A 122076-nucleotide genomic window follows, 5' to 3' on the forward strand; every position below is an offset into this window, starting at 1 on the left:
CCTAGACATTATTCTGAGTGTTTCTGAGAGGGTATTTTTTGGGTGAGATTAACATTTAAGTCAGTAGACTAAATAAAGCAGACTGTCCTCCGTAATGTGAGCGGGCCTCAATCCATCGAAGGCCTGAGCAGAACCAAAAGCCAACCCTCCCCTGAGAAAGGGAGAATTCGCTTCCCCGACAGCCCCCATACTGGGATATCAGCTCTGCAGATTTGGGACTTGCCAGCCTCCAGAGTTGCTCAAGCCATTTTCAGATAATAAAGATAAATGTATAGGTAAAGAATGACAGAGATAGAGACAGAGATGATCTATGGTTCTGCTTCTCTGGTGAACCCTGGCTAACCCGCCACACCAACTCATCTGCAGTCTCCAGTGGCAACCCTACTGTGTGAGATGACCTTGGTAGTCAGAAATCTTGTTCCTTCTCTGGATCTTTCAACATTGTAGACGAGGGTTCTTTTCTTTGTCCCCTGATGTGTTAAAAAACCAGCGTGCTATTAAAATTGCAAAAGGACAGGAATCTGGAACCACCCACATCCTACTCCAGTTCCCAGTCCCACCTCCCCACGAGTTTCCTGATAGTGACATCTGAGCAAGATGCAAAAGGCAAATGGAAATCCAAGGTTTGTTTTCTTGTTGGCAATGGCTTTGAACCAATGTCATCCACAAAACCCTGGTCAGCTGAGCTGGACCCAGTGACATCTGCCTCAGACCCAAGAGACTTGTTTCCCCCAAAGCCCAAACCCAAGTCTGGAATCTCACCATTAAGATGGTTCAAGATGGGAACCCAGTGGTAGACGGAGGGGTTGGCGGGTGCGGGCTGAGAAGGTGCTCAGAGAGCAGACTGAAGGCAAATGTTTGTGCCAGTGCCCGTGCTGAAAGTGTGATGGGGGCGGTGCCCATGCAAGAAAGAAGGCCCTCCCCCAAGTCAGAGGATGCACTGGTCTTCTTGAAAGCCTGTCTGAGGGGCTCTGGCCTGCACTGCCTGACTCCTGAGGTTATATGAAGATGTCAGAGCCAGTGTGACAGCTGAGCCTTCCCATGTGGAGAGAGAGCAAGAGATAAGAGCAGATCCCTTGACTGATATTTTAACCCATCTGCACCCATGGACCCAAATTCAAATCCCGAATTCAGCTTGTGGGGCACCAGCTTGAAATACCTCTAAAGCATGCAGGCTACTAAATATTTCAATAATACCAGGATAGCCTGGGCTACCTGGGCTGCAGGGCTGCTACAGAGCAGTCAGGGCCACTGCCATGTTTCTAAAAGCGAGTGTGTGACACACGAGTCCCTCAAAGGACTCTGTGAAGAACCCAGTACTTAAATAATACGGGGGGCAGGGCGTTAGATCCTCCCCTCTTGGAGACTTTAAATGCGTGATCATCTGGAAGGCACTGGGAAGTCCTGCAGTGAAGAAACTTGTCTTGCTTCCTTTATTCCAGTATTTTTCAAGGTCATTGGATCACAGAAATATTTTTATCTCGTAGCACTTCCTAACATCCCGTTGTGACCCACTTTAAGGACAAGTGCTCTGTGATCTGCATTTTACTATCTACTTGTCTTTCTTCTTTCTTTCTTTTGTTTTTTCCCTTTCTTTAAGAGGCATCTGAGGCCTAAAGAGGTTGTTGTCCTACCCAAGGTCACGCGTTCCCTGACGGGCAAACTTGGACCAGGACCAGGACCAGGACCAGAACCAGGATGCCCTTACAGCATAACCTATTAGGCAACATTATTTATACCATTTATACAAGGGGGGAAGAAAAACAGCACAGCTGCTGTCACTGCTGAGCATTAAGTGACAGTCGCCGGTGTGAGATATTATGGGGGCTGAGAGGCAGATAAACCCTCCGGATTGACGGAGAAGCAAGGCCAGAGTGAGAGAGGCTTCCGTGGGAGCAGAGACCCCGGCTGCTCACCTCTGCACCCAGACCCTGTGCACACACCCCTGGGTGACGCTCTGCAGCAGGGAGGCAGAATCTGGACCACAGGGGCAGGGGCCTCTTGAGCCACAGTAGGTTGAGTGAGCTGGCTGGCAGGCTGTGAGTGACTGGGGCATCAGTGAAGGGTCAGAGACCCTGGCGCCAGAGGACTGGGTCCTAACGGCAGGGCTGAGGTCACAGGCTCACAGCCGCTGAGCGATGGAGTGAATGTCCTCAGTGCTACCTTAGCCACCACCACTGGGCCTCGCAGTCTGTGCCTGCCACCCTCCACGTGCTGGAGGAGCCACCATCCTTGGCTCAGACGCCTCTGCCCACTGCAGGCGCCCCCTCCTCTGGGTTCGGCACCTCCTTAGAGGTGGAGGCTTGAGTCTCCAGAGCTGGGAGTGCTCCCTCTTCTGGCCTCAAGAGTAATAGAAAATCAGACAGTCCCCAATGCACCTGCCAGTGTTGCCACTAGGAGGAGCCCCCTTCCCCGACTACAGCGGGGCTGAGTCTGGCCTTGGAGGGGCTGGCTCTGTAACCCTCACCGGGTCTCCTTAGGAGCCAGGCTGACTCTACACATCTCTGAAGGTCACAGTTTCTGCTGTCTGCCTCCCTGGAAATCTATGGAACTAAATAATATGAAAGAACTTAACTCAAGATTTTTTAAAGAGCAAGAAAGGCCATTTTTAAAGTATTTTTCAAAAAGCAGAAATGGAAGTTATCAATCATTTATATTCCATATGTGTACTCTGAATTCGGATATAAGTTCTTGGCTTTTGAAGCAAAGGGAAATATATAGGCTACGTAGCATTTAGTGGCGAGAGAGAGCATGGATGTTTGTGGGCATCAAAATGCTTTTTCTGATTCTTCCTAGAATCCAGCTCCTGTCGGTCTTTGTATCAGCACCATTCTTCCTGCTCTAATTTTAAAAGGCTCAGCAGCATCATTCAGATGACTGATGCCTGCAGTGTTTCTAGAAGGATCAGGAAGATGCCACTGATGTCTGCCTTGGCTGAACTACAGAAGAGCATCGGAACAATTGGGCTTTGAAGTTTAGCTCAGGTTTCAGGGAAGTGAGACAAATACGGAACTAGATGGGGGGTTCAGATTTTCACCATCTGCCAAGACACTGCTTCTCCCGGAGATATCTTCCCCTGGGGACAAACGTCCTGCTGCTGGATAAGTAGGACACGCAGTGACGTCATCAATTTACTGTTCAGCAGAGAAGACAGACCTACTCTACCCATGAGGGCTTTTGACCTCAAGAGTGAGAGAAAATCAGACAGTCCCCAATGCACCTGCCTTTATTATTAACGTTTAGTTACATGAGCCACACGTGATCTCATGCGCACTTCATACAGATCCATGAAAGCAATAAGGAAAATAAAATTTAGTCACCACCACCCAGAGTGAGTCCTATTAGCCTTTTCTTTTATTCTTTTCTTATGTAATACATACATTGCTAAGACAGACACACACACATGTACACACATCCCAAAATGAGATCCTAGCACACATACTGCTTTAAAATTTTTTTGAACATAATAACATTATTTTAATGACTGTATAATATTCCATTTGAAGTATGCCATCCATAAATTTTTAGTTTAAAATTCTCTTTTAACAGACCAATTGCTGTTTTCCAATTTTAAAAACACCAAGATGCACATCCTTTGAATGTATCTGTGGAGTTAAAATGACTTGCTCTAAGGAGATGCAGATTATAGGATATTGAAGTATTTTTTCCCCAGATTTTCTTCCCAAAAAGTTGTATCTGGGTAACCAGAGTTTATCTGAATTGTGGCCTTTTGTAACTCTAATTCTTACATATACACGCATCTATTCCTTGATTCTCTCTCAGCTGGAGTGAACTGTCTGTGTTTTTGCACCTGGTACCTCATATGTTAATACTATAGTTCCATTCTATGGAACAAGTCTCCTATATTATTATTATTTTTAAGATCTCCTAGGATTTTTTTTTAATAAAATGAGTCCTTAGATGAATTTTAGAATCCTTTGGTTAGAGTTTCGGAAAGGTTCTGCTGGGATGTTGGTAAGAATTACACTCAATGTATAAATCAACTTAGAGAAAATTTATATGTTATCAAATGTAGAGCTTTCCCATTTAAGAACAAGATGAATCGCTTCTCTTAGCCTCATCTTTATGTGGCCCTAACCAAGCTTCCCTTTTTCTATTTCTTTTCTTCTTAAATTTCCTCTACGTCTCTTGTTAACATCATTCATGGGTGTACTATATACCCTGCCACTCTTGTACGTAAGATTTTCCCTTCCATTCGCTGGCTGCCTTTTGTGTATATTTAGGAATACTACTGATTCACATCTTCACTGAACACCTTAATGAACATTTTGTGTGTTCTTTGTGTCTAATAACTTTTCAGCTTATTTTCTCTCTTGGCTTTTCCAGCTCTGTACTGATGACTAAGGTCATCAGTAGAGAATGATTATTTTAGTTCCTCAAAATGATTTATTTCACTCAGGGCCAGAGATGGAAGGGGAAATCTTGAAATGTGGATTTGTAAGCAGGATGGGGTGCAGCTTAGCAGTTATCCCCAGCAAAAGGTGGTCTTGGGTGGAAAGTCCTAAAATTGAATTTTTACCTTCTCTGCACCATATTTCCAGTTCTTTAACTATAAAGGTCGTGATCCGTCTGCATCTGTAGACAGGTGTGACTTCGTGCACAGACCGGCTCCTGGTTAGAAATTCGTTTTTACACCCCATCACATGAACTCTGGTGGGCTCTGAGTTCTCCTGATCTAGCCTGAGAGAATTGCTTTCTCTTCCAGAGGGAGGATGCCCGGCTGTGCTCCACTGTGCTGCTCAGCCTCCTGTCTCTACACTGTGTCTCAGGGCAGCTAATGATGTTTCCACCCATGTGAAGTCTGCTTCCTTTAAGTGGTCTGTGGGGTCTCTACAGAACATGCAGAGGTAAAAGACCAGGAGGTTTCACACATTCCCAAACCAACAGTGAGATCTCAGCCCACAGTAAGTGTCTTGGGGACCATAACGCCCAGAGGAAGGGATGCTGACAGCTGGCACACTGATGTTTTCAATATTGTCCCCTCCCCTGCTGTTTCCTGTGTGTTCCCAATTCTATAGCAAGGGCATCCTATTCATTTTCCTTTTCATTTATGTACCTTCTACGCTCAACCAGAGGCACTCAAGAGAATCCTTTATAAAGAGAATTATTATTTCCATTATCCTGGAATGGAAAAAGGAAAACCAAAACCGCCTGTGGGTCGTGCAGATTATGTGAAGAGCAAAACCTCTAATGGCTTTTTCGTCAGCTCTAAGAATTTGGCAAGCCACCAAAAATAACTCTGAAAATTCCTGGGAGGTACATTGCTTCAACTTTTCATTTCTGCATTATAAATGACAATCCAAACAATGGTTTTCTTTAATTCCAGTGCTTTTATTATTCTTTCATTCAATTCCCATAGAAGCCTTTACACAGGTCTATACCCTAGGTCCTCTTTCCACCTCTTTGAAGCTGATGGTCACACATTTTCTTTTTTTTTTTTTTTCTAATTGAAGTAGTCAGTTTACAATGTTGTGTTAATTTCTGGTGTACAGCGTAGTGATTCATTTATACATATAAATATATATATATATATTTTTATATATATATATATTCCTTCTCATATTCTTTTTCACTATAGGCTATTACAAGGTATTGAATATAGTTCCCTGTGCTATGCAGTAGGACCTTGTTGTTTATCTATTTTATATATAGTAGTTAGTATCTGCAAATCCCAAACTCTCAATTTATCCCTCCCCACCCTTCCCCCAGCCCCGGAACCATAAGTTTGTTTTCTATGTCTGTAAGTCTGTTTCTGTTTTGTAAATAAGTTCATTTGTGTCATTCTTTAAAGATTCTACATATAAATAATAGCTTATAGTATTTTTCTTCCTCTTTTTTGCTTACTTCACTTCGTATGATGATCTCCTGGTCCATCCATGTTGCTGCAAATCGTATATTTTATCCTTTTTATGACTGAGTAGTATTCCATTATATATTTCATGACCTCTTTATCTAGTCATCTATTGATGGGCATTTGGGTTGCTTCCATGTCTTGGCTATTCTAAATAGTGCTACTAAGAACACTGGAGTACATACATCTTTTGGAATTAGAGTTTCCTCCAGATGTATGCCCAGGAGTGGGATTGTTGATAATATGGTAAGTCTATTTTTCATTTTTTAAGGAATCTCCATTCTGTTTCCCATAATGGCTGCACCAAACCACATTCCCACCAACAGGTCACACATTTTCTTTAAGCCTCAAAGACAACCTTCTATCTGCCCAGAATCCTGATGTGCTGACTCGACATGGCTTTGCAAGCCAGCTCTATCCAAGTCAAGAGAGTTCGCAGCTCAGAGTCACACAGCCACCCCAGAGGCACCAGCCACGTGACCTGCCCTCCGTGGCCTTGACCCCTTAGTCAGCGCCTCGACCTGCAAATCTTCTTTCATCTTTTCCATTCTGCTTTCAGCCATAGGAGACATTTGTGCCCTGGACTTTTCTCTCAAATTCTCCTATGACTCTTGGCTCCTTCAATGAGGGAATAATGCAGTTAAAGGGCCTGGCACATAGTCTAAGTGTTAGTTAAATAAAAGTAAATTCTGCTGCACTTGAGTGAGAAACATTGCCTGGAAGTCACCGCATTTCCAAAGAAGTGAACCAGAAATATGCCCTCACGCAGGTTGCAGAAGCATCAGCATGTTCCCTGGTCTGTGATTTATGATGCTTTCACTCCTGGCTTCCACACTTGGCTTGAGGCTGTTTTCAATATGAAAGTAAATATCAAAGAGGCTGGAACTTGAAATTGAACGGACAGTTGAGTAGAAAAATTCAGATGCTACTGGACACCAAGGAGCAGCCTGGAAGGTTCTATCAAGCCCACTGGGAGTAGGTGGGATGTGAAAGACTAAGAGAATCCCCAACATCCCTTCCATGGACAGTCAGAGAGCTTGTGCTGGAGAGTTTATTCCTGCGAGTCTTTCATAAATAAAAGTTTTTGAATGATTTAAGTCTTGCCACTGTCACTTTTACAGGAAGATGACAAACTAGAATGGTGTTTGCTAAATCCTATTCCAGGAAAACGCAGCAAAGAGTCCCTAAAAGCAATATGTCTTTTATTCCAGATTTATTCAGCTCCATGATTACTAGGCTGCCCAAGTGTTGATTCCTTGTAGCCATGTGGTTTCCTCCGTGGGGAGGTGGTTAGAGCATCCTCATGGGTCTCGACATTACAATGGCATTCTCGGTGTTTCCAGGGACACGCAAATTCCTCCAGTCTCTGCTCAGGGTGAGATATGAGCCATGCCTGAAGATTGCGCCTGTGCGGGGAGGAAGGAAAGCAGGTGCTGGGCTCCTGTGACAGAGGAGGAAGCCACTGCTCCAGGACAGAAGACAAGGGAAGGCAGAGTGTTATCCCTGTGGTGAGGGGAGGAGGGTGGACAAGAAGAGGAAGCCAGCATATGGAAAGAGCACATTGTGAGCAACGATAACGCGCCCAATACTGCTCTAGTCCTTTGCATGTATTTCTCCATACTTTCTGGAATTACGTTTTTTTCATTATAAAAGTAATGCACAAATGGTATACAACATGAGGAACAAAACTCTCCCCTGGAATCCCATGTTCCAGGAGCAACTAGTGTGAACAGCTTGGTTAAAAACAAATTAACTAGACAAAAAAAAAATTGTTTTAAACCTTCTTTCTTTCTGATAATGAAGCAATTTGAGCCAACCCTCCCACTAAAGACAATTAAAATATCCATATTAAATATTTTTCAAAAATCTCCCTTAAAGCAGCAGGAGAGTGAAGCTTATTGAGCCAAGTTCCAGGAAAGGAGGAACATCCTGATAGGTAGGCTGAGACCACCGTTAACAAGTGGATGTTTGCTGATTCAGAAGAGACTGCTGAAAGGCTGAGCAGCAACTTTGACACCCTCGGCAGGTGTCTGGGAATACCAGCCGTCTGGGCTCACCTTAATGCAACTTAGGCCTGGAAATTACATCTGGTTCACCTTAAATTCCACACACCTGGTTAAAATAAAAAAAAAAAAATCCTATGTGGGAGAAGATACTGTTATTCGAGACCTGAAATTATGCCTTCAAACAATTTTTCAGATACAATGTATAGCATAAAAAGACCACCAACCTGAAGTATGAAGAGATAATACGAACAAACAAAATACATATAAATAACAGACAAGAAAAAAAATCTGGAAATTACTAAACAAAACCCATAAACCAACTATGTCTCTGAAGATTAAAATAATCCTTTTAAACTGCACAGGAATTTAGAAAATATGAAAAATGACATTGCAGATTGGGGGAAAGGAAATTCTAGACCTGAAAATAAATTAAGAACTCCACGGGTGAGTTTAACAGCAGAGGAGTGTTTGTCTTCATAGGTGGTTAACAAATGCTATTTACTTGGAACAAATACTCTTTGAACACCTAGTATGTTCCAGGCACAGTTCTAAACCCATGGGTAATCAATAAACACAATAAATTCCCTTGCATCATAGAACTTACAGTAGAAGAAAGAGAGAAAAAAAAATGTGCTGTTGAGAGAGATTTGTGTTCCCTACCTCTATCACCTACAGGATCCCAAAGTCCTAGTGTGGGGCTGAGAGCCTCTGCCATGGACTGAATGTTTCACCCCAAAATTAACATGTTGAAACCCTAGCCCTCATGGTGATAGTGTTAGGAGTTGAGTCTTTGGGAGGTGATTAGGTCATGCGGGTGGAGCCTTCATGAATGGGATTAGTGCCCTAATAAAAGGCATCCTAGACAGCTGTCTGGCCCTCCTTCTGCCACATGAGGACATGAGAAGCCTGCAGCCTGCCACTAGGAGGCGGTTTCTCCCCAGAGCCCAACCAGGCAGGCACCCTGATCTTGAACTTCCACATTCCAGACTGTAAGAAGTAAATTTCTGTTGTTTATAAGCCACTCAGTCTCTGGCACTTTATTATAGCTGTCCAAATGGATCAAGCCTTTAGCATAAAGCTGGTTTGGGTTAAGGTACAGTCCCTGAGCAAATGACTGGGCTGCTATGACTGCAGCTTTGGAAGAAAGCTCTGGACAATATGCACTGTGATTATTTACATTAGCCTGTGCCCGCTGAACTGGGGGAAACGTTCAAGGACACAATCTGATTAAAATCATGGACAAAAGAGAAAAAGTTGGATAACAAAACATACAAAAAGATTCAGGAATTGGAAATATTGGCCAAAACACACAAACCTCCTTTTTATTTAAAACTAAAACTTGGGTACCAAAGACCATGATGCAGATCACATAGATAGTCACGTCATGAAAGCAGAAAGCGTTGTCCCCTGCTAGAAAACAGCTCGCCATCATGGGGATAGGAGAAAGGAATTTCTTCCTGTGACTATTTGGAGGTTGTATGAGATTTCGAAAGCAAATTCTCTGTGGAAGAACCAGCTTTAAAATACGAGAAATATGGTATATGGCATGGCCAGCCAAGCACAAATTCATCTAATGAATGCTGCGTCTTTCCACAGACGTGGTCTTGTAAAGCATCCCCTGCTCTTCCTCAGGAAGTCGCTTGAGAGGATGATGTTTTAAAAAGTTTAATTGGTAGATTTTGATGCCTCTCACTTGAGATTGCAGGAGATAATACTTTATTCCCATTTTCACTGTGTATTCATTCTTGCAGGGGAAATACTAAAATAATTTCATAGCACTGAAGAAAAAGAGAGAATTAAGGGAACTGGAAAATAGGTCAGAATAAACTATCCAGAGTGCAGGATGAAGAGATAGATAGATGAAAGATAACAAAGAAGGATCGATGGACATAAATAGTATCACAAGAAATTCTAAGACACACATAGTTAAAACCCCCAAAAAAGACAGAAAAGAGAGAAAGGGCAGCCCAGAAGTAAGTTTTAATAATGGCTAAGAATTTTCCAGAACTGATGGAAGAAATTACTTTCAAAATTCAAAAGATTCTAATAAATCACAAGGGGAATTAAATTTTTTAAAAAGAAAAATTAAAACAGAGGCACGGCATCATTTTTAACCACAGAAAATCAAAGACAGATCATTTTTCAAGCAGCCCAGATAGAGGGGGTACATTATCTTCAAAAGAGCAGAACACTGACCTCTGATGTTTCCAGGACAACCAGGCAAAATCAGAACGCAACGGGAAAAGTATGAAATGAACGTAACTGCTAATGAAGAAAGTTCGAATTCCTCAACCAGCAAAAGTATCCTTCTAGGCTGAAAGCACAGTCAAATGTTTTCAGATAAGAAAAAGCTAAGAGAACCTGCCAATAGTAGAGCTCACTAAGGGAAAGTCTAAAGGAAGAACTTGCAAGTGTACCTAAATATTGGCTGTATGCAACAATAATAACATAATTGCATACAATTTACATGGAATCTAAAATGCACAATAGCAACAGCCTGTGCATGAAATTTAGGTGTTCTAAGGTCCCTGTCTTGTCCAGGAAGGGGGTCAAAATACCAATTAGTAATGTACCCTGATAAATCAAAGAATCACGCTGCACTTTTTAGAGTAAGTCCTCAGAGAATAATAAAAGTGTTTATCTTCCAATTTAGCTGGGGAAAATGAGATAATAAAAATATCAATCCTAAATAGGACAAGAAAGAAGAAAAAAAGGATTATGAAATAGAAAAAATAGAAAGTGCATAGAAAATTGTAAATTTAAATCCTAATAGAGCAGTATTACATTAAATGGAAGTAGAATAAATAGGGATGGGTTTTGGCACATGTGGCATCCGAGTCCTAAGCCCAGGCAGCGTTGGAGAACAGCTCTTCCAAAGTCAGGGCCTGGAGCAGGTTGCTTTCGCAGCTGCAGGTGGCACAGGCTGGGGGGTACAAGGAGAGAGAACCCACGGACACCTGAGACAGGCGGTAAGACCCGGCCGGGGCCTGGTCACAGGTTGCGGCCAGAATCCTTGTTCCAAGAACCCGTGGTCCCAGTAGCCACTAGGTGGCACAAAATCCAGGGCGGTGAAGCGAGAACAAGCACTGGGGCCAGCCCACGTGGCAGCTGCAAATGAAACATCAGAGAAAGAGGCAGAGAATAGAAACCAGAGTCCACAGAACCAGCCAGAAAAATAGGCAGCATGTAGGAGGGAAATGAAAGACTTGGGAATTAGGCTCAAGATACAGTGAACATTTTGAATGAGAAAATAAAGAGAAAACCTTGAACGTGGCCAGAAACAAAATGGTACATCACAGTAATATGAATTTTCATAGACATCTCATCAAAACCACGAAGGCAAGAAGGCAGTGAAACGGCATCCTCAGAGTGCTAAGAGAAAAGGATTGTCAGCACAGAATTGTAAATTTAGAGAAAATCTCCTTTAAGAATAAAGGCATAAATGATGAAATTTTTGGATAAAGAAAAACTAAAGGAGCTCATTGCCACCAGAAACTACAGGAAATCTTTCAGGCTGATGCCTGAGGCAAACTGGATCTTCAAGAACAAATGAAGAACTTCTAAACTTGTAAATAAATAGACAACATAAAAACCTATTTTTTCCTCTTAATTTCTTCAAAATAGCTGTGCCTATTTGAAGCTAAAAATTCTAACATTTTCTTGTGGGGGTTAAATGCATGTGGAATATAATGGACTGACCATATTACAATGACTACAACAAAGTGTGGTGTGTGAGAGGATGGGGGGGAATGGATCTATTCAACTGCACATTTTCTGCACTTTTATGTGAATTCGTACAATATTAACTTTGAGTCAAAAGTTCCAGCCACCTTGGCACCCCTTATCCAAATTTCTATATTCTCCGTAAGGTGAAACCATCACTTCGTGAGCTCTGTTTCCTGCATGATAATTTGGAAAATAGTGTCTGGGAGAAGACTGAAGTGGTTGTGAACCTACGCCGTGTGCCTCGCATTCCTTAGGGTTATAAGGATTGAAGTCCTGCAGTGACTAGTTGTTTTTCAGCGATTCCTAAACAATTGCCATCTTTTGTTTCATTTTTACGGGTTTTGTCATGGGAGAGAGTAATTAGGTATAATACTGGTTCCTCCATCATGGTCAGAACCAGAAGTCCTGCCAACAAGGCTGCTGATGCTGAGAATATTCGGACTTGATTCTTTCGATAAAATGAAATTACTGGAGATTTATGGTGGTGGTGGCGGCCGTGGTGGTAAATAAGCAGTATTCGTGTTAGAAGGATTGCTCTGTGGGAGGCGGGACAGTTACAGCCATCAGCACTGTTACTGTGTGCTCAGAGTTGACAGTCTGCACCCAGCTAGATGTTTTCCCTGCATGGTCTTCTGGTTACTCCTCGTAACAACCCCAAGGGATAGGTGTTATTATCATCTCATTTTCCCAAGGAGAAAAATGAAGTACAGGGAGATTTCAAAGCTCAGCAAGATCCCTGAGTTTGTCAGTATTTGGACATAAGACTCAAACTCAGATCTGCCTAAGAAGAGTTCCCGCATTGATCCCCGTTAGAAAGCTTTGGTCGCCATCCAGTGAGACTTGCTAAGAGACTACATTAGCAGAAATACGAAGGAGGAGATGAGCTGGAGAGATCTGAGAATCACAAAGACGGGGCAACCTAACAGTCGGGGGAGCCGGGAGCCTAGGATGACTCAGGTCTCTGCCGTGTGCAAAAGGGTGGATGAAAGAGCCATTCAGTTGGGATTTCAGACACAGGAAGAGGATGAGGTTTGGAAGAAAGATGATGGATTTTTGTTTTTTTTTCTGGACACTTTGGGCCTGGCAGGGAGTGGGGAATACACCTCTGCAGCAAACCTAAAATCTCTCCGTTTTATCCCGCATTGTGAACGCACCCAAATCGCACATCATTAAATACGACTGATATATAACTAAGAATTGAGGTGCAGTTGGCTGGTTTATTCAATGTTATTTTTTCAGCATTTAATGTAACTGTTTATAACCATTCCAATCATGGTATCTATACATTCCCCAAATTTTAAATATATATTAACGACTTGAAGAAGGAACTAGGCCCACGATGATTAACAGGCTTAACGACTTCGCAGCAAACACACTCACACAATGGGGGGCTGAGGGGGAGCTGGTAAACGGAAATTGTATTAAAATAGCTTATAATCATGAAATCAGTTTTTAATGGGAGAATTTTGCCCTTGTTCATTGTATTATTTTTCACATTAGACTTTGGGTTTCCTATTGGCCTAGGTAGAATTTGTTTTATTAAAAAGAAAGCCTTTGTCGGGAGGGGACTGGGAGGCACGAACTACTGGGTGTAAGAGAGGCCACAAGGATGTATTGTACAACACAGGGCATAAAGCCAATATTTTACAATAACTGTAAATGGAGTATAACATTGAGAAACTGTGTAAAAAAAAAAACAAAAAATAAATTTAAAAATGATTTTTAAAAAATTTTAAAGAATATCTTTGGGGAAAACTCTTCAAATCTAGCAATTCAGGAAAACTGCCCCAACTCCCCTTTTATCTGATTAATTCTCTGTGTTAGTAACCGAGGATTCTCCGGCGAGAGAGAGAAAGAGAGAGAAGGAGATTGCACCCTGACAGAACATCAGCATCCTTGACTTATGGCCCATAGTGCATGCTGGGTTCTAAACCAGCCTTGAGATAACTAAATCCTGTTTACTCAAGAGTAACTGATTAAAGCATTGTTTTCATGTCGAAACAAACACTGATTTCTTGTGGAACAAAAGGTAAAGTTTGCCAAGTTTTCAAAGAATCCATGCTTCTGGGGCCCCACCCTGCTCCAGACCCCAGGGAAGCACATCCACTGTCTGCAGCTTGGATGACAAAGCTGGAAAAACACTGATCCGGGTGTCTCTGAGTGATACCCAGACAAACAAGCATGGAAGAAGGGGTTCTCCTCACAGACCTGAATTGTGCTTGGTGCAGCATCCTGGTTAGTCTTCTGCTGGATGAGACAGGAGTCATATTAACATTTCTGTTTCTTTCCTTTAGAGCTAGAACAATCCTTAGCAACCCCTTACTGGACCTTCCCCGAGATCTTGCTGAAAACCTTACCACCTCAAGGCATAAAGTTATAGATACCAAATCTGACCAGGTGGGCAGACACAATTCTGAGTCATCCCACATTCCTAGTGAAGAATTAAAGAACTTTTAAACATTTACTTAAAACCTGCAACCCTTGCTACTCAAGGCAAGTCATGCCCAGAGCTAAGGTTATCAACATGGTGGAGATAGTTGGCTTACAGCCCATGAGAGACACCACCCTGTCTTATGTGGCTACCTTTCTCATATCACACAGGACTTCGTTCTTCTACTCTCTTCTGCCTTTGTTCATGGTTATCTCCATTATTCAGTGGCTTTCTTCACTCTCATCTCACAAGTCAGTGGGGCCATCCAGTTGCATCATCCGCCATGTTATGCAGGGCTGTGCCCACGCCATTGAGTGCTTCCTTTGAACCTCTTGCAACACTCTCTTGGCCTCACTCCCCACCCTGTAATTGTGTGTGACTGGTTGTCCTGAACAACCCTCCCTGTTCCTGGTACAGTTTCTATTCTTTACTCCAGAACTTTCCAATCTTCTACTCCCAACCCTAATACTTATTTTTCCATACACCTAGATAAGAAGGAACAGGCGTATGATCGTAATCAAGCACATTTCTAGCAGAACAGATTGCCTACAAAAAGAACTCGAAATCCTGCAGAGCTGCTTCGAAGGAAACCCCAAAACAAGCCTCAAAGATACAGTATAAAGCAAACAGCCGCACCAGGAGGAGGTGTCTGGTGGTCTCAATACCAAGCCTTCCTTTTGGCCAATCCACTGACTGAGTGACCATGTTAAGGGGACCTCGGTGTCCCCTTTGGGAAAGTTAGATTATTTACTGGCCACTTCTATCTGCCTCAGAGGGAAGCCATGAAGAAATGCTGCCAGAAATGGTCAGTTCACAGAGCTCTTTATAACAAAAGGACCCAGCAAGAACAGAAAAACTGGGATTCGTATATAGCCCATGACACTATTTAAATTCAGCCAGAAGTGTCTTCTTTGCTCTCTGATGTGTATTTGGCCTCTGTGTGGCACCCGATTTGAGGGTAGATTAATAAGAACCCAAATAGATCTGTTTGAAATCTTTTTTTCCCTGGCCCAGTTCTGGGCCCAGAAGGTATGAAATGATGTCCAGTGTGCAGAGGTCGGGGGATGAAGCTTGACCAGGGACCTTGGGCCAGTGTGAATCACCTTGACCGGCATCAGCACCACGCAAGTAAGTGGTGTAGCTCTAACCATGGAGGAGCAATAGGCCAACGAATATTCTCTCTGCTCAGAAGCCCACCAGCCTGCAGCACCCCTCGACGGGGTGGAGGGAGTGGGACGTTTGGGGCCCCCCAAAACTCTAATAGCAATTATTCCAGCATCTCTCCTTTTCCACGCCCCAGATGCTCGGCCATGAGGGAGGCCTCCCGGGGGTAGAGTCACCTCGCCGCTGCTGGGACTAAGATGAGGTCATTGATGTGAGGATGCTTTATAAACTGTGAAGGGCTGGTTTATAAACTGTGAAATCATATGTCTGCAGAAACCTGGAAAGAAATGTGAATGAGTCAAAGAGTCCGACAGAGGATGACAGCCGGAAAGGAGCAGGGAGCAGTACTTGTGGTGGTTGGGGACACGGGACAGCAGGCCCTGGATGGACCCTGCTCACTCCCACCCCAGCTGGATGACCTTGGGCCCCACCTCTCAATGTCTCAGTTTCCTCTTCCGTAAAACAGGGATGATGCTACTGCTCACCTACAAGCTTGTAATGGGGATGAAATGCCTTATTACAGGTAAATCGCTGAGAACAGTCCTTGGCACATAACGAGTGCTTAATAAACGCTGACTATTCTGTGGTGGTTGTGATGGTTATTTGGCCTCAGCCAGTTGTCACCAGGGAGGAACACCACCCATGATGCCAGATCTTCTCATTTTCTAACTGAAAATGAAAAATCTCTTGATTTTTTATTATTGGCAACTAATTTTTTTGGTAAAGAAATGTGGAAATTTGAATAAAGTCTGGAATTTAGTAAATAGTAATATAGCAATGTTGGTTTCTTAGTGTGACACGTGTACCCCGGCTAAGTAAGAATTTAACAATGGGGGAAATGGGGTATACGGGAATGCAATCTTCCTAACTTTTCTATATATCTAAAATTATTCGAAAACAAAAAGTTCCTTAAAAAAAACTGCAGGGGGCAATACACACACACACTCTTACAGGTTAGCTTTGCTTCAGGACCACCAGAGAGCTTTGGTAAAAGGGCCCTGTGCTGGGTACTTTAACAGGACTGAGAAATTCAAGAAGAGGCTTCCGCTTTCCCACAGCTGGTAAGTAAGGAGAGATACAGGCAGTTACTGATGAAAAGACAACTAACAAAATAAATAATTACCCAATTTCTAGGTAACGGCCAGCTTGTTTATTTGTATCAACCCAGCTGCTGATAAAAACTAGAAAACCTGCATTTAAATAAAATTCTTAAAAGCATCAAAGAGGTGAGAAAACGAAATTAATTACTAGCATAAGAAAGACACCAAGAATCCAGAGGAATAAGCAAGTTAAAAGCTGCTTTTACTCGGAGGATGTGCGCTCATTTTGAAATGAGAACGTTCACGTGGACAGTAGCCCCGGCTGGCACCGGGACTACTGCTGCGCGCTGATGTGCAGGTATTTCTCCAGACGGAGGAGCCACACCGCAACTTCCAGGCGCAAATGGTTAAGAAGAGTGAATGCCACCGGGCAAGTCAACCATTTGGGGGTAGAAATTAAGACGACTTGGGAAGAAACGGGCTGTTCAAAACCTTCCTGTTGGCTTGTCACGGATGCTCGACGTTCCACCACCAGGGAAGCTGGACAGCGCGCCGCGGGGTTTCCAGCCTTAGCAGCCTTTCCTACCCTGTGTCCCATGGTCAGATCTTCTCCAGAGAACAAATCTATGATATAAGAGGGCAAGGAACCCTGGAGGTCTGCAGGGGGCTTGGGGAAGAGGGATGGGATTGAAAAAGGGGACCCTCCTGGTAAAGGACAGAATGCAGGAAAGGGGGACCGGGGTGGGTGCAGGCTGTCTTCTAAGCCCTTTCTTTGCATTAATAAAATCCAGATACCTTGGTCCCTGCCCAGCCAGCTTCCTGCAATAGCTACTTTCAGTTTCTCCCATCCCTCCAGCAGGGGGCGCTCTTCTATGTAGGCAAATTTAGAGTAACCACCAAGGTTTCCCGCGTTTCTCCCCACTCTGAGGTCCAGCATGGAGGAAAGCATCCTGCAAATGTTATCCACGGACCTAGTGTCACAGCTCACTTGGGACACCTGTTTTCTGACTCCAGGCCCAGGCCCTCATCTGTCTGACCTGTGCAGAAGTCAAATAAATGTTGCAGAATGACTTTGGACTATTGTAAATGTAATCACACTTGTTTCATAACATCGATGACACTATACTGATTGCAACCAACGAGCAGGAAATAGGAAGTATTTTAACTCCCTCTGTAATACATATGCATACTAGAGGTATTCAGAGGCCTGCCACCTCACTGAAGTTTCTGGAAGCTCAGTGGTATAGGCCATGTCAAGATATCCTCTCCAAGCCAAAACACAAATCGCTACACCCTGAACCACCTACCATGAAAAAGAAGGCCCAAATCTTGTTAGATTTTTGGTGATTTTAAACAAATGTGGTGCTCGCTTCGGCAGCACATATACTAAAACAAAACAAAACAAAACAAAACAAAACAAAACAAAACAAAAAAATGTGTATTGGAATATAGGGTTCTCAATGTATTCTGGTTTTCTCTGCTTTTTCTTTCTCCAACAAGAATCTCCCACCATATTCCCATTTGCAATTATGTTCTAGCCACACGAATTTTCCGATAGGTCCTGGAGTAAGTTCTTTCCTGCCACAGGGCCTTTACACTTGCTACCGTGTCCTTTGCCTGGCATGTTTCCACCTTCAGTTTTTATCCAGTAGGTATTGACTTCATTGCTTCACAAACGATTTCCCTGACCACCCTACCGGAATTGGGTTCCCATCCACACCCTTACTGTCCCTCTTAGCCCTTTATTAGTTTCCTTCATAACATTACTTACCATTTATCTGATTTATTTATTTATCTTTCTTGAAGATTTTTAGCTACTGGTTCATGGTCACTCCAACACCCCTTCTTTTTAAATTCTTGACAATTTCAGTTTCTGCAGAGTCAGAAATTTCCAGTCCCTGGACTTTCCCCTCTCCTCCAATGGTGCTTCCCTTTGCTCTAAGACACTCACTCCCACGGGCACATCCTTGATCTCGTATTTACCAGTGACTGGTGATCATCATTCTAATCACTCAACTGACATACTCCTTTCTCCCTTTGTCATACTGGCAAAACCAAACCGTGATAAAATCCTGCTGCTCCTCCGCTCCATGTGTGCAGCTGTACAATCGGAGGAGACAGAGAAAAACAGGTGGCCATAGTGACGGAACTTACCTCAACTTTACACTCACTGTCATCGCAAGGGACCCTAACGCTGCTCAGAAATCACACTATATATCTCTAATGCAACCTTTCCTATTTTCCTTTAACTAGTCTGTCCTTCCTCCTCTCTCCTAAAATGTCTAAAACAATCTTCCCACTCCTGATCTCAGCTGATCACTATATTTCTCGCTGCACTGAGAAAAGTGAAACAATCAAGAGAGAACTTCTGCAAGATTCCAGCTCAACAGTCGTCTACTTCCTTGCAAATGTGCCCTGAAACTCTTCCTTCCGTTTATTCTGTGGATGAAACATTCATGTTCCCAGGCAAGGCCACCACCTCTGCTTGGGTACCAGATCCACCTCCTTCACTAACTCAATGCTCCAGCAATTCTCTCCTCTCTCCTGTACCACCAACTTTCTCCTCTCTGCTTGAGCTCATCCCCCTTGGCTCACAAACACAATGTATTCCTGCCAACCCTTTATCAGGTACCCTGGGATGCACCGAGATGATTAAGCAAGTTCCAGAAGTTACCATTTCCCATGTGTACTGCTAATATCATTTGTGATATGAGAAAAACAGATTCTCTGTTCTCTCGGGGGGGTGAAGGGAGGTGGAGTTGGGAGTTCCATGCAGAGCCACACATTGGAACATGAAAGACAGAGTTGAAATGTTTTGAGCACTTTCTATCTGGCCTCTCCTGGCCATTGTTCCCTCAGAAACTGGAGGCCCCTCTTTGGGAAAGCGAGCCTGCTCAGCTAAATAGGGACCCAATCTCATCACATAGGGAAGGGGTGGGTGTCCAGGGACCCTGGGTGCAAACACACATAATGGAGACCCAAGGCCCCTGGAAGAAGGGTGAAAGTCAGTAATCTGTCAGGGGTTGGTAGCACATCTTGGCCCTGAACTCAGGTTGCAAATAAAACAACATGGAATGAAATTACTCTAAGATTTCAGAGACTGGTGTGATGGCTTCTAGAAGAGGAAACCCAGAGGAGTTTCTGGGCATGAGAGGATGCCACAGAGGCATCACAATGGATTAAAGCAGAGACGAGAGGCATTGATTCTCCCTGGGGATTAGTGGCTTCCAGGAACGATGTGCCAATCACCTAGCTCACTGCCAAGGGAAAGATAAGAGAGAAGGCCAACCACTGAGGAGGAATCTTTGGAGTTCCAGCCATTTTTCAGGGCAGGGCTTGGAGTCAAGCACTGTTTGTGGTTACTTGCATGACAATTGTTTCCCAGAGTCACTCAGTAAGGCCCCTGGCTGCTGAGATCTAAGCCCCGCAATACTCTTCAAGCCTCCCTTTTGTTTGAGGTGTAGATTTTGTTGGTTGACATTGAGAAACTTGTCTTGGTTATTTATCAATCAGTGCAACTCAGTTCCAGCCATGATACATTTTCTGTGCACGTCTAAGAACTGAGTTACTTCACCCCCCACAGCTCAGATGGCAACTGAGAGGCTAATCCACCTTCGGGTAGATCCAACTCAGGGTCATCGCTGCTGGGGCGCCCACTCACGGGCACATGTCTGGATGTGGTTGTTGGTCTGTAGGCCCTGCCTTGGTTCTTGTAGAATAGTTGAGAAACTGATGGAGATTCATCAGCAAATATCTTACAAGGTTTCTTAAGCATCAACTTGGGCTGATGATCAACACACTATGACATGCACATAAGAACTGTGTAAGGGTGGACTGATGAGCATCAGGGGCACCGCTCACAGAAATAGGGAAGACAGAAAGGAAGACTGGCTGTCAGGGAGGGAGATGGAAGGTCGACCGAACTGTAGTAAAACTCAGGCATCAGTAATGTGACATTCGAGCTAGCCCACCTAACTTTGCCAGTCACATCACCTATATAAGTTGCTCCCAAATATTTGCTCATGGTCCAGACATATTCCAATGAGCCTCACTTGGGGAGTTGTTAAAATAGATTCTATACGACTTTTATAGAGGCCACCTGACCCCATGTCTGATATTTTGTAGAAGAGAATTAATTACCTAATAAGCCAGCACACAGGAAAATAGAACTCTCTCACCTGTAGCTACAATAATTTTGAGAAGTTTTATCCTAAAATGTAAAAACAGAATTTATATGCCCACAAATGAATTAGTAAGGCTTAGGATCTAGTCTCACATCAAACCTGAGGAATCATTATTCCTATTTTGGGTTTGCTAAAAACCAAAGTAATAACCCAGATCACTGCCAGGTAAATAAGAGACTTATTATTTTAATTAAAATAATACTTTTTATAACAAAGTGACAAAAAGAACCAAGCTGTAGCATGAGGTGGCATCAGCAAAGTATCAGTGTCATACTGTGTTAGTCAGGATAGACTAGGTTATGCTTCAGCAACGACCAACCTCCACGATTGTAGTGGCTTAAGGACAAAATTTCTCTCATGCAAGTTGGTTACAGGTGTGTGTGTGTGTGTGTGTGTGTGTGTGTGTGTATCCATTTTCTCTATCCACTTATCTGTCAACAAACACTTAGGTTGTTTCCATGTCTTGGCTATTGCACATACTGCTACAATGAACATGGGAACCGGATATCTTTTTGAGATACTGACTTTATTTCCTTGGAAATGCACTCAAAAGTAGAAATGCCGGGTCATATGGTATTTCTATTTTTAGTTTTTTGAGGAACCCCCTTGCTGTTTTCCCTAGTGGCTACACCAATTTACTTTCCCACCAACAGTGTCCAAGGGTTCCCTGTTCTCCACACTCTCGCCAACACTTGTCTCTCATCTTTTTGATGATAGCCATTTAACGGGTAGGTCTGAAGTGATATCTCATTGTGGTTTTGATTTGTACTCCCTGATGATTAGTGATGAGCATCTTTCTAGGTACCTATGGGCCACTTGGATGTCGTCTTTGGAAAAATGTCTGTTCAAGTCCTTTGCCCATGAAATGGTCCAGCCTTGTAAACGCTGCTCAGTCCAGGTGTGTGATACAGGTGTTCCTCCAGCTGCCAGCAGAAAAGGGTATAAAGTCAGCCACTGGCTGGGCCTTGGAAGCAGGGGGATTCTGGAACTGGCTCTCGCCACTTGCATGTATGTGTGTATGAATGTGTGTAACCCACACACTAGGTATAAGCAACTCACTGTAATGATTCACAGCCCATCACAGGATGGAACCAACACATGAAATTAAATGGACTGGAGATTTCAAGCATTCATGTGTACACAGCTAATATACTAAAGCCCATCATCACACTTTAAAGGGTGAAATAATTAATAATAATAATAATAATAATAATAATAATAATAATAATAATAATAATTCCATGTAAGTCATAAGATCGAGGTGGTGCTCCTGGCCTCCATGGGAGAATTTGTCAGGAAAGATACGCAGAGAGATTTGCCACTAGCCTCACTACGGTGCAGTAGACAGACGATGAAGATTATGAACGGGCTTCCTGCTAGGGCCTCTACTAATACCAAATTTAAGGAAAAGAGATGGAGAGAAACAAGAAATTTTAGGTTGTGGAATAAAGGTATTTACTCAGCAACTTCCTAAGGTTCAAGGATTTATAAACCCATGGCTCTGAGAGACCCACCCTGTCAGAATCCCAGTGACGTCCAGACGTGTACTTCCCTCCTGATGTGATGGTTTAATACCCTAAACGTGAAGTTGTGGGGGAAAATACCAGCCAATTTTGTTGATTCATTCATGTGTTCAGGCATGCAGAAACTCACACTAAATCTGGAGTCCTAACTGAGAGAGTCACACCTGGAGTCCTATTTCAGAACCGCTCTGAGATCAGGAGAATTGCAAATCGTCTAGAAATACCAAAATGTTGGATATAGAACAAGTCACAATTTCAAGAGTTTATGGATGGAATTTAGAGATTATAAATACATTCATCAATTATTTATTCAGTGGCTGTGATATACATGCCAGGCGCTGAACTAGGGGCTGGGAGTGGCCAAGACAATGTATGTCTCCATCCTCCCCTTCATTTCCCAGCTTTCCTTGCAGTAAGTTCAGGGTCATGTGGCTGGATGTGGCCAATGGGCAGTGAGCAGAGTGAAGTGTGTGGCTTCCAGGCAGGTCAAGAGCCAGCATGCCTTCTCCAACTCCCTCTTTCTCTGTCCCTGGGAGGCCATGTGTTCCAGAAAGCATAGCTACCAGATGGAGATGGGCCCCCTATCATTGTTGTGCTAAGCCCCTGGGATTTGGGAGTTGTGGCAACAGCTAGTGTTAGTGGTGCTAGCCGGGGATTCAGTGTAGAACCAATCAGACATGGCCCTTGTCTTTATGGATACCACACTCTAGTAGGAATGGTGCTCTAAGTTTTCGCAACTATCTTTAGAGTTCAGACCTTAGATTCTGCTGAAATTATTCAACTCAATTTTAAATGTAGAGCATGGCACTGAAAAAAAATTATGCCTAATTTCGTTGGCATTTCAGAGTTTAATTCCACAAACACGGTCATGAAATAAATATTTTTGAACTCCTAGGATGTACGAGTTATTTTTCTAGAACCTGGGGATACAACAATGGGCCAAACAATGTGTCATGCTCATATAAGACTTACAGCCCAGCTGGGAAATGAAGGAGAGCGTGGAGATACTTCTGAGGGCTTATCATCTCGGCCACTCCCAGCTCCTAGCTCAGCACCTGGCATATATATCCCAGCCACTGAATAAAGAACTGGTGAATGTGTTTATAATCTCTAAATTCCGTGCATAAATTCTTGAAACTGTGACTTGTTCTCTACGCAACACAGACATAAACAAGTTAACAAATATATATAAAATACAATTAACAAAAAAATACCTAATGCAAATACAGATGCATAATGTAATGTCAGGGAGTGGTTAAGTTCCAGGAAGAAAAACAAAACAGATCAAGGACATTGTGTCATGATGTAGGAGAGCTGGTATTTCAGATGGGGTGGCCAAGGAAAGCATTCTCTGTGAAGGCCCTTTTGAGACATGACCTCAGTGCAATGCAGGACCATCCGTGAGGACACCCAGGGGAGGAATCTTCCAGCAAAGGGGCCAGCAAGAACAAGGACCAGAGCCATTCTGGCAGGTCAGGCTGTGTGCCCAAACTCTGGGAAGTGGCAGATTCAACAGGTGCAAGGAAAACTGGCAATCAGGTCGAGGTGAGCTCTCACCAACTCACATTTCTGGAAAGTAATTTAGACTCTCAAATCTATATTCCCACTGATTTGATCAATCTCATACTCTGGCTTTAAGTGGCGTCTATGCGTTTTTGAGCAAACAGAGCTTATTAAGCTCACATTTTCCATTGTTCACGTTAAATCCACTTGGATTTCCAGTGATGCTCACAAACTCTTTGATGTCCCAGCTCTAGACTTCTGCAGCCTTTCGTGGCTTTCCCTGCCTAATCGGCAGATGCCCAAATGGATCCAATGGATTTGTTAAAGTACAGGAAAAAATATAAAATTTTATTAATATTATTATCCTTTCCTTTTTAAAATGTCTATTTGTGTTTATTTTATTAAGGCAAATAATGCATCAGGGAAGTTTTTAAATAAATGAAGAAACGTACTGGAGGTACTATTTTTTTCATTTTACTAAGAGAGATTCATCAGCCCATTAGGCTTGTTCAAGCCTTTGTCACACATGTAAGTCGAGAGTCAGGGCTGCCCTCCATTCAGGAGAACAGCTCTAACCTGCCTGGTTGACCGGATGACCAACACAATAAATTATGACAAAGACTCTGAACAAGGATCTTGCTGGGTGCTGATTTTGTATCTGGAAGATGTTTTTTAGATGCATGGATTTCCCAGAGTCTTTCTTTGTTAATGAGGCTAACAGAATAATCTGGAACTCTAGCCAGGGGGCTTCCCATCTCGAGGCAGGTCTTGAGTCTCTGATTAGAGGGATCATATGTGGTGCAAACTGCAAAAGGACAAGTGAAGGCCAAACACAGACCATACAAACTCTCCAGACGCCAAGGTCAAAGACAAAACACGACATGGCCATAGTGTGCATAATATATACAGTGTAATGTACAGTCAGAGAAAGAGGGACACCGCTGGCTTTCCAGGGCAAACCTGGGCAAGCCACTTAAATTCTCTGGGTTTCAGCTGCTCCTCTGCAGGGCGAGATGATGACGGACAGTGGTTGTCCTGCAGGGTTGTAGTGAGGCTGCCAGAGGCAATAGCCACCAGGACTGCGAACCACACGTGGCAGGGGGGAAGCTGCCTTTGCATTCTTCAAGGAGCTCCTACACGCTCGGGCTGTGTGCTGTCATTTCATTCAGGCCTCCCCGAAACACTCTAAAGTAGACACGATCTATTCCATCCCTGGGCTCACCAAGATTCAGTGATTTTCATAAGGCCCCACAGCTAGGAAACAGCGGACCAGGATTGAGCCCTGCGCCGTCTGACTTCACGTGGAAGCCTTTCCACTTCATCGGGCTGACGTCCCAGCGGGAGGGCGCTTGGAGGAAAGCCAAAGAGGTAAAAGAGAAGCCCTGGGGAAGTCACCTTTTTAGAAAGACCCTGCAAGAAGCTGTCACCTGTGTAAACACCACATCCATCTGTTTGGTTAAGTTAAAAGGAATCAAAGATGTGCTTTTTCTTAAAACCAACCCATTTTTGTTGTGAAAACATCAATACACAAGAATATGCAAAAGTGACTTCAGTGGGTAAGGGTGCATGATTCCAGAATAATCCTTGGTTTGTGTCCTTCCAGAGCCTTCTATGCATAGTCTTATTTTCTACATATATAGGTTCTTACCTTCTACTGTGTATTGTGAATGGCAATGTTCAAACCAAACCAAATGACCAGGAGGGAAGAGGGGAAGAGGAAGAGGAAGGGAACAACATTTATTGAGGGTCCATGAGATGCCGGCCCTTCACATATAATCACGAATTTTACCCTAATCAACCCCCTAAGACCTTGGAACCAAATCTCCATTCACAGATAAGGACAGTGAAGATGTGAGGGGTTAAGTAACCTGTACACAGTAACCTGAGGCTGGTTCTGACTGTCCCCAAGTCCCACCTTCTTGTCAAAGTCCATGTTGACACAGGCAGTGTCAGGACCACCATTTTTCCAGAGCTCTGAGTACAAGGGGAGCCCCAGATCTCATGTCGGGGGAGAGGGTTTAACATACCTCTGTGTGTGTGTGTGTGTGTGTGTGTGTGTGTGTGTGTGTGTGTGTGTGTGCGCGCGCAAAGTGCTTGCCATCAACCCCTGAAAAGACTCACCCTCTTCCAGCCCAAGAGAGGAGGACACGTTGCCCTGAGTCCCAGCCCACAACTTCCCGCATCTGAGCCAAGTTGCTTAACAGACCCTCCCCCACCTGCCTCCCTTTCACCCAGTAGAGGCCAGAGGTGGAGGGAAGAGGGCAGAGGCCAGGCCGGAAAACACACGTCCTGGTTGTTTGCTCTGCACAGACCCCCTTCCCAGGAAGCGGTGTTGACCTAGCTGTGTTTACCCTGCTTGCTCAACCCCCTGTAAGGTGGACGGTTGAAAATGAGGCCCCCAGGCCTGTGTTAGTAAAGTGGAAATCATTGACTTCGCCTAAGTTCCTGGAGCCATTTTGGTTTTTGTTCTTAGTCATTTCCCTTGAATTATTTCATTTCTATTTGCCAGTTGTTAAAATAACCATTGTACAGCCCCAAGAATGGAGGGGGTGGAGGGAAGTGGTATTTATTGAGCTTGAGCTAGGATTTTCACGAGCGATATCTCACGTCATCCTCACTGGCGAGATTATCACCCTGGTTCCATAGAGTCGAGGAAGAGACTGGCTCCAAGTTCTCAGCTCTGACAGGCTGACCTGGGATTTGAACTGCTTCTCTGCTCCAGTCCTGGAAGCCTTCATGGACATCAGGAAGGAGGAGGCAGAGAGGAGAGGGAGCAATTCCTTATAAAGTTTAGTGTCTTCAGTCCTATAACTCGCCATTCCACCTAAGAGAAATGGAAACGTGTTCAAAGACTTGCCCATGAATGCATTTTATTCCAAATAGTTAAAATCAGAAACAACCCCGACATCTCTCCACAGATAAACTGATTGCCGTACATCCCTGCAATGGAATGATATCTTGATCAGAGTGGTGGTTACACAGAGGTATGCAAATGTGAACCTGTATCAAGCTGTCCATTCAGGATTTATGATTTTACTGCCTGTAAATAGCACCTTGGTACAAATAAATCCATAAAAAAATAAGGCAGGAGAGGGGATGACGGCACGTATCAAGGTGATAGCAATAAAGAGGAGGGTTCAAGAAAGAGGTTTTATAGAGTCATTTTATTTATTCAGAGTATCGCCTACGAGTGGATATAACAAGACCTTTATTGCAGAGCTGTTGGAAAGATAAGAGTCTGTGTACACAGTGCCTGGCACCCACCAGCCAAGCAGAGAATGAGGTGCTTTCGCTGAGGTTTAACAAGGCTGTGAGCAGCTGCGGGTGGGGAATGGCTGTGGGGCCAAGGAGAGCGGCCCCATCCTTGCCAGGCTGAGCCCCAGGGGGAACGGAAGGAGAGGGCAGCGGGCATGATGCAATCCCCTTCCCTCGGTGGCATTTCGCCATCACAGCTCAGCCCCCGCTCTGCTCTCCTCCCATGAACCGTTCCCCTTTTCTCGTGGGGCAGACAGAGGAGGCAGATGCAGAGGCAGCTCTGGGCGGTGGTGGGAGCCCAGGCGTGGCGAGCAGGATAACCGGGTTCTAGGTGTGGGCTGAGGGGCAACCAGCCACCCTCCTCTCAGTCTTCCCAGGGTAAGGGCACAGGGCAGGTTTCCTCAGATGATGGCTTCTAGCTGGAATGGACAAAACAACTGTTTGTTTTTTAATCTAAGAAGTTGCATCCCCCATGCACATTTTGAGCATTCCAAAGGTTTTCACACTTTCACGCTGGCAAGACACCTTAACCATCTGATAAAAGAAAGGCGCCATTTGTATCCTCTTTCATCTCTTCCATGCGTTTCAACTCAGTTCACCAAGCATCCTGTGAGCATCTGTTTTGTGCTCAACTCAGAGAGATGGGAGGGATAGATTAGGAGTTTGGGACTAACAGATACACATTACTGTATATAAAATAGATAAACAACAAGGACCTACTGTAGCGTATAGGGAACTATATTCAATTTCTGTAATGGAAAAGAATCTGAAAAAAAATATTTATGTATGTATGTATGTATAACTGAATCGCTTTGCTGTACCCCTGAAACTAACACTATAAATAAACTAAACTTCAGTGAAAAATTATAATTGAAAAAAAGAACACAGCTCTGGCCTCAGGTAACTGCGCTCTGGTGGTAGAGCTGAGCTTTGGGGTCCTGCGCCCTTGCCTATGGTCACACAGCCTAATACAAATCTCCCCTCCACCACTCACCAGCTCCATGATCTGGGGCTAGTTGCTTGACTTAGATGATCCTCAGTTTCCTTATCTGTAAAATGAGGAAAACAAAAGTCCCCACCTCGTAGGCATACTGTGAGGAGAAGAAGAGTTAATCTCTCTAAAATGCTTGGGCTGGTGTCTGGCATGCAGTCTGTGCTCAGTAACTGTCAGCTCTTCTGAGAAATGTTATAAAGGGAGGTGTCCGAAGCACTGTGGAAGCAGCAAGCAGGGGACATGTCACCCAGCACAGCCAGCTCGGGGGTGGGGGATCAGGAAGGCTTACTGGTGAGTCTGTCCTGGACCCAGATGTGGAGGGACACACTGTCAGCCTCGCAAGGAGGCAGAGGAAGGTGCCTCCTTCCCAGCACAGAGAGCAGCCCATGTAAGGCTGGCAGCCGGGGAGGCAATGCAGCGATCATCGGATGGAGGTGTGGACATAACTGTCATCCCAGTTAGGCGTCAGCACATTTGTTCTGGGAGAGCCAGGTGGTAAATACTAGGTTTTGCAGGCCATGCAGTTTCTGTCACAACAGCTCAGCTCTTCCACGATGGCACGAAAACAGCCTTGGACAATGAACAAACAAGCGTGTCTGTGTCCCAATAAAACATTGTATGTGGACACTGAGACGTGAATTGCATCTCATTTTCTTCTGTTATAAAATATTGTGCTTCTTCGGATTTTTTGCAGAAACCATTCTTGGCTGCCTGGCCATACCAAAACAGGCAGCCCGCCTGCCCGGGCCTGTGGACCATCGTGTGTCGACCGCGGTGTGAGGGGTGTGGAGGGGAGGCTGGGATGCGCCCAGGGAAGGGAGAGGGGCCAGCCCAGGGAGGCTGCAGCAAGAAGCCAGTGTGGGGGGACAGCGGTGGCCCCAGGACCAGGGAAGGGGTGACTAGATGATGGAGAGTTAGGGTTTGCGGGGTAGGCACAAAGGGAAATCAAAGGGAGCTGAAGGTTGTCTGAGTTTCCTACCGCAGCTGTAACAAGTGACTACAACTTACTTGCCTAAAACAACACAGATTCGTTGTCTTACAGTCTTGGAGGTCAAAATCTAAAATCAAGGTGGAAGCAGGGCTAAATTCCTTCTGGAGTCTCTGGAAGGAAGTCCTTTCCCTTGCCTTCTCCAGCTTCTAGAGGCTGTCTGCCCCTCTGAATCCATGGCCCCTTCCTCAGGTCACCCTCATGCCGTCTTCACGTCTCCTTCTGTCTCTCTGACCCTCCAGCTCCTCTTTTATAAGGGCCCTTGTGATTATATTGGGCCCACCTAGATAATCCAGGCTAACCTCCCAACTCAAGATCCTTAATCTTAATCTGTAATGTCTCTTTTGCCACAGAAGGCGGACACATTCACAGGTCCTGGGGATTAGGATCATGGACATCATTCTATCGATCACAAAGGTATTGACAGAGATGGACCAAAGAGATGGCAATGAGGTTTAAGCAGATGACACCGCACCATCTCCGTGTGTCCACACTGGCAATCCCGTGAGGCTCAAGGACAGGTGGGGAGGGGGCAAGGGGGGCTGTACATGAAGAGTTGACAGAAGAGGCCTCCAACCTGACAGCAAAGGTCCAGTGGGTCATAGGTGGGTGGAGAGGAGTGAAGGAGGTCATGAGAGATGAGACGGACAGGAAGCGAGGGGCCAGCACTCAGAAGGTCATCCACAAGGATGGTGAGTGATGCCAAACAGACCAGGCTGGGTCCAGATGCCCCCCTCCTGTGATGCAGGGTATGCTCCACGGGCCTGTGGGTGTCAGGCATGAGACTGGGGGAAGGTGGGACTGACCGGGGGTTGGCTACATGATGGCTAAGTGGGGAGAGGTATGGAGGCAGTCATGGGGCCAGGAGAACTGGACCTTCTTGTGACACCCAGAGTCAGAGATGTCGGAAAATAAACAGCCCCTACTGGAAAGGACTTCAGGGGAAGCCAGGTCTCTAGGAAAGTTGGGTCTTAGCTATCTGATGAGTACATGGGAGGAGAAAAGCTGCTGGGTGAGGTGATGGGGGCCTGAGCCCCAGAGCTGAGATAGGGTAGAAAGGAGAGGAAAGAAGGAAAGATGCTATGAAATCCCCCTGTCAGCAGGGCCCTGCCAGCTGGCTCTGGATCTGCCTTTGGAGTCTGCTCCTTCCTGTCATGGGGGGTGGGAGAGACTCTACCCTGGGGGATGGGAGGGTTGGCAGAAAGAGAACTGAGCAGAAAGTCGGGAGATGTGGATTCCATCACAGATGCCAGGAACATCGGCCCCGGGGCCTCCTGGCGCTTACTCCCAATGTCATCCCTCTCCGCTGCTCCTGACTCCCGTTTATCTCTTGAACCCACCACTCTTCTCCATCTCTCCCTCCCTGGGTCATAGAAAGGGCCTCTGTGGTCCCCGGGCTCGGCCCCCACCAGGCTGTGTGTTTCTGAACAATGGGGACCACATCTTTTTACCTTCTCAAACTCTGAGCCAACGAGTGATCACTATGGGATATGTAGAGAGTGAGTGAACAAATGAGCAGATGCATTAATAGATGGGAAAACTGGAAGACAATCTCGTAAGCTGATGACGGATACAGGAAGGGAGGGAAGCATAGGAGAGGGAGGAGCAGAGGAGGGAGCAAGGCAGATGGGCTGCACTGTCAACATCAGGGTGACTCTTTGTGCCTCAGTTTCCTCATCTGTACTAAGGGGATGTTAATGGTACCCATCGTCGGGCAGATAAGAAGTGCTCAGGAAGTATCACCTGTGATACGATGCAGGTGCTGACAGACCACACACTGGAGTTGGTCTGGGGGGCTGTTTCGTAACATGGAAGCAGCAAGAGACTCATGAAAACCAAGCAAACAGAAATGTTTAAAGTCAACACGATAGAAGGCCGAAAGGTAGATCGAACCACTGTGACCCAAGGTCTGCGTTGAGCAAATTCGAAGAGCCCTATTGCTCTCTGCTATCGAAGTCACCCACGCGGGGTTTGTAATTGTGAAAAAACAAGTCCCAAAGTCCTTCAGGGTCTCCTGCACCTGTAGCCCTCCCTGTTGTGTCCAGAAGGACCTTTGCCATCTCCTCTCTTCCTCTCCCAGAGAGGGTTACTGACACCTTGTCTTGGGGCAGAAAAAAAAGAAGATGGGCCTGGGACGTGGTGTCGCTGCTGGAAATCAAATGTGTGCTTCCTGCAACGTCAACAAGGATTGCTGAAAGGAGAAAAGAGATCAGTTAAAAGGACTCCTATTGGACAAAATGTGACCATTTGACCATCCCAAAGGAAATACTAATTATCTTTAAACAAGACAAGTGGAGCCTCCTAAAAGCTGAAAGCCAATAATAGTCCATACATTCAGAAGGGTCAAGTTAAAATAAAGTGTAGAAAGAAACAGCGATAATAAAAACAGTAATTTTACAAATATATGTGTGTATATGTATGGCTGAAACATTATGCTACACACCAGAAATTGGCACATTGTAACTGACTAGACTTCAATAAAAAACAAAAACAACAAGCAAACAAAAACAGTAGTTTTATTAATTTGAACAAGTAGAGGGTGGAAAAGTAGCTGGGTGTTTTAATCCTCCTGTGAACTCTACGGTCACTTCCAGTGCACTGAGTTGCCTCCTTTTCCTACAGGTAAGGATGAAGACTGAAAACAAGAAACTGGGAATAAATCCAGTTGTTCCAGAAAAAGCAAGAATTGAACTGTGCACAGGAAGCAGCCGTGAGGTCGTGTCCGGAAGGGAAAAGGGTCCACTAGGGTGTTGCAAGTTGGTAGGTTTCAAGATGCTAAAATGCGGGGCACTCATGATGCAAATTCAGCCCACCTCCTGGAAGAGACTCTTGGACCGTGCGACTAACCCAACTAGTTTAAACGAGTTATGAGAAGACAGACACGGGGTTGGTGATGACTACAGAGTAGGCCTGGTGTCAAACACCCCCAAACCATCCCTTCATTTAAGCCTCGAAACAACCATATAAAAAAAAAGACTCTCGGTATGCCCATTTTACAAAGGAGGAAACCGAGGCTCAGAGAGCTAAAATGAGGTCCTCCCCTGAATCTACCCCACACCTGACCTGGCCCTCTGCACCTTGCAGGTACTCAGAAAGATGTTAACTGCACTTGGCCCTGTGCCCTCAGGAAGCGAAATGAGTGCAGCCCCCCAGCAGAAGGGGCTGTGGCCTTTGGGGACAAGCAGAAACTTGAATCTGAAGAAGTGCCCACCAGACAAAGCGCGCTGCTCCCCAGGTCTTTCTCCTGCTGAGCACCTGGGACCCACCTGAAAGGCTTCCCCGGCCCCGACACATTGAAGATTAAATGTGGCTGGCATTGACTTCGGGCCTGAGGCCGCCCTTAATCTGACATATTATCATCTCCTTGACTCTCCACATTCTCATCTGCAGTCCCACGGCTTAGGAAACGGAGGCACAGAGAGGTTAAGGGGCTGAGATCTCACAGAGAGAACTGTGGAGTGAAGGCTTGAACCCAGGTGCTTAGCCCTTGAGCCCATGCCTTAACCACTGACCTGCACTGCCTCCTGAAGAAAGGACCAGTGCCTGGAGGGGGGCCTCCACAGTATGGGGGATCTGAGCGTGTGTGCCTAGGGCCGTCAGCACAGGCTGGTACCCACACTCTCTGGGGAGCTCTGCCAACAGGTGTAGCATCCCTTAAGTCCAGCATCGTTCTCTGGACCAGTCAGAGCTTCTGATCCTTGATCTACTTGGTCCAGAGCCGCTCACACACCCCTCCCCTCCCTCCCTTCCTGCTGCAGCCCCCACTCCTCAGCTCTCATGCTTCTATCCATCTCTCTCCCATCTCTAGACAGGCCAGTGGGGGATAAGGTCTCCCCAGATGCCCCTTATTTACAGCCAACCCACAGAGTCTTCCTAGGATACATTGACTCCCAGGGAATCAGCCCAGATCTAGCAATCGACAATTCCAGAATTAACCACGTGGACAGGACTTCCTCCACCATGGCTTGTGGTTTGTGGGACACAATGCCGTGCAGAATGGACACTGGGTGCCCCACTAAGGGATTCTGTCCTAGCTCATTTTCCCAGACCATCCCACCCCTTCTTTCTGGGGTGGGTTCCAGCAGAGCTGTCCGCAGCATGAAATACTAAGGGAGCGGTGAGTGTGAGGATGGGGAGATAAATAAGGAAGTGCTGAGCGAGGAGCCCTTGATTCAGAAAGACAGGCCGCCACTCTGAGCCCCTCACTTTCTCCCACTCCCCTCCCCAATACTCTTTCTTCACTCCTCCTCCAAGTCCCCAGTGCCCCTGATAGCCTGCATCTCTTCTGCCCCCAGCCAGCGTCCATGACACACACCTCTCCCACACACACAGCCCCCTCTCAATCTCTGTGGGGCTCCCCTAGTGAATTTCAGAGGTGGCTCATGCCTCTTCCCTCTACAGCTGGCCCTGGAAACCTACCGAGATGCTGATGCCAGCCCTGGACCAAAGGGTGGCACCTGCCATCTCTGCCACCATGCAACCAGTCCTCTTACAGAGGCTCAAAGGAACTAAATGATTCATCCCGGGTCACACAGCTGGACACAGCAGGAACAGCAGGTGACACACAGGACTGCCTGGGCTGGGTAGGGCCGTCTGGCATCTGCCTGGCTTCTGGCAACTTTGTGAAAGGCAACTTCCTGCCCCAAGTCCCCGCCCCTCCCAGACCTGCTGCCTGCGCCACCCAGAGCCTCCTTCCTCCTATGCGGACAGAGATCAGGCTCAGGGGCACACAGCCTGCGGGAGCCCCAAAGCCAAGGAGGTTCTGCCGCGTCAGGAGGGCGTGGCCGCCACCACAGCCAGAATTGAAGGTAGGAGGGGTTGGGGGGGCAGCTGTCCACCAGCCTCCAGGCCGCTGGGCTGCAGGGGCCACGCTTGGCAATAGCCTGGGTATGTGCTGTTGCTCATTCAGTGTGAGAGCTGGGAGGGGCAGCTGGGCTTGGAGGGAGGCCATTATACAGATGGGGAAACTGAGGCACGGGGAGGAGGAGAAATTCTCAGGAGGTAGGAAAGGCAGGCCTCACCTCACCATAGCCTAGGTCTCCAAGCAGATGCAGAGTCCTGGGGGAAATGCCCATTCAGCCAGCTCAAGGGAAAGAGTCACAGTTCTGAAGCCACACTATGGAACTGGAGAGTCAGGAGGGAAGGGGGCAAGGGAGCCCTCCCCTCTCTGAGCTCATTTCTGTTTCTGTATAAGGGGAGGTACCTCCTCCCCTCACAAGGGTACTGAGAACACTGAATGAGGCCTGCAGGGAAGCCCCTGGAATGTCCCCCACCCAGCCACCGCCCACCCTGAAAGACACCAGGGAGACCCACTGGCACAGGGTCTGCAATATCATAAAGGGCTTCCTGTGTGCTCTCAACACTGGGCTCTGAGCTTACCTGGAACTGCTGTGTTTAATCCTAGCAGCAGGCCGGTGAGGTAGGAACTGTCAATATCCCCATTTTACAGATGCAGAAACTGAGGCATGGAAAGGTTAACCAGCTTGCCTGACACCTCACAGCCAATGAATGGGGGCACTGGGTTCCCTGGTCTGAACCTGTGTGCTAGACAGACCTGCAGGCTGTTCACCTGGCAGAGTCCCCCAGCTGGGACCAGAGGAAAACAGGAGGGACAGGGATGCAGTCGTCCACTCACTCAACAAACGCCTACAGAGTGCACACTGCATGCCAAGTGGGCGTGCGGGCGTCGCGCACAGTGTGATGCTGTCTGCCTTAGGTTGTTTAAAAAAGGGCCCTTTTTAAAACAAGTAAGGCCCTACTGGCCTCAGACCCTGCACCCCCCCCCAACCACCACCAGTGTTCCTAGGGGCTTGCGATCGCCCTTGGATGGGGCCATAGTCCTGAGGAAAATCCAAGCCATTTTTGGATTACCTTAGTCTGCCAGGAGCTACATCCAAGGGAAACAGAAATGGGCCTGAGGCTGGCGAAGAATTGAGCCTCCTCTGATCTGCCCAGAGAAGCCTGAAGACAGGGCTGAACAGCAGGCTATGCGAATCAAAGTAAAGAGCCTACTGTGTGCCAGGCACCTTACAGAAGGGATTTTGTGTAACCGTGACAACCATGCTAAGAAGTTTGACTTCTAAAGCCCAATGATGCAAATGAAAATATACCTTCTGGTTCAGAGAGATGAAGCATCTTGCTTGAGGCCACACAGCTTTACAGATTTACTCTCTGACCCTGGCCTGTGCTCACAGCCGCCTGTGCCCATGGCCGACTGTGTCAGCCTTAAGTGGCTGTGACAGCATCACTCAGGCCCTATCTTCTTTCCAGGGATGTTGAGAGAGTTTTTGTATCTGAGGTTGCCTTGCTGACTTCAGATGGGCAGCCTTTCCACTCTGGGCCTTAGTTTCTCCATCTGCCAATTGGACTCATAACCCACTCCCCCACCCCGCATCTTCAGCAGTGGGCATTTCGAGATGGCTCAGTAAATGGTAGTTCTTGCTACCTGTGGGGCAGCCGCCGAGAAATCCCCAGCAGGAGTGCAGGCCAGCAAGTCCTGCCATCCCAAAGACTGCCTGAGTCACACGCCACCCCACCTTGGATTCAGGATGCTGTGGTTTATGAGCTGGACACAAAGACTCCTTTGGCGTTAGGAGCAGAGGGCTGCGTGCCGCCCAGGAAGAGCACATACAGGCAGCGTGGGCAGGCGGCTCAGTGTCCAGCCCATGGACTTAGTCCTTGTTTGCTCCTCCGATAACTGAGGTGACCTTGGTTAATATTCACCAGCAGCCTCCCCCATCGTACCTCTGGATCCACTGCTTAAATACAGGTGAGGACAAGGCTCTGTCTCCTCAGCCTTGGTCACCAGCCCCAACCTGGGACAGTGAATCGTAAGTATGCCTTCCACTGGCGAGCGCCTCCCCAGAGGCCTGTGGGTCCCTGCGCTGCCTGGGATGCAGAGGGGTTGGAGTGGGCTGGGGCTGGGCCTCCTGTTGTCATAGTAACAGCAGCCCTGGAGGGTCCTTTCCCCTAAGGCTGTCTAGGACCTCCCCAGTACCTACTGGTGACTAAACTGGCCCTCTGTAAGCGGGAGTGGAAGTTGGGGGCTGGCTCTGGTGTCCTGGGACCCAGGAAGGAGCCTGTTTCTGCTGACACAGCTCCTGAGTCTTTCCTGTGGGTCGTATCCTGTAGACTTCACCACCCCGGCTGCTGCTCAGGTATGAATCTTTTTCCACTTCTACTGATGAGAAAGGTACGGCTCAGAGAGGGCCAGTGAGGAGCCCAGGCTGACGCAGGGACCTGGCCGGACCAGAAGCCCAGAGTCTCAGTGGCTTAGGAGGCCTCCATCCTCTGCAGGTATGCCCAAAACAGCATCAGGCCAGGTCTCAGCCTGGAGGTGCCAAAGTGGGCCCCCCTGTACACAGTGGGCCTCTGGCACCTCCATCCACAGTGGACAATGGGAAGCCAGAGAGGGCCACCATCCTCGGGGTGTTCCTGAGCCCTCATGCTGGCCAGGCAGCTTCTATTTAAGCCTCACAGCAACCTTCTGAAGTGGCTACCGCGCTCTTCCCATTTTACAGATGAGGAAGTCGGGGACAGGGAGGTTCAGCACTTGTCCCAAATTTCACACCATCCAGGATTCAAACTCAGGCCGCCTAGCTCTGGAACCCACATTCCTGATCACATTTCTGGGATCTCAGGCACCAGGTGGAGACTGGGAAGCCTGGGCTGGCCTGGAGGGCCTTCTGATGCTGGGCAACCCTGGACAGTTGCTTAACTTCTCTGTCCTTTTGGGCAAAGCACAGATAACCTATGCCCTCCTGCCCCTACCCTACCCCTACCCCTACCTGCCTTAATCTCTGGAGTTTAGGAAGGATAGGACTTTTCCATCATTGGTTTTTGGAGGTGGGGCCTATAAAGATGACTGAGGCCAAGGCAACCAGACTCCCCGAGAGTGCTCTGAAAGAGCCCCAGTATCAGTAACAGTGATGCCTCCTGCGAGCAGATGGTGTGCCAGGCATTTCATGGCACTCAGTGCCTATTTCATTTGCATAAGAGCTCCATGAAGAAGTACACTTTTATCATCTCTGGGAAACTGAGGTTCAGAGAGGTTAAGTAACTTGTCCAAGGTCACACAGCTGATAGCAAATTGAACTTGAGTAGCCTGCCTCAAAGCTTCTGATCTTAGCCACAAACTGATGCTCCCCCTCTTCATTTGGCCGGGCCACTTCTGAGATTTTCTGTTTCAAGGCCTCTTACTTCAGCTTTGTATACAAAGAAGGGTTAAATGTCAGGCTCAGGAATCAAAATGCCAAGGATTAAATCCACTTCTATAAGCAACCAGCTCTGTGGGTTTCAGTAAGTTACTTAACCTCTGTAGGCCTCAATTTCTCTATCTATGAAGTGGGGCTAATAATCATTCCCACCTCATAGGGCAGGCTTTGAGAGATTAGATGAGACGGTGTATGTCTGTGTCCTGCTGTTTCCTAAGTGTGAGGATGACGATGGGGACACTGATGCTAATGTTTGCTAGGAATCGGGTGTGGCAGCTAATAGGTGATAAATCAAGACTTGGAGACGAGGACTGAACATTTTTCAAACTCAGAGGCTATTCTTTGCTGAGCAGGGATTCCCCTCTCTGGTCCCAGGCAGTTTGGCAACTGGCAGAGAAGGAATCTGCCAGTTCTCACACCCAAACCCTACCTGTGCGCAGGTATGGGGAGGGCTTCCACATCCAGGAGATGTCCGCCCCGCCATCACCTTGTTGATTGCTCATATCTGCCCACCAGAGATTCTTTTCCCCACTTGACAGGAATCCGGGGCTCAAAGAAGTGAAGTCTCTTGCCCAATGCCACTTGCCCATAAGCGGCGGGGCTGGGTCCAACCTGGGCTCATTTAGGGCCAGGTTGCAGCAGGTTGTGACCTTACAGCACAGTTATTTTCCTGGACCCCACTGGGTCGCTCTTCATGGCTCATTTTGTGTCCAAGGGGGCAGTGGCGTGAGATTAGGCAAAGACATGGTCCCCGTCGCTCTCCCCTACCTGCCCTGACTCTGGAAATGTCCCTGTGACATCTGCACTCTTTTGGCTTCAAGTTTGGGCCAAAACTCTGGGCGCTTCACCATTTATTCCTCATCTCCGGCTGGCTCCCCTGCACTAGAACTTGAGGGGTGCAGGGTCCTGCCTTTGGTAGAAGGGCGAGGAGGGAGCAAAAGCCTTGGGCCCCTGAAGGAACAGGCTGGGAAGCAAAACAAAGCCAACATGGCTCAAGGCTAACAGCCGAGTCCCTGGGGGTCCAATTCTGACATTCAGCATCTAAGATCTGAGGACATATGGTCCCTGTCTGGTGGTGGGAAAGCCTAGGCTTGGTCCAGCCAGCTTTGTCCCTGACTCCCGGTGTGGCCCTGGCAAGGACTAACCTGCTCCTGGCCTCAGACCATTTATGGTAAAAGAAGGAAACCAGAGGAGGTGACGTGACCTCCAGGCAGATGAACTGGGGTTGGGGGGGTCAGGGAAACATGTCCTCATGCAAGCTGTAGCCCCTCTTCACTCGGGCCCCACACCAGCAGCCCTCTCAGTGGGAGGGCAACTCACCCCTTCACCCCTCACCCAAGGGAAGTCTCAGCCCATTTTGTTCCACCAAACTCGGATACCCAGCTAATCAAGAGTCCAGTGTTAGTACACAAAGACCTCATTTAGGTCTTTCCCTACCTCCATTTACACAGCTGGGGAGAGCAAGGCCCAGGACAAGAAGATGCTTGCCCAAAGCCAGGTCGAGAGACATGGTCCTGCCAGGGCCAGAAGCCACAGCCTCCAGCCAGGAGACCACTCAGCACATCTAGTATCCCCACCCTGCCGAGGCCCAAATCCCTCATGATCTCTGAGCCCTGCAAAGTGGGGAATTTCCATAAACCATGGAGGACCGCACCAAAATCCAGTAAGGAAGTAAAGAGAAACCCAAGGGAGATGGAAATATACAGAACTAATTTTGGCCCCATCTTCAGCTCTAAAACCATTGGCTAGTTTAAGAAAAATCCAGACAGGTATTATGTAATGTGTAGTCTGCTCTACTTGGATTATTTAGAGGCATGAAGGCCAGAAAAAAGGTGATGGAAAGAAACTAGTTTTGTACTTTGTCTTGTTGTTTTATTGGAAAGAAACTTTTAAAAATCCAAGGGGGTAGATGAAGCCCAGCATTTTTTTTCTTTTTTTTTTATTGAATTAGAGTCAGTTTACAATGTTGTGTTAATTTCTGTTAATCACAGCATAGTGATTCAGTTATACATACATTATATATATATATATATATATATATATATATATATACACACACACACATATATATATACTCTTTTTCATATTCTTTTTCATTATAGTCTGTTATAAGATATTGAACACAGTTCCCTGTGCTACACAGTAGGACCTTGTTGTTTATCTATTTTATATATCGCAGTTAGTATCTGCAAACTCCCTCTCCCCATTGGTAATGACAAGTTTGTTTTCTATGTCTGTGAGTCTGAAACTCAGCATTTCTTATTTCCAACTTCTTCCCTTCAGGTTTTCATATGCCAAGTTCAAGGGCTCCTTGGCCTTTGTGTTTTATTAAAATGATGCTTTTAGTCACGCGACTAACAGCTAACAGCAGACACACACGCTCCTCTGCTCGGATCCCTGGTTCCCCATCTGGGAAGAGAGCTCCTTGTATGTAGGCCGTCTCAGCCCGGTGGCCCAAGGCCGGGGCCTCTCTGGAGTAGAGGGAGCTCAGTGGGGCAGAGCCGGCCCTGTGTTGCTGTGGGTGACACTGACCTTGAACATCACTAGACAGAGACCGATCTTGCTGGTTCAGCCACAGGCCTTGCCACTCCCGACTATCGCCCCCACCCCCAGCCACAGGACTCCTCTCCCTCCCCGGCCGTTGTCTGAAGGCTTCTAGTTTGCAACACTACCAGCCTCCCCCTCTGTAATGTGCTCTCTCAGATGCCTTCAATGCAGGTTTTTCGTGTCCATCCTTATTTCATTAAATTCTCCCAACAACCTCACTTTCTGTATGTGACAAAATGAGGACTAGACAGACTAAATGACTTGGCCTAGGTCACAGCGCTGACGGCGGCTGAGACCCGGATTAGAACACAGGCACGTCTGAAAAGAAAAGAGATGCTTTAGCAACTCTTACCCACCTTCTCACATGCGCACACACAAACCCCACTTTACTGGAGGGACCAGTACCTCTAACACCCACGTCCACGGTGGGCGCAGAGCTGGGACACAGGTGGCAATCAGGATGGGCAGCTGAGCTCACTGCTGAGAACTCAGCCCATTAATACGGGGAGACCACAGACCCTAGCTCAGGAAAATCTACAAGGGGCTGAGGCTCACTGTGAGTGGGGAGTGGGTCCAGCCCCTCAGCGGGGTTTCCCCGCGGCTCTCTGTGTCCTGGCTGTGTGTCACTGGGCAAGACCCTTCCCACTCTGGGCAGCAGCCTCTCTGTCCGCTAAATAACAGGGTTCAGTGGAGGCCCTCCGAGGGCTGTTCCAGGTCCAGTCACCCCTGAGCCAGGTCTGGCCCACTTCCTGGGTGATCGTGAGCACGTACATTGCCCTTCCTGTGCCTCAGGTTCCTCTTTTGTAAAATAGGGGCTGTGGCCCTTACACCTCGGGGTCATTGCAGCCGTTAGCGGAGCCGTCCAGCGCGTGGACCCCAGACCCAGACTCCCGGGCAGGCGATTCTGGTCCTGCCACTGTGCTGCTCTGTAACCTGGGACAAGTGGCTGTACCTCTAGGGGCTCTGGTCTCCTCACCTGTAAAGCCGTGAGGGTCATAGGACCTACCTCCTAGGCCTGTTAGCAGAGTGTGGCGCAACAGGGCCGGAAAGTGCTTAGCACGGCACTTGGCACCTGGTGAGCGCTGTAGTGTCTTTGCCAGGGTTCTGAGTGTTTCAGGGATGACGAAGGAGGACAGTTCATGGCACAGGCCTGGCACATAGTGGATGCTCAATAAATTGTAGTTGCTTTCCCATGATTGTCGATCAGTGGCTGAGGAACTCATTGAGTGGCCTGACTGGGGCGTGGCCCCCTTCTCTCTCTTGCAGGACAATGGCATCCTCCACCACGCGGGGCCTCCTCCTTTTGGCAGGCCTGTGCTGCCTGGTCCCCATCTCCCTGGCTGAGGGTCTCCAGGGACACGCTGTCCAGGAGACAGATGCACCCAATCAGGATCGTGAGCACCACATGGAAGCAGCCTGCCACAAGATTGCCCCCAACCTGGCCGACTTCGCCTTCAGCTTGTACCGCCAGGTGGCCAGCGGATCCACCACCACCAACATCTTCTTCTCCCCAGTGAGCATCGCTATAGCCTTTGCAATGCTCTCCCTGGGGGCCAAGGGTGACACTCACACCGAGATCCTGAACGGCCTAGATTTCAACCTCACTGAGATAACAGAGGCTGAGATCCACGAAGGCTTCCAGCATCTCCTCCACACCCTCAACCAGCCAGACAACCAGCTGCAACTGACCACTGGCAACGGTCTGTTCATCAACGAGACCACAAAGCTAGTGAGCAAGTTTTTGGAAGATATCAAGAAATTGTACCACTCCGAAGCATTCTCCATCAACTTCATGGACACTGAAGCGGCCAAGAAACAGATCAACGATTATGTAGAGAAGGGAACCCAAGGGAAAATTGTGGATTTGGTACAGGATCTTGACAAAGACACTGTTTTTGCTCTGGTGAATTACATATTCTTTAAAGGTAAGGTTGCACAACCAGCCTGAGCTTGTTCCCACAGAAATACCCAAAAGATTCTCAAACACTCAGTTCTTAACCTTCCTGGCAGGGCAGCATGGGATACAGCCATGCATCTGTTCAGTTCTCTACACACGATCAATAGAACTTTCCGTGGTCCAATAAGGTTATGGAACTGTAGACAGAATAGTCAAATCTTTATCGTCTCTGCAGGACTTTTCAGAGCCTTAAGTGTCCTAGTGTGTATTGCACCTCCTACCAGCAAGTGATGTATAATATGCAATGTCTCCCAAAATAGAGAGCCAGAAAGATCAATTTTGGCAGAGTGTACAAAGGGAAGGGAACAGGATTTCACAGAACACACATCTGACAGCTCTAGTGAGGAGGAAATAGTGATCGATTTGGAGTTAGAAAGACCAATATTCGAATGCTTTCTCTACCGCTTATTGGCTGTTTGTCTATGGACACGTCATTTTACCTCTTCGAGGTTCTAGTTTCCCGTCTGTAATATGGACATCATAAGACCCTTGTCGGCAGGTTTCTGGAAGGAGTAAACAACTCACAAAGGTCATAGGACTATATGCTCACACAGCAGGTGCTCAACTAAACTGCAACCTCTGCCTGCCTTCCTCCCTCTGAGTGATGAGTATGTCAGAAACCTTGGGCCCCATTCTAAGGAGTTCAATAGGTCCACGGAGATGGCCTGGGGGAGGGAAGGTGAATATCTAGGCCAGGGGCTGCCTCCTTCACACTGTCAGCTCATTGTTCTCGAGGGAGAACAGTGTGGCGGAGAGCGCCGAGGCCGGGGTCAGCACCTGCCCGGTCCCAGCTCTGCGGTGGGACTTCAGGTGGGTCTCGTCCCCTCCCCAGCCTCAGTCTCCTCCTCCCATCAAATGGGAAACCTGGGCCCTGAGATCCCTGAGGCAGCCTCCCACTCTGACTCAGCAGGATGGTGACCTTCTCCAGTTGGAGCAGAGGGCGCCCTGCCTGGGCATCTGCATTTCTCGTGTTGGTCCAGGCAAAAGCCATTAGAGCAGGAACAAGAGTGGATTCCCTGAATAACAAGCCCCGCCAATCACCAAGGATCAGGGAGACTCAGACAAGGAGGTGCCGTGTATGACTGGTGCCAATAATTTTCCTTTAGAATTTCCCAAGCTACCCCCAAGTAAGTAAGTGTGAAATACAACTCGAGATCCTTACTCTGCACAGACAGATTGGCACCCTCAGCCTCCACATTATAGAAATTCTGAATCCTACTCTGGTCTTCAACGACCCTCCCAAAAGTCCTTTCTGTAGACTGATCATTCATTTGAGCCCCATTTTATAGGTAGTGAAACTGAGGCTCGGAGACAAGTGTCTGGCCAAGAGGCTCAGGGCTCCTTTGTTCTACGACTTTTATTAAACCTTCTCCCATCCCTGGCTGATGTCTGCCACCCCTTCCCTCCAGGCAAATGGGAGAAGCCCTTCGATGCGGAGCGCACCACAGAGGAGGACTTCCACGTGGACGCGGAGACCACGGTGAAGGTGCCCATGATGAGCCGCCTGGGCATGTTCGACCTCCACTACTGCGACACGCTCGCCAGCTGGGTGCTGCTGATGGACTACGTGGGCAATGCCACCGCCTTCTTCATCCTGCCCGACGAGGGGAAACTCCAGCACCTGGAGGACACGCTCACCAAGGAAATCCTCTCCAAGTTCCTGGAAAAGAGATACCCAAGGTGACTTCCCAAACCGGAGGGTGCCCGGGAAGCTGCCACATCGGGTCCAGCCAGAGGGTGAGGGGGTGGATCCACGTCCCACGGCCACAGCTGCTGTGCAAGACGCAGTGTTCCCAACAGAGGGCAGCATCGTCCGGGTAGCACCAGCCCAGCTCCATAAGAGGGACAGTGCCCAGGGCCGAGGAAGCAAAAGTCCTGACCTTGAGGACTTCCTCCCACCGTGGACACTGCCCCTTCCTGGGGACCAGTGCCCAGTGAGGGTAAGCAACGCCAATACGTGTCATGGACGAATCCAGAAGGAAGAGGTGGGCTTCCTGGCAAAGGTGGCAGTTGAGTGTGGAGTTACAGGATACAAAGTCCACAGCAAGTTGGGGGGAAACCTGCTCAGAGAGGCGGGAAAAGCAAAGACCCAGAGTGGGAAAGTCCAGGACGTGATGGGGTTCCTCTGTCACTAGATGGCTGTGGTTTGACCACACCCCCGTCATGCGTCCCATGTTAATGCACATCTCTGTGTTCGTAAATCTGCCCACGTCCAGGTGAACTACTTTATCACGTCCACCATAAAACAAAAATGAAAATACAGAGAAGTATAAGGGCAAAAAGCAAATAGAAGTTCTCATACTTCCCCCTGACCCCAGTTCCGTGCCCATGTTCCCGGTGGCTGAGTTGAGAGCAGAGAACAAAGTGGCGCTGGGTCCAGACCGGGTCAAATGAGGCCTGAGTGCCAGTCAGCACACACAGCAGACCCTGTCGGGGCCACGCTTTGTCCCCATGGAAAACGAGAGCTGAGCTCCCAGCCCCGCGCACCCACTCATCGTTCACTGAACTGATGCCACTAAGGACCTGCCACCACGCCCCACGGATCCCTGGGATCCTGGCCCCGGAGGAGTCCCAGTCTGGGGGGGGTGTGGTGGCCAAACCCTGGAGGGAAGTAGTGTGCATGGTCCTCCTGGAGGACACCCTGGATCCTCCCAGAGGCCTTCTCAGAGGAGGAGACATTAGAGAGGCTTTGCAGGACAAGACGATCCCTGTGATTCTAACACTCTCTGACCCTGGATGTGGAGGACTGAAAGCGGAATAAACCAAGGCTGACTTCGCCTGCTCGCATGAGCAGGGGGACGGGGTGCCAAGAGGGAGGGACAACCGGAAAGGGAAACATTTCAATTCCGTGACAGTCTTTTGTTTTCTAATCATTTTGACAGTTCTGCCAATTTACGTTTTCCCAAACTGTCCATTTCTGGAACCTACAATCTGCAGACTCTCCTGGGCAAACTGGGCATCACCAAGGTCTTTAGCAATGGGGCTGACCTCTCCGGGATCGCTGAGGAAGTGCCCTTGAAGCTGTCCAAGGTGAGTGTGCCCCTGACATCTGCAAGCCAGAATGTGCACGGGGGCTGCAGCTCAGGGAGGAGGCTGAGGAAGGGATGGAGGGTCACAAACACACCTGCAGACTGAGGTCCCTGAGGAACACCATTGCTCCACCAGGACTGGAATGTGGTCAGATGATGGGGGGAAGAGGTGGCCTCACGCCCTCCTCTGAGTTTGTGTCACTCACCCTCTGCCTCATCCTTGGCTGCGGTCTTCCTCTCTTTGTGTCCCAGTAAACCCCTATTTGCAGAGAGAGGCTCAGGGCTCAGGGACTGCAAAGGACTGTTAACCTGCATCTGTGACACTAGGAGTTATTGGCAAATGACCGAGTCTGAGTTACGGAGCGATTTCAACTAAGGATGCCATTTACTCAGGACACTTAAAGGTGCCCAAAGGAGCAACTGCAATTCAATGCCTGGCTGTGACCTGGAGTGCCTGGGTGGGGCTGGGGTGCTGTGAAGTCCCCATCAAAGTCCTGGTCCCCAAGGAGCTTAAAATGTGGTGCTATAAACAAGAGATGAGCCAAGGGGACAAAATGCAAGAAAATCTACCTCCCGAGGTGGTGGGTTGCTTCCCGGGGACGCTGAGGAGGGTGATGGGGGAAGAGGTAGGGGTGCAGTGTGGGCTCAGACAGAGGCCTTGAGGAGGATGCCTTTGTGTCCCTTGCTCGGAGGGGAGGACAGGGCTAGGGAAAGATAGGCCAGATGGGGAGAGAGGCATGAGTGGGCCAGGATCTCCTCTCCAGGCCCTGCTCCCTGGCCTGGGTGAGGGCCAGGCAGCCTGTTTCTACTCAGATCGGACTCCTGGGCTCTTTCCTTTGCAGGCAGTGCACAAGGCCGTGCTGACTATCGATGAGAAAGGAACAGAAGCTGCAGGAGCCACTATTCTGGAGGCCATCCCCATGTCGCTGCCCCCAGATGTCAGCTACAACAGGCCCTTCATCGCCATCATCCATGATAACACCACCAAGGCTCCTCTCTTCGTGGGGAAGGTGGTGAATCCCACCCAGAAATAACTGCCTCTCTGGGTTCAGCCCTCCCCTCCCAAGCCAGTACCCTCCCCCCATGGCATTAAAGAATGACTGACCCAGCCCCAGCTGAAGTGTGGCGTGCAGATCTCTCATCCTCTTGTGTCTGAGTCTCCCTTTACATCCCCGGGATGTGTGTGGAACCTGGACCACGGCAGTCTTTCCTGTGTCCACTGCGTTAGTGCCTATTAGCATTTACACCGCCCAGTCCTGGGCCAGGCCAGGGTGAAATGTGGGCTGTAACCCACCACTTACTGACTCTTCCCCCATCTTTACGGAAACGTGCCGGGCTCTCCAGTCTCCTCTGGGAATCCCCAAGGGGAAATCGCACAGGCTTAGAATCCAGCCCGCAGCCCCCACCTTCATCATGTGTCCAGCAAGTCCTCCTGCTAAGCACCGCCCCCTGCAGTGCTCACTGCGCTCCCTGCCCCCTGAGACTCTCCCCCCCCTCCGCCACACACATACACAGGGCTGCCAGCTGCTCTCAGAGCCTTCAGCTCAGACGGGGACATTGAGCTGCCACGTCTCCAGCAGCAGGAGGGGGAGACCAGGTCCCCTCTCGCCCCACCTTGTCGCCTGTGCCAAGCTTGGGTCCTGGTTGCTCACAGGTCATTTACCAAAGACAAAGGAAAGGTTAAGAGACATGCTGCTACGGTGGGCCACACAGACGAGAGGTGCCCGTGTGAGCGCTGGGGTGCATGTGCAGGGCCTTTTATGGGGAAGGGGCTGGCAAACACAGGGCTTGTGTGATCAGCTCTGGAACAGATTTTGGTTGGCTCTAAGATGGAGACATGGGGTTGAAGCAGACCAGTTGGTCAGGAGTGTTTCATTGTGTGTTTAGACATTACCCAGGGCAGTTACTCCTGCTAGGATCAGAAAGGAATGAACTTTACCTTCCAAAGAGGAGCAGGTGGACGCCTAAGGGCTGGAAATTTAGGGGTCGCAGGGCCTTGGTGGGCCCCAGTTGGCTCCACAGCTCTGACTGTTTATTCTGGGACCCTTTCCAAAGGGGCTGGCCTGGGGACACATACTTCTGTCTTTGTCACTCCGTCTCTGCCCCAGGACCCTCAAACCTACAACTCCTAGGAGCAGGTCTCGTCCCCTCGATGAAGAGAAGATTTTGGGGTCTCAGCCTGTATCACCTGTTCCAACTCATCCAGGATGTCAGACCCTCAAGGCCACTTACCTTATGCCCTCTTGTCTTCCCTAATCATGTGGTCAAGGTGCCCTGGATGGTTCTGAAAAGTTGTTAGAAGGATTCCTTAGTCATAGGAGTGGAAGTCCAGCAGACCATCCACTCCCAGCGCCCCGCCTGCCCTCCCTTGGCTAAGCCCTGCCGGGGCCGCATTTCAACCTGTCTTCTGGCCGCCCCGCGGCCCTCCCTGCGGTCTTTGGAGGAAACCACAGCTCCTGTGCCACAGCCAGAGGCTGTCCCGGGAGCAGCCCTTTTCAGAAAGGGCCGTGTGACTCCTTCCATCCTCCAAGCCCTGCTGGAGGGCTACTGCAGTGAGAGGCCAGGCTGGAGCCCCAGCCGGAAGGACCCAGCGCCCTGAACACTAGTGAGAATGTGTCTGCTCTGTGGCAGGCTGCCCCATCCCACACAAATCTAGCAGTCACCATCCAGCCTCTCACTGGGATGAATGTACGCCTAAAGAACTAAGTTGAGTCATATCCAGTTTACACCATTTAGGTCCAAATGGCCACATCAGTGCAATTTCACATAATTTAACATAATGGAGAAAGGTTGGGCTGTTTGCCATATACATCTCATATCCTCTTGAGTTTTCTCTGCCTAGAGACTCCCAACTTCGACAAATTCCATTAATGACACGAACGTTGTCCAGCACCTAGAATGATGCCGGACCTAAGGGTCTGAAGACCTGGATCGAGTTCACACTCTGCCACTTTCCAGCTGTGTGACTTTAGCGAAGTTGCCAAACCTCTCTGATCCTCAATAGTCTCATCGTGGTTCTAAGATCTACCTTGAGTTGGTGTGAGGTTCACATCAGAGTGTTCAAAAAGCTTTTAAAGGCCAGCAGAGGAGGACGCCAATGTGAGGGACTATGTCGGTTGCATCTACGAGCTCCTTCTCTAAGCCTGGCCCCCTGGGAGGGGCCATTCAGGTATTTTCTCACTTAATCCTCACAGCAGCCCTGTGATGTTGGGAGCGGAGCTGCTCTGCTCTTACACGCACCATGTTCTACAGATGAAGAAACTGAGGCTCAGAGAGGCTGGTTGCCTTGTTCAAGGTCACGGAGCTGGTAAGTGGCAGATGCTGGCTTCAGAGGCTCTACTTGTTCCTCCGAACCTCACCACATCACACCAGATGGGCCACGCTGGACTTAGGCAAAGCGAACTTCCTCCTTCAAGTGTGAGGAACACTGGGAGCCCACAGCACACGCCTGGGATGCCTCCACAAGAAAAACTGCCCCCCTGATCTGCTGGAGCTCTTCCTGCCCAAGCTTAAAGTGTTCACAGCCTTGAGCAAGCAACATTGCATACTCCCCCAACACTGGCGTTCCATGGCGGTAATGGGACAGATGCCGAGACCTCTTGGAATTCCTGAGAGTCCAGGGAATTCACCTAAGATACCATCATTTCATGTCGAAGCGTTAGAGCAGGTGGATAGCTAGATATGAGTAGAGAAAGGGGATGCAGGACAAATGGCAGGAACTGAGCAAACAGGAGGGACACATGCCAAATGCAGGAGACCCTATACTGTGTAAACAACAGGGGTCCCTGGGCAGAGAAAGAAATGCAGGAACCTCTGGGCTGATAACGCAGTAACACATTTTGGGGTGACATGTGGCCTGGAGGCCAACAAAGAAAGATGGGAAAAGGCAGGAATCTTCAGTGTCCAAGTGTAACCTTTTTCTCATTATGCCTTCATTTCAATAAAATTAGCCTTGCAGATTAGAAGTACCCATCATGCACTGATGCCATGACACTACCAATGCAAACTAAATAAGGACAAAAATCCTCCCTTCAAGAAGGTGAAGTTGGGATGAAAATCAAAGGATACGACCCCAAACCCTTCCCTCCCCAGTGGATACTCCGTCCATTCATTTTTACCCTCTGTGTAACCAGTTTGCTAAAGAAACTCAGGGCAGCTGCTCACCTGAGCCTGCCCGCGCTCCCCTTGAGAGTGTATAGACAGATTGGAGGGAGACACACAGGCAGGCTCCGGACTCAGGCAGAGACAATGGAGGAAGTGATATTTACACCTCCCTGTAAATTTGCAGGAAAAAGACATACGAATTACCATATTAAAGCATAAATAAATGGCCCTTTGAGGTTAAGTGCAAACTCTGCCTTGACTGGTGGGGCCATCTAAGCTTCATTCATAAAAAGAGGGCAAAGGTCAGGGGTACTTCTGGCTTCTCACACATGTGCACTAATTCAGAAATGGAAGATGCTGATTACATGTCGATCTCCCTCCCAGGAGCTCACTTGACCCTCTCCACAAGCCCGTGGGTTGGACATTATTTTATTAGCTCAACAAGAAAAAGAAAACCTTTACTGGGTACCTGCAATATCCTGGGAATAGGAAGGAGGCCTAGGTCCCACCTGTAAAGGATGCTGGTCTGTGGCTGTGGACAACGGGTAATGAATGAGGCTGTGATACAGTGATTAATAAGAAGAAATATATATGCGTGGTCATCATCCCTGGCTCTGGTACAGAGACCCTAAAACCCTTGGAATTTCCTAACTGGCGAGCACTAGAAAGTTGTTTTTGTTATGTTAATAAGGTGAATTTTGGAAAGCCCCAGGTCACCTAAGGATGGGAGCTGGTTGCCATGGAAAACCAACCCCTGACCTCTAGGAAGGGAAGAAGGATTGGAGACTGAGTTCAACCGCCACTGGTGATTTAATCAATCATGCCTTTGTAATGAAGCCTCTGAAACAGCCAAGAGAATGGGCTTCAGAGAGCCTCTGGGTTGATGAACACGTGGACTGGGGAGAGTGATGAGCTCAGAGGGAGCTCAGAAGTTCCGCTCAGTTTCCTCTACTTTGGCCTATGCATCTCTTCTATCTGGTTGTTCCTGAGTTAATCTTTTTAATAAACTGGTAATCCAATAAATAGAAGGTTTCTCTGAGTTCTGCGGCCATTCTAGTAAATCAGTTGAACCCAAGGAGGGGGTCATGGGAAACTCCAATCTATAGCCCGTGGGTCAGAAGCACAGGTGACAACCTGGACTTGTGACTGGTGTCTGCAGGAGAGGTGGGGTAGTCTTGCAGTGCTGAGTGTGTGACCTGTGGGATCTGATGTGATCTCCAGGTAGATAGCGTCAGAACTGAACTGTAGGACACACAGCTGGGGCTGGAGAATTTCTTGGTTTGGAGAAACAAAAAAACCCACACTGGAACTTGACACAGAATCATTAGAGGCCCAGCTGGGTGGTGAGTGTGCACCTTCAGATCCCTTCCAGAAGCATCAGGGATGAGCCACAAACATCCACAAGCATCGTGGACGCCCTGAGAGCCCCTTGAGGCTGGGCCTTTCCATTGCTGCTCGTTGTTGGGTCCTCACAGCAGCAGGCAGAGGACACGTCCTCCCTCACAGCCAGGCCCTCCCGGGACCGCTTCTGAATGAAGTCTGAGCCAGGCATAGAAGGTCTAATGGAATGTTACCGAGTGGAGAAATCAGAGAAAGGCTCTCTCACCAAGGCAGCTCCCTCCCCAGCAAGGACACAGCCAGCAGCCCAGGGAGATAAAAGACTCACTCTGGTATAGCATGAGAGATATTAAGAGACAGCAGCCTGTGTGACTCTGGGGGAGTTCCTCAGCCTCTCTGTGCCTCATTTTTCTCATTTGTAAAAGGTGAAAAAGAGTTATCTACTTTGCTGAGTTTCCATATGGGCTCTATGAAATGGCTCATTTCTATAACCACTCTTATTTTGGGCCTGGGCAGCCCAGAAGTTTTCCCGTGGGCTGGATGTCAGGCCACGGAAAGACCTGGCCTCAGTCTCACAGTGCTGCAGATGTGAGCTGTCTAACTCAGGGGCCCGTTTCTGGAAGCCCAGTGTCCCACAGAAATAAGCCCCAGGTTTCAAGATCAGCTTTGTCAGCAGTGAAGGTGCTATACGTCCTCATGGGCCTTATTTGTGTCCTTTCACTCAACCGGTTTGGCACTTGGCAGGAAAGATGGGGCTGTTCAACAAAGCTTGAAAGATGCCAATAGCAGGCACTCAGATGGTAGCAGCAGTCTTGTGACTGGTGCCGATGCTTGCCGTAGCAATCGTTACATAGGGAATGAGCAAAGGACCCTACCCCCTGCACAGTGGACCCCTGGCTTTGAACTCATTGTTGGAAGTCCCCCTTTGCAAGGCTGAGGTGTATTCATTAACCCCGCCGATAACCCTGCTGTCCTTCACTGTCACCTCCTCCCCTTTCTTATCTGGGTTCAGAGCCCTGTCTTCTATCTTCCAGCCCCTCACTGACCCTAAAGGTTTAGTGCACAAAACCCAGTGTCCTCTTCCCCTGAAGAGCTGACCTCTCAGGTCCCTGCCAGCTGTGCGTGTGACAGCTAGACGGCTCCCACTCACTCCTCCCCACAATCTCACTTTAAAGAGGAGGCTCAGAGAGATTCAAATTTTGGCCCTAGTTGGGGAGTGACAGAGGTGGATTAGAACCCAGACCTGTCTAAAGCTTAAAGAGTTGCTTTTCCAACACCTCTTCCTCCCCATCACCCTGTATCACTGAGGGGACCAGCATTTCCAAGGCCCCCATCATCTGATCCCCAGGATGGAAGGCTGAAGGGTCCCACGGGGGCAGGGGAGCTGACGGCAGGGATTGCAAATAATTTGGAGTCTCGGTCTGAGACTCGTTGTGTGGCCAGGTCAGGAAAGGCCTCTCAGGGCTGGGGCTGCATGTGAGTGTTTCACTGAAACAGCCCTGACACTCAGTGGCTGTTGTCATTAAGACTCTTAAAGGCAGTGATCCTCAAGATCCTGGAGCCAAAGGCCCACAGAGGCATTGAGCTCCCAAGGTGACAGATCTGGAGACTTTCTGCGGTCTCCTGAACGCCTGGCACAATCTGCCACAGCAGAATCCTGGGACCCCCTTGACCAGGTCCCCACTCAAGAAGAATGAACACCCCAAACTGACTGAGTCCAGTCAACACTTCGGCCCCAGTGAATAAATTCAATTGGGAATCACTTGACCCAAGCCCATTCTTTGATGAGAAAAGTCCGTTCATCTAGAGGGGAGGAGGCCTCCTGAGCAGGCCTCCTGCTCTGCACCCTTCCCCACCAAAGCCCCTGCAACAGGGGAGCCCATGGGGGCACTCTGATCCCAGGGGACACTGGGCAGTGTCTGGGGAAGTTCTGACTGTCACACTTGGGGCTTGGGAGTTGCTATTGGGACCTAGTTTTCTCCAGAATGCTGCTAAACACCCTGCAAGGCACAGGACAGCCCCCCTCAGAATAAATGCCCAGCCCAGTAATAGTCCTGAGCTGGAGACCCCGACTTCCCGTGTGCCCAGCCCTCACAAGCAGGCACGTTCCGCTTCAGCGATGCAGGTGTCAGGTACACAGAGCGCCGGGCCAGAAGCACAGGGGCCTGTGTGTCTCAGTTCTGCTTGCTCAGCTCTGTGGCCCTGAGCAAGGGACTGACCCTCCCGAGCCTCACTTTTAACCTCCTGTGAAATGAAGATAACAAAACACCCCATGAGACAGGGGTTAATGTCTGTGAATGCCTGGAGGTTGAGGTCTCTCGTGGGCTCTGCTTCCACAGCCTTCCCCAGGCCTGGAACACTGCAGAATCAGATGGCAACTCCAGGCTAAGGTGGCTTATAAAGTGAGGTATTTAAAGGAAAGGAAGACCGAGTGATTGTGCGGAGTCAGAGAGTCTGGGCCAGAACCAGGCAGGATGAGTCCCCGCGGCTCTCTGTGTCCTGGCTGTGTGTCACTGGGCAAGACCCTTCCCACTCTGGGCAGCAGCCTCTCTGTCCGCTAAATAACAGGGTTCAGTGGAGGCCCTCCGAGGGCTGTTCCAGGTCCAGTCACCCCTGAGCCAGGTCTGGCCCACTTCCTGGGTGATCGTGAGCACGTACATTGCCCTTCCTGTGCCTCAGGTTCCTCTTTTGTAAAATAGGGGCTGTGGCCCTTACACCTCGGGGTCATTGCAGCCGTTAGCGGAGCCGTCCAGCGCGTGGACCCCAGACCCAGACTCCCGGGCAGGCGATTCTGGTCCTGCCACTGTGCTGCTCTGTAACCTGGAACAAGTGGCTGTACCTCTAGGGGCTCTGGTCTCCTCACCTGTAAAGCCGTGAGGGTCATAGGACCTACCTCCTAGGCCTGTTAGCAGAGTGTGGCGCAACAGGGCCGGAAAGTGCTTAGCACGGCACTTGGCACCTGGTGAGCGCTGTAGTGTCTTTGCCAGTGTTCTGAGTGTTTCAGGGATGACGAAGGAGGACAGTTCATGGCACAGGCCTGGCACATAGTGGATGCTCAATAAATTGTGGTTGCTTTCCCATGATTGTCGATCAGTGGTTGAGGAACCCATTGAGTGGCCTGACTGGGGCGTGGCCCCCTTCTCTCTCTTGCAGGACAATGGCATCCTCCACCACGCGGGGCCTCCTCCTGCTGGCAGGCCTGTGAGGTCAGGTCTCTGGCGCTATGCATGAATCCCACCACGATGGTTACATAACCCCACACTTCCCCAACATGGCCCCCAAACTGGCCAACTTTGCCTTCAAACTGTACCGTGAACTGGCCCGTCAGTCCGACAACAAAAACATCGTCTTCACCGCAGTGAGCATCGCTACAGCCTTTGCGATGCCCTCCCTGGGGGCCAAGGGTGACGCTCGCACTGAGATCATGAAGGCCCTAGGCTACAACTCTAAGAAGGCACTTAACGCTGATGTCCACTGAGGCATACATCATCTCCTTGACATCTCAATCCGCCAAGATGGTCAGTTCCAGCTGACTCACATCCTGCCTCTCTTTCCTATTAGTTGTTTGTCTATGGACACGTCATTTTACCTCTTCGAGGTTCTAGTTTCCCGTCTGTAATATGGACATCATAAGACCCTTGTCGGCAGGTTTCTGGAAGGAGTAAACAACTTACAAAGGTCATAGGACTATATGCTCACACAGCAGGTGCTCAACTAAACTGCAATCTCTGCCTGCCTTCCTCCCTCTGAGTGATGAGTATGTCAGAAACCTTGGGCCCCATTCTAAGGAGTTCAATAGGTCCTCGGAGATGGCCTGGGGGAGGGAAGGTGAGTGTCTAGGCCAGGGGCTGCCTCCTTCACACTGTCAGCTCCTTGTTCTTGAGGGAGAACAGTGTGGCGGAGAGCACCAAGGCCGGGGTCAGCACCTGCCCGGTCCCAGCTCTGCAGTGGGACTTCAGGTGGGTCTTGTCCCCTCCCCAGCCTCAGTCTCTTCCTCCCATCAAATGGGAAACCTGGGCCCTGGGATGCCTGAGGCAGCCTCCCACTCTGACTCAGCAGGATGGTGACCTTCTCCAGCTGGAGCAGAGGGCGCCCTGCCCGGGCATCTGCATTTCTTGTGTTGGTTCAGGCAAAAGCCATTAGAGCAGGAACAAGAGTGGATTCCCTGAATAACAAGCCCAGCCAATTACCAAGGCACAGGGAGACTCAGACAAGGAGGTGCCACGTAAGACTTGGGGAGCTTCCAACTACTCCCAATAGTTTTCGTCAATCAGCCTCGGGTCATGCGCAAATAAACACAAAGTCCAAATAAAAATGCTTGTTCTCCCACCCAGGTCGATGTGGTTTAGCCTCTACGATACAGGAATTCTGGATCCTCCTCCCACCTCTGATTATCTTCAAAAGCCCCTCAGTAGCCTGACGATTTTGGTTTTGCCCCAATATACAGATGGGAAAACTGAGGCTCAAAGACAAGTGTCTCAACAGGGGTCCTCAGGGCTCCTTTTTCTAGCACATTTTTCTAAACCTTCGTCCCACTCCCAGCGAATGTGCACCTCCATCTCTCTCCAGGCAAATGAAACGATAAATTTGAGGCTGAGCACTTTGTGACAGATTTCCACGTGGAAGAGAAGACCACCATCAAGGTGCCAATGATCAACCGCCTGGCCGTGTTACACCCGTACCGGGACCACACGCTCTCCTCCGGGGTCCTGCTGCAGTACTTCAAGGGCAGAATCGCCGCCTCCCTGTTTCTGCCTGAATGTGGGGAATATGCAGATGCTGAAGGACGGGCTCAGGGAGCACCACCTCTCCCTGATCCTCCAAAGCTTTGAGATGCAGTGATTCGCAGCCTAGGGCTGACCTGGGAGCCACACCGGTCCTGGCCACAGGGAGGGGGGAGGGGGGGCCATATCTGGTGCATGACCCTGTGCTTCCAGAAATAGGCCAGCATCCATCCAGGAAGCACTGACCAGTTTTTGTAAGAGGGACAGTGTCCAGGGGTGAGGAGGCAAAAGTCCTGTCCTTGAGCACTTCCTCCCCACTGTGGACACTGCCCCTTCCCGGGGGCCAGTGCCCAGGGCGGGGAAAGCAATGCCAACGCCTGTCACGGGCGAGCGCAGAAGGAAGAGGTGGGCTTCCTGGCAAAGGAGGCAGGGGAGTGTGGAGTTACAGGATACAAAGCCCACTGTGAGTTGAGGGGGAATCCTACTCGGAGAGGTGGGGAAAGCAAAGACACAGGGCGGGAAAACTCCGGGACGTCCTGGAGGCTGGTTCTGGTTCCTCTGTCACTAGACGAGGGTGGTTTGACCACATTCCTGACACGTGCCCCATATTAATGCACATCTCTGTGTTCATTAATCTGCCCACGTCCAGGTGAACTACTTTATCATGTCCACTATAAAACAAAAATGAAAATATAGAGAAGTATAAGGGCAAAAAGCAAATAGATGTTTTTGTATTTCCCCCTGACCCCAGTTCCGTGCCCACGTTCCTGGCGCCGGGGTTGAGAGCAGAGAACTTAGTAGGGCTGGGTCCAGACCGGGTCAAATGGGGCCCAAGTGCCTGTTGGCACACATGGCAGACTCTGTCAGGACCACGCTTTGTCCCCGTGGAAAACGAGAGCTGAGTTCCCAGCCCCGCGCACCCACTCATCATTCACTGAACTGATGTCACTCAGGACCTGCCAGCATGCCCCATGGTCCTCTGGAATCCTGGCCCCAGAGGAGTCCCAGTCTGGCGGTGATCAAACCCTGGAGGGAAGTAGTGTGCATGGTGCTCCCAGAAGACACCCTGGATCCACCCAGAGGCCTTCTCAGAGGAGGAGACATTTGAGAGGCTTTGCAGGACAAGACGATCCCTGTGATTCTAACAATCTCTGACTCTGTGTTAGAATAAACCAAGGATGGCCTCACACCCTCACGTGGGCAGGGGGACAGGGTGCCAAGTGAGGGAGACAACCAGAAAAGGGAACATTTCAATTCTGTGACAGTCTTTTGTTTTCTAATCATTTTGACAGGAATGTCAATTTAAATTTGCCCAGACTGTCCATTTCTAGAACATATGATCTGAAAACTGCTCTGGGCAAACTGGGCATCACCAAGGTCTTTAGCAATGGGGCTGACCTCTCCGGGATCGCTGAGGAAGTGCCCTTGAAGCTGTCCAAGGTGAGTGTGCCCCTGACATCTGCAAGCCAGAATGTGCACGGGGGCTGCAGCTCAGGGAGGAGGCTGAGGAAGGGACGGAGGGTCACAAACACACCTGCAGACTGAGGTCCCTGAGGAACACCATTGCTCCACCAGGACTGGAATGTGGTCAGATGATGGGGGGAAGAGGTGGCCTCACGCCCTCCTCTGAGTTTGTGTCACTCACCCTCTGCCTCATCCTTGGCTGCGGTCTTCCTCTCTTTGCGTCCCAGTAAACCCCTATTTGCAGAGAGAGGCTCAGGGCTCAGGGACTGCAAAGGACTGTTAACCTGCATCTGTGACACTAGGAGTTATTGGCAAATGACCGAGTCTGAGTTACGGAGCGATTTCAACTAAGGATGCCATTTACTCAGGAGACTTAAAGGTGCCCAAAGGAGCAACTGCAATTCAATGCCTGGCTGTGACCTGGAGTGCCTGGGTGGGGCTGGGGTGCTGTGAAGTCCCCATCAAAGTCCTGGTCCCCAAGGAGCTTAAAATGTGGTGCTATAAACAAGAGATGAGCCAAGGGGACAAAATGCAAGAAAATCTACCTCCCGAGGTGGTGGGTTGCTTCCCGGGGACGCTGAGGATGGTGATGGGGAAGAGGTGGGGGTGCAGTGTGGGCTCAGACAGAGGCCTTGAGGAGGATGCCTTTGTGTCCCCTGTAGGGAGCGGAGGACAGGGCTGGGGAAGGACAGACTAGGTGGGGAGAGAAGCATGAGTATGGTGGTGAAGGACAGAGAAGAGACCAGTCCCCCATGAGGGAAGGGTTAAGTAGAGGCATGTGGGATGGGGTTGAGTGAATAGGTCTGAGCAGTTGATGGAACCTTAAGATGATCAGAGGATGATCTTCGATTTTGTTTTCCTTATTCACACACACACACACACACACACACACGCACACTGATACTCAAACATACATGCACACCTTTCACACATGCACAAACTTATGCACACACACACACACACATTTATTGGGCACCTACACTGAGTGAAGTTCCTCACATGAAGCACCCTAGTGGCTCCGGATCATCCCATCCCATAGCTCTGATTTTCCTATTGACGAAACAGGGATTCCAGGAGGTGCAGTCTTTGTCCTTAAAGTGACGTAGCTAGTTAGTGGGGAAAATTGGATCTGAACCCAGATCTTTGTGATGGAAAGTCATGTTCATTCCACTAAACCATGATGATTTAGTTGTGAATCAGGTGGTTCTTTATTTAGTCATGAATCTTTGGTTCTCTTGTGTCCTGAGTCCCAGGACAGCTCTGACCATGTGGTGCCTTCCTCCCAGGTCTGGGTGGGGTATGGTGCAGCCTGTCTCTGCCTCAGACAGTCCTCTGTCCCCCTCTTCTCCAGGCCATTCATAAGACTGTGCTGAGCATCAATGAGAATGAGACAGAACAGGCTGAGGTCACTCTCTTAGAAGAGGGCAGCTGGTCTAAGCATCTGACCATCAACTTCAATACGCCTTTCATAATCATCACCAAGGATGTAAACACCAACATTCCCCTCTTTATGGGAAAGGTGATGATTCCCGTGCAAAAATAACTTCTTCCCTGGGTTCAACTCTCCCTCTCAGACCAAATCCCTCCCTAGACGACATTAAAGAATGACTGACCTGGCCCAGGCTTGTGTGTGATGTGTAAATCTCTCATCCTATTGTCTCTGAGTCTCTTTTCATATCCTCAGGATATGTGTGGAAACCAGAATCACAGCGATCTTTCATGTAGCCACTTAATTAAGTTTTATTATGTATTTACACCATCCAGGCACTATCTAGACAAGTATGAAATGTTGGCTGAAATTTACTTAACAGATATGGAAAGCCAGCAACAACAGAGATGGACCTCCCTGGAAGTGGGTGGAGACACTTAATTAATTGATTAGGTTTTGATAGGAGAGTGGTAGGCAAAGAGGGCAACAGGAAGGCAGGCTAAGCCAGGAAGACCACAGAACAGGGAGAGAGCTAAGGGTCCTGCACTTCTGTGGGGGATCACAGTCAATTCAGAGTGTTAGTGGCTCAAGTCCACACTGAGCAATAGTGTTTGGATCTCTGGGCAGATCAAACATGAATACATAAAAAAATGTAAATATTCTAGAAGAAAGCAATGGTTAATTCATTTATGGATATTGAAGTGGGTAACACCTCTCTAAATAAGACAGAAAACCCAGAAATCATAAATGTAAGAATTGATATATTTGACTTTAGAAAACTCAAATTGTATGGCAGAAAAAGAGTAATTCAATTCACCAAGGTGACAGAACAGTTATGAATATATGTGTACCAAACATCAGGGCTCCTAAATGAAGCAAACATTGACAAAATTAAAGGGAGAAAGAGACAGTAACACAATAATAGCAGGGGAATCAATGCCCCACTTTCGATAATTAATAGAGAAACCAGACAGAAGATCAGTAAGGAAACAGAAGATTGAACAACACTGTAGACCACTTGGACTAACAGACATACACAGAACACTCCATCCAACAACAAGAGAACAAACATTTTTCTCAAGTGCACATGGAACCAGGGTAGACTATATGTTAGGCTACAAAATAAGTTTTAATCAAGTTTAAAAGACTGGAACTATACAAAGTATCTTTTCCAGTCACAGTGGAATGAAACTAGAAATCAGCAGCAGAAAGAAAACTGGAAAAGCCAGAAATGTATGGAAATTAAACAACAACTCTTAAAAAACCAACAGGTCAAAAAATACATGATGAGAAATTAGGCTAGATCTTGAGACAAATCAAAATAAAAACACAACATACCAAAACTTATGAGATGCAGTAAAAGCAGTACTAAGAGGGAAATTTGTAGCTGTTAGCATTTACATTACAAAGAAGAAAGATCTCAGATCAACAGCTTAACTTTACACCTTAAGGAACTAGAAAAAAGAACTAAACTGAAAGCGAGCAGAAGGAAGGAAATAATAAAGATTAAAGCAAAGATCAACAAATTAGTTTTAAAAGTGGGGAAAATCAACAAAATCAAGAGTTGGTGCTTTGAAAAGATCAACAAAATTGTCAAATTTTTAGCTAGCTAGACTGACAAAGGAAAAAAAGAGAAGACTCAAATAACTAAAATCACAAATTAATGGTGGGACATTATGACTTATTTTACACAAATGAAAAGGATTATAAGAGAATACTATTAAAAATTGTAAAAAAAAATTGAAAAATCTAAATAAATTAGATAAATTCCTAGAAACACATAACCTAGCAAAAATGAATCATGAAGAAATAGAAAATTGACACATGCTACTAGTTATACATGAACAGACATATAACGAATAAGGTGTTTGAATCAATAATCAAAAACATCCCAACAAAGAAAGCCCAGGATGGCATGGGTTCACTGTTGAATGCTACCAGATATTTAAAGAGAATTGATACAAATCATCCTCAGACTCTTCCAAAAAACTGAAGAGAAGGGAACATTTCCTAACTCATTTTATAAGGTCAGCATTACTTTGATACCAAAGCCAGACAAAGACACTACAAGAAAAGAAAACTACAGACCAATATCTCTGATGAATATTGATGCAAATATCCTCAACAGAATGCTAGTAAATGCAATTTAACAGAACGTAACTAAGATTACACACCATGACTAAGTGGGGTTTATTCCTGGAATACAAGGATAATTTAACATATGAAAATTAATCAACACACCACATTAACAGAATGAAGGAGAGAAACACATGATTGTATCAGTTGATGCAGAAAAATACTGGACAAAATTCAAAACCCTTTCATGGTTAAAAAAAAAAAAAACTCAAAAAACTAGGAATAGAAAGAAAATATTTCAACATAATAAAGTCCATATAAATAGCCCATAGCTAGCATAATACTCAATGGTGAAAAACTGAAAGTTTTCTTCTAAGATCAGAAACATGACCATAAAGCCTGCTTTTGCCTCTTCTATTTAACATAGTATTAGAAATTCTGGCCAGAGCAATTAGGCAGGAAAAAGAAATAAAAGGTATCCAAATTGGAAAAGAAGAAGTAAAACTCTCTCTGCTCGCCAACAACATGATCTTATATGTAGAAAATTCTAAAGACTGCGTGTGTGCATGCACACACACACACACACAAACTGTTAGAACTAACAAATGTATTCAGCAAAGTTGTAGGATTCCAAATCAACAGGCAAAAGTCAGTTGCATTTCTTAAACTAAATTTCCAAAGGAAATTTTAAGAACAATTCCATTTACAATAGTATCAAAAAAAATCAAATACATAGGAATAAACTTTCATCAAGGTGGTGAGACTTGCAGACTGAAAACTACAAAACATTGCTCAAAAAATTAAAGAAGATGTAAGTATATTGAAAGACATCCCATGTTCATGGATTGCAAAACTAGATATTGTTATGATATCAATATTACCCAAACCAATCTAAAGACAAAGCAATCCCGAACAAAAATCCCACTGGCATCTTTTGTAGAACTAGAAAAATTCATCCTAAAATTCACATGGGATTTCAAGAGACCCAAAACAATCTTGACGGAGAAGAACAAAGTCACAAATTTCACATTTCCTAATCTCTTATATACAGTAATCAAAATAGTGTGATGCTGGCTTAAAAAAAAAAGACATATAGACCAATGAAATACAATAGGGTGGCCAGAAATAAACCCTCATGCATATGGTCAAATGATACTAGACAAAGATCCTAAAACTATTCAATAGAGGAAAGAGTCTTTTCAACAAGTGGTTTTGGGAAAACCAGATATCCACATGTGAAACAATGAAGTTGGACTCTTACCTCACATCATATACAAAAAAAAAAAAAAAAATTATCTCAAAGTGGATCAACAACCTAAATGAAAGAGCTAAACTGTAAAAGTCTTAGAAAAAATTGTAAGGGAAAGTTTCATAACATTGATTTAGCAGTGATTTCTTGGATATGACACCAAAATCACAGACAATTAATAGATTAATTGGACTATACCAAAAGTAAAAGCATCTATGCATCAAAAGACATGATTAACAAAATAAAAAGGCAACCTGTGGAATGGGAGAAGTTATTTGCAAATCATATATCTGACAAGGGGTTAATAAACAGAAACGTAAAGAACTCTTACAACTTAATAGAAACAAGAAACATGCAACTCAATTAAAAATGGACCAAGAACTTGAACAGACATTTTTCCAGGGATACATAAAAGGCCAACAAACACATGAAAAGATGGTGAACATCACTAATCATAGGGAAATGAGAACCCAAACTACAGTGAGATATCACCTCACACCATTAGGATGGCTACTATGTGATGAAGGAGAAGGAGGAGAAAGAGGAAAAGGAAGAGGAAGAGGAAGGCAGTGTGGCAGTTCCTCAAAAAACTTGAATTACCTGAAAAAAAAAAAGAATTATCAAATGATCCAGCAATTCTACTTCAGGATAAATATTCAAAAGAATTGAAAGCAGAGTCTCAAAAAGGTATTTGTATATCCATGTTCAGAGCAGCATTATTCACAACAGACAAAAGATAGAAGCAATCCAAACGTCCATCAACAGGTGAATAAATAAACAAAATGTGGTCTATGCACACAACGGAATAGTATTCAGCTTTTAAAAGGAAGAAGCTACCTGCTACGTCATATATGAGCTTCAAGGGCATTATGCTATGTGAAATAAGCCAGTCGCAAACGGGAAAATACTCTATGATCCCCCTTACATGAAATATGAGAGTAGCCAAATTCATAGAGAGGGAAAGCAGAAAGGTGGGTGCCAGGGGCTCTGAGAAAAGAAATGGGAGTTGATGTTTAGTGGACATAGAGGTGCAGTTTTGCAAGAGGAAGAGTTCTGGACATTGGATGCACAACAATGTGAATGTTCTTAGCACTATGAAACTGAACGTTGAAAAGTGATAACATAATACATTTTATGCTATATGTATTTTACCAGAACTGAAAACAAAATAATACAGATTATTTTTAAATTTAATAATAATAATTGTATGCACAATATTTTCCAAATAAGCCAGTGAAATTTCTAATATTTTGAGTTATAGCTTATAATCCTATGGCTTTAATGGTAATTTCACATCAACTTGTTAAAAATACATATATTCAATGCCATATCAAAAAGTATGTACATGAAGCCAAAGAACAAACTAAGAAATTTTATAACAGATATGACAATCATTTTAAGTTTAAAGAACTCTTTTAAATCTATAAGTAATCCAGTAGAACAATACATAAGGACTTAGGCAGGCAGACTACAAAAAGATAAATACAAAGGGCCAATGCAAATATGAAAAAATTCTCAATCCACTCATTATTTTAAAAACACAAATCAGAGCGCCCTTTTCACCTATCAGATTGCATGAACATATGTGGGTGACAATACTCATTGCTTATTTACATGTGAGGAAACAGACATTCTCATACAATAGATGGGGGCGTATAAATTTGTGCAGCCTTTCTATCTTCGAAAGATAATTTGGTTATGGCTTTTAAAGCCAAAAAAAAAAAAAAACCTAATTTTTGACTCAGACTGGCCACTACTGGGAATTTATCCCATAGAAATATTTACAAACAGCAAACTTTTTTTTTAAATGTGTTTTCTTTAATCATAGCATTGTTTGAAGAGCAAAAACTCCTACATGTCCATTAAAATAGGAAATTAATGATACAAAATAAAGTACATCCCTGCAATGGAGTATCATGTGACTATTTTAAAGCAGGAGGCCAGTTCTGTATAGGCTGATAGGAAAGGCCTCTAAAAGCAAAAAATATAGTAAAAAGCAAAATACAGGACTGTGTACATAGTATGATTTCTTCTGTGAACACACACGCTTGCTTCATTTACTTCACAATTATTTACTGAGCATCTGTTATGTGCCAGGCACTGGCTGTGCAGCAATGAACAAAACAGACAAAAATCCCTGTCCACGGGAGCTCAGTGGGGGATGCAGGCAGTAAGCTGGGTAAGTCAATACCATGTATAGAATAGGAGAAGGTGATGAGTCCAACAGCAAAAAATAATGCAGGGCCAGGGGATGGGGCTTGCTAGGGTATGAGACACACTCAGACAGAGTGGTCAGGGAAAGCCGCACTAAGAAGGTGGCATCTGAAGCCCCAGGCAGGTGCAAGAGTAAGCCATGCAGGTATCTAAGAGAAGTGCAGCCGAGCAGGGGGAATAAGAGGTGCAAAGGCCCTGGGGCAGAAATGTGTCTGGCATGTTCAAGGGAAGCAAGGAGGAGGCAGAGTGCCTAGAGCAGCGGAGAGCCTGAGAGAAACAGAGAAGCAGAAGAGGCCAGAGATGTGACTACAAAACCTGGTTTGGGGGGCAATGGGGGGACAGGGAGGACTCGCACATCATACACGAACTGTCTTTTGTTCTGAGTGACCTGGAGCTCAAAAAGGGTATCCAGCAGAGGCTTGAAGTGATTTATATTGTGCCAGAACCACATAAAGATTTGGGTGGCAGATCACATGCCATTTTGTTTTCTTCTCTATGATTTTCTATGTTTAAAAAGTATCAGAGATGAATTTAAGAATCAAATGGAAGGGGATGGTGGCAAGTGGACGTTCAGGGAGGCAAGTCTATCCTAGAGAGAGAAGCAGGGCCCTGGGCCTGAAGAGGGACATTATCCTTGAGGCATTTCCCTGGGGTCGTTTTATTACAGAGTGCGGGGATGTTCCTTGGTGAAATGGGTTTGGAAAACTCTGGACTTGTATTGACTGGGGGACTTCTCAGCTTTTTTCAAGTGTCACCACCCAAGTGGGAGAGAGAAGATGCAGTGTTTCCCAAACTTATCTGGTTACAGAACACACTTTTTTTTTTTTACAAGTCATCACTAGGGTTCCATGGAATACACTTGTCAAAATGCTGCTGTGGGCGAGAGGCCCTTGAGTGGGCATGGTGGCAATGGCACGTTTTCATTTAGTTAGCTTCCCCGGGCAGTAGCGGGGAATTGGTTGGCAGGGTGAGATGAGGTGTAAGGAGATCTGGGAGCTAACCCTCTCATCGCACAGAACTTTGGCCCCTTCTGGGCTAAAATGTCCTTGTGCCCAGAGACAGTGATTCAAACACAAGATGCCCCTGCACTCTGAGACTCAGGCATCCACTGATGCAGCAGGGCAGCATCTGACATTCTTGGTTCAGAGCGACGGCATCACATGCTGCTGCCCAGAGACCCAGCCCATCAACCTCCTCCCTGGGCTTTAACTGTAAGGGCAGCTGAAGTGCAACAGAGTGGACAAACAGGATTGTCAGCCAGGGAGGAGGTGCCCAGGCCCCGATTACACAAGCTCACATCACCTTGGGCCTGTTAATATTAACTCAGTCTCCAGCCTGGGGGAGCATCAGAAATCCCTGAAGTCACTGCCCTGATAAACATTGTTTTGCTCAAGTTGTTGGCTAGATCTTCAACAATACTCACTTGGTCTTAGATTGTGATCTTGCTGAGTCCTGCTCAAATATGCAGGTTTAATCCCCTGGGGCTAAATGTTGGGGAACATTCCTCCCAGGTCAGGGCAGTACCAGGTAGGGGGCTGAATGTGAGTAGGGACTCAGCAGAAGCAGCACGAACAGCCAACCAGTGGCCTTCAGGACAATTGTCATCTTGTGCCCTTTCAGTAACTGTACCATCAGAGCTGCTTCTAAGAAGAATGCATTTCTCCCCGGTAGGCACTCCCTGCCTTTGGAGTCTGGACACATTTTTGATTCCTAATCGCTGTTCACATAAACTAAGTTTATGAAGAAGTAGATTCAGTCAACCAATCATTCTTGCATTCAGCCACCTTGTCCTAAGTGCCAACCACGTGGAGTCCTGGGCTACACACTGTTCTGCGTGTGAGTTTCATGTAAGTTCAGGGAATCATTTTGCTTTATAGACTTATTTGTAAAAAGAAGCAAGGGCTTTGTAGATACTCTGTTGCCCTGCTGCTTCTTCAGAGGATTGTCTTCAGGGTCAATAAGGATGGAGGTACAGGTTGTGCACTGTACACGGATGCTGGCAGATATATTGTGGGACCTGAAATCCATCCCAGCTCCACTCGCCAAGTGGTGTACCCTGCCATGTGGTGATATCCATCTGGTTAAAAGATGCTCTTTTTAATTTGAATAAAAATGCTCTGACTCCAGGTAGTATGTGATAAAACAAGCATATTAAAATGTTCATGGTAGATTCTAGGTGGTAGATTTAAATTGTCCACAGAAACAGACTCACAGACATAGTCAACGAACTTATGGTGACCAAGGGGAAAGGGGGCGGGAAGAGCTAAACCTGGAAGTTCTAGATTTGCAGATTTTCACTACTATATATGAAATAGATAAAAACAAATTTCTGTATAGCACAGGGAACTATATTCAATAACTTGTAGTAACCTAATGAAAAAGAATATGAAAACTAATACATGTATGTATGTGTATGAGTGAAACATTACACCGTGCACCAGAAATTGATACAACATAGTAAACTGACTATACCTCCATTAAAAATTAAATTAAAAAAAAAAGGTTTAAACTGCCCAGTGTAAAAATCTCCCCAATATGCTCTGTTTTAAAACCGTCATAACAAAATGCTTGGGGGTGGGCTGAGTGGAATACCGCTCCTCATCAGTTATGCATGGGCCAAAGAGATGCTATTAGGGGTTGAATTGTGTCTCCCCACCCGACTCCCAAATTTTATATATTGAAGTTCTAACCCTCAGTAGCTCAGAATGTGACCTCATTTGGAGATACGGTCTTTATAGAGGTAATCAACTTAAAATGAGGTCATTAGGCTGAGCCCTAATCCAATATGAGTGGTGTCCCTTTAAGAATGTGGACACAGAGAGGGGAGGTGGGTTGAAGATACAGTGAGAACATCAGGAGAGCTTGAAGGTGGTTAATCTACACACCAAAGAGAAAGGCAGAGAACAGAAACCCTCCCCCACAGCCCTCAGAAGGAACCAAACTTGCCGGAAGCTTGATTTCAGACCCCTAGCCTCTAGAATGGTGAGACAATACATTTCAGTTGTTTAAGGCACCTAAGTTATGGCTGCCTGAGCAAAGCAATGCATGTCCTAGTCTGCACAGAGGGAGGCGCCCTGAGGGCTGGCAATGACTTAATCACCAGCTTGAACTCCCAGAGTAGACACAAGTTGCAAGGAAAGCTTTTGGCAATGTTTTAGGAGAGAGACTTCCTACTGAAAGGTTTGAGCAGCTAAGAACTGACCACGGGCTCAGTTTGCCTTAGAAATTAAAGTCATAATGAAAAGAAGTCATTGCCCTTTGGGATTTAAAGGCCAATTAATGTCAGCTATAAAGGGACAAAGGCCAATTATAATGGAGCTATAAGCAAAGAGCTTTTGCCACTGTTGATTTTTTTTTCTTATTTTAAATTTTTTTCCCTTTATGGAGGCACTGGGGATTGAACCCAGGACCTTGTGCACACCAAGAACAGGCTCTACTACTGAGCTATATTCCCTGTCCTTGCCACTGTTGACTTTTAACATCCAATGCTATAACACAAATAAAGATACAAGACAAGGTTGTTTAAGAATCCACAGGAACCCAAGGAACCAGGTAAGGCAAAAGAGCGGTTGAAGTCTGGGTTCTGGTCTGGGCACTGATGACTCACAGCTGCATCATCCTGGGTTAGCCACTTGAACTCAACTTTCTCATTCACAAAGACACAGGTTGTTGGGAGGATTAAGTAAAGTGTTACATATAAAGCTCTAAGTACATAGTAGGTACCCAAGCAAAAAGGGTGAAAATACAGAGGCAGGATGAGATAAGCCTCCTGAATACCAATAAACAGGCTCAAAGGCTTGTTTGTTCAATAAACAAATGTTTGCAGGTGAAGGTCAGCAGGACTGTGATGTCAAAATCAACCCTTGGCTGATATCTGGCATTTATTTCCAACAGCCACTGTGAAAATTGGCTATGATTTCTTGTTAGTTCTGAGAAAATGTACAGTGAAGTAGAAGAACACATGTTCATGAGGCATGAGAGAGGATTCTAATTCTCAGATTTTCCTGGGATGTGTAACCTTTGGTAAGTCCCTGCTACCTCTCCCCAACTCGTCGTCTTCTGCACAATGAGAATGTTAGACTGGAATAAAAATGGCAAGCGGGTGGCCATGGGCAACTCCTTCCAATCTCACATCCTCAGCAGACATCATCAGTCAACCACAGCTCCATTTACATCTTGAATGAAGATACCTGAATGCGGCACGGCCTCAGAATCCTTGTCAGGCTAATACTCCAGGAACCGCTATGAAAGATCCAAGGTGGCCATCCTGTCACAGAAGATCTCTAAAATGCCTTTCAGTTCCTATGTTTTCTGGGCCTGATTCCTCTCTCAGCTAGACATGACTTCATTTTGCATCCTTTAAGATTTTCATGGGGTAGTTATTTGTTACGTTCCACTCTTTGGGGTCTTAACATTTTGAGTCGTCCTACTGCTCCACATCCCCTAATTCCAGACTAAATACCCAACATCTTCACCAGCATCCTAGATTTGGATAACGCCTTATTTTAACTAAGCAGGCTTCCTCTGTGCATGCCCAAGGCAGTCATGGTTAATGGATTAAGGCACTCTCACACAGAAAGATGGAGTCTTTGCCCTTTCAACTCAGTCTCCCAGGCAGCTCTTACCAATTGCTTGAAATTGATGTATCAGAAAAAACTGTTGGTCATTTCATCACAAGAAAGTAAGTCCAAAGAAACTCTAGTACAAATTATTAAACCAAGAAAAAAAAAAAACTAACTCTGTGTGTGTTTATAGATATCAGCTTCAAACCAGTGCCATAGGAATAACTTTCTTTTCAACATTCAAAACTGAGCCTTCAAAGCACTCTGCCAGCAACCTCGGAATGCGCCCATTCCCAGGAAAGTCACCTGTTACAGCAGACTGTACGTCTGGGTGCCACATAGCTTTGCGTGCCAAGCCAGCCTCAGTCTCTACAACCTGTTTGCTTTTGAACAGGTTACTCAATCTTTCCTGAGCTCATCAGCAGGATGGGACTAATGCCTCCCCAGGGAGTCACTTAAGCACATAGCACGTATCCTACCACCTGGAAGACAAGTAACAAATAAATAAGATTCTCTGCTATCTTTGCATGTATCACTAGTATTGTCAATACTATTTCTACATTGATCTGTCGGTCCTTGGGCTTTTGTACAGAGAAATAAGATAACGCTCATTCCCCGAAGAAGTCCAAACGGAGATCAAAGGGGGATAACAAAGTGAAGGAACGCAGTGTGACCACGATGGACTCTGAGCCTACTTGGGACACTGCTCAGAGGTTGCTGAGCCCAAATTCTGCCCATCCTTCAGAATCAGCTCAAGTCCACATCCTTACAGAAGCCTCCACTGAGTACTCAAGAATCTACTCTGCCTGGAGGAAGCTTAACCTTAGTTAACCCTAGTTGAATTCTGTTCATTCAACATAAACTTTGTCAACTCAGGGTTTCCTCAGTCCAGAGTTTTATACACCCCACTACCCAACCCCGAGGAATCTGAGTATGGAGGCAGCAGGCAACCATAGCCTCAAGTGAGACAGTCCTCCTGAAGGCAGCGATACAATTACTCTAAGTCCCCCCTTAATGCCCATCCAAGGTTAAGCATATAGCAAGTGCTTCAGAAGTGGATGGATGGTTGGGAGGATGGATGGATGGGAGGATGGGTGGATAAGAGGATGGATGGATGAGAGGATGGATGGATGGGAGGACTGGAAAACACTTTCCCCCCAGAATGTGACATCTGTCCCTTCTCCTCAGCATCTGTTGCAGTGTAGTGAGGCCAACCTCCTTGGTCAGGTCAGTCAGATCAGCAGTTCCTTTTCCACTAGTTCCTCGTGTACCAGTGAGCACTGCACACTATGCACCCAAATGAAGGTGGTGCAGTGGGCTGAGAGCTGGCATATTTGCCTGGGGAGGGCACAAACTGACTTTTCTATGTGTTTCCACACCCCTGGTCAGAATCATCTGTTGATGTTGGCTGCCCGCTCTACTCCTCAGCCCAGGACAGGTGCCCGTGGGGGCCAGCCTTGAGGGTGCTGTGGATTCATCAGATTCCTAGTGACTGTAAGTAAAAATGACCTTCCCCTAACCTCATGTCCGGTCCCCAGGGCTCCCGGTCACTAGCTGAGGAGGAGCTCTCCTTGTAAGCTGTGGGCTGGGGGGTGGCTTTAAGGGGAGGGAGCGGAGCAGCAGCACTGGCCATCCAGGGCTCACATGCAGGGGGGTCTTACGGTAGGGAGTCCCCTCGCTCTGAAAGAGCGTGCTAGCCGAGAGTACGATCAAGCCTTTGGAGGCAACAGTCCTGGACTCGAATCCTGGCTCAGTCACTGGCTAGCTGTGAACCTTGAATAAGCCACTTCACCTCCCTGAGACTCTTATTTTTGCAGGGGTTGTTGTGAGGCTGAACGGAGTCTTGCTCAGAGTCCCCTCAGTGGTTCAAAGGATGAGACGTCCATGAAGAGACTATGTAGAAAGATGTGGGAAGGCTGAAGGGAAAAACACGGAGGTTGTTTGGTGAGACACCCAGAGCTTAGCAAAACCAGGTTGCTCTCACTTGCCCAGAGACGAAGGAGCAAGGGGAAGAAGTAGTGAGAGAAGGAATCCTGGAAGGAGGGGCTGCCTGGAAGGGTCTGAGCGGGTGGAGGGACGCAGCTGCTCCAGAGGCATGGAACGGAAGCCAGGAGGGATGGGAATAAGCACCTCGCCCTCTCTCTCCTCCTGCCCAGGACTCCCGCCCGCCACCAAACCCAAGAAGTCAGTGGCCAGGAGAGCCAGCAGTACCGTGCAGAGGAGCCCACCTCTCACAGCCCAGAACACGGCAGAGAAGGACAGATGATGGATCTGGGCAGGGGGCTGGCAAAGAATAGCCCACAGAAAAGATACCACTCTCAGTACTGGGAAGAGCCAGCTTTTGCTGAGCACTTACTAGGTGCACGAGCACGTACAGTATTTCATCTAATTTCGACTTGTAAAGAGTTTAGCCCTGAGCACATAAGCGCTCACTACTGGTGTTACTGGCTTCATGGACTTCCCCATTGTCCCAGAGGTGAATTCAGACTCTTAACATGTTTAAGAAATGGGGGATCAGTGTCTTCCACTCCCACCTCTTCCCCCAGGTTTCCTTTAGTGACTTGTTTAGAATAAGGGTGCTTATTTTACCAAATCATAAACAGCTATGCGTGGGACTCCAGAGGTGGAGAGACTGATGACCAGAGCAGAAGAGAGGGGAGGGATGGCCTGGCGTCCGCTCCTGCCTGACACTGGACCTGAATACGTGGGAAACCTAGGAGTCCTCTCTCTCCATCTCTCACGGAGCCTGCCTAACCCTTCCCACCCCTCTCTCTTTGTCCCATCCAAGTGATGACAAACAGCGCTGTTCTTCCGCTCGCAGGACAGAGAAGTCAGCCACAGGGGCAGACTTGCTCAGTCCCAAGGACAAATTCTGAAGGACGAGTCTGTTTGTCCTGGACCGGTTGCCTGCTCCAGACCAATCAGAGCGAGTAGAGGCAGAGAGCTCATCTCTAAGGGTTCATTTACAGCAGCAGCAACAGCCAAAACAGTGTGTGCAAATATACTACACAGTATGGAATCCTGGTGTAACAGGAAAAGAAAGAACAGTATGGAAAAAGTTACTTTTAAAAGGTCTAAATTATTAGAGAGCTGTACCACATCCCTGGCTTAACAGATTCACTTTTAAAGAGCTATTTGCCCTCAAATGAATAGTTCTTATTGAAATCCTATTTGGACTTTTTCTTTCAATTTGGCAAACTGATTCTAAAACTCATCTGGTGGAATAAATCCACAAAAAAAAAAAAGCTGATGATTTTTGAAAAAGGAAAAAAAAATGATTTGCCTTGCAAAAGACCTCATGTATTTTAAAAGCTACAACAGTTAAACAATATGGTACTGGTGGGGAAAAAAGGCAGGTATATGCATGGGAGGATATAAAACGTCTAGAAAAATCTGTGATAAATGGAATTTTATATATGACAATGATGGGTTTTCAAATCCATGAGGAAAATTTGGTTTCATTCATAAGTGCTACCAGTTCAATCTATTGTCTCCTGTACTGGGGGAATGGGATACTGGTAGTCTTCCTTCACACCAAATGCAAATTAAATTTAAAATAGATTAAAGAGCTAAACATAAAATTATGAAATTCCAAAAATACCAGAAGAAATGGTGCATGTGGCTGTTTATAACTGGGGACAGGGAAGGATTTCATCAGCAGGACAACACTGGCGGATCAGAGTACACAAAATGTTAACAGTTCTTTACAACGAAAGATACGATGACCAAGGTTAAAAGACAAATGACAGAGGGACGAGAGAAAATGGTTGTAATATTCATGACAAAGGTTTAACATCCCTTACGTATACAAGAATTTCCTACAACCTGCTCAAGAGGAAAAAAGACAATAGAACAACAAAAATAAAGGACCATGAAAGGCTATTTCCACCTATTAGACAATCAAAAATAAAACGATGCCAATATTCAACATCAGAAAGAGCGTAGAGGAGTACACATTTTTACCCGGTGTTTGTAGGAGCATAATTGGTGCAGATTGTTTGAACGGCTAATTAAGTGTCTAGGAAAATTTTGATATGTGCCACGAATATCTTTGTACACATATCAAAATGTGAGAGAGTCCATAGAGTTCATTTATGAAATTGGCATGCATATTTTGAATTTTCCTAGACACCTGATATAAAATATAAAGCTTCACTGAGAAGGTGAAGTGGAGTGAAGCCCTAACAGAGAAGGCAGTGAACCATGGCGTGTCAGGGAGGCTATCCCAGGGAGAGGGACTGACTTGTGCAAAGGGCCAGTGGCAGCAATGGGTCTGGCATGTTCAAGGGATATTGGGAAGCTGGTGTAGCTGGAGCAGAAGGAGTGAAGGAGAGGGTAGTGGGAGGTGAGTCCAGAGAGGGGAAAAATCAACACTCATGCATAGAAGATGATTCAATAATTTATAGTTAAGTAGATCCTTACTACCCAATGTATATAATCAGTAAAATAGTGACGTGATACACACTTACTGACAAATTAGTGAAATATATATACCCTATATTCTTAAATTAAAAAGTAAGTGTTGGCAACCCAAATGTCCATCGACAGATGACTGGATAAATGAGATGTGGTATATATACCATGGAATACTACTCAGCCCTAAAAAAGAATAAAATAATGTTATTTGCAGCAGCATAGATGGACCTGGAGATTCTCATTCTAAGTGAAGCAAGTCAGAAATAGAAAGAAAAATACCGTACGATATTGCTTGTATGTGGAATCAAAAAAATGGACACAAATGAACTTATCTACAAAACAGAAACTGACTCACAGACATAGAGAACAAACTTATGGTTACCAGGGGGGAAAGGGAGTGGGAAGGGATAAATTGGGAACTCAAAATGTGCACCTCTTGTGGAGTGATGGAAATGTTAGCTATCTTGGTGGTGGTGGTTTCATAGGTGTATACAGCTATCAAAATTCATCAGCTTGTACATCTGAAATATGTATAGTTTACTGTACAGGAATCATACCACAATAAAGCCATTAAAAAAAATAAGTGTTAGAACAATTTATTTATATTTAGTAGAGTTGCAGTGAGCACTGTAATAATAAAATTAACAACTAGTGATTACTGAGCAACTACTATGTACCAGGCATTGTGCCCAGGCTTCACTCAGAGCATCTCACTGAATCTAATAAGGTAGATGTTATTACCCTCAGTTTACACAGGAGGAAACTGATGGGCCCCTTTCCCTCTCTGGCCTCACCTCCCACTACCCTCTCCCTCACTCCTTCTGCTCCAGCTACACCAGCTTCCCAATATCCCTTGAACATACCAGACCCGTTGCTGCCACTGGCCCTTTGCACAAGCCAGTCCCGCTCCCTGGGACAGCCTCCCTGACACGCCATGGTTCACTGCCTTCTCTGTTAGGGCTTCACTCCACGTCACCTTCTCAGTGAAGCTTTATATAAAACTATAACTCTCCTTCCCTGATGTTTCCTATCTCTTCTTGCTTTGTTTCTTTCTTTAGAATTTATCACCATCTAACATACTTTTCCTTACTTATCTTGTCCCTTGTTTCCCCCCAATATACAAGCTCCACATGGTTGGGGGTCTCTCATGCATGACTGTATTGCCCACACCAAGAACGATGCCTGGTGCATAGCATCCCCTTCCCAAGTATTTCCCAAATGAATGAAATATCTGACACCCAGTGCTCTCCACCTTGAACACTGGTGGTCTCCTCTAATACTTGCCATCTCTCTCATCAGGAAAATGGGAAACCCTCCTTGACCCAAAGCTCACTGAGATCAGGCCGTTCTCAGGGGGCGAGGGAGCCAAGACCCCGGGGCCCACATGCAGTGGCTGGGCTGCTTCCAGCTCCCGGGTTTCTAACCTGCACAGCCACGTCCTCCGCTCGCACCACAGCTGCAACACCACCTCAGTCTTCATCCTTCTCGACACAAGGAGGGCCAGGGAGACAGAAGAGGCTCTGATGAAAGAGAATTTTGAATATTTAAACAACAAGGACCTACTGTATAGCACAGGGAACTATATTCAATTTCTTGCAATGAGCCGTAATGGTAAAGAAACTGAAAAAATATATATACATGTATGTATATGTATAACTGCATTGCTTTGCTGTACACCTGAGACTAACATTGTAAATCAACTACATGTCAATAAAAAATAAGGATAAAAAATCAAATTAAGTTAAATTAAATTAAATTAAATTAAAAGAGAATTGTGACACATGGACTCAGACCCTCCTGCTAAGGTAGGACCCCTGCTCTACCCACTCCTGCATGAAATAAGCCCATTTCAACAGCCACCCTCTCAGCCGCCGCAGCTTCTGTCTTTAGGTCATGACCTGGGAGGTGGGGGTGGGATAGATCATACCCTAATGATTAGGCAGAGAAAGAGAAAGAAAAATGCCATATGATATCACTCATATATGGAATCAAAAAAAAAAAGGAAAAAAAAAGCAATTTCCTCCCTTTAGAGGTAACATTCCTTTCTCAGTCTGGGGTCAGGATCTCACCTTGTTGGATTATGTAAACTGTCAGTATGTTACTTTGATGTATCACCCTTGGTCTCAAAAACTTGCACAACTCTGCCTTGACCTCTAACAGGTGGAACGGTCCTCAGAGCTCTCTGAAAGACTGTCTCTCGGGTTATAATCCTCAGCGTGGCTCAACTAAAATTTTCAATGTCTTTTTAGCTTCACTTCTGATTAATGTTTCATTGACAAGAGAAATTCACTGACCACCATGTGTTAAATACATTCCATTAATTATTTCCACTCATCACCAAAATAACTCTCTTTGGTGGGCACAATTCTTCACCTTATTTAATGAGCCAGAAAGTTGAGATCTGCTAGGGGTGGATTTGCCAAAGTCACATAATCAGCATTTGGCTGGAGTGAGACTGGAGACAGGTCTGACAGACTGAAAGGCTGTGACAGTTTCTCTTTTAATGTCTTGATTCTGATCTCCTGCTTCCTCTGCCCTCAGGGAAGGCAGGGATTTAGGAAACTGAGGCTCAGAGAAGTCAAGTGACTTGTCCAAGGTCACAGAAGAAGGAAAGAGCATGAGGCAGAGCTGGGACTCAGCCCCAGTCCCTGAAGGCGTCTCCTGGGGGTGCCTGTGTCAGCGCCAAATGTGTGGGCCCTTGCCTGCCAATTGAGAAAGAATTCTCAGTAGAGGCAGAGGGACAAAGTGAAAAAAAAAAAAAAAAAAAAAAGAGTTGCTTTGTTGCTGAGAGGGGGGATAAAGCAAAAAAGAAAAGGCTTAGGCGGGGAGCCGTCAGCCAGGTAGCCGGTTGAGACAGCTCCAGTTTCTGCGGGGCCGCGGGCTCTTTTATCGGAAGCCTCCTCCATCCTTATCTTCATTCCGGTGCCAGTCAGCCTCTACCACTGTCTCTTTCCTCCCAAAGAGCTCAGCCCTAAAACAGAAACTTTGGTGGGAAAGAGACAAAAAGAGAGAGAGAGAGACTGGAGTATGTTCTTGGGACGGATGCAGCAGTTGTGGAACACAAACTGTCTTGTTGCATGGCTGTGTCCTTGGAACCAAGGAGCCAGATGCGGGTAAGAGAAAATGTCCTGTTTTTCAACAGCCTGGCCTTCTCTTCCCCTTGTTGATAACCAGCCGGTGTCAGTAGGCGTGTCTAATCACCTCTCTCTCCCGCACGAGCCGGCCGGTCCTGTCCCATGTTCCTCAGGCTCTTTCAGGTACTGCCCACTTGTGAATTCACTGGCCACACCTGGACCCACAGGGGCATCCACACCGCCTCCACGCGCTGACCCGGCGCCCCCATCGGCCCTCTCCCCACAACCACCTTGCAGATTTCCTCAGGACTAAGACAAGAGCGCCCATAACCTCTGCTTTTAATGTGGGACGTGAGGCAGGGAAGGAATGAGAAAGAGAGGAGGCAGCGGACCTTTGTGGCCAGGGCATCTGTAAGGTACTTAATTCTGATTCCTCTACTTAACAGTGTGACTTTAGGTAAGGCTTCTGGTAACAGAGAACAAACCCGATTCCAAATCGGATCTATTCCTTTAGCTCTAACCTTTGTGCACTGTGGCCTTTGCTTAGTCATGCTGGCTCTGCACCTTCCGTAAAAGGATGTTGCCTATTCCCTGAAATACACAGGATAACCCGTTCTCAAGGCCTCTGCCTCCCAGGCTTGACCTTTAAAGGTTTAACACTTTTACAGAAAATAACATTTATTTTACGTGGACAGCTGTAAGAACAAAGGGTCATCACACCCCCACCAGGGTCTGGCCAGCCAAGAAGTTTACAGCAACCAGCCACACCCCCTCCTCTTCTGATGTAAAAGAAGCCTGAATTCTAACTTGGGGAACATGGTTCTTTAGGACCACCTTCTTGGTCTGCTGTCTTTCCAAATAGTCACTGTTCCTTGCCCCAGCACCTCATCTCTCAATTTACTGACCTGCCCTGGGGTGACCAGCACAGCTTGGACTCGGTAACATTCTAACCTCTCTCTGCCACAGCTTCCTAGTCTGCCAAATGGGAACAGCAATCTGGGTACACTTTGGAGATACTGTGGGTTCGGTTCCAGAGCATTGTAATCAGGCAAGCGTTGCAATAAAGTGAGTCGCACCAAATTTTTTTGGTTTTCCAGGGCATACAAAAGCTATGTTTACATCATAGTCTATTGTGTTCAATAGCATTATGTCTTTAAAAATGTACAGTGGGGCACGGAGCTAGGGGTGTGCTGGCTGCAGGCCTGGCTGCTTCCCGGAGCCCCAGGTCAATGTTCTGGCCACAAAGCACCTTTGTTGTCCCCAAGCAGCCGGTTCAGGCTGGTTGGAGCCGTCCCCGCGGAGAAGGTGGTCCAGGTGCTCCGGAGACTGACCTCGGTTCGGTTCCCACCAGCCCACGAGCAAGAGCAGGGCAGCCGTCCCCTCCAGCAGCTTGCTCATGGCCACCCACACACTGGGGGGCTAGCCTTTCTACCGGGAAGTCCACTCTCCCATTCATGGCCACAGTGTTGGAGTCCCCAGAGCGTGCGGAATTGCCCCAGACCCCACTGGCACGATCGCCTGTGACCTGGCTCAGGAAGTCATGGGGAAGAAGCAGCCTGGTGGCCAGCCAGGCAAAACCAACTCCAGGCCCCTCATGCAAACTTCATAACAACCTAAAAACGTTCTAGATACTAGGACCTCCATTTCTCAGATGACGCATAAAGAGCTTAGTAACTTGCCCAATGGCACACAGCTAAAGTCTGGATTCAAACCCAGAGTCCATACTCTTGACTGCCAAGATATCCTGGATGATAATAATACTCACCCGGTACCGGTAAGGTTCTTGTGAGGATCAAAGAGGTCAATATCCACGAAACAGCGGAGTTGGCACTGAGCAAGGGCTCAGTAAATGCCACCTACCACCCTCACTAGGGGCCAGACCCTGTGCCCAGTGCTTTGCACACGGCTGCAGGTTGGACAGGTGGCCCCAGTGATGAGAGCCTGCAGGGCTGCAGGAGAGGGAGTCAGGCAGTTCCCCTGACCCACAGCAGTGACAGGAGCTAGGACCAGCAAGGGCCAGCTCTGGTCTAGCCTCTGAAGCCGGAGATTTAGCCCAACCTACCCACGCCACCCCCATGCTGGCCATAAGTACAGGTTGGCATCCATTTCTGCCAACACAGGTCACGATTCCTCAGGTAAACAGCCAGCCACGGCTCAGCAAAGGCCATGCAGGGCAAGCCTGATCACTGCAGTTTTCTGGCTTGACGTGACCTGTCTCATGCCGGGCAAGGGCTCTGTTTTCCTGGAGACGGGATTCCAGAGGGCACTAATCCACAAAGCTGGAGAAGTTACGAGGCCTTGAGCAAGCCTCCTGGTCACAGCTTCTGTGGCTGGCAGAGCTGGGGAAGAGGAATCCAGAGCAACGCATCTGTAGCGGGGTGATTTCAGAGGAGGAGTAGAGGCTTCCGCCAGAAGCGCATCCCTGGATTGGGGGGTGAAGCCTGAGAGATGGATACACCTTTCCCAAATAAGACCCATGTGCAGCAGTGACTGGCCCAGAGGGAACAACTGAAGGGGGCCTTCTGGTAAACAGGGACCTGGTCCCACTCACCTGGAGGCCACTAGCCAGGGCCCCGTGGGCACAGACCAGCGGTTCAGGGAACATGCGGTGAACGGATGGATGTCTGACTCAACAGTGCTTCTGAAAAATGTTCTCCTATTTTAAGAAAATTATTTTTCTAAAAAAAATTTAAGGGGTTAAGAGGTTGATGATTAAAGAAAAGGCCTTCTAGTCAGGTACCATCTAAGCAGAATCCAGTACCTGGTGGGCACCAGAGAAATAAAATTCTACCAATGGTTCTCTTGAATGAGGCCTTACCAGGTGCCCTCTGCTGTGCTAGGCTCACAGTTCCACCCAGTCTTCACAGTAACACCATGTGTGTATATATGTATATGTGTGTGTGTGTGTGTATATATATATATTTTTTTAAAGAATCATTTGAGAGTAAATTATATACACCATGACCCTTTACTTCCATGTATATTTCCTAAGAATTTGGGATATTATTTTTTCAGTAAAGCTATTAACTTCAGGAAATTTAGCATCAGTACAATACTTTCCTCTAATGTACCATCCATGTTCCAGTTTTGTCAGCTGTCCCTATAATGTCCCTCCAGTTATGGACCCAGGCACAACACTGAGTAAGTTATGGGTAATGATTTGCTGGCCTTTCAGGGGTCACCTCAAAGCCTGGGAGGAGTTCCTTGCCAAAGCTCTCCAAGAATCACCACCTTCTTCTCAGAAAGCACACCATTACAGATGCCACATTGCTTTAATCTCCTTCAAGAGGTGACATATTCTGTCCTCTTTGAGCATTACACTTTTAAAGAGCAAGCTCCCTTGTTGTCACGAAGTGGTGTAAACATACATATGGAAAAAGATAAATTTGACCCCTACTTCACACCATACACACAAAATCAGATCTGGATGGATTGCAGATCTAAATGCGAAAACTAAAGCAATAAAATCCCTGTAAGAAAATACGTCTCAGGGCATTGAAGTTGGCACAGATTTTGTAAGCAGGACGTAAGCTACACTGACTGTGGAAGAATAAATGGAAGGATTGGACTCCATCATGAATTATGTTCATCAAAAGATTATGTAAAAGAGAGTGAAAAAACCACAAACTTGGACAAACTATTTTGCACTATATACACACACACACACACACACAGCCCCCCATCTAACTGGCAAGCCTCCCAATCACTAAGAAAAAGACAATCTGATATAAGCAGGCACTTCTGCTCAATCTTACTGAAACAGGCACTTCTCAGAAGGCAACATCCTTGGCTAAGAAGGAGAAACTGTGTTATCATTTTAACCTAGAAAGTCCTGGCTCTTTTATACATAACAAAAAATTTTAAGCTTTTCTATCTCCTCTCAAACTTTACTCTAAGGAGCAAGAAGAAGCTGGAACACACCTTCAACAGTTTGCCTGGAAATCTCATCAGCCACCAGTTTGTTTGTCACATTTTCTATTTTCACGTTTCCACAAGTGACAATGTTGCTAAATCTTCCACCTTCATAATAAAGATCCTCTTCCTCTAAGCATCCCCTGACCTGGTCCCCACTTTCCTTGAAGCCCTCCTCAAGGACCACCGGACAGCCACAGCCTCTATAAGGCCTTTCCAACTCCCATTTGCCAACTGATCCCAGAACCATGGCCACATTTGTAGGCTTTTTTATGTAACATCCACTTCCAGGAACCAAAACCTGTTCTAGGTAATGTGGCCTCATAAATTATCCCAAAATGTAGTAGCTTAAAACAATCGTTTATTATACCATTGGGTTCTGTGGACAGGAATTCAGAAGACACAGCAGGATGGCTTGTCTCTATTGCAGGATGGCTAGGAGCTTAGCTGGAAGTTTTCAGTGTTTTTAGTAAAGGGCAACCACCATAAGACCAAAAGCAGAATGCGTATCTTTTAAACCAATGGGAGAAAATTCAACCATTTCAATGCAAATAAGTAAAAGACACAAAAAGAAAAAGAACATGGAGTAAATGGAAAATTTGAAATGAACTGGTATGTCAGCCCTGAAACAACAATGATTAAAACGCAAACAGGTTCATTTTGCCAGTTGAAAAGCAGAGACCTTTGTTGTTGGATAATTAAAAAAAAAATCAGACAAAATGTTGTGTACATGAGACAGTCTTAAAATAAGAGGGCTCGAGAAAAAATAATAAAATAATGCCATTTGCAGCAACATGGATGGACCTGGAGATTGTCATTCCAAGAGCAGTAAGCCAGAAAGAGAAAGAAAAATACCATATGATATCACTTATATGTGAAATATAAAAAAAAAAAAAAGACAAATGAACTTATTTACAAAACAGAAACAGACCCACATACATAGAAAACAAACTGATGGTTACCAGTGGGAGAAGGGAGTGGGAAGAGATAAATTGGAAGTTCGAGATTTGCAGATACTAACTAATACATATAAATAGATAAACAATAAGTTCATACTGTATAGTACAGGGAACTATATTCAATATCTTGTAGTAACTTATGGTGAAAAAGAATATGAAAACAAATATAGGTATGTTTATGTATGACTGAAGCATTGTGCTATACACCAGAAATTGACACAACATTTTAAACTGACTACGCTTATATATATATATATATATATATATATATATATATATATATATACACACACACACACAAAAATAAAACAAGAAAGTTCAGTTTGGTAATGAAAGGATGGAATATGTCAGGCAAGAGTGAACCAAGACAAAGTTAGGAAAACAATCTTATTAGATAAAATAGAATTGAAGACAAAAATGTGTCATATGAAACAACAATAAAAGAAAAATACAATAGAGCAAGAAGATATAATAACCAAAAGTACATAAGCTTTAACAGTCTCAACGTGTATTAACCAACAATTGACAGAGAGCTAAATACATGAACAATTGTGACTGGCGATTTTAACATTCCCTGCTGAGAAGCTGAAAGTTCAATAAATAAGGAATCAACATAGATACTGAAGAGTTGAATAAAATAAGCTTAAGCACTATGTATATACATACATACACACACACCTTGAATAGATAATACTCATTATTTTATAAGAAAACATGGAATATTTACAAAAACAGACAATTTATGATAGCAAAAACAGCCTCGGTAAGTTCCAAATGTTCAATGTAATATAAATGACACTTTTTGACCACAATGAAATGAAAGTAAAATTTAATAACAGACGGATAGCCCAAAATTCTAAACACACGAAATGACATAAAACTATCCTTGGGTTAAAAGTGAAGCCATAAAGGAAATTAAGAAATACTTAGAAGAAAATGACAGTGAGAATAGTAAATATCAAGAATTTGTGGGACATAGCTAAGTCAGTATTTAGACGAAAACTTTTGACTTTAAATACATTTATATGGATAGAAATATTAAAAATCAATAAAGCTTAACATTTAACTCAAGAAAATAGAAAAAGTGCAAACAGAAAAATTCAGAGTTTGTGAAAGTATGATAAAAAATAAAAATTTTAAAAGGCAGAAAGCAATGAAATATAGATTTTTAAAAACCAATAAGGATTAACAAAACTAAAAGCTGGTCCTTTGAGAATATTAATTAGCTGGACAGATCTCCGTAACAAGACTCATCATGGGAAAAAAAAGAGAGGAAATATGTAAAGAAAATACAGACCCAACAAAAATTAAAAGTAATTACTGATATGACAGAGATTTGAAAACTAGTAAATTCCTAGATAGAAATTCTAAAATTGGTTTAAGAAATAAAAACCTTGAAAATACCAACAAGTATTAATAAAACTAAAGAGCTCCCAAAACTCTAGACACAGTTGTAGGCCTCACGGAAACATGTCCCCTCATACCTGAAAGGTTGTAATGGCACTACTGACCCAGCAGAGGGCAAAGGACTCTAGCCGGCCATCTGCAATGTGCTCTTCTGCACATGGTTATCACTCCAAGGATGGGCAATCATGTCCTTCAGGGGACTGACAGGAACACCAAGAAAAAGTGAGTCTCTCTCCTTCTGATATCAAGGAACCAGTTAGAACCAAATAACCTGGAGCTGCAATGGCCACCATAGACAGACTGAAGCAGGAAAGCAGAAGAAAGCAGAGCTAAGAAAGAATTTTTTAAAAAGAGAGAGAGAGACAGAGACAGAGATTTGATGACCATCTTGGGACCCCTGGATCCAGCCAGGCCTGAAGCTCTCTCCACCCTTCAGAACTCTCCTTCAGGAGACCCAATAAATATTATTTTTTATTTTAAATCATTTTGAGTTTGATCTCTGTCACCTGCAATCCAAAGAGAACTGGTGAATGAAGATGTGGGGAAGAGAGAAGGTGCTAGACTTTAGAGTTAAATGGTCTTAGATTTGAGTCTCAGGGGCAGCTCACTTAAGCTTCATGTGCCTCCATTTCCTTATCTAAAGAAGAATGGTAGTAATAATATCCACTTCATAGAATCGTGAAGATTAAATGGGATAATTCACAGGAAGCTCTGGGCTGCTTTTATTCCATGTCTGTCTTCCCACCAAACCACTGTCCGCTTGAAAGCAGGACCTGCTGAATTCATTCCCAGCCCAAGCTTAGCACCTGGTTCTTCACATATGTCAGCACCATCATACTAACTAAGGGCACCTGTGGCCTCTGTGCCAGCTGGCACCAGGCAACCACAAACACTGATGCAACTCGAGTCACATTTTGATATTAAAAAAACTTCAGGGAACTGTATGCAGAGGAAAGTTAATTCACAGCATTACTGTGTTTACTCAAATCTCCTGGAAAAGCCTCCCATTGGTTAATGTCTTGGGGGAGGGGACCACCAAATGGTGAAGGCCAGTGGCCCCCCTCTAACCATTAACCAGCAAGAAAGCTGGCAAACAAGATTTAGTGGCAGAAGCCCTGCCGGCTTACTGCACACATATTAGGATCCAGGACGGCGGGACCAAGTCAGCAGCTGCAGCCTAAGCCCACTGCAGACCGTGAGTAACAGCTGAGGACTCTCCATCCTTCCTGCTCCTGCCCAACCTCCAGAATGAAGCAGCATCTTGCTTATTTGACTTTTTTTTTTTTTTAATGAGGCATTGGGCATTAGGGCAACCAGCGGTGCTATGAGGCAACCCTGGAGAGGGTTTTCCAGAATCTGGGGGTCACCCACGGGGGTCTGACTTCTGCTGGGTTCCTGCCTTGCAAAGGCTGATCACTAAGAGCCATTCCCATCCAATGCACAGTGTTCCTAGGCCCAGCCAAGCAGCCATAACTGCCTCAGGGATGGAGTCTGAGCGCTGGGGTGGCTCAGTGCGACACAGAGCCCCTGCAGGGGGACACAGGCAGGGGAGAGTGGTGTCCGGCTGGTGCAGCAGACTGTGCATCCACAGAGTCACACACACCTCCTCACTTGGTGACCTGGGGCAAGGATCCTGCAGACAGAACGGAACTATCAGCTTTCCACCACGTGCTATGAGATTTAAATGCAGAGGGCCTAGGACTGTACCTGGCCCTTAGGGGCCCTTTGGAATACAGAGAACAAAGAGAAAAAGTCATGTTTACTGTATGCATGACTTCAGAAATGCAGGACAAGGAGAACATTCATGAAATGAAATACGTGGATGATGCTGATACTCCACAGTTTCATGTTGCTGGTACTTTTCAGAGAGCTGTTTTACTCTTCACTTTGCTTTCTCTAGAGAAAGGCAGAATGGCGTGGCACAGGTTCCAAAGTCAGACTGCAGGGCTTGGAATTTCAGCTCTCACTCCCTGAGCCTCAGTTTTCTCATCCGTACAATGGGCTCGGGATGACCCATTAAGTGAGGTCACATCAGAATGCACTGATAACAGCTGTGACTGATATTCACAACAATCTTGGAGAGTTAACACAGGAGAGGATGAGGCATGAAATCTCAGAGCCAGTAGGAAGACAAGGGAATGGACAAGAACTTCTATTTGGAGAAAGCCCACCCTGTGGGCTGTGAACTGCTCGGAGTCCTTGCCCAAGAAAGGACCAAAGACAGGTGTGGAGAGGGCCAAAGCTGAAGCAAAGATTTCACTGCAATCTGCCAGGGGCAGTGACAGAGAGAAGCACAGAGGGAGGGCTTCCTGGAGGAGGTGACCCGGGACCTGAGTACCAAAGGACGACAGGGAGCAAGCCAGGCCTGGCAGGGAGGGGATGGGCTAAAAGAGTGGAGCCACATGGGTCAGGAATGGGACAGGCCCATCTTTGTTCCCAGCTCTCAGGCCAGAGCCAGACTCCGCAAATACTAGGCAGTGGAATGACCTCCCCGGCCTGACCCCGGCAGAGGGATGAAAGTCTGATATGTGCTGGGAGATCACTCCTGAGACACCCAGCGTTGCTGCAGCTGAGACTTGAAGGGGCCTGATGTGAAGCTAGGGGTGGGGCTGTCACCAGGGTGGTGAGGACTCCCTGGGCCACATCAGTGAGGATCACCCCTCTCTGGGAGCAGTGGGAGCCACTGCAAGGTTTTCTGCAGCAGAGCAACCCATCTGCTTGATTTGAGAAAGACACCTCTGGCTGCGGAGACGAGAATGGTTGGCAGGAAGTGAGCAGGAGACAAGGAGACCTTGTGGGCAGGCGACTGGTAGAGAGGCCGAGCCCCAAACCTGGGCTGTGTCCTGAGACTGGAGGAGACAAACAACAAAAATTTGGAAGGTAGAAAGGGCCAGGCCAGGGTTGTGTATTATTATCAACTCTATTTTATACCAACGAAACAGGCAGAGTTTAGATAGAGCACCCATGCCACCCAGGTCATAAATAGCAAGGCTGAAATCGTAATCCAACTTGTTTCGCCAGGAAACCCAGGAAAATGGAGAATTGCCTACAAAGCCCTGTGGCCGGGGAAGGAGGGGGCAGGGCAGTGAGGCTGTTATCAAAGCCAAGACGCAAGGAACTCAGAGCAGGAGTTGTTTTTCCATCCACGTGGAGAGGGTGGGAGGAGGGCTCAGGGAGGTCAGGGGATGTTTGCATCTGTCTCTGGTGAGGTTCTGAGTTTGGAGCAGCCCAGAAGCAGAACTGTTGAATTAAATGATCCTATGTTTATTTTATTAAGGTACCATCATACTCTTTTCCAGATGACTGCACCATTTAATATTCCCACCAGCAATGTACAAGGTTTCCAAATTCTCCACATTCATGCCAACACTTCTTCTGTGTTCTGTTTCTTTTTTTTTTCTTTTTTCTTTTTGCTGCTTGGTCAATACGTTTATTACTGTCTTTATCTGAAAAATCTTCATAGAAGATTGTGGTTTGGTTCATTAACTCTCAGCAGTTCACTCCTGAGCTCTAAGGAAGCTTGCCTTCTTCTGAGCTACCTGATCTTTCTGGGCAAGTGACATTTTGGGACGGTTCTGTTGCCAGTAGAGGCAACCGGTGTTCCAGGTTCTTGTCCCGTCCCAGAAGGAATTCAGAGACAAGACATAGTGGTTAGAAAAGTAAAGTGAGGATTTATTAAAGGACAGATAGTACACTCTCAAGGGGAGAGCGGGCAGGCTGAGGTGAGCGGCTGCCCTGTGTTTCTTGGCCAAGTTAGTTACATAGGGTGTAAAAATGAATGGGCCGAATATTCATTGAGGAGGGAAGGGCTTGGGGTCGTATTCCCTGATCATCATCCCAACTCCACCTTCCCAAAGGGAGAGGGGATTTGTGTCCTTATTTAGTCTGGATCGGAAGTGTCATGGTGTCGGTGCATGATGGGTACTCCTGATCTGCAAGGCTAATTTTATTGAAATGAGGGCATAATGAGCAAAAGGTTACATTCGGACACTGGAAATTTCTGCCTTTTCTCACCTTTCTTTGTTCATCTCCAGGCCACTCATGACCCCAAAAGGTGTGATCCCTTATCAGCCCAAAGGTTCCTGCTTTTCTTTCTCTGCCCAGGGACCCTGGTGCTTACATGATGTATGGTTCCCTGCGTTTGGCTTGTGCCCCTCTTTTCTGCCCAATTCCTGCCATTTGGTCTGTGTCCCCCTTTCTCTGCTCATATCTAGCAATCTGCCTGCTCTAAGAGTCCCACTGCTCCTTTTTAACTTCTCTCTTAGGTGTTTCATTTTTCATAATAGACATCCTAATGAGTATCAGTTGGATCTCACTGTGGTTTTTATTTGCACTCCCCTAATGATTACTAACGGTGAGCATCTTTTCATGCGTTTCTTAGTTCATTTGCATATCTTCTTTGAAGAAACATATACTCAAGTCCTATGCCCATTTTTTGAATTGGATTGGTTTTTGGTCTTTTGCGCTTGAGTTTCAGGAATTTTTGTATATTTTGGATGTATCTGTATTAGATAGGTGATTTGCAAATATTTTCTCCCATCCTGTGCGTTGCCTTTTTACTCAATTGGTTGTGTCCTTTAACAAACAGAGTCTTTAATTTTGGTGAAGTCCAATTTGTCTAACTTTTCTTTTGATGCCTGTACCTTTGGTGTTATACCCAATGTCATGTCAAATCCAATGTCATGAAGTTTTGACTCTGTTTTCTTCTGAGCTTTATCTCTTACATTTAGGTCTTTGATACATCTTGAGTCAATTTTTGTATATGGTATAAGGTAAGGCTCCAACTTCATTCTTTTGCATGTAGATATCCAGTTTCCCAGTATTTGCTGAAAAGTCATTTCCCCATTGAATGATCTTGGTGCCCTTGTCAAAAATCATTTGACCAGATATGCACGGGTTTATTTCTGGCCTCTCTATTCTATTTCATTGGTCTACATGCCTGCCTTTATGCCAATACCACACTTTTGATTACTGCAGTTTTATAGTGCATTTGTAAATCAGAAGGTGTGTGACTTCTAACTTTGCTCTTCTTTCCGAAGGCTGTTTGGTTATTTGAGGTCCCTTCAGATTCCATATGACTTTTAGGACAAATTTTTCTATTTATGCAAAATACATCATAGGATTTTGATAAGAATTGCATTGACTCTATACAGATTTCTTTGGGTAGTTTTGGCATCTTAACAATATTAAATCCTCCAATCCATAAACACAGGATGTCTTTCCATTTACTTATATCTTCTTTAATTTCTTTCAGCAACATTTTGCAGTTTCCAGTGTATAAGTTTTTCACCTCCTTGGTTAAATTAATTCCTAAGTATTTTCTTCCCTTTATGCTGCTGTAAATGGAATTGTTCTCTTAATTTCCTTCTTAGATTCCTCGTTGTTACTACATGGAAACAGAACTGATTTCTGTGTGTTGATTTTGTATCCTGCTACTTTGCTGAATTCCTTTATTGGTTCTAACGGGTTTTTTTGTGGTCTTCAGCATTATCTATGTATAAGATCATGTTGCCTGTGAACAAAGATAATTTTACTTCTTCCTTTCCAACTTAGATGCATTTTATTTCCTTTTCTTGCTCATTGCTCTGGCTAAAACTTCCAGTAGTATGTTAAATAGAAGAGGCAAGAGCAGGCATCCTGTCTTGTTCTGAATCTTGAATGAAAAGCTTTCAATCTTTCACCATTGAGTATGATGTTAGCTGTGGGCTTTTCATAGTATGGCATTTATCACTGAAGTAATTTCCTTCTGTTCCTAGTTTGTAGAGTGTTTTGATCATGAAAGAGGATGTTGAATTTTGTCAAATGTTTTTTCTGCATCAATTGAGATGATCATGTTTTTTTTTCCTTCTTCTGTTAATGTGGTGTATTACATTGATCAATTTTTGCATATAGAACCATCCTTGCATTCCAGGAGTAAATCCTACTTGTTCATGGTGTAAAATCCTTTTCATATGCTAGTGAATTTTACCTGCTAGTATTTTGCTAAGAATTTTTGCATCAACGTTCATAACCAATATATGTAGTTTTCTTATGGTGTTTTTGCCTGGCTTTGATATCAAGATAATGAATGTGTTCCCTCCTCTTCAATTTTTTTGGAAGAGTTTGAGGAGAATTTCTGTGAATTCTTCTTTAAATGTTTGGTAGAATTAAAAACTGATGCCATGTGCTCCTGGGCTTTTTTGTGTTGAGAAGTTTTCAACTACTGATTCAATTTCCTTACTACTTACAGGTCTACTCAAATTTTTTATTTCTTTATAGTTTAATTTTGGTATGTTTGGTGTTTCTACAAAATTTCCATTTCATCTAGGTTATCCATCTTCCTGGTCTGTAATTTTTAATTTCTTTTCATAGTATTCTCTTATAATTTTTTTAAAAATTCTATAGAATTGGTAGTAATGTCCCTACTTTCATTTCTGATTTTAGTAATTTCAGACTCCTCTCTTTTTTTCCTTACTCAGTCTAGTTAAAGTTTTGTCAATTTTGTTAATATATTTGAAGATTATAGTACATTTTATTATTATACCATATATTATTATACCATACTGTATTATCATACTATGTAATATATATTGATCAGATATATTATATTTTGCTTTCATTTATTTTCTCTAGTTTTTCTATTTTCTATTTATTTATCTGTGCTCTAATCTTTATTGTTTCCTTTCTTCTGCTACCAACAATCTCTTCTGGTGACTATTTATATGGAATATCTTTTTCCATCCTCTTACTTTCATGTCTGTGTCCTTGGATCTAAAATAAGCCTTTTTTAGTAGTCATATAGTTGTTTTTTTTTTTTTAACCCATTCTGTTAATCTGTCTTTTGATTGGAGAACTATATCCATTTACATTAAAGCGACTACCTACATGGAGGGACTTACGTCATTTTCCTATTTGTTTTCTAAATGCCTTATAACTCTTTTGTCCTTTACTTCCTGCATTACCATCTTCTTTTATGTTTAGCTGAATGTTCAGTTGATTTTTTTTTGTAGTGAAACATTTTAATTCACTTCCTTTTGTGCATACTCTATAGCTATTTTCTTTCTGGTTACCATGGAAATTTACAATCCTAAAGTTATAATACTCTCATTTGAATTTGTGCCAGATTAACTTCAATAGCATACAAAACCACTCCCATATAGCTCTGTTCCCACATCCTCTCCGTTATTTAAGTCACAAATTACATCTTTATTTGTTGTGTCTCCAAAAACATAGAGGAATACTAAATTCATTAGTATTTTAAATCATATAGAAAATAAAAAGTGGAGTTGCAAACTGAAATTATACTAGATTTTATAATTGTTCATATTACCTTTACCAGGGATCTTTATTTCCTCCTACAGGTTTTTTTTACTTTCAAGTGTTCTTTTATTTTAATCAGAAGGACTCCCTTTAGCATTTCTTGTAGGAGGGGTCTAGTGGTAATGAACTCCCTCAGTTTTGTTTTGTTTTTTTTAACCTGGAAATGTGTTAATTTCTCTCTCACTTTTGAAGAAGAGTTTTGCCTGATAGAGGATTCTTGGTTGATAGTTTTTTTCTTTCTTTCAGTACTTTGAATATATCAGTTGGATAGATAGTTAACCTTTCTGAGCTTCCATTTATGCCTGCCTAAAATCAGAACAATAATATCTACTTTATTAGTTTGTTGGCAAGGCAAAATGTTAGGCACCTGATAGTTACTTGATAAATCACAGCAGGTGTTGGAATTCATTTTCTGATGAGGAAATTGAGACCCTGAATTGCCCTATGTCATACAGCCAATGTGGAGGAAGGAAGGAACTGGAACTTGAGTGGGTCTTCAATGGGGTCTTCTACCTACTGCTCACCACACCTCGCTGCCTCAGAGGCCCCACGACATCTAATGAGCATTTGTGCTTCTGCAGGGCCTGGCCATCCAGGATGATGCTGCTCGCTCTGTACACCTGTCTCTTCTGGCTGTCTACCAGTGGGCTCTGGACCATTCAGGCTAAAGACTCTGACGCTGTCGTGAGCAAGAGGAACCCTCACCGGGACTTGGCTCCAAGCAACACTGACTTTGCCTTTACCCTGTATAAGCACTTAGTGGCCTCAGCTCCAGGCAGGAACGTCTTCATCTCCCCTGTGAGCATCTCCACAGCCTTGGCTATGCTGTCCCTGGGTGCCAGTGGCTACACACGGAAGCAGCTTCTCCACAGCCTGGGCTTCAACCTCACTGAGACATCAGAAGCTGAGATCCACCAGGGCTTCCGGCATGTCCACCACCTCCTCAGGGAGTCAGACACTGCCTTGGATATGGCCATGGGCAATGCCCTGTTCCTTGACTGCAGCCTGGAGCTTCTGGACTCGTTCTCAGAAGACACTAAGCACTACTATGGGTTGGACGCCTTGGCTACAGATTTCCAGGACTGGACAGGAGCCAGAAGACAAATTAACGAGTATGTCAAGAATAAGACGCGAGGGAAAATTGTGGACTTGTTCTCGGAGCTAGACAGCTCAGCCATGCTCATCCTGGTCAACTACATCTTCTTTAAAGGTACCCTTCACCCATCCCATTCTGACAAGGCCCTGTCCTCTACTGTCAACAATAGTAAGAGCCATCAAAACCCAGGGTGCACTCTTGGGCAAAGACTTCAATCTTACAAAGCACCTGCACATCTGAATCTCCATCTTCTCCATGATCCTATTAGGAAGATGGAATTATGTCATCTCACCAAGAACCAAAATGACACCCAGAAGAGTTGAGCAACTTGCCCAAGCTCTTGCAAGTTGGTTCAAGGTCAAACATGTAGCTATGAACAGTCTGGCTACCTCACAGTCTACAAATATTGGCCAAGTCCCAGCTGTGAGTCAGGTACTTGGCCAGGGGCTGGAAATACAGCCTCTAGCCAGACAGACAAAGCCCCTGTCCTCAGGAACTTCCAGGTGGTCCCTAAGCCCTCCTGTTCACACTTCCTGGGGGGCTCACGGCCAGTTCTGACCAAGTCTCCTGTCAACCAACCACAGTCCCTCCTCACCAGTTTGGAGCAGGATTTTCCAAAGTGCCTGTCCCTAAAAATCACCATGGAGACTTGTTAAAATTACAGATTCCAGAGCTTACACCAGACCTACTGAAGCAAAACTGCTTTAAAAAAGTCCTAGAATTTGTATTTGTAACAAGGCTCTCTCCCCTCATCATTTTTATGATCAGGCAATTTGAGGATATATTATCCTTGAGAATAAAATCTGTACTCCTTAGTCTATAAGTGGTTCTCAACCGAGGGAGATCCCACCCCCATCCACCTTCAGGGATGTCAGGCAATGTCTAGAGACATTGTGGGTTGTCACAACTAGGAGTGGGGGGGTGACACTGGCATCTAGTGAGGAGAGGCCAGGGAGGGTGCACAGAACAGCCCCCACAGTGATACCTGCCCCCAGTGGCTATAGTCCCAAGGTTGAAAAACCCTGGCCTAGAATTATCTGTTTCTTGTGTCTTCTCCAGCTTCAGGTCTCAATATTTTTCCTACTTAAAGTTCCCAATACACAGCAGACTGACACGTACACACATCACAGACAGGCCGCCCACACCGAATTCCTTTCAAGTCTTTGAGCATGACGTCCCCGTGGAAGCCTGTGTTAGTTCCCTATTGCTGCTGGAGCAAATCACCATGAACTCAATGGCTTAAAACAGCTCAAATTTGTTATCTCACAATTCTGGGGTCAGAAGTCCAAAATGAGTCACTCTGGGTTAAAGTTAAGAGGATGCCAGAGTATGTTCCTTCTAGAGGGTCTCGAGGGGAGAATCCGTTGCCTGCCTTTTCCAGCCTGTAGAAGCCACCTGCATTCTTCGCCTTGTAACCCTCTTCCCTCTTCAAAGCTAGTAATCACATCACTCTGGCCTCTGCTCTCATCCTCACATCTCCTTTCTGACTCTGACCCTCCCACCAGCCTCTTCCACTTTTAAGAACACTTGTGATTACACTGGGCCCACCTGGATTGCCCAGAGTAATCCCTCATCTCAAAGTCAGTTGATGAGCAACCTGAATTTCCTTTTGCCACGTAACATAACATATTCATGGGTTCCAGGGGTTAGGACACAGGCATCCTTGGGGGGCCACTCTGCCTGACAAAAGGTTCAAGCCCCTTCTGTCCCCTGAGCCCTCCCTCAACTTACCTGACTGCCTAAAACTTCTTCCCACACTTCAAATCTTGGCTCAAAAGCCACCACCTCCATGAAACCTCCCAGTTCCCTCAGGCAAATCTTTGTCTCTCATACGCATCCTCTGCAGTTTTTCCACACCCGCATTAAAGATTATCCAAATCATAATCCCCAGCAAAGACTCCTCACATACCATTTCTCTCCTCCCCGCCTCTCACTCGGGGCTTCCCATCAGCCAGCTGTCCCCCATCCCCCCGCCCCCGGCATGTTATTACTGGATGGACTTAGCATCTCTTAGCATCTTGGCGAGCCCTCCTGCTGCCTCTTGGCCTTTCTCTGCCCGTTCTCCAGCACGAGTCTGGGAACCCACCTGGGAGAGGCCTCCTTTCCTGGAGGGTAGTGAGGGTAAGGGACTGGCCAGGCAAAGGCACCATTCTTTTTTTCCTCCAGCTTTACTGAGGTATAATTAACTTATCATGTAAATTTAAGGTATACAACGGGTTGATTTGACATATGTATATATTGTGAGATGAGCACCAAAATAAGGTTAGTTAACACAACCATCATCTCACAAAGAAACCTGTGTGTGTGGTGAGAACTTTTTTTCTTCTATACATTTTTATTTTTTCACTGTAGCATTTTAAAATTGAAGTATAGCTGATGTACAATAAAAGCTCTAGGTGTACAACATAGTGATTCATAATTTCTAAAGTTACACTCCATTTATAGTTATTATAAAATGCTGACTATGATATTTTTAATTTCTTCTCTCAGCAACGTTTACGTATATAACATAACATTATTAACTGTAGTCAATATCCACTATGCTGTATATGAGATTCCTCAGAACTTCCTCATCTTATAACTGCAAGTGTGTCCCTTTGATCACCTTCCTCCTGTCCATCATTCCATTCTGTTTCTGTAAGTTCTATATTTTTAGATTCCACATATATGTGAGAGCATACAGTATTTGTCTTTCTCTGTCTGACTTACTTCATTTAGCATAATGCCCTCAGGTTTCCTCTGTGTTGTTGCAAATGGCAGGATCTCATTCTTTTATGACTGAGTAACTTTCTAATACAGGTATACGTGTGTGTGTGTGTGTGTGTGTGTGTGTGTGTGTGTGTGTGTGTGTGTATCACTTTTATTTATCCATTCATCCATCAAATTGTTTGGAAGATTGTTTCCTTGTCTTGGCTGTTGTGAATAATGCTGCAATGAACGTGGCAGTGCAGACAACTCTTCAACATAGTGAGTTCACTTCCTTCTGACGCATACCTAGAAGTGGGGTTGCTGCGTCATACGGTGGTTCTGTTTTTAATTTTTTGAGGAGCCTCCATACTGCTTTCCATACTGGTGGCACCAAATCGCATTCCCGCCAACAGTGCACGAGGGTTTCTTTCTCTCCACACCCTCGCCAGCTCTCGTTTTCTCCTTTCTTTTTGACAATGGCCATTCTGACAGGTGTGCGGTGACAGCTCATGGTTGTTCACTCGCATTTCCCTGATGATTAGTGATGCTGAGTGAGCACCTTTTCTTATACTTGTTGGCCATTTGTATATCTTCTTTGGGAAAAATGTATCTATTCAAGTCAGAGGCCCATTTTAATTGGATTATTTGGGGGGGGTGTTTTTTTGTTTTTGCTGTTGAGTTGTATGAGTTCCATGTATATTTTGGATATTACCCTGTTATCCAATATGTGTTTTGCAAAGATTTTCTCCCATTCCATAGGTTGCCTTTTTTCTTTATTGATTGTTTCCTTTGCTATTGCAGAAGCTTTTTAGTTTGATGTGATCCCATTTGTTTATTCTTTTTGTTGCTTGTGCTTTTGGTGTCATATCCAAAAAAAAAAAAAATCATAGCTAAGACCAAAGTCAAGGAGTTTATTTTTCCCTATATTTTCTTCCAAAATTTTTGCAGTTTCACGTCTCATGTTTAGGTCTTTAATACATTTCAAGTTAATTTTTGTGAAGATGTAAGACAGGTGTCCAGTTTCATTCTTTTGCATGTGAATATCCAGTTTTCTCAGCACCATTTATGGAAGAGATTTTCTTTTTCCTATTGAGTGTTCTTGGTTCTCGTGTCATATATTATTTGAGTATGTATGTGAGGGGCTATTTCTAGGCTTTCAAATCTGTTCTGTTGGTCTATGTGTCTGTTCTTATGCCTGCACTGCACTGTTCTCATGACTATAGCTTTATAATGTAGTTTAAAATCAAGAAATGTGATGCCTCCAGTTTTGTTTTTCCTTCTCAAGATGCCTTTGGCTATTCAAAGTCTTTTGTGGTTCTATACAAAAGGCAGCATCCTTGACACCTGACTGCGGGAGGGCCAAGGAGTCTGGGTATATTTGCCTGGAAATGTTTCTGGATGCTCCCACTAATTACCCAGGACATCTCTCCCCCTAGACTGTGCACTCTTGTGCATGGCATCCCCATCTCTGTGGAGACCCGATACTTTGCATACCACTTGGCATGTGGAAGAAACTCAACAGTGGTTGCATAGAGGTTCTCGTAACACAGCCTTGGGAGAAAAACACAGTAAACCCAGGTAGAGGGAGGGCCCTTCTGAGCCTGACTGGTGCCTGAGAGGAGGCAGGACGGACAGAGGCTGGCAGGATGGCATTTGGCCCAGGGCCTTGCTCTTGTGGTTTCTAAGTGTTCTCATGGCCACAGTGCCGCTGAGTTGATGGGAAACCATAGCTCCTGGTAATAAAATCAGAGAGAGTTTTAACCTTCGAATGTAAGAGCAGACATTGACAGGAGTGCGGGCTGCCTGGCTGTACACAGACTTCCTGTGATACAGCAAAGCTAATTAACAAGCCCCTGCTAAGCTGGGAGCTACTCTGAAATGTTGCAGCAAGTCAGGATAATAAACAGAAGTGCAGGGTGTGGCTGTCATCACTACACTTAGGACATGTACAGAGTCCCTGGCATGGTCTTTACTTAGTGGACTGTCTTGATAGCTCTTTTATGGAGAACAGTAAAAATATTGTGAAAAAGTTTTCCAGGGAGTCATCCATGCTCTCTCCAATTCCCCTTCACAAATTCTTAAGTTTCTTAACCATGAGTTCTCCTGACCCACGAATTTTCAAGAAAAGATCCCCTAAAGTAGAGGTTAGATCCCATTCTGTGTTTGGTTCTCTGCCAAACTGGATATATGTTATACTTGCTTCTAGAAAAGAAATACTTAGTCAAAAGCATACAGCAAACTTTTAAGGATGAAAAACCTAGCACTAAAAAATATTTAATCCAATTTTTTTGGCTGTGAGCTGGACGACTTAGCCACAAAACATGCCCCCTTCAGTTTTGAGGACCTCAGGCTTCCTTTGGAGGACGATTTGAGAACGTGCAAGGGATCCCACCTGCTGTGAGACAGCCTCATGATCCAGGGAGTCCCCCAGGCAGAGGGATGGAGAAGGGTCTGCCTGGAGCTATGCACTGGCCACGTTCAGGTGGCCTCAGGTGGGAAACAGTGACCTCACAAGGGTTTCTGGACTGGTGCTCAAGGGCAGCCAGGACACTTGGTACCCACTGGACTAGGGTCCTCAGTCATCTCCAGACCTGGGAAGACTTAACCTAGAGCAGAGGAGGCCCTAGTGAGACTCAGCCTGTGTCTTTAAACATCCAAAGGTCTGTCCCCTGTAAGAAGACTCAGGGTTGCTTGGAATAAATTCAAGGGCCAAAAAGGCTCAATCAAGCAGGCATTACATTCAGGCAGACTTTGGCTCGGTCTAAGGAGCAATTTTCTTCCCATCAGCGCTGACCAGTAGTGGAAAGTCCCATCTGTTCAGGTAGTGAGTTCCCCGTCACAAGAGGAACAGATTGCATGATATCATGAAACATGGTGGAGAGGGTTTGAGTTCAGTCCGGGGTGGGTGTCTGTGACCTTGAAGGAATCTTCTCACCCAGACTCTGCCTCTAGGGAATGTATTGTGGCCTTCAGGGCCATTTGGCAGATGTGGAGCCTCCTGTAGGAAAGTGCGTACAGTTGACTGGGCGGCTAGGACATCAGAGAGTGGGGATGGAATGGATGGTTGGTTCCTTCAAATCCCCCCAGGGACCTTGAATCCACAGACTGAGATCCAGCACCACTTCCAGAGCCCTCCCAGCCAGGATGGCCTCCAGGGCCGGGGCAATGAGGCAAAGTCTGGTTTACTGACCCCTACCCCTAAATCCTAGAGCCAGCAATCTCTTGCTCTCTTCCTCCTTCTATTTCTAGAAGTCAGTCTCAGATACGGTGCTGATCCTCAGTCCATCGCAAAGGGTGGAGAAAGGAACAGGCTTTAAACCTCCGGGAATTTCACATCTTAGCAGGAAATTCCAGCAACTCTGGTGGGACCTTCTGGCGTGAAGGAGGCTGCATCACTTGCTTGGCGGTCCCCCCTGGGGCTGTGCAGCCTCCCAAGCTGCCTTTTCGCCCTGCTCTCAGAGACTTTCTCTTACTTTCCCTCTCCCTCCTCTTACCAGGCACGTGGGCACAGCCCTTCAACCCAGAAAGCACCAGGGAAGAGAACTTCTATGTGAACGAGACGACCAGGGTGACAGTGCCCATGATGTTCCAGTCGAGTGCCATCAGGTACCTGAATGACTCGGAGCTCCCCTGCCAGCTGGTGCAGCTGGAGTACACAGGCAACGAGACCGCCTTCTTCATCCTCCCGGACAAGGGGAAGATGGACACAGTGATTGCCGGGCTGAGCCGGAACACCATTCAGAGATGGGCTGACTCCCTGACCAGCAGGTAAGCCCTCCGGCCAGCTGTGCTGATTTCTGCAGCCGTCGCGTTCCCAGAAAGTAGGGTGGGTGGAAAAGGGGTGCACTGGCCATCCTTCTTCCCCCAGATTTGCCCTCCAGGGCTCACTTTTCCTGCCTGCTGGGTCCCCAAAGGCTGGAGGTTCTCTGGTCTAGAGGTCACACTTACTTCTCCACCTGTCGATTGGCGCTGAGCTACTCCGGGCCCTTCCACAAAGTGAGGTCCTTCTTCCCTGGAAGGTTAATAGCCGCCCTCTGTGTTATCAAATCTTTCACTGTTTTCTCAAACTGAGCTCACCAACCACCCGGCCCTCACTGATCCATTTATCTTGCTTACCTGAGACCAAGCAGCTCTAAAGATTCCTGGGAGATCTCATAAAAAAGACAATGAAAATCATCACTCTATCCACCCTGGAAACAATGCAAAGCCTATGAATGGTTCTTAAGCCACTCAGTGATCTAATTCTTCTTCAATCAATCAGTAACTAAGTAAGAAAGTAAGGATAAGTTGGTAATAAACTCATTTTCCCTCGGGAACCTCTGAGCCAGAGGACAATCAAAATTATAGCCAAGCTTGTGTCCAGCCCTGATCCTCACCTTGGAGGGGGAAGCAGAGGTTCTGGAGAACATGGTCCTCACTCCCGGGAGATTGGAGTTCTGTCTGTGCACGAACCAAGCAATTTGGGAGCTGGTGGTGGGTGGGTGGTGCAGACTCAAAGGGAAGAGGGGATTGGGGGAAGGAGCCGGCGCTCGGATCTGGAGTCGCTCAGGAAGGCTCATGGACAGGTACGATTTCATTTATTCATCCATTCGTTCACTATATTTATATGGAAGCACCTGCTGTGTACCATGCACTAGGCTAAGCACAAGGGATAGAACGATGAAAAGGGCAAAATATAGGCCCAAAAGGCCTGCACTCTAGGGCAGAAAACAGAGTCTGGTGCCATTGATAGGGGTACAATGACATCATAGGTTCTCTCAGAGCAAGAAAAGGGAGGAGATGCACAAATGTGTAAAATTTGGGGGAGGGTGGGACACGGGACTCCGGCCAGGGGACTGGGAAAGGGGCTGCAGAGCAGATTGCTTTCACTTTGTGCGCTAAGCCCGAGTGGAAGTTCAGCCAGTGGCAAGTGCGCCCAAGAGCGTTCATGGAAGAGGGAACGACTCCAGCCAAGTCAGGGAGGCGGGGCCCGGGGCACCGGCAACAGAAACAGATGAGACGAATTCAACTTGGATGAATTTGGCAATCCAAGAATTTTGCAGGCAGACAGTCTAGAAAGAAGCTCTTCTACTTTATTATATATGTAGGTTTCCTGTTCTAGGGTTTTGGTTATTTTTATTTTAAATTATCCCCTCAGAGAGCTGCCAAGTGCTGATACTTCTGGAGAGGTTAATCCAGCTCCCCCTAGTGGACGTGAAAGTGCCAGCAAGTTTGACCTCACTAGTGCGGGGGAGAGTGGTATGGTCAGCTCTGTTCCAGAGAGATCCCCTGTAGCTACGTGGGGGCACAGAAGTGTCCTTAGACCTCCCTTGAGTGTGTGTGCATGTGAGCCTGTGTCTGGGCGATGGGAGAGTTCCATTTGCCAGCTCCTCAAGTCGGCCCTCCTGTCCCTACCTCACTCCCACCTCTCAAAAGCAACCTGTAATTCAGGTACAGTGCCACCAGGTGGTGATAATGCACCGTGATTCAAATTCGCGACCCTAGCAGGTTGAAAATAAAGGATAATCTCTTTACACCCAAAATAATCTCTGCACCAAACTACTTGAACAACATTTATCAATAACACGTTCCATTTTCTTCTAAATTTTTAAATGAACATTCAAGGTAAAACTTTGCATCTTTACACATCATATGTGATTGGGCATGAGTTCTCTGCTTTATCCGGGTGATATTGCCCGTGGCTTCTCACCGCCATGCTTGCGTCGCCCCTTCTCCCTCATCCTTCCCAGCATCACTGCCTCCTCCCCAACTGTGCTCTCCTACGCATCCAAGCTCAGCATCCTTCAGGGTCCAGCACCTCCCACCAGAAACCTCTGGGCCCTACTCACCGGCTGCTCTCGCGAGAGCCTCCACTAGGTCTCCTTGCTCTGCTGTCACTTACTTACCTACCTGCTGCCTGCATAGGTCGTGGCGGCAGCTCTCTGAGGGTGAGGCGATGGGAGTCTGAGGCAGCTAGTCCTGGTTTCTTCACTTTCCTGTGCTTCCCAGTGGTGTGACTTTGGGGAAATTCCTCAGCCTCTTTTGAGTTTCAGTCTCGCAATCTAGAAGTTGAGGATGGTGACTCCAATTTTTAAGACTGGTTGCCTGCGTGGATTAGAGGAGATAAGGGAGCTCAGGAAGGTCCACCAGGTGCCGGGTATGGGTGCTTCCCTTACCTTCCTTTGCTGTTTCCTGTCTGGACAAGTCACATGTCTCATTCGCCTTTATATATATATACGTATTTTTTTTAATTGAAGTATAGTCAGTTTACAATGTTGTGTCAATTTCTGGTGTACAGCATAATGCTTCAGTCATACATGAACATACCTATATTCGTTTTCATATTCTTTTTCACTGTAGGTTACTGCAAGATACTGAATATAGTTCCCTGTGCTATACAGTGTAAACTTGTTTATCTATTTTATATCTGTTAGTTAGTACCTGCAAATCTCTGACTCCCTATTTATCCCTTCCCCCACTGGCAACCATAAGTTTGTTTTCTATGTCTGTGAGTCTGTTTCTGTTTTGTAAATAAGTTCATTTGTCTTTTTTTTTTTTTTTTTAGATTTCATATATAAGTGGTATCACATGGTATTTTTCATTCTCTTTCTGGCTTACTTCACTTAGAATGATGATCACCAGGTCTATCCATGTTGCTGCAAATGGCATTATTTTATTCTTTTTTATGACCAAGTAGTATTCCATTGCCTTTGATTCCTCTTCAGCTGCCCTGGTTGCCAGCCACCAAACCTCACCAGAGCAGCTTTTGCTCAGTAAAGAGAAGGTTTCCTGCATTCCCTCCCCTGCTGGAGAGCCGCACCCTTTCACTGATTTCAGGGTTTGGGGCTGGAGAGCAGGAAAAGGAAGAAATTTTAAAATGAAAGTAATGCCCACCCCCACCCCTGGAATGACTTTACTTACCTTTCTAGATAGCCTACCTGCTTTACCCAGAGGAAACTGCCAGTCTTATCCTCAAATTCTTCCAGAATCACAGAGCTTTAGTACAGAAGGGCCCTAAGAGAGGCCTTTGTTGCCTTACACTGCCTTGCTGTATAGATGAGAACAAGCACAGAGAGGGACAGGATTTGGCTGAAGCCACACAGCATTAGCAGCCGGGCTGGGACCAGGACCCCTACACCCAGTGGATGTTCCCTCCACTCCTCCTCTTCTGCTGGGGGTCCTTGGGGGACCACAACGGCTTTTTCTCTCTTTTTTTTGGGGGGGGTAACTAATGTATAGTTAGTTGATTTACAATACTGTGCTAGTTCCAGGTGTACAGCAAAGTGATTCAAAAAATATATATATATATATATCCTTTTAAAATTATTTTCCATTATAGGTTATTACAAGATATTGAATATAGTTTCCTGTGCTATACTGTAAATTCTTTTTGTTTATTTTATATATGGTAGTGTGTATCTATTAATTCCATACTCACAATTTATCCCTCCCCCACCTTCCCCTTTGGTAACCATAAATTTATTTTCTATGTCTGTTGAGTCCATTTCTGTCTTATAAATAAGTTCATTTGTAGTATTTTTTGATTCCACAGTTAAGAGATATATGATATTTGTCTTTCTCTGTCTGACTTACTTCACTTAGTATGATAATCTCTAGGTCTAAGGCATTATTTCATTCCTTTTTATGGCTGAGTAATATTCCATTGTGTGTATCTATACCCATTTTCTTTATCCAGTCATCTGTTGATGGACCCTTAGGTTACTTCCATGTCTTGGCTACTGTAAATAGTGATGCTATGAACACTGGGGTGCATGTGTCTTTTTGAATTATATTTTTTTCTGGGTATATGCCCAGGAGTGGGATTGCTGGATCATATGGTGACTCTATTTTTAGTTTTTTAAGGAAACTCCAAACTGTTTTCTATAGTGACTGCACCAATTTACATTCCCACTAATAGTGTAGGAAGGTTCCCTTTTCTCCACACCCTCTCCAGCATTTATTATTTGTAGACTTTTTAATGATGGCCATTCTAACCAGTGTGAGGTGATATCTCACTGTAGTTGTGGTTTGCATTTCTCTAATAATTAGTGTTGTTGAACATCTTTTCATGTGCCTGTTGGCCATCTGTATGTCTTCTTTGGAGAAATGTCTATTTAGGTCTTCTGTCCGTTTTCTGATTGGGTTTTTCTTTATTAAGCTGTATGAGCTGTTTGTATATTTTGGAAATTAATCCCATATCAATCGCATCATTTGCAAATACTTTCTCCCAGTCCATAGGTTGTATTTTCACTTTATTTATGGTTTCCTTTACTGTGCAAAAGTGTATACGTTTGATTAGATCCCATTTGTTTAATTTTTCTTTTATTTCTTTTGTCCACAAGGACTTCTTTAGGGAGTCTTTCCTTCAGTGTCCAATGGTTTATCTGTATCAGGTGGAATCAGCTCCAAGAAAGAGCTGAGAAGGCTTTGCAGTTCAGAGGCCCAAAGAGGAAGCTACCTGTGTGATGGAGGGAGAGACAGAGTCTGCCTCTTGCCCTGTCCCTTCCCTTCTCCCTTCCCCTGTCCCCAAAGAGCAGGTCCAGCTGGGAGGCAGGGTCTGGAGGGATCACAGTGAAAGAGGGAGTCTGGCTGGCCAGGCCCAGCCCCCAGAAAAACCTAACCCCATCTGCTTACCCCGAGCAGCCAGGTGGACCTGTACATCCCAAAGGTGTCCATTTCCGGAGCCTATGACCTTGGGGGCATCATGAGGGACATGGGCATTGCAGACTTGCTTAACAACAAGACACATTTCTCAGGCATCACCCAAGAGGCCCCACCGAAGGTGCTGAAGGTAAGTATCTCTAGACCCCACCTTCCCCTCACCCCTGCCAAAATCCACAATACCAATGATAGAAGCAACATGGAGCCCATCCATGAACAGGCTTCTAGGTCCCAGGCTGAGAGCCCCAGGTCTTGTCCAAGCTCCTAGTTTTGCAACAGGCTAAATAGAGGCTCAGCAAGAACGTGACATCCCCAAGGTTACACAGAGCTAGTGACAAGGGAGCGCTGCAGCCCAGGCGTTGACCCTTTCTGCCAGGCCACACAGAGGGGCCCCTGTGGAAGACAAAGTCACCATGGCAGGACTGTGAGCCACCTCCAGCAAAAAGGAAACGTCTAAATGAGATCACACTGAATCTTCTACTCAGTTACATTCATTATCTTCATCCCTCTGCTTCATGTTCTGTTATTCATTCATTCATTCATTCAGGGAGTATTTATTGAACATCTACTTTGTGCCCCAAACTGTGCTCAACACTGGATGTGCCTCCATTCCTCAGACCTAGCCCTGCCCTCACAGGATCTTACAGTCCTGTGGGTGAAACAACAAGAGAGGCAACAGGGGAAAGCTGTAGTGGCAGCAGCCTCCTCCCTAAGCACATAGACATGGACCGTTGTGATGCTGGCACAGAGTATGTGCACAATAAAATGCCTGTGTGTGAAGGACTGAGTCAGACAGCTATCACCTTACAAGGCGAGTGTTACCCCAGTTTCTTAGAAGAGGAATCTCTGCCTTGGGGAGGGTGAATAACTCATCAAGGCCACAGAGCTAGTAAATAGTCTGACATTTGACCTAGGGTCTGTTTGACTCAAAACCTCATATTCCCAAGACACACTGCAGTGATTCGTAGCCCAGCTCAGAGTTCTCCCCAGCCATATGTGCCTATTTACAGAGCCACTGAGCCTCTGATTCCCTGCTGCACCATCTGCCCATAGGGTGTTGTTATTTAATTAGGCAGATCTGCTCTGTCCAAGGTTTTTGATAAAAGCTATGCAAGCGTTTTGCTGATTTCAGAATTTCTTCTAATTTTGATCATATCAAGGACTGTTTCAACAGTCAGAGATGACCCTTTTTCATACAGAGAGGCACAAGCACTTTGCATAAGTTGAACCCTCCTTCTTTACTGGCAGAGTGGAGAAGGAGCAAGGTTTGCCTCCACCAGCCCAGGACCCAGTAAGGGGCACGGGATATGGACGCGGAAGTCCAATTCTGGCCCCAGAGCCTTGATCTTCATTGGTGGGCTTCACCTGCCCACTTTCTAGGGAGGAAGCCTAGGTGTGGTATGGGTTCTGGAGTTGGGCAGACCCCTGCTCCCATCCTGGGACTGCCATGGAGATGAGGAGCTAGCTGGTGACCTCCTCTGAGCCTCAGCTTCGCCATCCAGAAACCCGAGGGCAGAAGGGTGAAGCGCTGAGACTTGGAGAACTCCCCACACGCCGCAGGTGCTCAACCCCCACTCTCGGTCCTTACCCACCAGGTGCTCCATAAGGCCATCCTGCAACTGGATGAGAAAGGATTGGAGGCAGTTGCGTACACCAAGGTCAGCCTACAGGGGGCGCCCGATCCTCTCACCATCCACTTCAACCGGCCCTTCATCCTCATTATCTTCGACCACTTCACGTGGAGCAGCCTTTTCCTGGGCAAGGTTGTGAATCTGACATAAGGGGACACCCAGAGGAGCCGCAGCGCTTCGGACTCTGGGCACCAGGGAGTCCACTGAAACGTTCTGGGAAGTGGGCGGGTTCCCCTAATCTTCTCTAGGTTCTCTTGTAATAAACAATGTCACTGTGATTGATGACAAGGTTAGTTGAAGGAGAAAAGTGAGACGATTGACATTTGGATAATACCAATATAATATTGTACCAATGTAATTTTCTGGTTTTGATCATTGTCCTAGAGTTGTGTACTATGTGGTAGTACACTGAAAGGTATATGGAAACACTGTTTTTTTTTTTTTTGTAAACTTATGTAAATTTGAAATTATTTCTAAGTAAAAACTTTTTTTAAAAAAGAAATTATTCAAGTCAAAACACAAAAGAAAGTTGTCTTTAAAGTGCTAGTGGGAAAATGTCATAATATCTTTCAAAAAACAAAAAACAAAAACAAACCAAAAAAAACCTTCAAAAATGAAGGCAAAATAAAGAGTTTTTTTTCCCCAGACAAGCAAGAGCTGAAAAAGTTTATCACCTTCACTAAAGAAAATTTTAAAGTAGTTCTTTATGCAGAAACAAGATGATTCTAGATGGAAACTTGGACCTACACAAAAGAAGGAAGAGCACTGGAAAGAGTAAATATGTGGATAAATATAATATATATTTTAAATATATTTAAAATAATATTAACTGTTTAAAGCAAAAATAGTTATCAATTTATTGCTTCTCAACTCCAAATCCTCCCTTTATTGCTGCTCTGCAAAAACTGATCTGGACGTTTTAAACAGTTTTGCTTTGCCAGCCGGGCATATTAATCTTTGTCAGTAGAGGGCGCTAGACAAAGATTGCTGGAGGAAGAGACCCTACTCTCCCAGTTCAGGGCAAAAAGCATTAAATGAGATAAAGAAGAACCAGATGGATGGATGGATGGATGGATAGATAGATAGATGATATATGATATATAGGTAGATAATCAGGTGATACCGTAGATGATAGGTAGATAGATATGGCATATATCTTGAGAAAAAGAAATTGAGGGATACTTCCTTAAATATACATATTTATACATTTCCTATATATACATATGTGTGTATATATATATATTCCTATGTATGTGTGTGTCTGTGATATAGATATAGATATAGATATAGATATAGATATAGATATAGATATAAATATAGATATCCCCGAATTCTGAAGTCAGCATCTTAATAAGAAATGCATTCCCACTAAGGTCAAGAGTAAGACAAGGCCACTCATTATACCCACTACCACTTCACATTGTCCTGGGGGTACTAGACGATGCAATTAGATAAGAGAAATCAGAGACATAGAATTAGAAACTCTCTCTATATTTGCAGATGACATGTAATGTACCTATATAACCCTAGCAAATCAATGATAAAGCAAACTCAAATAATAAAAGAATTTATAGTATCGTATCAGAATATAGAATTAACATGCAAAAACAATGCCTTCATATACACAAACAACAACCAGTTAAAACACATAATGAAGAGAAAACCAAATAGCAACTGAAAAGATGTAACACTTACTAATAAGCAAGAAATGAGCAGAATTTATATAGAGAAAATTCTGCCATAATCCTTTAAGATGCAAAATTAGGCTTGAACAAATGCAAAGATATTCTTTCTTGAATAAGATGGGCCAACATCATCTAGACATCAGTTTTCCCTAAGTTTATCAATTTAATGGTATTCCAATAAAAATGCTAGCAAATATTTTTTTTCTGGAGATAGACAAGATGTTAGCGAAGTTCATACAGAAAAATAAATGTGCAAGAGTAGCCAGGAAAACATTGAAAAGGTACAGATATGGGGGACAGGGAGTGGGGAGGACAGGGGACTGGCCCGCTCAGGTATTAACATCCTACACAGATACTCTAGTAAAATCTGTGGTGCTAGGCCCTGAGGAGACAGAGAGACCAATGAAGTAAGTTAGAAAGTCTGGAGACAGACTCAAGTAAAAATGGAAATTTAATATTTGATAAAGAAAAACTTTTAAATAAATGGTATCAGGACAACTGGATAACCATTTAAAAAAAACAAAGGATAAAATTAGACCTATTTTCCACAACATAAATAAGAATAAACTAAGAATCAGAGATCTAAATTTAAAAAACCATACAAGTAATAGAAGAAAACATGGGTAAATTCCTCTATAATTTAGATGTAGAAAAAAAGCTTTCCAACCATGACTCAAAGTCCAGATGAAGTTTGTTAAAGGATTGAGAAATTTGACTATATGAAAAATATTTTTAATTGCAAGGTCAAAATTTCATAAGCAAAGTCAGAAAGAACAAACAGAAGTGAAAACCTCAGGGAAAATATTTTCAAAATATATCACTGATAAAGAGCTAATATCCCTAATATGTGGTGTTTAAACACATGAAAATATGTTGGACTTGATAGATAATTAAAAAATGCAAATTAAAACTACACTGAGATACCATTTCCTATCCATCAGACTGGCAAAAACGTGACAGCTTCCCAGTACACTATAATGGTTGGGTGGAAAAAGTCATTTTCATGCATTGCTTATGGAAATGCTGGTGGGTCCTTGTCAAAAGAAACACGGGCAGGATAAACTAGAAACTAAATAAACTGTTGCCTGAAAAGCATGAGGAAGGACAGAGTGGAGGAGGTAGAAGGGAGTACCACTTCTCTTTATGGATCTTTTTAAATGGTTTAGACTTTAAGGATAATATTAATGTTCTATATATTTAAAAATAAAATTACATGAACAAAGTGAGCAAAGCCCTAAAACCAAATGAAAAGAAAATAAAATGAATTCAAATATATTTCAAATGGATAACATAACTACACTGAGAGGGAGAAAAAGAATTAATCCAAGGAATTGTCAAACACAAGACTTGGACGATGTATCTCTAGTTGGAAGAATCTGGAAGCCCTCTTTCCAGGTTTGTTTTTCATCACAGAATGGGGATAGCAAACGAGACACTATATGATTTGCAGGATTGAGCAAGAAGAGCCACAAATACAGAATGAGGGAAGCAAGGAAGAATCCTGTGATGGAGGGTATGAATTGAATGCATAAACTCATGGTCTTTAGTACATTTCTAATATATACGTATAGCTGGGACAATTTGAACAGGTAAATAAATAAATACATAACAGAGGATATGTATATATAGTAAGAACAGTAATGGATTAAAGTGCGCTGAATAAAATGAAGAGTTCATGAATCCATACCCATCATAGTGATAAATAAATATGAAAGGAAAGATGGATTTAGATTATCATAGTAAAAATCAATTCAAGAACAGTCAATGGATACTAAATCCGGGGGCATGGGGAGTTTGATGAAAAACAGGATATTAAAATTTGTGTTGAAGTCTCTCCTCAGTAGTGAGTTATTATAAAAGGAGAAAGAGTAGCTCTTTATTGGAGAAATGTATATCACCTTAACCAAGGTATTAAAATTAACATCACCAGTTAGGGACAAAGGGACATCGTGTCCTCTGGATGTGACAGTCTGAGAAGGAGCCAACATTGTTTCCATGATAGTCCTTCCAAAAATGTATGATCTGAGGCTAACCATGGGGACACAGCAGACCAACCTAAATTGAGAGAGCCTGTGAAACAGCTGACCTGAGCTTTCCCAAATGGCCACATAGTGACAGACAAAGTAAGGGCTGAAAAACTGTCCCCGATTCAAGGAAACTAAACAGACCTGGCCCCAACCACATAGATGGTCCTGGACAGGACCCTAGGTTGAAAGTAAAAATATCACAAGGAACGTGTGGGGCAGCTGACAAAACTGGAACATGACTGTAGCTTCAGGTGTTGAAACAAGATTAAATTTCTTGGATTTGCTTATTCGATACTATTTACATAAATGAATGTTCTTGTTCTTGGTATTACCTTGCCATTTCCAACGGTTCAGAATACAATAGCACGCATGTGCACACGCACGTGCGCACAGGCAGATATGGAGAAAAGAATTGTCAAACACGTGGACGATGTTTAAAAATTTATGTATCTGCGCAGAACCCAACCTGTCTGTGGTTTGGGGTTGCTGTCTGCCTCACAAAGCAAAGTAGAGGGTTTGTCTTCTAAGAGAACAAAAGTCATCTCCTCTGAAAAAGCCTCTTACGCAGTTGGCTTTGGCATCTTCTAGGAATAGGAGGACATGGATTGAAGCCCCATGAGTTTAGTTTTTTGTTGAGGTAGAGAAAGAAGACAGTGGTTATAACCAGAAAGTCCAGAGTTGGGTGTAGTTACCTCCAAAACTTGTCACCGTTAACTCAGCCCGGGCTTCATGACAGTCACAGAGGTGGATTCCTTAATAAAATAATAAGACAGTTTTAAAAAAAGAAAGTTACGACTCTGGATAAAGTGTTATAGGAGTTTTTTGTAACTATTCTTGCAATTTTACTTCAGGTTTGAAATTATTTAAAATAATTTTTTAATTAAAAACAAAAATAAATAAATAATGACCCACAGCACAAAAGAAAAATAAGGAAAGGACATAATATCCCCGGTAGAAGGACCATCTTAATTAAAACCTGTTGTCAGCAGCTGTGCTACTTAAGTCAGGGGTTTAGGAGACACAGCATTGCCTTTGGAGAGAGAGGTCTGGGTTCAGATTCAAGCTCTGTGTTCTTGAAAAAATTAACTAACCTCTCTGAGCATCTGTTTCCTTATACCCACTAAGGAAAACTCATTATCATTTCCCTCTTATTTAGAGGTCCTTCTGACTGCACCAAAGCGAAAGCCCATCTCAAGAAAGCTTTATTAGTTCCCCTATCAGGCTATGCAGATGCAGGTGCTAACCAGCCAAACTCCTAGTTACCCAGATGTTATCTCCACCTCGCTGACCACTGTCCTGCGTACAGCTTCTAAAAGCAACCATTAAGGGACTTGCCTGGGCCATCAGCCCTGCAGCGCTGGGGACAGAACAGATCAATCTGCAGTCTTGTGAGGTGTCACTGGAGCCAGGTGAGCCAGGATGGAAAGCAGCCTGGAGCCGAAGCAGGGAATTAGAAGGCCAGTGAGGAAGGGAGACACCGAGGCCGCTGGGCAAACGGCGAGTCATTTATCTTCCGAGTGCGTGCGCGCATGCGCGAGCGCGTGCTGCAAGGATTTGGAAGCCTTTTCCCTTCTGCCCCCGTGTTACACACCTGCCGAAGCTTTCCTCTTGATCTGGTCCACGCAGAGCAAACGAGCTGCAGTTCTGTCTGTCTGTCTCCTGAAGCCTGATTATGCCATAACTGGCTTTAGTTGTTTTTTCAGACGTTTAGCCCCTTGGGTCCCAGGACGTATTTGCTTTAGAAGCCCCTCCATCTGGCCGTCCGGGGTAACTTTTGGAAGCATTGTACTTCCTGCCTGGCAGGAGTTCCAGGAAGTGTTGTACTGTCTCCTCGGATTTTACCCTGGTCAGCACAGGTCTCTATGCAACAAATTATACAACAGATACCAGCTCCCGAGCTCTTCACAGGCACTGCCTCATTTAAGCCTCACAACACTCCTCACAGCCCAGCCTTTTGCTGTTTTACTGTTTAATGGAGCCCCGTTTTACAGATCAGGAAACTGAGGCAAGGAGCGTGTTCAGGGTCGCACGACTGGTGAAAGAGTTCACGGTATCCTGCTAGGCTTTGAGCTTGACCTGCTGGGAGCCCCTCAGGACTCAGGTCCTAGCTGAAGGTGGAGAACTCCTGAGTCACACTTCCTAGGGGGCCAGGATCCACCGCCCTAGAAACAATGCTGCCCACCGACAGCCTGAGTGCTACTGAGGTATTCATGGGCCAGAGGCTCAGTTTGGGCCGTTTTATGCGAAGACAAAGAAAGTTCAGAGAGGTTGGGTTACATTCCCAAGGTCCAGAGCTAGGAATCTGGAGGAATTGGGTGGGATTCGAGCCCAGAGTTGTCTGACAGAGGTGTTTGTTCACGCTCTTTCCAGTGCATTCTGTTGCCTTCCTTATAAAAATCCGTTTCTGAAATCCTGGCAGTTCTGAGAGCATCCCAGATGGACAAAAAGCTCTGTGATGTCTTTTATGGCACCTCTGAAGCCCCCATGAACGCTGTGCCCCGCAGCCTCCATGCTCAGTGTCCTTCTGGACGTCTAGCCAAGCAGACACTACTCCAGACCGTGGGAAGCAGCCCCTGCCTCCGGGCTGCCAGCTGCCAGCGGCCCCCCAGCGGCAGGACACCAGGGATGGGAAGGCGAGGCTGGCCTCTTGCTGAGACAAGAACCCAGGCCCAGCTTCACCCATCTGCACCCCTCACTTTGATGGCTTCAGGCCGCCATTCTCACCATAGCAGGTACTGCCCCAAAGGAATACTCTGGAAACTTGTTGGGGCACTTCTGATTTCCACAAGGATTTGCGGGGGAGCACTCTTGGCATTTAGTGAGTGAGGGCCAGAGATGCCAGACGTCCTGGAACATGCAGGCCTGTTCACCACAAGGAGCTGACACAGGTCCCACGTGACTCCAATGTCCCACTGCAAGTCTGTACTGGTGAAGACCCCATTCATAAATGATCTCAGCCTAGACTCTCACAGACCCATGGGAGTTTCATTTCATATAAAAACACTGTTTTTTTCCCCAAGGGTTTAATTTTCTGTGAAGACAAATCAGAGGAAGATTTATATTTTGTTTTTTTGGAACTTTACCGAGCACGAGTCACCATTGCAGAAAGCCAGATCACTGGTGGTAGTTCTGGCTGTGGTGTTGAATGGTCAGCACACCAGGTGTACAGCATACACAGTTCTCTAACTGGGCCCACGTCTGACAGCATCGCTGTGTCTCCTAGTGTAGTTATGCCAGAGCATTTACAGACTAAAAGAAACATTGTTTTCTTATAATTTATTTCCCCTCCATATTATAGTTAAAGCATTATTGTGGGTTTTTTAAAATTTTGTGGGTAGGTTCTATGAGCCACAAACTTCACCTCAGTAGTGAAGTTTGGGGGCACATAAAATATTTCTATTATTAAAGAGAGAGTCTAATAGGTCTGAGAATTTTTGTCTTAAAGGGTCTACATCAGCCTTGATTTGGGATATCGGAGGATTCCAGTCTCATGAGCCCATCAACCTCCTGAAGCAGTAAGTTGACCTTGAAACAGGCTCTGTATTGCTGGGGGTGATTTAGCAGTTTGTCTCTCCTATTGGACTGAAGGTTCCTTGGAAGGTGGGGGTGCAGGTCTTCATCGTCTCTGCCCCTCCCCCACACGGTGCCCGGCCTGTGCTGGGGACCCGGGAGGCCCCCGTGGGACCCACTCCTTCCTTCACACGCAGTGTCCAGCGTCTGCAGCAGCGGCATCCCATAAGAGGCTGGGTCTCACTGGGGTTCTCCCTGCAGTTGAGAGGAACTGCTGTCATAGTCAGGATTGCAGGAGCAGCTGGGGATTATGGGAAGCCTGTCTCTCCACCTTTTCCAGAAACACCACCATCTCTGAGCAGGTTGTTAATCAGTAACAGTCCCACGAGGGATCATCCTTTGGAACAGTAAATATTTGCTGCAGGCTGCAAACCCTAACCTTCTGTCTTTGCCCCGAATGAAGGGCCTTCTCAGGTTCCCGGGAGCCACTCACTGGTAAGAGGCAGTGGATTCACGGGAGGCGGTCACGGTGTCTGCACAGGGAGGGATGGAGAGAGAAGACGTTCTTGTCCTCTCGGGGCGGGTTCCAAGGTGGGGGGTGGGCAGCTGGGCAGCATGGAGCCCTCAGCTCTAGAACGCACAGGGCAGGGGTGGGTACGAGGCGTGTTGTGGACACAGGGGGCTCCCTCTGCAGGGAGGAGGCCAGAGGAAGAGGCTTCTAAGGCTTGAGGTTTCATGCCCACAACACTCACGGTGCAGACCACATGCAATGCCTTGGCTTTCTTTGCGAGGACCTGCCTTCCTGGGCAAGCAAGTCTCCTCTGTGCCCAGGTCTGGGCGCAGGGGTGCTGCTCCAGGTACATTCGGGGTGAGAAGGGTGGGCGAGCAGTTGATTTCGCACCACCTGGGTTCAGTGCAGGGCGCTGCATCTTTGTGTTGTCCTTAAACAAAATGAATGGCAATTATGATCAAGCCAAGATGAATTTATTTAGGATTAGCCAAGGAATTGCTGTCTGGGACAAACAAAGTCTGGCAGACCATAAGCAAGTCCAAAGAGACAAAGGAGAGGCTGGTTTTATCAGGTTCTGGGAGGAAGCTGGCGAGGGTTGTTTTGAACAGAAGTTCATTGGAGGAGAACGGGAGGTCAGAGTCGTGGCGGTTTCTTATTGAAAGCAAGTTGTGGGCAGTTTGCTGTTACTAAAGTGTGTAAATCTTCCTTCTTCTTGCTGATCATGTAAACTGAGATGAGTGGTGTAAGCCAGTAAGGTATGAAGCGTGGGAACCACAGGGTGACAAAGCATAACAAGATTGTTTATGGCTCAGAGGTCTTGGACAAATCTCCATCCCCGGCCGCTGGGTTTCCTGGTGGGTAAAATAGGGGTATTGTAGGGACCAGCACAAGGGATTATGACCCTCTGGGCTTTATAATCCTTTCTGATTGGTTTGATTCCCTATAAAGTCTCTTTATGGGGTACTGATTAATTCTGTAGAGAGGCTTTGAGGAATCGGCCTGGATTTTAATAGAAACACTAGGGATTCTGCCAATATCAGTTGCTGACTTTGCCCATAAAGCATAATGGCAATTGGTCAAATAGGGGCGAATGGTTAGAACCTTTGGCATCAGCTCTGGTGTTGTCGGAGACAGCTGCACATAAAGGATGTGGAAGAGGATTCATTTGATCCACTGAACTGGCTATTGTGGCATCACTGTCAAATTCCGAATTTATTTCTCCCCCTTTGGGAGGAAGAAACTCCTACATGATATTTTTCCAAGAAGTCTCAGCCCAAAAGATGGACTAATTTACAAAGTAGTGTTAAATACTGTGATATAACGACGTCATGAACCTGGCTGTGTTTGGAACATTCCAGGAGGTACTTACCCGGCATGTGCAATGCTGGAGGGACCTACCAAATGCAGACTTGTCATTTAGAATCGGACAGGATTTCCTAAAAACTGACAGAAAACAGTAGGCGTAGTTCCCTGAGTAAGATGGTGCCACTCAAGCTGTGAGAGGAGTGAGGCCCTGAATTGCACAGCATCATTTAGCAAAAGCAAAGAGCAGTGCAGAGTCCTACGCGTTGTTCTGCAGCAGGCACAGGCGAGGACACCACCCTGCGTCTGGGAGAAGAGGCCTGGGAACGTCACCCTGTCACCACATTTTGCTACTGGTGACCTGGCTAAGAATGAGGGGTCTCTGCTGACGGGAGCTCCTGCAGCCTCCCCTGCCCCACGCCCACTGCGCTGAGTGGTCCTGCCCCACCATGGCCCTCCTGGTGCATCTCAGTGACCCGTCCAGACAGCCTCGGTGATGAAGGCTTGGTGGTGTCAGCTGAACAGCAGGAGCTGAGTGTGGAGACAGCCAGGTGGCCCAGCCCAGCCCAGCAGGGTTTATTCAGATGGAAAGTGTGCAGGTGCCCGGGAGCCAGGCTCTGTGCCAGTGGATGTGAGGGAGGCCGGAGAGGGGGCAGTGGTGGGGACCGTGGGGTTTGGAGACCCACTGCCTGTGTTGGAAGTGGCTCCACTAGAATACGCACCCCTGGGGCGGCGAGAGTGAGGGTGCACTTCGCACGTCGCTGTGAGGATTCGATGAGGTCGTCCACGTGGAGCTTAGCCCAGGCTCGCGTGGTACAAACTGGCTCGTCATCCATTTCTATCCAGGGGAGCGCCAGGTAGGGGGAAGGAAGGACGTCCTGAAAGGAGCTATGTATCTGGGCCAGGGCTGGGGGCAGTGCTCTGGGAGAGGTGCAGGGTGATCCTGATCACAGAATGTGGCAAACTTAGCACTTTTCTCCTTTTCTTACCCAGATGGCCACCCAGACCCTCCCTCAAATCCCCAGCCAAACGCTTCCCTAGGTCCAGGTCCCCGCAGGCCAGTTTGGATTGGCTACTGTATCGCCCAACGATCCAGCCCAATGAATGAAGCAGACCAATAAGAGGCCTTCACAGGAAGGCCTCCTGACTCCGGCCCCGCTCCAACACCCATGGAGGGCCAGGACCCAGACCACGTCCCCTCCAATCCCCCACCTCCTGGCTGCCTGCTGCCCCTTCTGGGAGGAAGTGGGACACGTGGGGACAGCTGGGGGAGACCAGGAGCTGCCTGAGGAGCTGCCTGGCCCTGGATGGAAACTGGAGGGGGGTTTGCTCTGTTATATAATGCCTTCCACCTACGGTGAACAAATGGGTCCCCAACTTGCTCCAGGTCTCCCTGAGGCAGGGCTCAGCTGCATGAGCCCCGAGATAAGCCCAGACCTAACCCCCAGGGAGGAAGCGGGGTCAATGGAGGACTTGTACCAGGGCACAGAAAGGAGGCTTGTATCAGGCGTTAAAAACAATCTCTGCCCTCTTCTCTCCCAAGGGAGCCTCGCTGCTGAAAGGAAGTGCTCCCGTGGCCTCCACTGTTGCCCAGATGAAGGCGGTACTGAGCCTCCTGCTGCCCTGCCTCCTGGCCCAGGTGTGGCTGGTGCCCAGCTCCACCCCTGGTCCCCGCCTACTGGAGGCCCAGACGGGGCAGGAGACTCTGCCGACCCCCAGGGCCCAGAGGGAGAGCAGCGAGGGAGCGTGGGCTCCAGGGGAGGAGGAGGAGTACTCCCAGCTGACGGCTGGGGGTCAGAAGCTCTCCAGGGAGACCTCCAACCTGGGGTTCAGCCTGCTGCGCAAGATCGCCACCAGGCACGATGGCAACGTGGTCTTCTCCCCGCTCGGCCTGTCCCAGGCCATGGTGGCCTTGACCCTGGGGGCTGGGGACCAGAGCAGAGCCCAGCTGGAGAGCGGGCTCAGCCTGGGGGCCCCAAACCAGACCCAGGCCGCAGACCTGCCCGCCCTCTTTAAGCAGCTTCGAGAGAGCCTCTCCCGCAACCCGGAGCTGGGCCTGGCCCAGGGGAGTTTTGCCTTCATCCATGAGGACTTTGACGTCAAAGAGACCTTCCTCAATATCTCCAAGAGGTATTTCGATATAGAGTGTGTGACTCTGAATTTTCGCAATGTCTCCCAGGCCAAAGGGCTCCTGAATCATTACATTAACAAAGAGACTCGGGGGAAAATTCCCAAACTCTTTGATGACATTAATCCCGACACCAAATTAATTCTTGTGGATTACATCTTGCTCAAAGGTACTTTGATAACGTTCTGCTCTCCCAGACAGGTCTCTCCGTCTGCCTACCTTTCCTGTTGGGTCTGTGTCCGGCTGATGCCAAATGATTTCCTAGGAACATGTTCTCAAGTTTCACAAGCAGATTGAGACATGCACGGACTGTGTAGAATGTAGTAAGAGGCTCAGTGCCAGATGACGTTCGGATTTGATGCCCCTGCCCTAGGGCCCCACATGCCTGCAGGGTTCACGGTTTTCCAAGCACCTCCACACAGCTCTCCTCTGACATCCTGACACAGGGAACCTTCTGGGTCATTAAAAAAAAAAAAAAAAGGCATATCATTGGAGAGATTTAAGATCTTTACTCTTTCACTCTCTACTTTTGTGACCTGGGGCAAATGACAAGGTCCCTTGTCCTTGATTCTCCATACGGGAAACTAAGGACAGTCCCATACTGTATAGATGGGAATGAGGCTCAGAGAGGAGAGCTGGTTCAAGGTCATGTAATAAACAGCAGACTCCAGACTCAGAGGGGCTGGGCACACTCTTCCTGGGTCCTTTCGTTCCTGCCTTTCCCACAGAGCACTGGACTTGGCAGCCACCACTGTAACAGGAAGCTGACACCAAGGGACTTGCAGAGTCCGAGAGGAGTCCATGCTTCCAGTTGACTGGGCCAGACAGACGTCCTGTAGAAGCATGTGCCGCAGGCTGGTGGCCACCTCTGCACGGTGTGGCTATTTGTCAGCAGGGCCCCCTCCCCTCAGGGCCACTTTACGCAGAGGATGGGTGGGACTGTCATCGTTTCTGCCACGGTGGACTCTGCACGTGGTGCACACTAGACAGAGTGGCAGTCGGAGGGCCCCACACGGGGACAGGGCCAGAGAAAGACCCAAAGTCTTCTCTAGGCGGGAGCGAACCAACAACAAGGGAGCGAGTGTAGCAGGAAGTGGGTCCTCACTACACCAACTCGAACGAGTGACTTCGGCTCCGAGTTTTGTTCAGTGAAGGAATGGAGGTCATTAGGGGCATCTTGCTTTTGTGTGTGACTCCCACAGGGCTGGAGGGCAGAGCCGGGTTCTGACAGCTGGGAAAGCAGCCTGGGAGTGGCTGATCTTCTGGGAATCTCTTTTGGTTGCCTGAGCTGTGGTCAAAACAAACCCGATAAGGATGCCTTTCCCAGCCGGGCAGAGAACCCTGGCCCTTTCTTCCTTTAACGAGGATGATGCTTTCAGGGAGGGTGGTTTCTGCCATGAGCTCTGTTCTTCCCTGTTCAGGGAAATGGCTGACCCCTTTTGACCCTGTTCTCACCGAGATGGAAACTTTCTACCTGGACAAGTACAAGGTCATCAAGGTGCCCATGATGTACAGGGCTGGCAAGTTTGCCTCCACTTTTGATAAGGATTTTCGCTGCCACATCCTCAAACTGCCCTACCGAGGAAATGCCACCATGCTGGTGGTCCTCATGGAGAGGATGGGTGACCACCTCGCCCTTGAAGACTACCTGACCACGGACCTGGTGGACACGTGGCTCAGAAAGATGAAAACCAGGTACCACTCCCCCCTCCACCAGTGAGTGCTCACTACTTCATTCTGTGCCCGTCCCAGCCAGAGAGCTGCGGGCTCCCCGACAGCTGGGGCTGCATCTGGCCTGTTTTCTGCTCTACCAGCATCTGTCACAGCGCCTGGCATGCTCTCCCAGCCTTTACCAGGGTTCTCCTAGGTGCCAGGCACTGTGATGCATGCGCGATGCCAACCCTAAGGCCTCGCCAAGAAGGTGGCCGTAAGCAAACACCTGAAGATGAAGGAGGGCTGTGTGGACATCCCGGGGAAGGGAGAGTTCCAGGCAGAAGAAGCATGGCAGTTCTGGAAGGGGCACGTGCTTGGTAGGTTCGAGGAACAGTGAGGCAGCCAGTGAAGCTGTGGTGGCTGGAGTTGAGGTCACAGAGGAACCAGGGGCCCGGTCATCCAGGATTGTATGGCACTGGCCCCGAAAAATACTTGGGCTTGGTGGGAGGGTATAGCTCAGTGGCAGCGTGAATGTTTAGCATGCAGGAGGCTCCGGGTTCAATCCCGGGCACCTCCATTAAAATAAATAAGCAAATAAGTAAATATCCTAATTACCTCCCCCACTAAAATTTAAAACATAAATGAAATAAATTAAAATAAAAGACTTGGGCTGTTCCCGAGGGAGATGGGAAGCCAAGCAGAGGGGTAACATAGTCTGTGCTGAGACGACACGAGGGGATGAGGAGGGGCAAGGGGACCAGTCAGGATGCTGCTGCTCGGCTGGTGGTGGCAGGGAGGAACAACAGTGGGACCCTGATCTGTTAGGAAGCTGGAGGTGACAGGATTGGCTCATGGACTCGATGTGGGTGACAGAGAGAGAAAGAGGAGAGTCAAAGATGAAGGCAGTTTTTGGCCTCAGCAACTGGAAAGAAGGCCCTGCTGTTTCTTGAAATGGGGGAGACCGTGGGGGGAACGGGCCTGGGGGTCAGTTTGAAAGTCTGGATCAGAAATACCTATTAGACAACTGGGTGGAGACGTCAGGAAGGCAGCTGGATCTGGCGTGCAGGGCGAGGTGCAGGCTGAGGAGACAGCAGCACATAAGTGGAACCATGAAATGGGACGAGATGACCTGGGGAGGGGCCGTGCACAGACAGCAGGGCTGGAAGCACAGAGCAGGTGCTCAAACGTTTGTTGAATAAATTAATCCACCTATTGGGGTACAAGGAAGTTAGTGGCAGGAAGGGTTCCATGGCGATGCCTCCTGAATCCTGTCACTCCAGGATTTGGCACAGCGATGAGTCCAGCTGAAGGTCCCCAGTGTTCATTTTATCTTCACTCTTCTTTTTCTTCAAATCCTTAGTGCCTAGCAAAGGACTCAAACATAAGCCCTCAACAAATGTTTGGGTGAATAAATTTATAAATCGACGTTCAAGACATTCCATGTCCTCAGCTATATTCCAGTCCCACAGCCCAGCCCAACTCTGCAAGAGAAAGGAGGAGAGAAAAGGGAGCCAAAGGAAATTAATATTCATTAAGCCCCGCTCTACGCCAGGCGCTGCTCTGGGAACTTACCGTGTATTCCTCCACTTAAATCTCTGAAGGACCTGGTGAGACTGACATTGGCATTTTGGCTACACCTCACGGATAAAGACACCTGGGACTTCTTTAAGACTAGGACTAATGAGTAGTTCTCATCCTTTTTACTTTTAAGCCACAGAACTCATCTTTCTAAACGAAGATGAGAACTCCAATGTATAATATCAGAGTGAATATTAGAATTTCTCTGGCTATAGATAGGTAGGGTGTTGAAAATTTCCTTCGCTCCCCTCCCCCGTCCATCCCCAGACTTCCACAGTTCTCCCGGAATCCTGGGGGTCTGCAGAACCTGGGGGTTGAAAACAGCCATCGTCCAAGAGTCTGAAGGATTGATGGCAGCGGCTGATTGGTTGGTTTGGGTTGTTTTTAAGACACAGGGAAATGGACACAAAGTATGGCATAAAGAGAATGTGAGTCAGCCGCTGGGATATAAAACTGGTTCAGTGAAGCTGCAGGGACACATGTGTGATCAGTCAGAGCTGTCTTCTCTGAGCTAGACTGTCACAAAAGAATGGAACGAGCTATAGTCAGGCGAGGGAGACCTGTCAATGGGCATCATCTTGGAGGGAGTAAAAAGAAAGTGTGACTGTCTTAGTGTTCCGAATCTCTGGCTTTTGTCTACATTTCACCGTTATGTGTACTTGTACCACAGAAGAATGGAAGTTTTCCTTCCCAAGTTCAAGTTAGATCAGAAGTATGAGATGCATGAACTGCTGAAGCAGATGGGAATCAGCAGAGTCTTCTCACCCTGGGCTGATCTGAGCGGACTCTCAGTTACCGCGAGAAATCTTAAAGTATCCAAGGTAAGTCGGGATCTCTCATTAGGGCCCCAAACCAACAAATGTTTTTACAAACCATTTAACATTGATAAAAAGGCCAGGTTGTAGCATAAAATCAGATTTAAATTCCAAAAAACTTAAAATAGCACCCAAATTGGATGTTTTAAGAATTTTGCACCACTTTATTAAAACATCTGTTTAATTAATTAAATTTCTCTTATGTAAAGCTCTCTCTTCTCTCCCAATGCTCAAGGGAAAATTTACCCCTAAATGGAATTAGTTCACAAATTTAAAAATTCCACGAAATTGTACCACTTTCAAGACGAAAGAAACCCCCAAAGGGCATCGGGCTAACTTCCCACCCCTTGCAGAAATCTGCTCTATGATGTCTCTACAAAGTCGCCCTCCGTTTTCTTTTTTTTAACGTTTCCAGTGACAGGGAAATCACCACTTATTTGAAAAGTAGCTCAATCCACAAATGGCTAAAATCGTTTGAGTTTTTTCATATACATACATATTTTTTACTTATAACTCCTCCGACTCATCCACTTTGTCCCTAGTTCTGCCTCTAAAACTGTAAACACATGAATTTCGGCTGCAAACACATAAAAATTGAAGTGTGTTGTGGGGTTACAGGTTACACTGTAAATTATTAAATGTGCTCCCTCTGTTTACTCTGGGAAGTAAGTTTTCACTCCAGGAACTCAGAGAATGTCCAAGTGTTACTACACTGTTTTCATTACCTCCTCTTATAATAATTACACAGGCCCATCACTCACATCACATGAGGTTCCTGGACAAAAGGGCCTCCTGGAGATGACAGGCAGTGTAAATACAGGCAACCAGAGTGCAGGAAGACTTCAGGGACCCTGGGGCTTGTCCCCGGGACCACCTCAGAGCAGCACCATGTGCTGGGAAGCTGCTTGCAGAGGACTAACCACACACCCTTGCCCCGACCTTGCCTGCCAGAAGGAAGGTCAAAGTTCTCAGGAGTTCCAGGCAGCTTGAAAATCTTCTAGGAGGAACACCAGCTCAGCTCAAGAATCAGCAGCACAAAGCACATGCTCAAAAAGTATTTGTTGATTTGATGCATTTGTGCACGAATTGGCCAGCCAGAGTCTCTGGGTCCCTGCCCAGACTGTATTTCCCACGTGGATTCCTTGTGTCTCCTGGTATTTTGGGGGTTTCTACAGCAGTTGCCAGATGCAACCTCAGACCGTTCCTCTGAGCACAGATGACCCTGGTATCACTAAATCCCAAGAGCATGGCCCTGTGGGTAGGACCGTAACAAAAAATGTCCAGGCGCCCAATTAATTCCCTCGCCTCCACTGGCACACACAGGGTCTTCCACGTTATTGCCTTTTCTAGGTTTTACAAAGAGCGACGATTGAGGTGGATGAAGAAGGGACGGAGGCAGTGGCGGGGACCCTGGCAGAAATCACTGCCTATTCCATGCCTCCCATCATCAAGGTGGACCGGCCATTTCACTTCATGATCTACGAAGAAACCTCCAGAATGCTGTTATTTCTGGGCAGGGTGGTGAATCCAACTCTGCTGTGACTTATGACATGAGTGAAGACTCAGAGCTACAGCCACTGCAGAACCTGAGGTGTGTGAAGCTACATGGGACTTCGGCATTGGGGGCCCCCCTTGTCCCCCAATGCTAGTGTGAGCCGTTCTTAGATAAATCTGAGCATTACACTCAAAATTATTTTACAGAGATGTGTGTACTGTCTGTCTGGTATTTTAAGCCTGTTTCTAAGAGTCTTTGTTACTGACTAAAGACTATCCTGCTAGAGTATCTTTACTTTTCTCTGTTACTGATGTGTCTGGACTTAAAGATACATTGGATGAGAGCTCTATTTCAAGACGAAGTCTTTGGGAGGAAGACAAGTACACATTCTCCATGAGCTTCACTCTCTACTTCCCCCGGTGCAAAATTAGTGCTTTATTTTCACCTATTATAGAATCATTCCTTGCTAAAATTAGAGGAGAATAGCGGTGGTCAGTCCTGATCACAGCATCTGCCATGAGGTGGCCTCGTTTACTCCATGGAGCCATTAACTGAGGCACAGATCATCCAGTTCAGTATCTTCGTTTTACAAAGGAAGGAAATCAAAACCAGAGACAGAGCCACAGTATAGCCTTCATGGGCTCCTTCCTCTGTTAAAACATGTGCGTGTGTGTGTGTATGTATAATGAAAATTATATTTTGACTGTATTGGTATATAAAGATGAACATATTCTGGATTATGTCTGTCTTCTTACCAATTCAGTCAAAATGTGGAACAAACTTACTTGAAGTAAAATATCTTCTTGAGCCCCTAAAAGTAGCACCGTGCCTACAGCATCTAATGGATAAATCAAACAGGGCATCTCAGAGGAAGGAAAAGGTCACCTCGTGTGGCAGTGGCAGAGCCAGAGGCCTGCCTCTCCCAGCTCCAGGCCCCAAGCCCATTTCACCCTCCCTTCCTTCCATCTAGAACATCTGATGGGGTCCAGTTCAACCGGCAGCCAGTACTCCACTCTCACTTACCCTCTGTGGTTGAATAGTATCAGCGTGGACTTTGTCCCAGGGTTAAAAGAAAAACCGAAACTTAGTCATTTTCTGTTACAGAGAAAAGAAAATGGTTCAGGAGTAAATTCAGAGAACTGTGAATCTTGGAATATCAACTAGGTTGAGTAAATGCCTAACTGGATTTCTGTCTGTTTGCTACCCAATATTTAAATATGCCTAAAATTAATTTTTGATTAGTTATCTTATTAAAATCAATCAGAATCATGTAACTAGTACTTAATGTGAATAGGTAATAATATTAACTAACAGTCTAAAGACTGCTAGAGACTGACTTTTCATCATTCTAATTCTAAACCTGGACATTCATTCATTCCTGTATTCCTTCTAAATGTGCGAGCCGACTGACACTTGGTAAGGGCCAGGCAACTCCAGGGCCTAGAAAGAGAAACAAAAGTAGAGGACTAACTTCAGTTGACATTCTTAAGTGACTTGTTAGTGTTTAATCAATCAGGTTCATTTGTGGGAAAATAGTAGAAAGAGAAATAAAAGAGGGTTCGCATTACCCATTTTTAAGAGATGAAATCTAGAAAAGAAAGCCCATGAGAACATAATACCCTCTGAAATAAATATGGCCAAACCCAGTTATAAAAAGGTCCACTATTATCGAAGGATTCATAGATCATACAGATCAAACACTATATGCACAAAACAAAAAGGGCGTAACAGTGACAATGAACACATGACTCTTTAAGGCAGAAATGACCCTATTCTCAATTAAAAAATTAACATTTCCCCACATATACTTGAAGAAGCTCCAAGGACACTAGGTTTTAGATTTTCCAAGTACATATTATGGTGAAAAAGTGCAGACCAATGAAAAATGTAATTCCTCTTACCAAAAAAATTCAAGGTTTCAAACCTGGGCAGGGAAAAACTCTGAAGACTGTTAACAATGCTTCAACTATATTTAAATATCAGGTTTAAAAACTGTTCCTACACAGACAGACAGACAGACACACACCCTCTCACACACATGCTATAACAACTGAGAACAGGTTACTGGATTAATCTAATTCATTTTCTCTTCACTGTAAAACCCCTACTCAAGCTCATTTCAATTCAAATATTTCACATGTGCCCAGGAACTGCAGTCTGGACCCCGTCTTCCACAATAAGGTGTCTAAGCTAAAGAAATCAAATAATGGAAATGATTTTTAAATGTGTATGAATGAGGTTATGGAAGAAAAGCTCTAGAAGCTTTTATTAAGGAAAATCCTTTTTTAGCCTTCTCCATTTCTGCCTGTTCTACGGCCTGATTTTTTTTTTTTTTTTTTTTTTTTTTTTTTTTTGCTTATGATGCTAACTAGTGAAATTCTAGAACCGCTCTTTAAACAGATGGAGATGTCCCTATTTCCCCGCAGCTACAGATGGAGGGAGATGTTTCTTTGTTGGACAGCTGGTTTAAAGGAACTATTTGATAGGTTGTCAAACTGAGAACTTTTACAAGAGTGTCAGTCTTGCTTGCGGTGTAAACAGGTATGTGCAGATATTCATAATTGTCACTTCTGTGCTCTAGGCTGGAAATTGACACAACATTGTAAACTGACTATAACGCAATTTAAAAATTTTTTTACAATAATAATAACTGTCACC

At 46.1% G+C, this 122076-nt stretch overlaps 3 protein-coding genes and 1 long non-coding RNA gene across 11 annotated transcripts; 3 read left to right on the forward strand and 1 right to left on the reverse strand.

Moving 5' to 3' along the window:
- The first annotated feature begins 35415 nt into the window (after window positions 1–35415).
- LOC105079895 (alpha-1-antitrypsin) lies at window positions 35416–45546 on the forward strand. Of its 2 annotated transcripts, none has more exons than XM_010968737.3 (5): window positions 35416–35516; window positions 40713–41371; window positions 42813–43083; window positions 44286–44433; window positions 45275–45546. In XM_010968737.3, the coding sequence occupies exons 2-5, from the start codon at window positions 40717–40719 to the stop codon at window positions 45464–45466; spliced, it is 1266 nt and encodes a 421-aa protein (XP_010967039.2). In that variant the 5' UTR covers window positions 35416–35516; window positions 40713–40716; the 3' UTR covers window positions 45467–45546. The 2 variants fall into 2 exon arrangements, with proteins under 2 accessions (XP_010967039.2, XP_074221185.1); XM_074365084.1 differs by lacking the exon at window positions 35416–35516 and adding an exon at window positions 35820–35843.
- On the reverse strand, window positions 45328–108254 carry LOC141577876 (uncharacterized). Of its 7 annotated transcripts, XR_012507405.1 has the most exons (6): window positions 108018–108254; window positions 107762–107857; window positions 102672–107178; window positions 98329–98527; window positions 73433–73528; window positions 56497–57431 (listed from the first exon to the last, which is right to left on the reverse strand). It is a non-coding gene; the product is annotated as an uncharacterized LOC141577876 (long non-coding RNA). The 7 variants fall into 7 exon arrangements; XR_012507407.1 differs by lacking the exon at window positions 56497–57431 and adding an exon at window positions 45328–46716 and having other exon boundaries at window positions 107762–108254; XR_012507408.1 differs by having other exon boundaries at window positions 98333–98527; window positions 107762–108254.
- LOC105079894 (corticosteroid-binding globulin) lies at window positions 80516–102864 on the forward strand. Its single transcript, XM_010968736.3, has 5 exons — window positions 80516–82555; window positions 89241–89869; window positions 95941–96211; window positions 101066–101213; window positions 102679–102864. The coding sequence occupies exons 2-5, from the start codon at window positions 89257–89259 to the stop codon at window positions 102862–102864; spliced, it is 1218 nt and encodes a 405-aa protein (XP_010967038.2). The 5' UTR covers window positions 80516–82555; window positions 89241–89256.
- Window positions 108255–110275: 2021 nt separating the features above from the next.
- Window positions 110276–119706, forward strand: SERPINA10 (serpin family A member 10). The gene is made up of 5 exons (XM_010968735.3): window positions 110276–110431; window positions 113293–114046; window positions 115299–115572; window positions 117779–117929; window positions 119274–119706. Exons 2-5 carry the CDS (start codon window positions 113344–113346, stop codon window positions 119463–119465), a joined length of 1320 nt encoding a protein of 439 aa, XP_010967037.2. The 5' UTR covers window positions 110276–110431; window positions 113293–113343; the 3' UTR covers window positions 119466–119706.
- The last annotated feature ends 2370 nt before the right edge of the window (window positions 119707–122076 follow it).

Source organism: Camelus bactrianus, chromosome 6 (assembly GCF_048773025.1).
Source record: "Camelus bactrianus isolate YW-2024 breed Bactrian camel chromosome 6, ASM4877302v1, whole genome shotgun sequence".
Classification (NCBI taxonomy): Eukaryota; Metazoa; Chordata; class Mammalia; order Artiodactyla; family Camelidae; genus Camelus; species Camelus bactrianus.

Bases quoted from the DNA above. Each gene is read 5' to 3' on its own strand.
- SERPINA10 (XM_010968735.3), top strand. From the start codon at position 113,344: ATGAAGGCGGTACTGAGCCTCCTGCTGCCCTGCCTCCTGGCCCAGGTG. The intron at 114,047-115,298 runs GTACTTTGATAA...TTCCCTGTTCAG, and splicing joins GGATTACATCTTGCTCAAAG to GGAAATGGCTGACCCCTTTT. The intron at 117,930-119,273 runs GTAAGTCGGGAT...TGCCTTTTCTAG, and splicing joins GAAATCTTAAAGTATCCAAG to GTTTTACAAAGAGCGACGAT.
- LOC105079894 (XM_010968736.3), top strand. From the start codon at position 89,257: ATGATGCTGCTCGCTCTGTACACCTGTCTCTTCTGGCTGTCTACCAGT. The intron at 89,870-95,940 runs GTACCCTTCACC...TCCTCTTACCAG, and splicing joins CAACTACATCTTCTTTAAAG to GCACGTGGGCACAGCCCTTC. The intron at 96,212-101,065 runs GTAAGCCCTCCG...TACCCCGAGCAG, and splicing joins GCTGACTCCCTGACCAGCAG to CCAGGTGGACCTGTACATCC.
- LOC105079895 (XM_010968737.3), top strand. From the start codon at position 40,717: ATGGCATCCTCCACCACGCGGGGCCTCCTCCTTTTGGCAGGCCTGTGC. The intron at 43,084-44,285 runs GTGACTTCCCAA...TCATTTTGACAG, and splicing joins CTGGAAAAGAGATACCCAAG to TTCTGCCAATTTACGTTTTC. The intron at 44,434-45,274 runs GTGAGTGTGCCC...TTTCCTTTGCAG, and splicing joins TGCCCTTGAAGCTGTCCAAG to GCAGTGCACAAGGCCGTGCT.